Here is a 121,739-nt window from a genome sequence, read left to right as displayed (position 1 = left end):
ACAGTCTTAAATCCAAATTTTGCAGGTGACTCACACAGCAGATAAGTGGCAGAGCCAGAATTAGAATCCAGGCTTCCTGGCCTGTGTTCTTTCCACTAAGTCCACGTTGCTTTTAAAGACCTGGGGAGAAAATGAAATAATCAGAAATAGACCCTCCCCTATGAGGAGAAGGGAGAACATTCATTTTCTCCCCATTTTACCAGCAAAGAAATTGAGGCCCAGAGAGGTGAAGTGACTTGTCCAAGGTCTCACAGCAGGCAAGTGGTAAAGGCAAGATTAGAACCCATATCTCCTGACTCTCAGGCCTGGACAATTTCCACTAGCCCACACTGCTTCTGTTCCTGATGGAAGAATCTGTTCTCTATCTCCTTCCCACAGGATTGCTGTAAATAAGCAAAGCTCATATGCAGCTATTGGGGATATTAGCCTAGCAGTTGGCTTGATTCTTCAGTCCCAGGGATTAAGGGGAAAATATCTTCCAAATGGGAAGAGGAAATTGAACCTAACATTTACCCCCTAGGTGGATCCGTAGTGTAGCAGATGTAACTCAGAAAGTTGAGGGTAATCTAAAACCTACTATGAGATCTATTTAACCTCCCAGCTTCGGGGGGAAAAACGGTAATGGTAATAAATACCACTGACTGATAGATTGATTAGAAGTCAGCACAGTCATGCTCCTTGGTGTTTGTTTTTGAGGTAGTCATTCAATCGTATTTATTGAGACCTTACTGTATGCAGGGCACTGTACTAAACGCTTGGGAGAGTACAATACAGCAATAAACGCACACGATCTTTGTCCACAACAAGCTTACAGTCTAGAGCGGTGGAGACAGACATTATTATAAATAAATTCAGATATGTACATAAATGTGGGGCTGGGAATGGGGAGAAGAACAAAGGAAGCAAGTCAGGGTGACTCAGAAGGGTGTGGGAGAAGAGGAAAGGGGAGCTCAGGGAAGGCCTCTTGGGGGAGATGTGCTTTCAATAAGGCTCTGAAGGAGTGGGGAGTCATTGTCAGATTTGAGGAGGGAGGGCGTTCCAGGCCACAGACAGGTCGTGGGCAAGGGGTCAGCAGTGAGCTGGACAGGATCGAGGCCCAGTGAGAAGGTTAGCGTTAGAGGAGCCAGGTGTGCGGGCTGGGTTTTAGTAGTGTTGAATCCTACCGCCTTGACGTCTCCCCAGGCCCTCCCCATTAAGAATCGAAAAAGTTACTCTCTGCTTTATAAGGTGTCATTCTTCTTGGAACCATCAGAAATTTAGAGGCTGAACCAACCAATCCTTGGCATTTAGCTTCTTCCAAGAGATACAGAACGTGGCTTACGTCTGTCTTTTATCCTCACGGTGGCTTTAGAAGTAACTGAACCACCCCCATCTGAGAAAGAGTGGCTCACAGGCCCTCTACCAGCCCGAAGCGCAGTCTCCTGTCAGAATCCGGGCCCTTCCCAGAGCATCATGAGAACTCTTCCACCACCAGATTCCAAAAGATGACTGACTGGGGAGGCATCTTTCTCTCGAGACATCCCTTCCGCCCCCCCCCCCCCATAAATGACAGGTGATTCCAAAACACCTAGAGGGACTGCAGAATCCAAGACTCCTCAGGATCCACTCACTAATGCCTCTCTCCAAGCTAAAGAGATACAGAGCGGGCATATTTCTTTTCCACAGTCCTTGCCACATTTCGCCTTTAAAGGCAAACGGTTTGCAGAATTTATGCTTGTAAGGAATCCAGTTTCAGCCTGGAATGGTGTTCACTCTGTAAACTGCTCCAGTGGAGAAAATTTCTGTTTATGTTGGCAGGGGGACAGCGGAAAACCAGTGGTGTTCTCAGGGGTCCAGGCACATTTTTAAATTGTCTGTGTGAAGGTAGCTTATTTGAAGAGATCAGATCCTGCCTTTTACGGGATAACTGAAATGGGTAGCTTTCTTGAGGTGAGAGATTGGATTGAAGGTGGTTGAATTGGATTAGGCAGTTGGGAGAGACTGGCCTTTTGTTTAATTGTTTGCTTTTGATCATCAATTTAGCCTCATCTTCCCCCTGGGGACAAGAGGTCAGTCTCAGAGGGAGATTGTCTTTTCTTGGCCTTTCAACACCAGCTGACAGCAAGGAAGCCCCAAGGTAACCTACTCGGCACTTACGGACTTGTCTTTAAACTTGGTTGCTTCCCCATTTTTTAAGGTGTTTGTTAAGCGCTTACTATGTGCCAGACACTGTACTAAATGCTGGGGGAGAATAGGAGATGATCAGCAGGGACACCGTCCATGTCCCCCGTGGGGCTCATAGTCTTAATCCCCATTTTGCAGATGAGGTAACTGAGGCTTGGAGAAGTTAACCGACTTGCCCAAGGTCACAGAGCAGATGAGTGGCAGGGCAGGATTAGAACCCAGGTCCTTCTGACCCCCAGAGCCCGTGCTCTATTAAGCAGGCAACGCTGCTTCTCATTGCCTTACTGGCGATATATTCGAACGTCGTCTCCCCCCGTAGATTGTCAACTCCCTGAGGAAAGGGATTGTATCTCCTGATTCACGTACTCTCTCTAGAGCATATCGCACACGAATCGCAAGCTCTTCAGAGGCAGGTATCGTGGCTTTTATACTCTCACAGGCCCTTAGTAGAATGCTTTGCCCAGAGTTCTCAACCTCTTCTACTGAGTGATCGATTGTGATATGGACCTGAACACTGGCTGATTCATTTTGGATTCTGTGAAGATGCTGTTGCTGATACAATTCTAATAACAGGTGTAAACAGGTGTTCGGTAGACTAGATTTTTAAATTTATTTAACCCGCTGCTTTGGGATCAGGAGTAGAAGATAATCAAGAGAAGCAGCGGGGTTTAATGGACAGAACACAGGCCTGGAAGTCAGAAGGATCTGGGTTCTACCACTTGTCTGCTGTTTAACCTTGGGCAGTTCACTTCACCTCTGTGCCTCAGCTACCTCATCTGGAAAATGGGGGTTAAGACTGTGAGCCCCAGGTGGGGCATGGACTGTGTCCAACCTGATTGGCTTGTATCAATCCCAGCGCTCAGAACAGTGTTTGGCACATAGTAAGTGCTTAACAAATACTATTATTATCATCTGTAAAATGGAGATTAAGACAAGCCTCAGGTGGGGCCTGAACCGCGTCCAAGCTTTTTAGCTCGTATCTACCCTAGCCCTTAGTACCGTGTCAAGCACTTGCTAAGTGCTTAACAAATACCATTACAAAAAATCCCCATTTTCAACTGCGTGATAGAAGCAGCATGGTGTGATGGATAGAGCCCAGGCCTGGGAATCAAAAGGACATGAGTTCTAATCCCAGCTCCTCCACTTATCTGCTGTGTGGCCTTGGTTAAGTCACTTTACTTTCCTGTGCTTTAGTTCCCTCATCTGTAAAATGGAGATTGAAACTGTGAGCCCCACATGGGACAGGGACTGTGTCTAACTCGATTTGCTTGTGTCCACCCAGCGCTCGGTATAGTGCCTGGCACAAAGTGAGCGCTTCACAAATACCAGTTATTATTATTATAATTATTATTATGGCTATGACCCAGACACCCAGACATTTCCAGAGCTCAGCTTCCCTCACCCTCGGCTCCTGCCACCCGATTCCTCGGCTCGGAAGTGGAGCCCTGGTTTGTAGAGACTGGGGCAAGGAGCAATGAGGGTCTGGAGCAAGTCGGGGATGGGCGGCCAGGAGCCCATTCAGAGAAACGTTGTGTGCTTCTGCCAAATGGCGGTTATAAACATCATGCCAGGAAGCTGCATTCCCAGGTGGACGGGCATGATGTTGCACTGACTGGAATTCCGGATGGCTGGTAGTACCCACCCCATCTGTGACTGTGAGTTAAAACTTCATTCGATCATTTACTGAGCGCTTACTGTGTGCAGAGCATTGTACTAAGCACTTGGGAGAGTACAGTACTACAGTAAACGGTGACATTCACTGCCCACGGTGAACTTACAGTCTAGGGTGGGGAGACAGACATCAGTGCAAATAAATAAAATGACAGATATGGACATAAGTTATGTGGGGCTGGGAGGGGGGAAGAGTAACGGGAGCAATTCAGGGCAATGTAAAAGGGAGGGGAAGATGAGGAAAAATGGGGCTTAGTCTGGGAAGTCCTCTTGGAGGAGTTGTGCCTTCAGTAGAGCTTTGAAGTCGGGGGAGACTAGTTTTCTGTCAGATTTGAGGAGGGAGGACATTCCAGGCCAGAGGCAGGATGTGGGCGAGGGGTCGGCGGCTAGAGAGGCGAGATGGAGGCACAGTGAGAAGGTTAGCACCAGAGGAGTCAAGTGTGCAGGCTGCACTGTAGAAGGAGAAAAGCGGGGTGAGGAGGAGGGGGCAAGGTGATGGAATGCTTTGAAGCCAATGGTGAGGAGTTTTTGTTTGATAGAGAGGTGGATGGGCAACCACCGGACTTTTTTGAGGAGGACGGTGACATGCCCCGAATGTTTTTGTAGAAAAATGATCCGGGCATCAGAGTGAAGTAGGGACTGGAGTGGGGAGAGACAGGAGGCTGGGAGGGCGGCAAGGAGGCTGCTGCAGTAATCCAGGCGGGATAGGATGAATGCTTGGATTAAAGTAGTAGCAGTTTGGGTGGAGAGGAAAGGAAACTTCTCCTTGTTTGCAGAGAAAAATGGACTTTTTTAAGCTCAGGAAGTTGAGTACCGGAGAACAGTGCTCTGTTCACAGTAAGCACTGAAGAAATACCATTGATTGATTGATTGACATCAGGCAGGAGCCCAATGGAGTGCCAGGCTGAGAGTGTGTTGCCAGGGCAATCCCAGGCCCGCCCCATTGCTCCAAAGCCACCGCGCTCCATTAATAGAGGTTCCCCTTCCGACTTGGGCTGGGTCCTTTCAAATAGCTCACAGCTGCCACCACAATGGCCTGGGCTGCTGCTTTACCTCAGTAATAGAACAGTTGTCATTTTTTGAAATGGTATTTAAGCCCTTCCTACGTGCCGGGCACTCTATTAAACGCTGGGGTAGATACAGGATAATAGGGTTGGACACAGTCCGTGTCCCACATAGGGCTCACGGTCTTAATCCCCATTTTCCAGATGAGGGAACTGAAGCATAGAGAAGTGACCCAAAGTCACACAGCGGATGAGTGGCAGCGCTGGAATTAGAACCCAAGTCCTCTGGCTCCCAGGCCTGTCCACTCACCACTAGGCCACCCTGCTTCTCTTGTTAAAGTCCTTACTGTGTGCTAAGTGCTGGGGTAGGTACAATACAGTGAGATCAGACACATTTCCTGTCACACGCAGGGCTCACAGTCTGGTGGGGACAAAGAACAAATTGTACATTCCAGTACAGTGCTCTGCACGTAGTAAGGGCTCAATAAATACGATTGAATGAATGAACAAGTATTTCGTTCCCATTGTACAGATGAGGATACTGAAACACACAACAGAGAAGCGGGGGAGCCGGGATTCAAACCCAGGTCTCCTGGCTCCCGGGCCTGTGTTATTTCCTCTAGACCCAGCTGGCCCTGAGGACAGGGCACTCTATGAAACCAATTTATACTTTGCAGTCCAATATCAATCACTGAGTAGTATTTACTGAGTGCCTAATTGTACTGTGTATTAAGACTGTGAGCCCCATATGGGACAGGGACGGTGTCCAAAGCAATTTGCTTATATCCACCCCAGCGCTTAGTATGGCCGGCACATAGTAAGCGCTTAACAAACACCACAATTTATTATTAATAATATTATTATTGTTACTAAGCCCTTGGAAGGGTACAGTGGAGCTGATAGACATTCTCCCTGCCATCAGAACTTACAGTCTACTGTGTGCAAAGCACTGTACAGAGAGAGCACTTTGGAAAGCACAAAAGAATTACTCTCCCCCTCTTCAAAGCCTTATTGAAAGCATATCTCCTCCAGGAGGTCTTCCCTGACTGAGCCTCCTTTTCCTCTTCTCCCACTCCCTACTGCGTCGCCTTGACTTGCTCCCTTTCTTCATCCCCCTTCCCAGCCCCATAACACTTAAGTCCATATCTGTCATTTAATTCTATTAACGTCTGTCTCCCCCTCTAGACTGAAAGCTCGTTGTGGCCAAGGAATGTATCTGTTTATTGTTATTTTGTACTCTCCCGAGCGCTTGGTACAGTGCTCTGCACACAATAAGCGCTCAATAAATATGATTGAATGAATGACGGTTAGTCAACCTGATTCATGCCCTTGAAGAGCTTCCGAACTAGGGGAGGATGCAACCGCCAAAATAAATTACAGATTGGACTGTGAAATTTCAAAAGCTTTTCACAGAAGCAGTGGTCAAAGCGTTTGCGTATCAGTTGGAGAATTTCCTAGAGTTGCCTAATGATAATCCCCAAATAACCAGTTTCAATTGGCACACACCACAAAAACTCATTGCCTTGACACCGTCAAAGATTTTCTAACGGCGTTTCTGGGAAATCACTTGAAGAGAATAGAGGCGGCTTATTGCGACTGCAGGAAAGCCATACTGGGAGGGCCAACCCAAGGCACGTCGGTTTCTAATAATAATGATCATTATTAAGGTAATAATTATGGTTACGGTACTTGATAAGTGCTCACTGTATGCCATGTACTGTACTAAGCACTGGGGGAGACACAAGAGCATCAGGTTGGACACAGTCCCTGTCCCATCTGGGGCTCACAGTCTAAGCAGGAGGGAGGAGGACGGTTCAATCCCCATTTTATGGGTGAGGAAGCTGAGGCCCAGTATGGGATTCGAATCCAGATCCTAGAACTCCCATGCCCGGGCTCCTTCCACTAGGCCATGCCACTTCCCACCTTGCCCTAATGAGGAAGCCGGCAAGCACCAAGGTTTGAGAAGAATAGGCAAGGTCTGGGGGAATTAACTCTCCCAACCCTCTATTTTCAGAGGTTGTAAAGCGTTTACAGATCTGGTGGGGAAGAACCTGGACTCCTTTTTTGGCCGATGGGTTTTCAGTTCACAGAGGCCCATGTTTGGTGCTTTTCTAAGCTCGCCCCAGAGCTGGCCGTCCTAGCTGGCTGGAGTGATGAGCTGCACAGAAGCAGTGCGGCCTAGTGGAAAGAGCCCAGGTCCGGGAGTCAGAGGACCTGGTTGCTAATCCTGGCTCCGCTCCTTGCCTGCTGTGTGACTGTGGGTAAGTGACTTCACTTCTCTGGGCCTCTCTTTCCTCATCTGAAAAATGGGGTTCTACCCGATTTACACGATGAGCCCCTTGCGGAACAGGGGCTGTGGTCTGATTATCTTGATCTTGGGAAGCAGCACGGCCTAGCAGAAAGAGCATGGGCCTGGGAAGACACGGGTTCTAATCCCAGTTTGGTCAGTTGCTTGATGTAACGTCTCTGTGTCTCAGTTTCCCCATCCGTCGACGGGGATTCGATACCTGTTCTCCTTCCCACCTAGACTCGGAGCTCTGCGTAAGACAGAGACTGTGTCTGGTCTGATGATCTCTTACCTACCTAGTGCTTAGTACAGTGCTTGGTTCATAGTAAGAGCTTAATAAATACTACAATTATCATTATTACTGTTACTTTCTTTGACTCCTAATAACAGACGCTTTTTGTAGGTGGAATATGGTCATTAATAGTTTGGGTATTTCGTAAGCTTTGGTAAGCACAGCCAAGCATTATGCTAAGCACTGAGGTAGGTACGATGTGATAGAATCAGATACAATCTCTGCCCCCACAAGGGGCTCACAGTCTAAGGGGGAAGAAGACGGTTATTGAATCTTCATTTTACAGATGAATTAAGGGACTGATCTGATTATCCTGTATCTACCCCAGTGCTAGGCACAAAGTATATGCTTAATAGATAGAATATTTATTATGATGATGATTACATAGCTCACACAGCATGGCACAGTGGATAGAGCAGGGGCCTGGAAATTAGAAGGACATGGGTTCCGATCCCACCTCCGCCACTCGTCTGCTGTGTGATCTTGGGCAAGTCACTTCTCTTCCCTACACCTCAGTTACTTTATCTGTAAAGTGGGCATTGAGACTGGTGAGCCCCACGTGGGACAGGGACTGTGTCCAACCTCATTTGCTTGTGTTCAATCCAGCGCTTAATACAATTCCTGGCCCACAGTAAACGCTTAACAAATACCGCAACATGTGAAGTAGGGAAGCAATTTGCCTAGTGAAAAGACCACAGACCTGGAAGTCAGAAGGACCTGGGTCCTAATCCCGGCTCCACCGCTCACCTAATCCCGGCTCCGTCAAGCTGTATGACCTCGGGCAAGTGACTTCACTTCTCAGTGCCTCAGTTCCTTCATCTGCAAAATGGAGATTCAATAATTGTTCTCCTTCCTACTTAGACTGTGAGCCCTATTTGGCAACTGGCAATCCTGTATCTACATCAGTGCTTCGTGCAGTGCTTAGTACGTAGTAAACCCTTAACAAATACCACCAAGTCCATCAAAGCTGCATTCCCCAAGAGGCAGCAGATGCGTTATAATAGACAATCGTATTTATTGAGTGCTTACTGTGTGCAGAGCACTGAACAAGCCCTTGGGTGTCTGCTTATTGTTCTGTTATACTCTCCCAAGCGCTTAGTACAGTGCTCTGCCCATAGTAAGTGTTCAGTAAATACCATTGGATGAATGAATGAGAGTGCAGTAGAACAACATAGCAGACACATTCCCTGTCCACAACGAGTTTACAGTCTATAGGGGGAGGTAGACATTAATAGAAATAAATTGCGGGTATTAATTAATCTGTTAATAGGTTCCACCTGGGACCCCCCCCTCAGGCACCTCTCTGAGCCCCAGGAACTGAGGAACTCGGGAAGAATCCAGACAAGCACGTTTATTCATTCAGTCGTATTTATTGAGCACTTACTAAGCATTTGGGAGAGGACAATACAACAGTAAGCAGACACATTCCATGTCCTAAGGGAGAAATCGGGCGGGATTTTCTACCCTCTCCATGAATCCAACCCTGGGGAAAAGGGAATCCTTTGGGCCTAAACAGGGAGAGGCTTGCGTTGCTCATTTTTTGCTCCCAAACTCCTCTGGAAGCAGACCTGGGCCCGGGGCGGCCGTTGGGAAGAGGAGCGGCCCATTACCGTCGTGTCCAGTGTTCCTTGTTATGATCGAAAGTCATATCCTGTTATGAGGTTGCTATGGCAAAACGAAACAACATCTGGAACAACAGAAGTTTTCTCTCCGCTCGATGACTGGCACGGAGGCTATTTATAGGCCGGATTCCGGACGGTTCTGGGGGAAGACAAAGCGACAAAGGGCTAGGATTCAGAATAAAAGCTAGGCCAAGCGGGATGATCTACCCTAGGCATAGAACAGAATCACCTCCCCATCCCTAGGAGCGGGGGAGCTGGGTCGAACCGACCACAACCACCGGCCTCGTTTTTGATGAGTTCCACCGATGGGGTGGAGAATGATTCTTTTCTATTGTGTTCTGAGGGACGGGACGGAAAAAGGTAATAATGCCTGTTCTGCTTCAGCCATTGACTTCCTGTGGGAGCAAAAGCTGATTAGGACAACTTTGGTGAGGGCCATGTGTAATACGATAATAATAAAATGGTACTTGTTAGGTATTTACTGTGTGCCAAGCACTGTTCTACGCACTGGGTTAGGTCCAAGTTAATCAGATTGGGCACAGTCCCTGTCCCACATGGGGTTTAGACTCTTAATCCCCATTTGTCAGATGAGGGAACTGAGGCCCAGAGAAGTAATGTGACTTGCCCTAGGTCACACAGCAGACGTGAGGCGGAGCCAGGATTAGAAGCCAGGTCCTTCTGATTACCAGGCCCGTGCTTTATCTACTGAGCTACACTGCATCTCTAACCTGAGAGGGTTGAGAATAACAATAATAATAATAGTAATAATAATAATGATAGAGAAGAGAGAATCTGGTCCTCAGTCCAGTTTTTCACTCAATAATAATAATAGTGTTGGTATTTGTTAAGCACTTACTATGTGCAGAGCACTGTTCTAAGCACTGGGGGAGATACAGGGTAATCAGGTTGTCCGACGTGAGGCTCACGGTTAATCCCCATTTTACAGATGAGGTAACTGAGGCACAGAGAAGTGAAGTGACTTGCCCACAGTCACACAGCTGACAAGTGGCAGAGTCGGGATTTGAACCCATGACCTCTGATTCCCAAGCCCGGGCTCTTTCCACTGAGCCATGCTGCTTCTCTATATATTGTTAATAATGACTGCCCTATTTTAAGGGCTTCTGATATACCAAACACTGGATTAATCAAGATGGACACTGTCCCTATCTCACATGGGGCTTGTAATCTAAGGGGGAGGGAAAATAAATACTGAATGCCCATTATACAGATGAGGAAATTGAGGCACCGAGGAATCAAGTAGCTTGCCCAAAATCACATGGCTGGTAAATGCAGAGCTACAGACCAGGGACTTAGGGAAATGAGGACCAGGAGGGAACAAACTTTGAGGAGTGAACAGGCCCGAGAGTCACCCTTTTGGGTCATTTCCTGAGAAGTAGCATGGCCTAGTGGCAAGACCCCGGGCCTGGGAGTCAGAAGGATCTGGGTTCTAATCCCAGCTCTGCCACTTGTCTGCTCTGTGACCTTGGGCAAGTCTCTTCATTTCTCTGGGTCTCTTACAGTCTAGGACTAATGATAAAGCATGATTATCATTATTTTCACCCAATTTGTGGGTCCCCCAGATTCTGACCTCTGGCATTGACTGGATGGGGCAAGATGGTTTTGTTCAATCTGTTCTATGCAACCTTAATAATAATAAATAATCATTCAATCATATTTATTGAGCGCTCACGGTGTGCAGAGCACTGTACTAAGCGCTTGGGAAGTACAATTCAGCAACAAAAAGAGACAATCCCTGTCCACAATGGGCTCACAATCTAGAAGGAGCGAGACCTTGGGCCAAGGCTGTGTCGGGTGTAACGCAGAGATGAGGCGGGCAGGAGAACACGGTCTGAGCAGTTTCCTTCCTACAATATTCATTTTCAAGGATCTGACTAAAGCCCGTAGTTTAGTGTATTAGGTCCCATCAAAAAAAAGGAAGTTCACCATGAGAATGCTTAGTTATGAATAGACATTTATATTCGTACTTGCCCAGTCAGCTACACACTTCTTAACACATTGCGCTCTTCATTACGGCAAAGGTCTGAAAACAGATACTTTTTTTCCGGCTGAATTATTCACTCTGAAGATTTATTTATATGTGGAAAAGAAAAAATGTATCTCCCCTTCAAAGATCTTTATTTAGGAACATAGACCTTAAAGATTTTTAATTATCAGATTAGGAGAAGGGTCTACAGTGCGAGGAATGAATTTATAACCTTCTCTCCCAACAACAGAGACCTCATCGAGTCGCATAAATCAAGGAGCGACATGGATTAGAAGACTCCACCGAAGGGTCATTCGCCGGACTCTATGACCCGGTAGTGATTCCATCAAGGCCGGGTGAGTGGGTTCAGTTGGAAAGGTGACTACAGGGAAGCAGCTAGGCCTAGTGTAAAAAGCACGGGGCCCGAGGGTCAGGGAACTCGCGTTCCAACCCCAGCTGTACCCCTCGCCCGCTGCGGGACCCCTGGCACCTCACGTTATTTCTCTGTGCCTTAGTTTCCTCATCTGCAAAACGGGAGTTCAATACCTGCTTTCCCTCACCCCTAGACTGAGCCCCACCTGGGACAGGGACCAGGTCCCACCCGACTAGCCATGGGACATGGACTGTGTCCAACCTGATTAGCTTGTATCCACCCCAGTGCTTAGTACGGTGCCTGCCACGTAGTAAGCGCTTAATAGGTGCCAAAATGATTGTTTTTATTCTCCTCCTTGGCCACCCTCTCTAGGGTCGAATGAGGAGGGGAAAAGGTTGGGTGACAAGAAGCGTTGGAAAGCGCAGCCCTTTGAACTTGCGGTTTGGGTGTGTGGGGTGGTTTGTCTTAGTTTGCATGAACGACCACATGGTTCCGGCCCTGATTCATCTTGTCTTTGCAAGTGGAAAGCGGGGTAGGGACGGTGATATTTACGCTGCCTTTGTGGAGCTGTACTGGCCACTGGAGGGTGGGAGCGCCGAACCCTTACGTCTTCTACCTTGGCTGTGGTTTCATTGACCTTGGCTATCCGGCCCTTTGACAGTGTCCTCGACTCCTCTGGCCCACGGCAGGAGGGGCTGAGGAGAAGGTGGTCCTTCCTTGTTTAGAGGATTTGTGGGGGGAGGAGGGTTGTAATAGGTTTTCCTTCCTCCCTTTCCCAAATCTTTTCCTTCCTCACTTTCCCAAATCGTTTTCTTCAGGACCCACAAAATGGTCTGAGAGGCAGTGTGCCTTGTGGAAAGAGCACGGGAGTCAGAGGACGTGGGTTCTAATCCCATCTCTGTACCTTGGGAGAGGACAATAGAGCATTAAACAGACACATTCCCTGCCTACAACAAGCTTACAATCTAGAGGGACGGTTAGAAAAAATTCATCTGGGAATATAGGCTAGGAGAGAATCCATCCCCTGAGCCTCCAGGGAATATTTAGCTAATAATGATAATAATGGTGATACTAACTACTTACTATGTGTTAAGCACTGTTCTAAGCGCTGGGGTTGATAATAATAATAATGTTGGTACTTGTTAAGCGCTTACTATGTGCAGAGCACTGTTCTAAGCGCTGGGGTAGATACAGGGTAATCAGGTTGTCCCACGTGAGGCTCACAGTTAATCCCCATTTTACAGATGAGGTAACTGAGGCACAGAGAAGTTAAGTGAGCCCACAGTCTCACAGCCGAAGATACAAGCTAATCAGGTTGGACGCAGTCCCTGTTCCATATAGGACTCACAGTCTTCATCCCCATTTTTTTTACCTCTGAGGCTCAGAGAAGTGAAGTGACTTGTCCAAAGTCACACAGCAGACAACTGGTGAAGCCGGTTTGAACACCCAGGTCCCTCTAACTCTCAGGTCCATGCTCTATCACTTCTAACTCTCCCCGCTGAAAGTTGGCTTGGCAGTTGAAATTCCTTGTTGCTTTCTGCTCAAGCAGCAGCACGGACCGTGCCAGGGAGACAGGGTGATGAGCAGAAAGCCTTCTGAACCACCGGCATACGGTCTCCCTTGCAGAGGAGCTTGGGAACGGTTAAATCCTTGGCTTCTAAAGCCAGCCACTTTCTCCCACAGAGGTGACTTCAAAGAGTTGTGCCTCCTGAGCCTTGTAGTCAGACAAGTGTTCCTGGGGTGGGAATCGGAAGCCGCCCTGTCCATCTTGGCATAAAAGGCAGGCATCAGAGCTGGGCTCGGGCTTCACCCCATCTGGAAGCACTAAACAAAAACAACAGGGAGGCATTTTTCTACTTCTAGAGAAGTCAGTGCAGTCAGTCAGTCAATCGTATTTATTGAGCGCTTACCGTGTGCAGAGTAATGTACTAAGCGCTTGGGAGAGTATGATAGAACAATAGAACAGACACATTCCCTCTCCACCGTGAGCTTTATATTCTAGAGGACAGCCTAGTGCAAAGAGGACAAATGGACCCAGCACCTTGAGGGTCCATCTCATTTATTCGATCATATGTTTTGAGTGCTTACTGTATTAAGGGCTAAGGAGAGTACAATAGAACAATAAACAGACACATTATCTTCCCATAACAAGCTGACAGTCTAGAGGGGGAGGCAGACATGAATAGAAATCAATTAATGACAGATATGGACATAAGCACTGTGAGGCTGGGAGGGGGGATGAATAAAGGGAGCAAGTCAGGGCGATGCAGAAGGGAATGGGAAAGGAAGAAAGGAGGGATTAGTCAGGGAAGGCCTCTTGAAAGAGATGAGCCTTCAATAAGGCTTTGAATGGGAGGAGACTCACTGTCTGTCGGATTTGAGGAGGAAGGAGGGTGTTCCAGGCCAGAGGGAAGATGTGGGCGAGGGGTTGGCAGCCAGATAGATGAGATGGAGGTGACTGAAAGGAGGAGTAAAGTGTGCAGCCTGGGGTGTAGTAGGTTGTAGTAGCAAGGTGAAGTAGGAGGAGGCAAGGGGAATGAGCACTTAAAAGCCGATAATGAGGAGTTTCTGTTTGATGCAGAGCTGGATAATGTCCCTTATCGCTAGGGGACAGGTTCGTTCAGGAATTGGCATGGCGAGAGAAAGAGAGACTGGGGATGCAGAGCCTGAGTTTTATACCATATTTATTCCACGAGGCGAATTGAATTATTTGATTATTTTAGATGCGGTGAATTGAATTATGATTATTTCTGATGCAGCAAATTGAATTATTTAAAGATATTAGAGCTTCCCTATCGGGAGAAATATATTTATGTGTTACTCGTGCATGGCAAAACCCCCCAAGTCTCACCCGGGAGGAATTCACTTATGGTTTGTTCGCGCGTGGTGAGTCGGCTACCTTCCACCCGTGAGCACTTCTCACTAGGGAGGAACTTCTATTCGTTACCCGCAGGTGAGGAGGTGGCGACCTCCCACCCACGTGCACATCCCACTAGGGAGGAACTCATTTAGGCTTCCCCCACCCATGGGGAAGCAGAGGGCTTCCAGCCCCTCAAGCACTGCACAGGCCGGGACACTCAGCCCTCCATCCCAGGGCTCCTGGGTTGGTGCAGACGAGCGGGCATCTCGTGCTCCGGGCAGAGGCGGCCTGCAGCCGGCTGCCGCAATTCTCCAACCGCGGCATGGAAGGTCAGAGGCCGCAGGGATTCATCACAAACCCAGCTTCTGGCCTCAGTTTATCCAATCTCCACCCTCTCCCCCCCTCCTCCATACCTAATCTGATTGGCCCGGAGCCGAGGGACTCCGCCTGTACTCCCGACTTGGGCTGTCACTAGAGCGGTTTTGGTCGTGTCGGGGCGGTATCTCACCCTCACTTCCCAATTCGGCCTGCTGGCCACGAGATAGCATTTGACCTCGAGATGGTCACCTTGGGACAGACGGGCAACCACTGGAGGTTCTTGAGGAGCGGGGAAACATACAGTGGAAGCACGAGACCAGTTTCCTGCCCACGAGGAGCTTTCATTCTCACGTCACTGTGGAATGTACTCCTTCTAGCCTCCATTAATGGATCGAATTAATTCTCACTAGGCTTTAGCTAATAAGGGAGAGGTGGAGAGAACTCAGCCAGCTAGTTAATACGTTTAATAAACGATTCAGCTGGATTTGAATCCCGCCTCAAAGCCTTATTGAGGGCCTATCTCCTCCAAGAAGCCTTCCCAGGCTAAGTTCCACTTTTCCTCATCTCCCACTCCCTTCTGCATCGCCCTGACTTGTTCCCTTTGCTCTTCCCTCATCTCCCAGCCCCATAGCACTTACGTATATATCTTTCATTTTATTTACATGTACTGATGTCTGTCTTTCCCATTCCAGACTGTGAGCTCGTTGTGGGCAGGGAACGTCACCGATTATTGTTGTATGATACTTTCCCAAGTGCTTAGTATAATGCTCTGCACACAGTAAGCGCTTAATAAATATGATTGAATGAATACATTCCACTTTCTGCCCCTTCACTCAGTCAATAAGTGCTATTTATATTGTGCTGACTGAATGCACGGCTCCATATTAAGTGTTTGTGAGAGAGTACAATGCAACAGAGTTGGAAAATGCTCTCAGCCCACAGTGAGCTTATGCTCTAGAGGGGGAGACAGACACTGATATAACTAAATCATTTATAATCTGTAATTTATTTATGTATGCATGAATGTGCTATTCACTGCTCCTCTCTTTACTCCAAGCTCCTGAGTTATTTAAGAGATGAAGAATGAGCTCAAACTTTCATCAGTGGCAGGTTCTAGGACAGGAAGAGAACCTAATAGTTTGAGGTTAGTGCGGCCTAGTGGCTAAAGCCCGGGCCTGGGAGTCAGAAGGACCTGGGTTCCGAACCCGGCTCCACCACTTGTCTGCTGGGTGACTTTGGACAAGCCACTTCACTTCTCAGTGCCTCCGTTACCTGATCTGTAAAATGGGGAGGGTCCAAACAGATTACCTTAAATCTACCACAGGGCTTCAACCAGTGCCTGGCTCAGAGTAAGTGCTTAACAAATTCCAGGTAAAAAAAAAGGCTCAAACCATTTCCTCCAGGTCAAGGGTGAAGCTGCCCGTGATTTTCATTTCTCCCGGTGTTGTTCTGTGCTATTTTCTGGTTGTGGCAGCGAGGTAAGCTTTTCTCCGCTGATCAGATCATTCCGACTCGATGAGATGGCAGCTGCTCCGCTTTGGCAGTGGCTAATGGAAGAAAGCATATCACAATTTCGTGATAAAAGGAGTCGAGACGTCCACTGGGCGGCCTTTTGACTTCTTCTGCATAAAGAACTGAAACGCAGCCCTGCTCAGGGCCCTGTAAGGCGTGCAATATTTTTTAAAAGATTCCGTGAGAAATACCACCTACCATAACCTGACTTACGTTCCTTTCACCTTTGGATTTCAAAGCATCCATCATATGAATTCCGGGAGGATCGGCTCAGATCCACGGCTGAAGGTGTCCTTCATTGTGCTAGGAGAGTGAAGTGGCTTCCTTGGAGTGTTTTTAGAGTTTGTCCTTACCTCCTCTCCAAACTCTCCTTCCCCCTTCCCGTCTGGCAGCCCTGCCATCTTCAAAGCCCTACTGAAACCACATCTCCTCCAGGAAGCCTTCCCTGACTAATCTCTCATTTTCCCACCTTATTCTTCCCCCAACCCTAATGCACTGCCTATACTTTGAGTCCTCACCCTCCAATAATAGTAATAATGATAATGATGATGACTGTGGTATTTGTTAATCACTTCCAATACGCCAACCACCGTACTAATAGCTGGAGTAGATAGAAGAAAATCAGGTCCCACACGGGGCGCACAGTCTAAGGAGGAGGGAAAACTGGTATTGAATCCCCATTTTTCAGATGAGAGAACTGAGTCACAGGGAAGTGAAGTGACTTGCCCCCCGTCAGATTTCAGACAAGTGGTGAAGGCAGGATTAGAATCCAAATCCTTTGACTCCCAGGCCCAGGTTCTTTCCACTAGGCCGCATTCCCTCTCATCCTTAGATAGTTATTCTAATTCCTTCCACAGAAAGTGTGTATGCATAGTTTTTATACTTTGTGGCTTCCCTTTGTCTGTAATTTATTTTTTTGTCTGTCTCCCCGGCTTTGCCTTAAGATTCTTAAGGGCAGGGATCGTGTCTACTAACTCTACTCTCCCAGCCGCTTAGTACAGTGCTCTAAATAAAAAATAAATAAATAATAAAATAAATATGATTGATTGGAGACCAAAAAAAGTGCACAATTCCAGAAACTGCATTTACCTAGTTGCAGGAAGGGAATGAGCCACTCTTCATTCAATCTCATTCTGAGAGCCACCGATATTTAAAAAGGGGCTCCTCTTTGACCTCACTGCTTGCTGCCTACAAGCTCACCTCTCTAGACGTGAGAAGGAGCATGGTTTAGTAGAGCACGCAGGCCTGGGAATTAGAAAGCCATGGGTTCTAATCCCCCTCCCCCTTCTCCTCCCCTCAGCCCTGTGCTCATTTGTATATATTTTTTATTACCCTATTTATTTTGTTAATGAGGTGTCCAACCCCTTGATTCTATTTATCGTGATCATGTTGCCTTGTTTTTGTCCATCTGTCTCCCCCGATTAGATTGTAAACCCGTCATTGGGCAGGGATTGTCTCTATCTGTTGCCGAATTGTACATTCCAAGTGCTTAGTACAGTGCTCTGCACATAATAATAATAATAATAATGTTGGTATTTGTTAAGCGCTTACTATGTGCCGAGCACTGTTCTAAGCGCTGGGGTAGACATAGGGGAATCAGGTTGTCCCACGTGGGGCTCACAGTCTTAATCCCCATTTTACAGATGAGGGAACTGAGGCACAGAGAAGTGAAGTGACTTGCCCACAGTCACACAGCTGACAAGTGGCAGAGCTGGGATTCGAACTCATGAGTCCTGACTCCAAAGCCCATGCTCTTTCCACTGAGCCACGCTGCTTCTCTAAGCACATAGTAAGGGCTCAATAAATACTATTGAATGAATAAATGAATAACCCCGGCTCCGCTGTTGTCTGCTGTGTGACTTTGGGGAAGTCGCTTCTCTCTGCCTCAGTTCCCTCATCTACAAAGTGGGGGATTGAGAGTGTGAGCCCCATTTAGACTTGCCCAAGGTCATCCAGCAGAGAAATGCTGCAGCCAGGATTAGAACCCATGACTTCTGACTCCCAGGCCCGTACTCTACCCACCAGAACGTGCTGCTTTCCTACGATAAGCCAATCCATAAACCCCACTCCCCTAAGGCTAAACTATTCTCTGTATCTCATCTAGCTGGTCCTGGACCCTTTGCCCACATCCTCCTTCCGGCTTTGAACTCCCTCCCCTCTTACACAACAGATTGCTGCTCTCCACATCTTCAAAACCGTCCTAAAACCACATCTTCCCCAAAAGACCTTTGCTAAACCCTCAATTTCCCCTCTCCACCCTCCCCTCTGCGTCACCTATGAATTTGGCAGACTCCCCCCAGCCCCACAGCACTTCTCTAAAAATCCTTATACTCTGCTATTTCCCCCAGCTGCAACTTATTTTAATATCTGGCTCCTCCTGTAAGCTCCTTTTGAGAAGGGGCCAAGCCTACCGACTTTATTATACTTTCCCAAGCACTTAGTATAGCCCTCGACCCACAGTGAGCGCTGATACCACTGATTGATTGATTGGATTAGCAGTTAGGGTGGGTTTTAGAGATGCTGCGAAGGTAGAATTTGACAGGATTTGGTGACACTGAATATGTGGGTTGAATGAGAGAGGTGAGATTAATGCCAAGATTATGGGCCTGTGAGACAGGGAGGATGGTGGTGCTGTTTTCAATGACGGGAAAGTCACGGGGAGGAGAGGGCTTGGGTGGGAAGATGAGTTCTGTTTCGGACATGTTACGTTGGAGGTGTCGGCGGGACAGCCAAGTAGAGACGTTCTGAAGGCAGGAGGAAATACAAGATTGTAGAGAGGGACAGGGGTCAGGGTTGAGAAGCAGCGTGGCTCAGTGGAAAGAGGCCGGGCTTGGGAGCCAGAGGTCATGGGTTCGAATGCCGCCTCTGCTACTTGTCAGCTGTGTGACTGTGGGCAAGTCACTTCACTTCTCTGGGCCTCAGTTCCCTCATCTCTAAAATGGGGATTAACTGCGAGCCTCACGGGGGATAACCTGGTGACCCTGTATCTACCCCAGCGCTTAGAACAGTGCTCTGCACATAGTAACCGCTTAACAAATACCAACATTATTATTAAAGAAGTAGATTTGGGTATCATCTGTGTCCAGATGGTAGTCGAAGCCTTGGGAGTGGATGTAGATGGAGAATAGAAGGCAACCCACAACTGATTCCACAAGTGGAGGAGCCTGTGAAAGACCGAGAGGGAAACGTCAGGGAGATAGAAGGAGAACTAGGAGAAGACGGCATCAGTGAAGCTGAGGTGAGAGAGTATTTCTGTGTAATCTAGTGGAAAAAGCAGTTTTGGGATTCAGAGGACCTGGGCTCTAATCCTAACTCGGCCACTTACCTGCTGTGTGACTTTGGGCTAGTGGTTTGACTTCTGTGCCTCCGTTTCCTCATCGGCATAGAGAAGCAGCGTGGCTCAGTGGAAAGAGCCTGGGCTTGGGAGTCAGAGGTCATGGGTTCGACTCGCGGCTCTGCCACTTGTCAGCTGGGTGACTGTGGGCGAGTCACTTCACTTCTCTGGGCCTCAGTTACCTCATCTGTAAAATGGGGATTAAGACTGTGAGCCCCACGTGGGACAACCTGGAATGAAATGCCCGTTCTTCCTCCCTCTCGGACCGTTAGCCCCTTGTGGGACAGGACCTAGCCGACCTGATCATCTTGCATTTCACGAGTGCTTAGTGCAGTGCTTGGCATAAACACAAGTATTATTATTAGATGGGGGACGACTAGAGAAGCAGCATGGCTCAGTGGAAAGAGCCCGGGCTTTGGAGTCAGAGGTCATGAGTTCGAATCCCAGCTCTGCCACTTGTCAGCTGGGTGACTGTGGGCGAGTCACTTCACTTCTCTGGGCCTCAATGACCTCATCTGTAAAATGGGGATTAAGACTGGGAGCCTCACGTGGGACAACCTGATTCCCCTGTGTCTACCCCAGCGCTTAGAACAGTGCTCTGCACATAGTAAGCGCTCAACAAATACCAACATTATTATTAGGCCCCGTCGACTAGGGGAGGGAGGAGGCCCTAAACACTTCACAGATGCAGTCAACTGAGGCCCAGCAGAAGGAAGAGGAGGGTCGGGTCCCTCTGAGGAAAATAGAATGGGGGTTCCAGGAATTGCTGAGACCAGGATTCATTCAATAGTATTTATTGAGCGCTTACTCTGCGCAGAGCACTGTTCTAAGCGCTGGGGGAGATACAGGGTCATCAGGTTGTCCCACAGGAGGCTCACAGTTAATCCCCACTTTACAGATGAGGGAACTGAGGCCCAGAGAAGTCAAGTTTAAAGTGCTTCGCACAGTGTCCTGCACCCGGGGAGCGCTCAATAAGTAGGAATGAATGAATGAACACGAAGTGGGACTGAAGGAAGGCATTTCAGGGGCTGCGAGGCTCATTAGACCGTGAGCCCGTCGTTGGGCAGGACTGGTCTCTCTCTGTGGTCGAACTGCCCATTCCAAGCGCTTAGTACAGTGCTCTAAACAGGGGAGGCGCTCAATAAGTACGACTGCCTGAATGAAGGCAGGGCTGGGGCGCGTGCACGAGCCCGCCCGTCGGCCACGCGGGGCCCTGGAGCCCGCCGAGGGGCTCATGGGAAAAGTGGGCGGGGCTTGCGCTGGGGAGGCTCCGCCCCTTCGGGATGAATAGGGTGATACGCGATGACGTAAGAGAAGGGGGCGGGGTCTGACTGCACTTCCGGATGGGGGGGGCAAGCGCTTAATAAATACCCACATTATTAAATCTCCGTGGGGAGCATGGGCGGGGCTAAACCATTCGTGTGAGGTGGGGGGGAATAGGCGGGGCTAAACCATTCGTTGGGGGGGAGTGGGCGGGGCTAAACCATTCGGGTGTGGCGGGGAATGGGAGGGGCTAAACCTTCCCAGTGTGAGGGGGGAGTTTCGTTCTTCTTGAATAGCAGTTTTTGTTTATCCCCTCTATTCCCACATTAAAGTGGATCAGAAATAGGAGGGAGTGGGCGGGGCTAAGATTTCGTGAGGAGAATGGGCGGGGCTAAACCATTCGTGTGTGGGGTGGGAGGGGTGGGATGGGGAATGGGCGGGGCTAAAACTGCCGAGGGCGAGGGGGGGGATTGGGAGCGGCCAAACCATTCGTGTGTGTTGGGGAATGGGCGGGGCTAAACCGTTCACATGGGGGGGAAATGGGCGGGGGCTAAACCTTCCGATGAGGGAGAGAGGGCGGGGCTAAACGGTCACGTGGGGGAATGGGCGGGGCGAATCCTCTCAAGTGAGAGGAGGATGGGCGGGGCTAGAGCGTCACGTGAGGAAATAGGCGGGGCGAATCCTCTCAAGTGAGCGGAGGGTGGGCGGGGCTAGAGCGTCACGTGAGGAAATAGGCGGGGCGAAACCTTCTGAGTGAGAGGGGGTGAATGGGCGGAGCTAAACGGTCACGTGGGGTATGGGCGGGGCTAAACCGCTCGATGGGGAGTGGGCGGGGCCAACACCATCCTGGGGGCGGGGCCTGTCGGGGGCGGGGCCTGCGGGGCGGTGGTGCCGCTCCTGCTCCTGCTCCCGGTGCTGCTGCAGCGGGCGGGCGGGCGGTCGGGTGGTCCGCTGGTCGGGGCCGAGGAGAGGCCACTGTTGTGGGCGGCGCGTCCGTCTCGTCCGGCTTCTGATCCCGGGAAAAGGACTGGTGCGGTGAGCGGCGCGGGCCCGGGGGGAGGGAGGAGAGCGATTTTGGGGTGCCCCGGGCCTGCAGGCCAGGGCTGCGGACGCTCAGGACTGGCCAGGAGCTGCTGGGGGGAGAGTGGGGGGATCCGGGGGCTGCTCGGGGAGGGAGGAAAGCGATTTTGGGGTGCCCCGGGCTGCAGGGGGGGAGAAATAAAGGGGTTCAGGACTGGCCGGGAGCTACAGGGGAGGGATGAGAGGTTTCCAGGCCGATTGGGGTCTGCAGGGGAGGGTTGAAGGGGTCTGGGGGGATCCGGGGGATGCTGGGGTGGAGGATGGAGGGATTTGGGGGTGACCGGGGGCTGCAGGGAGAGGGCCGAAGGGGCTCGGCGTGGCCGGGGGCTCCCGGAGGAAGGAGGGAGGGAGGGAGGAAGGGGTCCCGGGGCGGCCAGGAGCTGCATCGAAGGGGTTCAGGGGTCACCGGAGACTGTGGGAGGAGGGTTGAAGGGGTTCAGGTGGTTGGGGTCCGCGTGGGGGAGGGAGGGAGGAGAGGAAGCCCCCGCCTCCCCCCGCTGACCACTGGCACAGGGGAGGGTGAGGTCAGATGGGAATGCTCCCGGGGGGAATGCAGAGCGGCCAGCTGCCCAGGTCCCCCTGCCCACCCCCTGGGTCTCCTGGCTGTCTCCCCCCCTCCCCACCCCACCCCATGCCACCCCTAACTGTCCCCTGCTCTGCCCAGCCCTGCCCAGCCCTGCCCTCTTCCCTTCCTAGCCACCGCCTCTTGGGCCTTGCCAGAGAAGCCCAGGTCGCCCTGCCCACCCCCTGGGTCCCCTGACTGCCTCCCCCCTCCACCCCATGCCACCCCCAGCTGTCCCCTGCCCAGTCCAGCCCTGCTTTCTTCCTTTCCTAGCCACCGCCTCTTGGGCCTTGCTAAGGAAGAAGCTCGGCTGGTGGGCTGCCACAGCCAGGAAGAAAGGGGCTTCCTGGGGCGGGGGCAAGTGGGGAGAGGGTCCCCGGGCTGGCCTGCCTTCTTGGGGGATTGGTGATGCCATCCCATCCCGGGCCTGCGGATGGGGATGCAAGGGGTAAGTGCTGGCCGCGCCCACAATCCCATCCTCTTTTTGGCCCCATGGAAGGAAGGAAGGCAGGCTGCCCCTCTGTTTTGGGGTCTAGAGCCAAGCTGCTTGCTGCCTGAACAACGTGGACCACCTGTGGACCCTTCCCCAGCCTCAAAGGACGGGACCTAGGGGGCTATCTGTGGACCGCCCCCCGAGGATGGAACTGAGAACCCCAGCCTCTAAGGACAGAGCCCAGGGGGCTATCTGTGGACCTCCCCCCTCTATGGACAGGGCTGAGGGGGTCACCTATGATCCTTGCCTCTAAGGACGGGGACCAGGAGGCCCTGTGGCCTCTGAGGAGGACATCCCGTGACCTCTGAGGAGAGGGTCCCGTGAACCCCGCCTCTGAAGAGGGGCCGTGGGCTAAAACCCACGGCCAAGTTCTCCCCTCCCCACATGGCGGTGGCATTCGAAGGCATGTTTCGGGGTGGGTTTTCACACAGTGGATTCCGATGTTTTCCAAAATGTGTGCACGGTGAAAATACACGGTCGCCAGAGAGAGATACTGTATTTCAAAATCCTTTTATGGCATGTGCTCTGTGCTTGAGATAGCGTTTTTCTTGCTCTCTAATCAGCGATTGTCCTAGAAGAGGTCTTAGTCATTCCAGAACTTGGGCCCATCCTTCCCCTCCCACAGCAAAGCGCTCCTGACACCAGTGCTTGGTGTTCAGAGAGAAAAGAGAGAGAAGAGAGAGAAAAGAACCCACAGGGTCAGTCTTGGAAGAGTCTGCCCCGTGCTCGGCGGAAACTGCAGGGACGGGGAGGGGTTTTCTTGGATTTGATTCTTCCCAAGCTCTGGATATTTATTTCAAAAGATACTGAGTTACCGCTAAAAGTTTTTTTTTTTTAAGGTTATCCTTAAATCAGTTTCTTTTGAATTTTTGATGAATATTTGGATGTGAGTGTTGAGCAGAAAATATCGGCAGTGGAATGGCGGGGGCGGGAAGAGGGGATGTGGATGAAAAATGAAATCGACTTACATATGTCATCTGATTTTACTCTAGTTGATAGCTGTGTTTACCGAGGGCTGTTTAAACAGAGGTATAAAGGTCAGATCCACACCTTGATGACACATTCCACCGGACTTCAATGTACAGGAAGTCCAGTCTTTTTGACTTTTTGGAGGCACCGGGAAGTTGAACTAGCTCTGCCCCAATGGTAAATTTTAATGCTCTGCAAGCCAATTGCTTTCATCAGCATTTATGGCTGCCGTTTCATGTATGGGGCCGTTTAGCTTCTCCTCTAGCAAATGGCCCGCTCAAACGAGGTTGAATTTTTCTGAGTTATGTCTACATGCTTATTGCGAGTGTCACTTCTGGGATTCATTCCAAGTGTGAACAGGGAGAGCCACTATAATGTCAGTGAGATAGAAGGCTCTGAGAGGATAAACCATCCGTTCGGCATTGTGTGACAGAAAATGGATAGATTATGAGGTTTAATAGCGACTGGATGCTCATTGTTTAATGTAGGCATTTTAATTGCAGTCACAGAACTGATTTGGTTCTCGTGTGCCGGGCTTATTAGGCACCCTTATTACACCTCTGGTCATTTTTTTGGTGAAGGAAGGGTGAATTCTGATGACAGCTTTTCCATTTTGAATCATTCAACCAATGGTATTTATTGAGCACCGTCCTAAACGCTTGGGAGAGTACAACACAACAGAATTAGCAGATAGGCTCCCTTAACGAACTGACAGAGTGCCTAGTACAGTGCTCTGCACACAATAAGGACTGATTGATTTTTGAGGAGTGGACCGTGGCTAGAAGTAATAATGATAGTGCCTGTGAAGCACTTACTATGTGCCAAGCACTGTTCAAAGCACCAGGATGGTTACAAGTTAATCCGCTTGGTCCCAGTCTGTGTCCCACCTGGAGCTCACAGTCTAAGTAGGAAGCCCAGAGAAGTGAGTGACTTGCCCATGGTCACCCAGCAGACCCATGGCAGAGCCTAGATTAGAACCCAGGTCCTCTGGCTCCCAGGCCCCGGTCTCCTTCTGCTAGGCCATGCTGCTTCTCTGCAACAAAACAGTTAAAGGCGAGGTTTCCATTTGCTGATCACAGTAGGTGCCACTCCCAGAATTAAAAATGCCGTTTCACAGACTTGCAAAGAGAGCCTCTCTAGCGGAAAGCAATTAAAAAGATTCCAAGTATTTCATATACTAAAGGATGAAGATTCCTCTGGCATATCTCAGCAGCACTAGTGTGGCAAAGGGTTTTTAGTGCCCCGGTGGAAATCCTTTAAAATAACGAGTAAAATTCTAATGCATTCATCAATGCTTCCCCCTTCCATTCTCAAAATTTTCTGTACTGTAATTATGAGTAACAGAGTCACACTGGTTAAAAACCATTTAAACCTTAAATGTACGGTTTCATCAGCTTGTGGAAAGCAAATGCATCGGAGTGGGAAAATGTGATTTGAGTCTTAGGAAAGATGTTCCTTAGATGAGATCAAGACATGTTGAAGTCAGGCAGTTCTCCAACCCCCTTCCAGTAAAGGTGAGATGACTTTCTGGCTCATGTTTGAGGGAAACGATCCTCCCCCTTACCCCAACTCTCGGAGCCACCGTCAACTGTTCTGAAATTGTCCCAGATGTCAACACAACGAATTACACGTTTTCCTCCGGGCAGAAAATCCTTGTTCAGGTGGTTTATTAGGGCAGATTGCCAGGGAATATATTTAGTGAGGTGGAAGGGATTGCTGGACTAGAGGATTTCTCCAAGTTCCTCCCAGCTCTGTGATGCTAGTACAGCAGTGATGCTTTGTGCTGATTAAAATGGGAGGTAGCAGTATTAATAATAATAAATAATAAATGGTATTTGTTAAAGCGCTTGCTGTGTGTCAAGCCCTGTTCTAAGTGCTGGGGAAGATATAAGGTGATCAGTTTGGACCCAGTCCCCTTCCCACAGGGGCTCAAGGTCTTAATCCCCATTTTACATTCAATAGTATTTTCATTCAGTAGTATTTATTGAGCGCTTACTATGTGCAGAGCACTGTACTAAGCTTTGGAATGTCCAATTTGGCAACAGATAGAGGCAATCCCTGCCCAGTGACTTGCTCATAGTCTAATCAGATGAGGGAACTGAGGCCCAGAGAAGCCAAGTGACTTGCCCAAGGTCACACAGCGGCAAAGTGGCAGAGCAAGGGTTAGGGCCCAGGTCCTTCTGACTCCCAGGTCCGGGCTCTGTCCGCTAGGCCGTGCGGCTTCCCATGGCACTTAAGAAGCCCTCACTTTGCGCAGAGCATTGGGAGAAAATACCCTGATGAGGATTAAACCCGGTCCTCAGAGCCTCGTTATCGCCTCATGCTGCTGCTGGATGGGGGTCATCAGGGAGCCCTTTTAAGGGGCAAGAGTCCCGAGTGGAGAGATGGTGTGGCCCGGTGGAAAGAGCAGAGGTCTGGAATGGGGAGGCCAAAGTTTGTCCCAATTCTGCTGCCGCAACGGTGGAATTAACAGTCGCAGCAGAAGCACTTACCGAGCAGCCTCATGGCGCAGGGCAACATACTAAGCGCCTGGGAAGTACCACGTGGTGAGGTGACACATTTCCCGCCCACCAGGAACTTAGACCTGAACGGGGGAGACAAACGTGAAAATATTTATAACCAGAGGAGTCAAAATAAATACATGGAGCAGACACATTCCCACGAATGCTAAAGCAGGTGTAAATGAGTTTCTGCCAGTGTTGACTGAATGGATGATGCAGTTCAGGGTGAAGGGAAGCGATTTGGGGAAAGCTTGTGGGACCTTGGGAGAGTCACTTGACCTCTCTGAGCCTCAGTTCCATATCTTTAAATGATGTATTTATTATAAATCGCTTATTTGTCCATATTAATGTCCATCTGTCCCTCTAGACCACATAATATTATTGGTGGGGAACGTGACTGCTAACCCCGCTGTGTTGGACTCTCCCAAGCCCTTGGTCCAGTGCACTGCACAGAGTAAGCGCTCGATAAATGCCATTGATTGAGTCCCTTGTTTGTCCAATGGGGATAAGACCTCCCCTGGGGCCTGTGCGGGACAGAGACTGCGTCTTATCTGATTGTCCGTTATCTGTACCGGCCCTTGGTATATAGAAAGCACTTAATAAAAGCCATTATTATTTATCATCGGTAGTAAAACGTAGTCAGTCGGTTGAGCCTTCTGGTTCTCGCCACTCCTCACGGGCCTGGATCCAACCAAGGTGATCCGGCCTCAGAGAGGGTTGCATTCTGCCGGTGGTTGCTGCACTGGGAGAGAGGTACCAGCTCCATCCCTGGCTCGAAGGACCCAGGTTGGTTGCGGCTTGCCCAGGAGGCTGGTGGTGTTCTCCCGCCTGTCTGACGGGGCCTCGGGGGTATGGAGAGTCCGGCTGTCATGGCTGCGTCACGGGGAAGGGCACACCTGTTGGCAGGACCCAGGGCTTGAGAGTGTTACAGTGACATACCGCTCTTGGTGAACTTGTAATGCGGAGGCTTTTCCCCTTGAGAGAATTTAAGGAGAAGCAACGTGGCCTAGTGGGTAGGGCCCAGGCCTGGGATTCAGGCCTTCAGTTCGCATCCCGGCTCCACCACTTATCTGCTGTGGGACCGTGGGCAAGTCACTTCACTTCTCTCATCTGTAAAATGGGGATTAAAGCTGTGAGCCCCATGTGGGACGGCGACTGATTAGCTTGAATCTACCCCAGCCTGATGAGCTTATATCTACCCCAGTGCTTAGTAGAGTGCCTGGCACATACGAAGAGCCAAATACCATGGTGTACTGGATCGGGCATAGGTCTGGGAGTCAGATGGTCACGGGTTCTAATCCTGGCTCCACCACTTGTCTGCTGCGTGACCTTGGTTAAGTCACTTTACTTCTCTGGGTCTCAGTTACCTCATCTGTACAATGGATGTTGAGACTGTGAGCCACACATGGGACAGGGACTGTGTCCAACCGATTTGCTTGTATCCAGCCCAGCTCTTAGTACAGTGCCTGGCACATAATAAGTACTCAACAAGTACCATAGCTGTTAAATAACATTAGGAAAACTCCCAAAACCTGGTCTGGTGGCTTGAGGTTGTGGTTGACATCGGGTTGGGTCCGGATCCTCCAGAGCAACCGTTTGGGTCCTCCCCAGCTGGGCCTACTTGGGTCGGATCAGGACTGGCTTCGCAGCCCAACCCTCTTCCAATTAGTCAGTCAGTCAGTGTGGCCTAGTGGAAAGAGCCCAGGCCTGGGAGTGAGAAGGACCAGGGTTCTCATCCCGGCTCTGTCACTTGCCTGCTGTATGATCCTGAGCCAGTCACTTCACTTCTCTGTGACTCAGTTGTGTCATCTGTAAAATGGGGAATCATTATCTGTACCCCCTCCTACTTAGATTGTGAGCTCTGTATGGGACAGGGACTGTGTCTGACCTGATTATGTTGTATCTTCCCCAGAACTTAGAACAGTGCTTGGCACAAAGTAAGCGCTTAACAAATACCACAGTTATCATCATCATCGATGGCATTTATTGAGCATTTACTTTGTGCAGGACACTGTGCTGTGTGCTTCGGAGAGAATGATACAGCAGAATTAGCAGATAAATTCCCTGCCAATAACGAGCTTATAGTCGAGAGGATGAGCTTACAGTCTGTCAATGAGTCTTTGTTGGAATGAGTTTTTTCACAAGGGATAATGATGATAATTGGGGCATTTGTGGAGGGCTCACTCAGTGCCAAGCACCCTACCAAATGCTGGAGCAGGTACAGTGTCAGTGGCTTGGACCCCTTCCCTATCCCATATGGGGCTCACGATCTGAGAAGGAGGAAGAATAGTTATCTTTTGCCCATTTTACATTTGAGGGAACTGAGGCCCAGAGAAGCAAAGCCAGTTACCTGAGGTCTCACAGCAGACAACCCCCGTCTTCTGACTCCTAGGCCCGTGGGATCGTGAATTGGATTTTGCTCACCATAGACTGTAGACTAGACTGTAAGGTGGTTGTGGGCAAGGAACGAATTTACCAACTTTGTTGAATTGTACTCTCCCAAGCACTCAATATAGTGCTCTACATACAGTAAGCTCTCAATAAATATATTTTTTGTTTTTGTTAAGTGCTTACTATGTGCCAGGAACTCTTCTAAACATTGGGGTACGTAAAAGATGAGGCTGGACACAGCCCCTGTCCCACGTGGAGCTCACAGTCTTAATCCCCATTTTACAAGTGAGGGAACAGAGACATAGTGAAGTGATTTGCCCAAGGTCACACAGCAAACAAGTGGCAGAGCAAGGATTGGAATTAAAGTCCTTCTGATGCCCAGGCCCAGCCTCTACCCACTAAGCCGCACTTAATTGACCCATTTGCTTAACGGGTTTTACAATGCAGTGCACATAGCGCTCAATAATTACCATGGGTATTTTAATCTCATTATTTGATAGTTGCATTTTTGCTTGGGAAGCTACTGACCAATGGCTCTTAACCTCTAAGACCTATTGTACTGTTTTTAGGTGGCTGACTTTGAAGTCCCTTGATGGGCGTTCTTTTACCCCGAGGAACATTTCTTGGGGATTTCTGAGAAACAAGTCGCTTCCTTATTGGGTGCAGTTTCTTCCCAGGGTGGTCTGTCACCATTAACATTGTAATTGTGGAATTATGGCAAGGAACTAAATGGAAAAGAAAGGGGAAAAGCAGTTTCTGTTGGGGCAAATTAGACGTGATGAACTCTGGGAACACCATTTGAAGTTTCTTGCTCCGAGGGGATTTAACATTTTGAGAGACAAGGGCCCTTCCAGAAGTCCATAAATCAACCAGATTCTGAGGAACAAAACCAAGTAAGATTGACCCACAGTTGATCTCTAACGCCAGAGAGGCAGGAATCTTTTTTCTTTTTCCTCTCCCATTGCGGAACGGCAAAATCAAAGCCAAATCGATGAGTTGTAAGGGCAAGGAGGGAAAAAAATGTCCATTCTTAGGCGGATTGGGGCTCGGAACACGGGGCATGTGGTTCGTTTTGCCGGAGGTGGCGAATCGCGGTCGAAACGGGCTTTTTCTCATCCAAACCACGTGCTTTCAGGGAAGAGCATTGCCTCTTGGCAAGAGGTTGACGGCGTGACAATCCCAAAGGAGGTTGTGCTGCTGAGTGTTGGGAGATGGCACATCTGGCCGTCATGTGAATGAGAGCATTGTGGTCATGAGGAGAAGGCTTTCTGCAAAAGAACATTGGAGCGAGATCCTTATCGCTAGAGAAAATAGTCTCTCATCCTGCTGTTGAGATGCACAATTCTAGGCAGTTCAGCTAAGGCAGCGGGGAGCCTGAGAAACTGAAAGCTAGGAGATCCAGTCCCAGCGGCGAGAGTTACAACCCCATCATTCTCTCTTTCATTCAATCCTTCGATCGTGTTTATTGAGCACTTACTGCGTGCCGAGCACTGTACTAAGCTCTTTGCAAGGATGAAGTCAGTGTCATATTCTTGAAATAAAATAAATCAACCTTTGGTTTTGGTCCTGTAAACCAGGCCCAAGTGTCCCACTTTTCCAGTTAGGAATCTTTTACTATTTAGGAAAAGTGGCTCACTTGTGATAAACATTTTTTTTCCTTTCTCAAGTGGGCTAAGGCTGTATAGAGCGCAAATTCATTCATACCTAGTCGCCTGCCTTTCACATTCCTCGGGGCAATCTTGGTTTCACACCCCAACATTCCCCATCAACTGGTCCCTTATATCTTCAGACAAAGACTATATTCTTTCCCATCAACACAGTCTCATTTTGCGCGCATTAAATAATCAATGAGGTCTTGGCCCAGATTCTTAGGGAATCCACTGACGTCCTCCGACCGGGACTATTTTGAAAGCTTTTTGGCGTTAATTATTCCATAACGGGAATGCCGCGGTACAATTTGCAGGATGTGCATTTGGAAGAGCCGCGTTCCCAAATCCATTCGGAGGGAACCGTTTCCTTCACCGGCCACTCTCTCCCTGGCTCCGTAAGCGGGCTCACTGCTCTCGCTCGCTTCGCAAACTGTCAGACCAGAGGCAATCTGGTCATCCAAGGTGCTTAGAAAAGCCACCACGGTCGGGCAAAATCTCGGGTTGGGAAAAAATTTCAAGGGACGGCCCTGAGGAGTCCATGTCCGGGACCGATAAAGCCTCCCAGATTGTAGCAGACGTAATTAATACCCCGGGAGATTGGCAGGAGATGATAATGGGTTCAGAGCCGGAGCGCTCTGTCTCCGGGGAACAAAGAGAGACCGGCAGTCTGTGCACGTGACAGCTTCGCATGGGAATCTTTCACCGACATGAAATTGGACATGGATTCCCTCCGTCTGTACCACTGCTGCTTCGCCCTCCCGCTAACAAAGCCCCGCTATTTCCAGGTTCCGGAAATGCCCTCTTTGCAGGCGCAATGTTGAGGGCACGGAAAGGGACGAGTGGTTCGAAACGTGGACTCCTGGGCCGTTTCCGCTCTTGACACTGGGATCTGAGGGGAGCCGTAGGGGCCACACAACCTTTAAAAACAATCAAGGCGAACTCTGAGGGCTCTCTTCTGTCACGGTAGTAACAGAGCCGGTGTGTTTGTTCAAAACTCCCTCTAATATAGGTGATAGAAGCGCAGTTGGACTGGGAAGCTTTGGGGGACAGGAACAGCGGAATGAGGGGAAGTTGGGGCGCCGGGGGAGAGTAGGGAAACCAAGCTATCCAGCATTCACTGGTCTTGCTTCTCTCCCTAGCCTCTCTCCAGCTGCTTCCCTGCTATCCTTACTGCATGGGCTTCCTCCTCCCTCCTTCCCCTATTGTTTGACTGCCGCTTACTTTAGATGATGGGAAGGGCTTCCAGGCACCTAGTGGAATTGTGTAAATGTAAAATCGAGTGGAGGGTCGTTTCTGCCCAGTCGGTCACTGAAAAGGAGACTCACGCTTCAGTTGAGAATAACTGCAACTGTCAGCCTGTTCCGCTAAGTCACGTTTACTGAGCGCTGTCTGTGTAGCAGAGCGCTGTATTAAGTGCTTGGGAGAGTACATTCTAAGTGTACGTAGGCCTGTTCCCTGCCTATAAGGAGCATACAGTCTAGAGGGGGAGGCAGACATTAGCATAAATGAATTACAGATGCATACATAAGAGCTTTGGGGCTGAGACCGAGGTGACTAATTAGGGTCCCAGTCCAAGTGACACAAGAAGGAATAGGGGAGATAAGGGTTTATTCAGGGAAAGCCCCTTGGAAGAGAGGGGCTTTTAATAAGTCTTTTCCAGGCTCACAGATCATGGTTCCATCGTGTCTTGGGAGCTTAAAATCCGAGGGGAGGTATTCCTTTTTATCCGGAATACCCGGTGAATGCTTAGCAATAAAACGCAATCTGCATCCCTAAGCCATCATCGCCAACAAGCGGAGGGATTTCTGAAGACGCCTTGTCGCTTTGCCATCTCGATTTCAGTCTTCAGTAAAGAGGATCTTTAAGCGATGACCTGCAAGCTTCTCTCGACAAGTGAGAAACTAGAGTCCGTCTCTCCGGCTGTGGCTTTGTGAGGTGATGCTCAAATAAATAGCCGCGTTAAAAAACATCTGTATCACGGGCCCCCTCTGCGTATCTGTAAGGCGAGACTCACGGTTCTCCTAGTTGTCGTCACCTTACAGTGATTCTGCAGCCGGCTCTTTCCAAGGAGAAGATTGAATGCGTCGGAAGAGCTTTAAAAGCAATGATTGTGAACGTGCAGCGTTGAATAATTCAGTGTTAGAGTAGACTGGATAAAACGAGACCTCACTGACAGAGGACAGTTGTAAATCGCCTGGTTTTCCTCTAAAGCTGCATCGTTCCTAGCAAATCCAGCTTTTGAGATAGCATGATTTCGGGCTGGAGTTCGGCTCTGGAATCAAAGCAGAAGGGGTGTGACGCTTACTGGTGGGTGGCGAGGGTCAAGTCATTGGCAAACGACCAAGTATTAACCGAATGACCAGAGCCAAGAGCAGGAATGGCAGGCAGTGACTTCAGGATTCCTGGTTGGGCAAGTCTCTTAGCCTCTTTGTTCTTTCCCCAGCTACCTCCCGCAAGTGTTCCAAGGATAAAGGCGGAAAACAGAGAAGCAGCATGGTGTAGTGGATAGAGCATGGGCCTGGAAGTCAGAAGGTCATGGGTTCTAATCCTGTATCCCAGCTCCCCGTGCCATTCTGGCCGGGAAAGTGCCACTGTCAGTTTTTTGCCGAGAGCCTTCCAGGGATTAATTTTGAAGCCTTTCAGCTTAAGGTATTCTTCTAGTGGGGTGGTTTTTAAGGCCGCATTAAGTTCTCTGGAATGGAGTTGGTTATTTGCAGCAGGATCAATAGTTTTGATTACCCTCGCCCCCAAGCCACAGACACACATCACTTTTTATATGATACTTTACATAACTTGATCTTTAAAGCTCCTGCCAATTGGGCTCGATTTCCAAAGCGTAAGTTTGGGGAGGTTGATATGTTCTGTTGATTTTTATCTGACAGGACTCCCCAGACTCTGTTTTGAGTCGTGTCTTAGAGAAATTTCAGGTAGTTGTCTGGGTTTTCTAAAAAAAAAAAAAGAGAGAGAAGGAAAAAAAAAGAAAATTCTGCCAGATGAGAATGGAGAAGATATTTTTTAATTAGGAAATGGTGAGCATCTTAGGAGCAAAATATCCAGTGCCCTTCAGGAGGGAGAGGCCCAGGCTGGCACCCACGTTCAGGACTTGGCTAGATACCTTTGGCTTGGCAGCCCCACAGAGGGGAGAATGGCTAGCTGTCTGGCTATTCTGTCTCTCCCACCTCTGCCTCCCCTGATATCTCTGGCTCCGTTTGGATTCCTGGGATGCACTGGAGAGGCCCAAGTGGAGGGATTCATGGAGAGGAGGAGGAAAGGGAAGGAAGAGCCAGGGGAGGAGGAGGAGGAGGTAGTAGAGGTGACCACGGAGAGCAATCCATTACCTGAGCAATCGGAAGGCCAGGCCCTGCTGTCCCGGGGCCTGGGGCAATGGTAGCGGTGAAAGGATGAGAGGGGAAGGAAGGGGAGGAGGCAGATGAGGGGGGGAAGGAAGAGGAGGAGGCAGAGAAGTGGGGCTTCCCAGATTTGCCTTCCCTGTCTCCATCTGGGACCACCTGGGACCACCTCCCCTTGGAGAGACTCTCCCGCCTTGCCCCCCTCCTCCCCTTTTCTGGTTTCAAGAGAAAATCTATTCCTTCCCTCTAATGCTGCTTGTTGCCCCCGAGGCCGGAATAAAGGCTACAAGCCGGAGTTTGGTGGCTCACAGCTTGCTAAAGCTTTATGGCGGCCATTAAGCAACCGGCTTGTAGGTGCAGGGATTTTAAGTCTTTGGTTACCATTTGTTGTCTATCAATCAGTCAGTGGTATTTATTGAGCACTTACTGTGTGCGGAGCCCTGGACTAAACACTCGGAAGTGTACAGTGCAACAGAGTTAGCCTGAGTCTTGTGTGGTGTCTTATCGGATGGTCTTATCCCTCTCCCAGCGCTTTGTACGTGCTTGGCTCAGAGTAAACATTCAACCAGTGTGATGGTTAGTATTATTAATAGAGCTTGGGTCCCGAGCGCTTAGTACAGTACTTTGCACACAGTAAGTGCTCAATAAATGCGATTGAATGGACAGGATCCCTAGTCTTAAGAAGTTTACAGTCCAAAGTACTCAGTTTTAGATGTCATTTGGCATGCGATAGGTGGATGGTCAAGTGTATATGGTCAGTGTAGCCCCGTGAACTAAAATCAATGAAAATTTCATATTTGAAAGTCCAGCTGATTAACCCTCCAGGCCTCACTACTCAAAATGGGCACTCAAAATGAAGGGCAAATTGATCGTCGTAGCCTTAAGTTGGGGGAGTGGAGCAGAACACGACATAGCAATTGCAAAGAATCTGGAGTGAGAGACCCTTTGACCTTCAGTAGCTCTGGACAGCAACTTTGGCACTTAAAAGGAGGAAGCCTTAAGATAAAGAACATCTGTAAGGAAGGAAGCATGTTTTGAGCTTAAAATGAAAGTCTTTGTTAAAATAGATGTCGGAGACAGGGATTGAAAATCACGTTAGCAAATTGAAATATCCGGGTTTCCATTTAAGGTCTCTATGTATCTATCTGGGAAGCGTGGTGGGTCGACTGAAACGTCAATGTTACAATGAATTCTGAGCAGAGATGATGCCAGAAGGGCCCATTCAAAATACGGAGCAATTAATCAATTATGACTTCATCATTTTGTAGTTTGACTTCTTTGTGATTGATTTTTCTCAGTGGTCGGGTTTTGTTTCTGGAGCGGTATCTCTGTTCCTCCATCACTCTTTCCAGTAAAAATCCGCCTTTCAATTCTTTGGGGTGACCTCAAAGAGCTTTGAAGGCAAATATGCTCTTATCCCCTTTGCCTGGCTGGAAAGAGATAGGAGGGGCGGAGAGATTGGAAGGATTTGTTGTCAGTCCTGTAGACACTCAAAATGTGGTAAAGACGAAATCCTTTATTTTGAGGCAGGTTTTTCAGCCTGCTCTGTTCAATCCCAGGATTTTGTTTTGGAAAACCTGCAACTGTTATTTTTCTCTCAGTATATTGTTTTTTAATGGTATTTGTTAAGCGCTTACTAGGTGCCAGGCACAGTACTAAGCACCAGGGTAGATGCAAGCTAATCAGTTGGACACCATCCTTTTCCCTGGTGGGGTTTGTTATGTCCATCCCCATTTTACAGGTGAGGTAACAGGCCTAGAGAAGTGGAGTGACTTGCCCAAGGTCACACATCAGACAAGTGGCAGAGTCAGGATTGGAACCCAGGTCCTATGACTCCCAGGCCCGTGCTCTATCCACTAGGCCATGCTGTTTCTCAGGTTTTGCCTAAGGATCTGCACAGGGATTGTGTTTGGTGCCAGTGATCGCTTCACCACCTCAACGGGCATTAGAGCGCTCACTTGTGCCCGCCTTGTGCTGCAGAAAAACAAAATCTGGGTACCTGAACGGATCCGCTCCTTTCAATCAATTAACCAAATTTGTTGAGTGCTTACTGTGTGCAGAGTACTATACTAAGCGCTTGGGAGAGTATATTACAGACACGTTCCCTGCCCACAGTGAGCTTATAGTCTAGTGGGGGAGACAGACATTAATAAAAATAAATTATGGAAATAGACATCTGTGCTGTGGGGCGGGATAAAGGGAGCAAGTCAGGGTGACGCAGAAGGGAATGTTGCCGTCACCCTCAGGTTGGAGTGGGTGAACCATCATCGCCATCGGCAATGGTAGTGATCGAGCGCTTACTGCGTGCGGAGCAACGTGCTAAGCACTTGGGAGAGTCCAATACAACAGAGCTGGTAGACACCTTCCCTGCCCACATTGAGAAGCAGCGTGGAGTAGTGGCTGGAGCACAGGCCTGGGAGTCAGAAGGTCATGGGTTCTCATCCTGGCTCTGCCACTTGTCTCCTGTGTGACTTTGGGCAAGTCACTTCGCTTTGCTGGGCCTCAATCCCCTCATCTATCAAATGAGGATTGAGACGGCAAGCCCCACATGGGACAGGGACTGCATCCAACCTGATTTGCTCGTATCCACCCCGGTGCTTAGAACGGTCCCCGGCACATAGTAAGCATTTAAAAAATACCATAATTAGTATTAATTGAGCATAAAGTCTGGAGGGAGAAGCTAGGCATTACTTTATAGAGATAATTTATGACCTAGAATTTATAGACCTAGATAGGTACATAAGTGCTCCACAGGCGTGGCTGATGTTTACCCAGCAGGACAGCAGCCTAACTGCTTCCCCACCCTACCACCAACTGTTCCTTTTGCCAGTCTAGAGATTGCCCACCTGCCCGTCTCTTCCGCTGGGCAAAGGAGTGGATTCTAGGGAAGGGGCGTGGGGAGGAGAGGAAGGGGTGTGGGATGAAGGCACCTCAGGGACAAGCGGCCGTGCGGTTCACCTCGGCTCGCTCCGGCCTCCCTACCCCACCGAGGCCACGGAAGCGCCGTGGCCGAGTGGCCAGAGCCTGGGCCCGGGAGTCAGAAGAACCTGGGTTCTAATCCCAGCTCTGCCACGTATCTGCTGGGTGACTTTGGTCGAGTCCCTTCGTTTCTCTGGGCGAAACGATGGGTTCCCTCATCTGTAAAATGGGGGTTGAGACTGTGAGCCCCACCTGGGACAGGGGCAGGGTCCAACCCGATTTGGTTGTATCCATTCCAGTACTTAGTACAGTGCCTGGCACATAGTAAGCACTTAAATACCACAATTATTATTCATTATTATTATTTCGGGGGGAAGTTGTCTCAAACAAACTGAGATCTTAAGTAAGCAAGGGATTGGAAGGAGTAAAATCTTTTTTTTTTCGGCAGTGAAGTGGTTGTATGCCAAGTTACATTCTTTTAGTTTCTAGAGTCTTTGCTGCACACTTAAGCATATGGCTTTTTTTTTCCCTGAAGGGAGAATGTACCCTGATAAGGGAATAATTTGAAAACAGACCAAAAGGAATCAGTAATCCAGATGGCCTCTTGTTTTTTCCTAAAGGCCAGTGAAAATGGTCAATTTTAAGATGTGAAAAGATTTTAGTAGCCAAATGAGCACGGTCCAATGTATCAGAAGGACCTGGGTAAAGATCCTGGCTCAGTCACTTGTCTGCCATGTAACCGTGGGCAGACACTTCATTTTCTATGCCTCAGTTCCCTCACCTGTAAAATGGGGATGAAGACTGTGAACCCCATATGGGAGTTGGACTGTGTCCACCCCGATTATCTTATATCTACCCCAGCGCTTTAGTACAGTGCTTGGCATATATTAAGCACTCAAATACAATTTTTAAAAATCAGTGGTATTTATTGAGCTCCTTCTGTGTGTAGAGCACTGTACTTGTCCGTTGTGTGACCTTGGGCAAATCACTTAACTTCTCTGTGCCTCAGTTACCTCATTTGTAAAAATGGGGATGGAGACTGTGAGCCGCACATGGGAGACAGAGACTGTGTCCAACCCGATTTCCTTGTATCCACCCTAGTGCTTAGAACAGTGCCTGGCACATAGTAAACACTTAACACATATCATACTAATAATAATTATTATTCTTATATTGTGGGGCAGGGAATATGTCTGCCAACTCTACTATATCATACTCTCCCAAGCACTTAGTATAGTGCTCTGCACACAGTGCAAAGTAAATATTTATTGGGAGAGAACAGTTCAACGAACCTACCAATGTCCCTCCCTCCTACCGGGTTTCCTTTGGCGAAGATTGGCATGGCAGTTTGGTACCATCTCCTTAGCACGTTATGTCCAAACTCTCCCCGGTCACGAACTCGCGGAGAAGGAGCCATGCATTGTAGAGATATGATCAATGGTCACATTTGAAGGATTGGCTAGGCTAGAGCGTAGGCCTAGGAGTCGGGGGACCTGGGTTCTAATCCCGACTCTGGCAACTGCTTGCTGTGTAACTTTGAGCCAGTCATTTCACTTCTCTGGACCTCAGTTTCCTCAACTGTAAAGTGGAGGGGGGTACCTATTCTCCCTCCTGTAAACTCGTGGTCAGGGAATGTGTCTGTTTATTGTTATATTGTACTCTCCCAAGAGCTGAGTACAGTGCTCTGCACACAGTAAGCGCTCAATAAATGCGACTGACTGACTGAATGACTGAATGAATACTTAGACGCCAGCCCCATATGGGACAGGGACTGTGTCCATCCTAATTAAATTGTGTATTCTCTAGCGCTTAGAATGGTGTTTGACACATAGTGAGCGCTTAACAAATGCCATCAAAAACGAAACACACAAAGAAGTGAGAAGCAGCAGGGCCCTGTGGAAAGAGCACAACCGGAGAGTCAGAGGACCTGGGTTCTAATCCCTCCTCTGCCAGTTGTGAACTGTGTGAACAGGTCACTTTGCTTCTCGGGGCCTCAGTAACCTCACCTGTAAAATGAGAATTAAAGCCTCCTCCCTCCTACTTTGACTGGGCCCCATGTGGAACAGGGACTGTGTCCAACCTGCTTAACTTGTACACACCCCAGTGATTACAACAGTGTGGGACACCGAGTAAGGGCTTAACAAAGAGCATTGAAAAAACAAAGAAAAAACTCCCCTATATATTCTCTGCAGTAGAATTTCAGGGTTACGCTAGGTGCTGTACACTGCTTAAAATAAGAATGTGTAATTCTTTCACTGAACTGAAGTTTCTGATTGCGATTCTTCTCTGGCCCCGGGGCCTCAGCAGAAATTGTCTCACTTGGGAATCTGCCACTGCCTCTAGGCAGGCCTGGTAGACAGAGCAAAGACGTGGGACTCAGAGGACCTGGGTTTTAATTCCGGCTCTGCCACCAACCTGCCCAGTGACCTTGGGCCAGTCGCTTCACTTCTCTGGGTCTCAATTTCCTTATCTATAAAATGGGGATTCAATCCTGCTCCCTCTTACTTACACTGCAAACCCCTTATGGGACAGGAACTGTACCCAACCTGTTTACCTTATACCTACCCCAGTGCTTAGCATATAGTAAACCTATAACGAATACCATTTTAAAAAAATTAATTTTATTACTCAGAAGGAACGGGTACAACCTTTATCATTCACAAATAATTTTTAATTTTTTTTAATGGCATTTGTTAAGCGCCTCCCAGGCACTGTACCAAACACTGGTGTTGATGCAAGATTTCAGGTTGGACACAGTCCATGTTCCAGATAATTATAATTGTGGTATTTGTTTAGTGCTTACTTTGTGCCAGGCACTGTACTAAGCACTGGGGTGAATACAAGCAAATCGGGTTGGCTGCAGTCCCTGTCCCATGTAGGGCTCACAGTCTTAATCCCCATTTTACAGTTGAGATGTGCCATACATCTGTGGCATCTGTGGCATGTGAGGCACAGAGAAGTGAAGCAACCTGTCCAGGGTCACAAAGCTGGCAGTGGGCAGAGCCGGGATTAGAGCCCATGACCTTCTGACTCCCAGGCCCTGGATTTTTCCAATGGGCCATGCTGCTTCTCCATGCTGAGTATTGCTAAGGAGAGGCTTTGACGGTATGTGGTGGTGGACACCAGCGTGTGAATATCATCTGGGGAAAGAGTAAGCAGAGTGGCAAGTTGTAGCGGGATTGTGCAGTGTGCGCTTTGCTCAGCTCTTGATAAGAAAAGTAGGTCATTGTTATAGAGCGAGCACTTTATTTCTATCGGAGTCTGGGATTGATTCTTTAAGTGGCAAAAATAATAATAATAATGGTATTTTGTTAAGCACTTACTATGTGCCAAGCATTTTACTAAGTGCTGGGATAGATTCAAGATAATCAAGTTGGACACAACCACTATCTCACGTGGGTCTCCTAGTCTTCATCCCCATTTTACAGATGAGGGGACTGAGGCCCAGAGAAGCGAAGCAACTTGCCCAAGGTCACACAACTGACAAGTGGCGTCTGATTCCCGAGCCCGTGCTCTTCTCCTACTGGGAGGCTCCTGGTTGAGAAGCTCTTCCCCTCTGCCCTGAGCTCGTTATGGGAAGGGAACGTGTCTGTTCATCAGTTGGATTGTCCTCTCTGGAGCACTTAGTGCTCTGCACATAGTAAGCGCTCAATAAATACCATCGATTGATCACGTGGGCTCTTTTTCCTGGGCTTTGTAAATGATTTGGGGTCCGTTTTGCCGATTAGATTCATTCATTCATTCAATAGTATTTTTTGAGCGCTTACTATGTGCAGAGCACTGTACTAAGCACTTGGAAGGCCCTCCATGGGTTGGGGTTGAATATCTTACCTTTTATAGCACCCTGCCGAGCACTTGATTCAGTTCTCTGGACGCGATAGGAGGGCAGGAAGCACTTAGAGATGATTGACCGATGCAGAATTTGCATCGTATGGAAATGTCGGGTAAGATTTTTAATGTTTCTCTGTGATAACTGAAAATTTAGTATTCATCGTTGACTGAGTAGTTTCAGCTTGCATTGGTTTGGGTCTTTATGATCTTTGATCGTATCTGAGTCCTGGCTGTGTGCAGAGCACTATGCTAAGTGCTTGGGAGAGGGCAATTTAAGAATAGACAGGCACGTTCCCTGTCAACACGAGCTTACAGTCTAGAGATCTCTGCTTCTACTGGTCAGGGAAGGGTAAGTTTCTCTGCCTTTTGTCCTCTAGATATTGATAAGCTGTTTGTAGTAGTGTTTTTCCTGCATATCTTGCCAGATTTAATTTTTAGACTTCATTTTCTCTTGGAAAATTGATGTCAAGGAAACTCAGACTAAATGCATTGTTGTGCTGGGTTTTTTTTTCCCCCTCCTCTCTCTTTTGGGCATTGTTCTTTATTTCAGGCTGATCCTCAATTTGAAGCCTGAATTTGGTGGACTGTTGCACTGTTATATTTTGTGATCGCTGCAAATCCTTCTAAATATTTCCCAAGTGAATATCGTGACGGCACCGGGATTGCCGTGAGCGCATCTTCTAGTCTCAACGGGAAGCCCTGGGAGCCAGCTCGGCTATTGGAAATTTTTTTTTCCTTTGGTGGTATTTGTTCAGCACTTACTATGTGGCAGGCATTGTACTAAATGTGGGGTAGATACAAGCTAATTGGATTGGATACTGTTCCTGTCCCTTGAGGGGCTCACATGACTCTTCAGACCAAGGGTTTGGGGCTGACCTGGCACAGTAATAATAATAGTAATAAAAATTGTGATTTTTGTTAAGCGCTTACCATGGACGAAGTGCTGGGGTAGATACAAGCAAATAGGGTTGGATACAGTCCCTGTCCTGCATGGGACTCACGGTCTTAATCCCCATTTTACAGATGAGGTAACTGAGGCCCGGAGAATAATAATAATAGTTATAGTACTTGTTAAGCACTTATTATGTGCCAAGTACTGAGCACTGAGGTGATACAAGTTAATCAGGTTGGGCACAGTCCCTGTCCCACATTGGACTCCCACTCTAAACCCTCATTTTTTACAGATGAGGTAACTGAGGCTCAGAGAAGTGAAGCGACTTGCCCAAGGTCACAGAGAGACACGTGGCAGGGCCAGAATTAGAATTCAGGTCCTTCTCATGCCCAGGGCCGGGCTCTAGCCACTAAACCACCCTGCTTCTCGGGAGCAGCGGTGGCATTTGGGCGGGAGGAGAGTCGGGTTGGAGGCTCCGGGGAGGACTGGCGAAGCCAGCCGGGATCCTGACTGACAACTTTGGGAAGTGGGCTCACTGAGCTGGTTGAATGACTACAGTGGACACGCTTGCCTGTCCCAGCAGCCTCCCAGTTAATCAATCGGAGGTATTTATTGAGCGCTTACTATGTGCAGAGTACTGTACTAAGCGTTTGAGCAAGTTCAATTCAACAAAATTAGCAGACAGTGCCCTGCCCATAATGGGCTGACAGTCTCGGGGGGACAGGCATCAATATGAATAAACAAGTCATATATAATATGTAATTTAAAGATATGTACATAAGGGCTTTGGGGTGGAGGGAGGTGGAGCGAATATCAAATGTTCAAAGGTCACAGGTCCGAGGGCAGAGACGACATGGAAAGGAGATGAAGCCGGGCAGCAGCACCATGTACTGGCCGGACCCTAGGCCTGGGACTCAGAAGGTCATGGGTTCTAATCCCAGCTCTGCCACTCACCTGCTGTGTGACCTTGGGCAAGTCACTTCACTTCTCTGGGCCTCATTCCCCTCATCTGTAAAAATGGATTAAGACTGTGACCCCTATGTGGGCCAGGGACCGATTATCTTCTATCACCCCCAGCTCTTAGAAGAGTGCCTGGCACATAGTAAGCACTTAACAAATGCCCCAGTTATTATTAGAATAATAAGAGAGGGCTGAATTGGGGAAGGCATCTGGGAAGAGCTGTGACTTTAGGCTGCCTTTGCTGGACACTTGACCATGGGTGTGGCCACTTAGAGGACCCCCCCCCCCCAGTGATAGGTCCCAGTTCCCCTAGTGCACGAGGGTCTGCCATCTATGACTGGTGTTTATTAAAAGCAAAGCCACCTTTCCTACCAGTCAATTCAGTCAAACAGTCGTTGGTGTGTATTGAGCGCTTACTGTGTGCAGTACACTGTACTAAGCACATGAGAGAGTACAACACAACAGAGTTGATAGTCCCATACCCTGCCCAAAGCGAGCAAGGGGAGACCTATGTGAATATAAATAAGTAAATTACGGATATTGACATAAGTCTGTGGAGCTGAGGGTGGAGTGACTAAAAAGGATTTAAAGTGATTCTTCAGTGAAGTCTTCAGCATTCTTTCACAAAGGGAAAAATCAAGCCTTGAGAGTTAAAGTAGATTTTTTTTTCCATCCTTTGTCTCTGTTGTGGTTTGTATGGAGATTGTTACCATAGCAGTTTGTCAGATAAGTGGTATTTCTTTAACAAACTAAAAGACATACTTTTGCAGGAGGCTCATCAGTCCTCTCCCCTCCAGCAAAGCCACACACTCTTCTTTTTGCCCCGGACAGTTTAAACCAGGTGTGAAAGGGGCCATTTCTTTCCGAGAAAGATGTTCCATATCTTTTGTTCCTCTTTGGAAGGCTCAGCGCAAGTGCTCCGCACCCGGTAAGGTGCTCAGACAGGGTTATGATGGGTGTTCACAGGAGAGACTTTCCAGACATCATGCCGTCACTCTCCATAGCACGTGCTGTGGCCTAAAACCTGGGCGTTGATTAGCTTTCTTTATTCCCAGCCTGAGGTTCCCATTTTACCAATCCCTGTACTAAGTGTACTTAATGCCTTGTACTAAGCGTCTGAGAGAGCACAATATAGCAGAGTTTCCCGTTCTTCACGTGCCTGCATCACCAAATGTCTTGACAGTTTATTTCGTGATTAAGGTGAGGGCATTTCTGTCTGCTCTTTGAATCCCCTTCCCTTCCCGCAACACACACACCACCAAGGAGAATTCGGAAGAGACAAATGCAGTAGAATTGCTAGACGTGTTCCCTGCCCTCAAGGAACTCCCAGTGTAAGGTACAGACCTCCCGTTACTCAAAGCTCTCCTGAAAGTCCACCTCTTCCCACATGCTTTCCCTGATTAATTACTGAGGAGAAGCAGTGTGGCGTAGTGGATAGAGCACGGGCCTGGAGTTCAGAAGGACCTGGGTTCCGATCCCAGCTTTTCCACTTGTCTGCTGTGTGACCTTGGGCAAGTCACTTCGCGGGGATGCTTCTCCCTCATCTGTAAAATGGGGATGTCTGTGAGCCCCATGTGGGACAGGGACTGTGTCCAACCTGATTAGCTCATATCCGTCCCAGCGCTTAGTACAGTGCCTGGCACCTAGTAAGTGCTTAACAAATACCACAGTAATAACAATAATAGTTCCTAGTATCCCATTCCAGACTGATCCACCCATCAACACCAGCCCTCAGCTGCCTATGCACTCAATCATCCTTAGCACTTAGGTATATATGTTTATTTAATTAAGTTCAATTAAATGCTATTCTTACTATTTATTTTGGTGACTCGGTAATGAGGTACTCTGCCATTAGAGTGTAAGCCACCCGTGGGCAGAGAAGCAGTCATTCAGTGGTATTTGTTGAGCGCCTGCTCTGTGCAGAACTAAATGCTTGGGAGAGTACAGTGCAGTGAAGATGGTAGACATGAGCACTCCCCAAGTCTAACCGGATGCAGTGTAAAATAGAATGCAATAATAACAATTAAGGTATTTAAGTGCTTACTATGTGCCAGACAGTGTACTAAGCGGTGGGGTAGATACCAGCAAATCCGGTTGGACACAGTCCCTGTCCCACGTGGGGCTCATAGTCTAAATCCCCATTTTACAGATGAGGTAACTGAGGCCCAGTGGAATGACTTGCCCATGGTCACACAGCAGGCAAGCGGCAGAACCCAGATTAGAACCCATGTCCTTCTGACTCCCAGGCCCGTGCTATAGTCACTATGCTTTTTTTTCCTCTGTATGCTTCCTTTTAGGATGTAATTCCTTTACAGTAAACAGATTGAAAGCTCTCCCAACCACACAAGTTGATCTGCTGGAGGCTTTTCAGCAGATAAGGTCTTAATAAACAGGAATAATAACAACAATAAGAAGAATTGTGGTATTTAAGTGCCCCATGTGCCTCAGTACTAAGCGTTGAGGTAGATACAAGTTAATCAGTTTGGACATGGGGCCGAAGCCGTCGTCATTTTCCCCACTTCAAAACCCTCTGAAAATCCATCGCTGGTATAGAGCGCTCACTGCACTGTTTTGTACTAAATGCTGGGGAATGTGCAGTACAAAAGAGAGGGGTAGACACTGATCCCTACCCATGAGGAGCTTCCAGTCTTGGCCTTCCCTGACGAAGCCCTTTTTTTCCCTTTTCCGCCCTCCCCTCTGCGTCTGATGCCCTTGGCTGGAGACCCCTTAAATTACCCTAGCCCACTGCATTTTGTGTAAAAATCCTTAAACTCTACTGTTACTTCAACCGTAATGTTTTGTATTGTCTGTCTCCGCCTCTAGTCTGTAAAACTCCTTGTGGGCAGAGAATGTGTCTACTAACTCCATTTTATTGTATTCATTCATTCAATCGTATTTACTGAGCGCTTACTGTGTGCAGAGCACTGTACTAAGCGCTTGGAATTTACAATTTGGCAACAGATAGAGACAATCCCTGCCCAACAACAGGCTCACAGTCTGAGTACAGTGCTCTGGACACAATAAGCGCTCAATAAATGTGATCGATTCATTGGTGAAAGTAGAAGGGGTAGAGACTATAAGATCGCTGTGAGCAGGGAATTTGTTATATTTTTATATCATTACTCTTCCCAGCGCTTAGAACAGTAGTCCTGACACAGTAAGCGCTCCACAAATACGATTGACTGAAATAGAGAAACTTGCAGACAGGCCTGCAGAGTTCACCTCAAAAAACAGCCCAAGATATCACAGAAACTCCATCCTTTAGATGGCAATGGGGTTTCTGAATTATAAGTCCACACCTGGATGGTCTTGGGGCCCACTGGGAACGAATAAAGCATGGATTTTCCGCTTTTTTCTGGAACTGATGACTTAGCCTGAGAAGGAATGTTTTCAAATTGTACAAAAAACCCCAAACCACACAACCAAACAAGTACTTGAGCTCCATAAAACTAGCTATTTGTTCAACTGTGATATGCAGAGGGAGATCTCTTGCGCCTTTGGCAGAGTAATACATGAAGTATTTGGTAAGCTCTCACTATGTGCCAAGCACTGTATTAAGCTTAGTTACAACACAATCAGATCAGACACAGTCCCTGTCCCACATAGAACTCTCAGACAAGCCTTTCTAATGACTAAGTAGCTCATTATTTCGCTCCTAAGGAAATTCTCAGCCACTTTCAGCATCCTTAGCTCAGTGAGAATCCTATTCCCGAAGAGAAAGGAGGCGTTCTGGTTTTAGATTTTGCAGGGAAGGGATCCTGGATAATGGTGACAACTGCCTGCTTTTGTTTAGAATTAATTATGATAGTTTCTCTGTTCTTCTTGGCAGCGTTTGCATTGTTCCTCACCTGTGATTTTTAGACGCCCCCCCCCCAAGTTTTCTTTTATTTGACAGTTTTTATTTTATTTTGACATTTAATAACCTTTGAACAATGTTTATTAGAACCCACATGGCTGTCTTTTTTTTCGGGAGATGAGCCAAGTCGAAAGTCTTAAAGCCAAAGGCAAATGTCCCTTTGCAATGGAAGTATGCCCTAGTACATCACGTCGGTATAAGATCAACATACACAGTGTTCCCCGAGAGAAAACCAAGTGGGATTTTTGTGTTTTGGGTGCTGTTCTTCCTAATTAGGATGGCTTTTTAATAGTTCTGATGAATTGTTGAAAATTAAGGGGGCCTTTAAGCCATCTTCTAAATAATAATAATAATAATTATTATGGCATTTAAGTGCTCACTGTGCCAGGGACTGTACTAAGTGTTGGAGTAGATTCAAACAAATCAGGTTGGACACAGTCCCTGTCCCACTTGGGACTCTCAGTCTCAATCCTCATTTTATAGATGAGGGAACTGAGCCCCAGATAAGTGAAATGACATGCCCAAGGTCACACGGCAGGCAAATGGCAGATCCGGAATTAGAACTCATGACCTGAACGAATTGGGGGAGAAAGACAAACTGAGCATGGGAATTTTAAATCTGCAGCAAATTAGGGACAGGGGAAAAAATTCTGTCTAATCTATTTACAATGAGGATTTATGACCCAAATAGCAATTAGCGGGGGGGAAAATTTGTATATGGATTTTTTTTTTCACTATAGAATAAGCTGTTAGTTTGAAGAAAGTAGAAATCCACATCTGTGAATCGTAGGCCATCATGGAAATTGCTAGCGGGAAAAGCCTCCTTTTGTCAGTTCATACATCCCAGAACCTGGACTGTGTCATGCAGCTTCTCTGATCTGTGACCTGTCCCTCCCTCCTCCCTTTATAGTGGCATTTTGGTTTTTTCTTATTTATAGCTCAAAATCAAACATGAAACTGTGAGAATGTTACAGCATCACACTGCTCTAGGTTAATTTATAATACGGACGCTTTTCACCTTCGAAGAATTTAAGGAGAAGTACCGTGGCCTAGTGGATAGAGCACGGCCCTGCGAATCAGAAGGACCTGATTTCTAATCTTGGCTCTGCCACTTGTCTGCTGGGTGACCTTGGGCAATCCACTTCGCTTCTCTGGGCTTCAGTGACCTCATTGATAAAATGGGGATTATGACTGTGAGCCCCATGTGGTACGGGGACTGTGTCCAACCTGATTACCTTGTATCTACCCCGGTGCTTAGAAGAGTGCCTGGCACGTAGTCAGCGTGTAACAAATACCATACCAAAAAATAAGTAATATCAGAGGAACCCTTACCAACTAGATATAGGTGTATGTGACTCAAACATTAAACCTCCGACTTTTGACAATGAAACGCTATTTAGAATGGGACCAAATAAAATAACCCAATAATAATCCCTCTGCATGCATTTTAGTCTGAGAAATTCATATTCTAAAGATAGACTGTTCATCCTAGCTAGTCTTCACCACTTTTTGCATTCCTTTGGTTCGGTAGATTTCACGATTGGGTGTTGGTCCTGGGCAAATCTTTGTGCAGACATTTTGGCTGGTTGGTGACCTACCCAGGAATATCATGGATTATGTACCTTTCCATTTTAACAATTCAGTCTATCAAGAGTAGTTATGTTGCACCTACTAGAAGCAGAGCACTGGATTAAAAGACAGCATTTTCAGAAGATGGGATTTCCCACCCGCAAGGACCTTGTAGCGGGCGGGGGATGGGGGGGGAGACCCAGAAGAATTTACAGATGGAAGAAGAGAAAGGAAAAATGTGTATGTAGAGGATGAGTGAGTGCTTGAATAGCAGGGTATGAAAGTCACTAGGTAAAGCAGTATTGGTAGATATTGACTATCCCCTGGGTTTCTCAATTCTTTTTGTTTTTGTTTTTGAAGTGTTTACTATGTACAGGCACTGAACTAAGCACTGAGGTCAATACAAGCCAGTCAGTTTGGGCACGACCCATATGGGCTCACGATCTTAATCCCCATTTTACAGACGAGGCCTCAGAGGCACCAAGACGTGAAGTGACCTGCCCAATGCCATGCAGCTGGCAAGTGGTGGAGCCGGGATTAGATCCCGGGTCCTCTGGCTCCCAGGCCCCTGCTCTATCCACTAGGCCTCGCTGCTTCTCAACATATATCTTATCATAAATACCACAATTACTATTATTGTTGTAAACCCCAAGCAACATATTCTGTGCCCTTAAGTATCTAATGCTCCAACGGGGAAGGTGGACAGAAAAAGTATTTACCACTGGAACAAACAAAATAAATAATCGAGCCAACAATTACATCAACGTATACACACGTGAACGGGTGGAAATAAAGACGCCCGTGCTAGAAATGGTTTGTGGGTTTGGGGTGGTGGAGATTAAGTGGGTCAGTGTTATTAGAAGTGGGATGGTAGGAGGGCTTTGAAAATGGGGACAGCTAGGGATTGAGGGAGGGAGCGCTTAGTACTGTGCTCTGTTCGTAGGAAGCGCTCATTAACTATGATTGATTGGAGGTCTGGACCTGGGGGAAGAGCGAGAACGAGGGGTCGGAGAGTTGATTGAGAGTCCGAAGGGAGGAGCCAAGAGAGGGAGTTGGGGAGTAGAAAAGGCAGCTTCTGCTCTGTCCAGCTGGTGGACTGTGTTCCATATTGGGGGGGATTGGAGGGAGGCACACAGGGCTATTGTTTCTTTAGAGTGGAAGCTCTTTGCCGGCAGGGAATGTGTCACTTGGTGGTGGTGTATTGTGTGGGATGCAAATAGCCGAAGCCATTTCCCTGCCCAGGGCAAATTCTGGAGTGGGGGAATCTGCTCCCTCCCCCCATTCCCCTAAAAAATGGTGAGGTAAAGAATACTCCACATTTAGGCATCAAATTTACCTTCTCATCTGGTGATTTTTCAATTGTTCTGGCAATGGCCCTGAGGGAGTGCCTGGCACTCAAGGCATAATCCCACCGCCACAGCCCAATTTTGCCACTGGAAGCGTGGAGGCATAATGCAGAAGGCTTTCTTCTCTCCATCCTCGGCTACAAGTTGCGGGCAGTTACAAGCCATGGGGCTTCTTGTTGGGAAGAACAATGTGGCCTAATGAAAAGAGCCCAGGCCTGGGAGTCAGAGGACCTGGGTTCTAATTTCAGCTCTGCCACTTGTCTGCTGTGTGTTCTTGGACAACCCACTTGACTTTTTTGGGCCTCGGTGATCTCACCTGGAAAATGGGGATTAAGACTGTGAGCCCCATTTGGGACTGGACTGTGACCAACCTGATAAGCTCATATCTACCCCAGTGTTTAGTACAATGTCTGACCCATAATGAGCGCTTAAAACATACCATAGGGAAAAAGAGAGAAGAGTCTGGCCGAAGAGCTGGGCCCGGTTTTCCTTCAGAATGAGCTTGTATCTATCCCAGTGCTCAGTACAGTGTCTGGCACATAGTAAGTGCTTAACAAATATCATCGGAAAAAACAGCATAAGAGAGCCTGGCCACAGAGCTGGGCCCGGGTCTTCCTTCAGGAAGCATCCAAGTACAAAGCCTTTCCTGGCTTCGGATGTAAATCAAACGGAAGTCCTTAAGCATCTTGGACTTTAAAAATGGCCCCTGGCAGGAAGCCCGGACGCATGAGATCCGCCAATTCCTCCCCCCACCCCCCGCCCCCTCACCCGCCCCGGCCCGAAGTTGCGATTTTGATACGAGTTGGTTGCCGCTCCACCGAGAAACCAAATTCTCTCCCCGTTGAAGTGGTGTTCGTTAGCGAGAGTCACACTGAAACAGTTCCCGTGCGGCGTTGAAGGGAAAATGAATGAAGCCTATGAAATGGCCCTATTGTTAGCAGGTTGCTTTCAGCTCTAAAGCTGCTGGGTATGTCTCCACCCTTTTTCCTTTTTTTTTCTTTCTCCACTCCGCAATCAAACTCGCAAATGGGTAACGGATGGGGAATCAGAAGGGATTTGCTGCTCTTCGAATGGTTTCCTTGAGAGCCTCCGCCTTTTCCCTTGGGGCGCACGAGCCAAGTGCATTTTGCGGGCCCCCATCCGAAGGGCGACAGGCCAGAAACCGAAATGGCCCTGTCTTGAGGGTTTGGTTTCCTCTGTGGGGGAGCTCTCTGTTGGCGGGAAAGCCCCCCACCCCTCCCACCAGTCCCCGGCCCAGCCCCTGGCGTGACCTGACTCTCCTTCCCCCCGCAGACACAATGAGGCGAGTGGTTCGTCAGAGCAAGTTCCGGCATGTGTTCGGGCAGGCAGTGAAAAACGACCAGTGCTACGACGACATCCGGGTCTCCCGCGTCACCTGGGACAGCTCCTTTTGCGCCGTGAACCCCAGATTCGTGGCCATAATCATTGAAGCCAGTGGCGGGGGAGCCTTCTTGGTCCTGCCTTTGCACAAGGTAAGCTGCGCTGACCCCCTAATTCGGCTCTGACCCCCTCCCCCTCCTCAATTCCCGGATCGGCCTAGACCGTTCCACAGGGTGATTTGGGTGAGCTTTGAGAACCTCAGACTCTGAGGCAGTTTAGCTTAAGCTCCACATGCATAGGCAATCCACATCGGCCTTCCCCCAAGAAACATCCATTCATTCAGTCGTATTTATTGAGCACTTACTGTGTGCAGAGTACTGTACTAAACAGTAGCCTCATGAATAGAGAACGGGTCTGGGAGTCAGAAGGACCTGGGTTCCAATCCCAGCTCCGCTGCTTGTCTGCTGCTTGGGCAAGTCACCTCGCTTGTCTCGGCCTCAGTTCCTTCATCTGGAAAATGGGGATTAAGACTGTGAGGCCCGTGCGGGACAGGGACTGTGCCCCACCTGATGATCATGTATCTACCCCAGTGCTTAGTATAGCACTTGTAATGGCACATAAGAAGCACTTAAATACCAAAAAGAGGGGAAAAAAAAGTACACATTTCACCGAACTGTTCTGGGCGTGCCATCTGTGGTTGTAAAAAGATTTCGTTATCGAGCTCCCAGAGAGCCAGGATCAGGTCATCTCATGGGAGCACTCACCCAAGCAGTTGGTATAGCACTATGCATGCTTTGGGCATTCAGTAAATGCCCTCGTTGCTTGATGGACGTGACGATCTTTTCTGTATTCTGACTTTATTAGTAAAATCCTCTCTTTTTCTGAAGATATTCCATGTGTCATTCAGCCTTTAAAATGATTGCATTTTAACATGGTACAGGACAATGAGTACTCTCCTTCTAAATCGTAAGCTCGTTGAGGGCAGGGAACGACGTCTACCAATTTTGTTGTGTTGTCCTGTCCCGAGCGTTCACTTCAGCTCTCTGCATAGAGTAAGTGCTCAATAAATACAAGCGATTGACTTATTTGGTTTGGGCCCAAGGACGTAAAGGTACGAGTTGCGTCCTGGACGCACAAGGGGTGTGGTCTGGCTATCGGCCCAGATCCTGGGATCTGGCTTGTCCTCTGCTGGCCTTATCCTGAGCGGTGTCTCAGATCCCTTATCCCAGATCCTTATCCCGAGAGTGGACCGGCACCTGGTGTCAGAGACCAGCAGGACCTGGCAAAGCCAGACTTCCAGAGCTGGCACAGTTCCATATGTAATCAGCCCACTTTTTTTTTTTTTTTGGTAGTATTTGTTAGGCATTTACTGTGTGCTGGGCACTGGGTAGATACAAAATAATTAGGTTGGACAGTCCATGTCCCAAGTGGGGCTGACACTCTTAATCCCCATTTTACAAATAAGGTAACCGAGTCACATGGAAGTGAGGTGGCTTGCCCAAGTAGCAGACAAGTGGTGGAGCTGGGACTAGAACCCAGGTCATTCTGACACCCAGGCACGGGCTCTGCCCACTAAGCCACGATGCTTCTCACGCCACTTCTGCGGGCCGTCTGTGGGTTTCAGAGGGGGGGACAGTTAGAACCCAGGTCATTCTGACACCCAGGCACGGGCTCTGCCCACTAAGCCACGATGCTTCTCACGCCACTTCTGCGGGCCGTCTGTGGGTTTCAGAGGGGGGGACAGTCTGCTCGTGTGCTGGTGCTTTGGGGTCTCAGGTGGAAAGGCTTGACTTGGGCCTCAGAGAAATTGTACAGGCCATGACAGCCTGTGATGCGCTTGCTTGGACTAAAGTTCCAGCAGCCTCCTGAGGCAATGGGCACCAAGCTGCTTCCTCCGGTCCCAGCTGAGATGCGGGCAGGATTCAGGCTCACACTCCGGAGCCTCGGCTCGAGTCGGGCTTGTGCCAAATTGTGCCAGGCAGGGAGCCGGGGGGGCTTGTCTGCTACCGGGGGCTTTATCCTCCTCACCCTTGGAGGCTCGAAATGGGTCGAGGGGAGGCCGGCGCACCCCCCTGGCTGGCATCTGATCCAGGGTCTTGGGAAGTGCCTCAGGAAAATAAATCCTGAAAATTCAGGCTCCCAAGTTTGAATTCCACGTTGCCCTTTTCATCGACAGGTGGAGGAAGCGGATCAGAATTATTTCTATTCATGTCTGTCTCCCCCTTTAGACTGTAAGCTCATTGTGGGCAGGGGGTGTGTCTCCCAAGTACATAGTACAGTGCTCTGCACTTAATAAACACTCAATAAACAGGATTGACTGACTAAAAATGGATCTTTTGATACTCAAAGTATTCTTCTAAGGCTTTTTGTTGTTGTTGTTCTTTTTGGTCCCCCAGCCATTCTCTCCGCGGGGATTAAATACTCGATCTGGGTTCTCTCACCATCTCAGCCCGGAGCTCTCTACTGGATTTTTCTCTGAGGAAATCCCAGATTGGTAAATAATGAGAAAATTGGGCTGAAGAAGAGAAAACTGGAAATAATCACTCGAATACTTTCCTAGTTCTTAGAAGGGGAAGTGACTCTTTGCTGTGCTCAGTACAGTTACCAGGAATTTGGGCGGTTGGTTTCTTCTGATTAACGTGTTTACATTTAGAAAGCTTTGTACTCAGCAGAAGAATGGAAAAGGGGGCTTTTCTGAGCTTGGAAAACATGAGTGGAATGTTACACTGCATTTATTGATTTATTTATTTTTAATGGCACCTTCTAAAAATAAGAAGTGACTTACTGTCATCTTTGTACCCTTCTCCTCAATAGCATGTTGGCTCCTTTCCTTGGAAAAAAAAAAATGAGGATTCTGAAGTTTGGCTTACAGTTAGCCGCTTGCTAATTGAAACGGGGATTCTTTTGAATTCCAGGGTTTTAAGCCTAGTCGCAGGCATTTCCTGGAAGGTGAGGAAAGGGTTCGACTTGATGGTCACTTCTGGCATCTTCTCCCAGATACCCCTGGGATGCGTTTTGGCAGAGAATCCAGGGGCAGTCCGCTCACGCACGTCTATCTGACATATCTGCTGCTGTTTGCTTATTCTGTTGTGTTGGACTCTTCCAAGCACTTAGTACAGTGTTGTGCACATCATAAGCACTCAATAAATGCTATCGATTGATTGCTGCTGCTGGGGGTTCATCGTCTGTGCAAGTGGAACCTCATTTGGAAGGCCCTAATCTTTCACACTTCTGTACTTATATTTGAGCTGCTTCGACATCAAGTAGAGAAGCAGCATGGCTTAGCGGAAAGAACCCGGTCCTGGGAGTCAGGAACTGGGTTCTAAGCTTGGCTCCACCATTTGCCTGTTGTGTGTCCTTGGGCAAGTCACTTCACTTCTCTGGGCCTCAGTTTCCTCCTTTGTAAAATGGGGATGCAATACCTGTTTTCCCTCCTCCTTAAACTGAGACTCCCATGTAGAGCAGGAACTCTGGAGAACCTGATGATTTGGATCTGTCCCAACACTTAGTACACTGCTTGACATATAGTAAGCATTTAAATTCCTCCTCCTCTCCTCCTCCCCTCCTTTTCTTCTCCTCCTCCTCTTCTCTTTCTCCTCTCCTCCTTGTCCTTTTCTTCTCCTCCTCCTCTTCTCTTTCTCCTCTCCTCCTTCTCCTTTTCTCCTCTTCTTCTCCTCTTCTCCTTCTCCTCTCCTCCTCTTCTTCCTCCTCTTCCTCCTTCCTCCTCTTCTTCTTGGCCCAAGAAGATCTCTGCAGCCTATTTTTCCAGAACAGATACTGTTCTACCAGTGGTGGGCCACTTATATTGAGGCAGCAAGGCTTAGCCAAAAAAGTCAGGGACGAGGAGGCTAGTGGGCTCAAGTTGTGAACACTGGCTTGCTGAGTCCCAGGCCCTGGGTTCAATTTCCCTCATGTCAAATGGGGAGTTGGGGACTCTCCCCTCATGGCCGATGGTCAGCCCTATTGGGGACCAGAGTCCTGTCACCTCTGTGCCCTGCCTCGCCACTTGGCCTGTAATAAGTCCTATAGTGAACGCCATTGGCATTGGGTTTCTCTCAGTGCTAAAAAATCAGCAACTGAGAATGCCAAAAAGCAGAAGACAGAAGGTGGGAAGCAAAAATAGAGCCCCATTGAATTAGCTCATGGGGAATATTTTATTCTGAGAAAATCAGTCCTGAAGGGTCCGCCCTTTTTTTTCATTGCTTTTCCCCTTTTTTATGATATTCGTTAAGGACTTACTACGTGCCAAGCACTGCGATAAGCACTGGGGTAGATACAGTATCGCCAGGTTGGACACTGTCCCTGTCCCACATATGGTTGACAGCTTTAATCCGCGTTTTAAAGGTGATGTAATTGAGGCCCAGAGAAGTGAGATGACTTGCCCAAAGTCCTCCCAACAGACAAGTGGCAGAGCTGGGATTAAAATCCGGGTCCTTCTGACTCCCAGGCCAGTGCTCTCTCCAGTAGGCCATGCTGCTGCTCGTAGCTTTTCCTCCTCCGCCCTGCTTTTCTGCCCCCCAGGAACCTAAAGCCAGGGTGTGGGGGGATGCGAGGCTGTGCCTGGGCCCAGGACAGCCCCTCCTCTTCTTCCTTACCTCCCTAACCCCCCACCAGCATTCCCACAGATGGGTGGCCAGGGGAGTAGGCGAGCAGAGCTCTCGAGTGGAAGACAGGCTTGAAAGAGTCAGTCAGTGGTATATATCGAGCATTCACTGGGTGCAGAGCACTGTACTCAGTGCTTGGGAGAGTGCAGCATAACAGTAAACAGACCCCGTTCCCTGTCCACAGTGAGCTTACAGTCTAGAGACAATCTTACAGTGTAGAGTAACCGTGTTGGGTCGAGAGATTCGTTGTGGGCTCTTTTGGGCTCTGAGGGCTTCTGCAGGTCCCGATGAGGAGAGGGGTCCTGGAACCAGTGGGCACATAGTAAACGCTTAACAAATACTCCTATTAATATTATTGTTACTAGCAATACAAATGACAGGTTCACTGCAATCTAGTTTCCCTCCTCCACCCCCAATCTCCCCATCAAGTAATGCTGGATCCACTCCTAGGGAGTGGGGGGGGGCTCCCAAAGGGGCCTAAGCTGACCCCCAGCCTTGCTCAGGACCTGAGGACCAAGGTGATGTTCTGCCCCATTGGCTCTTTGAAGCCCATTCTCTTCCACCCCTCATCCCCATTCATTCATTCAGTTGTACTTATTGAGAGATTACTGTGTGCGGAGCACTGCACGCTGCCCTAAGCACTTGGGAGAGTACAATAGAGCAGTAGACACATTCCATGCCCACAGTGAGCTTCCAGTCTGGAGGGGGAGATCCTCTCTCAAAGACTGACTCCCCTCTCACTCCAGCCTTCCGCATGAAATGTCAGAAGCCTCGGGTGGACCGTGATGATGGGGTGCTTAGCGATGCACCAGGCTGGTAGGGGATGATGGGGGCCTTAGTCTTCCCAAAGCTCCACACCCCGCCTTCCTCCCTTTCCCAGAGAATTCCATACCCTGGACGGTGGGAGGGGAGGGGAGTGCTTAGCACTACGATTCTGCAATGCTAGGGATGGGGTTGGGGGGAGCAGAAAGAGGAAAGCACTGGCTAGGACAGGTGAGCGGTGAATCTTCCCCTTGGTCCCCGAAAGCTTGTGGAAGAGGTGGGATTTTTCAGAATGAGGAGGGAAGAGGAGTGAGTGCTCCCGGCTGAGAGGTTTCTCCACCACGTGGTCTGCCCGGGCAGGTTCCAGATAACCCTCCCCGTTGGCTTCAGGGCTCAACGCGGCTGCCAGCTCTCCGCATGGTCGTCCATTTGTAAAGAGGCCGACGCTGAGGCACTTTCGAATTTCTCTGCGTCTAGTTGTTCGCTCCGGACGGACAACCGTTGGCTCTCCCGAACAGCATTCCGATTTGCGGTTTTGGCTACGAGGCAGGAGTTTTGACTCGCTGAAACTGCAGAAGGCTTCCTCCTCTCTCATTAACAAAACAGGTTTCCAACCCCTCTGGAGCCCTGACAGGCTTGGCCCCAACACGCTTCTTCACCTCTTCCCCTATGGCCGGCAGCCCACGCCGATGATGCCATCCTGACTCATCCTTGCGTCCCTCGTGAGGGCATAGACGGGTCCCCCGATAGTGCACCCAAAGGAACCCGTTACAACATCCCCCCAAGTAGCCTCGTGACCATTCCCCCAAAGTCCAGCAGGCTTTTATTTGGAAAAACCCGTGGAAGTCGGATGCAGACTCTGGGTAAGACTGGACCATTGGAAAAGCTTTCCGTGTGCTAGACAAGCCCCAGTCGTATCTCCTCCGTTAATCGCATGGCGGAAGGATCCTTTCCATAACGCGCTTGTCCACGGTCACCGTGGGGAGCGCTCTGAGTCAGGACTGGACTCTAGACTGTAAACTTGTTGTGGGCAGGGGATGTGTCTGATATACTGTTTTATATTGGACTCTCCCAAACGCTCAGTACAAGTGCTCTGCACTCAGTAAGCGCTCAATAAATATGACTGACTGAGCTTCCCTCAGGTAATGTCAGGTTGGTGAAAGAGAGCTGTCCTGTGATCCTTTTGGCCTGACCAGCCTTTGTGACTGAAGTTCTAATCTCAGCTGTATCAAGGAGTGGTGCTTTCTAGATATTAGCCAGGTGTAACCGAATGATCGAAAACCATTCCCTGTCCACTGTTCTTTCTGGGTTGATGGAGAAGCAGTGTGGCTCAGTGAAAAGAGCGTGGGCTTCGGAAGCAGAGGCCATGGGTTCGACTCCCGGCTCTGCCACTTGTCAGCTGTGTGACTGTGGGCATGTCACTTCACTTCTCTGGGCCTCGGTTACCTCATCTGTAAAATGGGGATTATCTGTGAGCCTCACGTGGGACAAACTGATTACCCTGTATCTGCCCCAGCGCTTAGAACAGTGCTCTGCACATAGTAAGCGCTTATCAAATACCAACATCATTATTATTATTATCTGTTTTTTTTTTGTCTTTTAAATTTCCATCTTGGTCAGTATGGCCTAATGAAAAGAGTGCAGAATCTGGAGCCGGGAGATGTGGGTTCTAATCCTGAGTCAGCCACTTGCATTTCTGTGTCTGTTTCCCTTAATGCCTGTTTCCCTCAGTTTCTCAGTTACAGTTTCCCCATCTGTAAAGTGGGTATTTAATGCCTGTTCTCCTTTCCACTTAGACTTTGACCCCCTTTCCCCCCGCCACACATGCACACACCACATGGAACAGAGACTGAGTGATCCAGTGGTATTCTTTCTACCCTTGCACAGTGCGTGGCACATTTTAAGTCTGTGGCAAATGCTACAATTATTATTATTAAGCATCAATAATGGGTATAGTTTAAATAATGACCACTGGCCTGAGGGAGTTCAAAGACTCTCTCTCTCTCTCTTTTTGATAAACTTATATTAGAAGTGTAGGAATTCTTGGAGTATGTTTTGTGCTTCTGTTTTTACCTTCCCAAGCGCTTGATACAGTGCATTGCACTCAATAAATAGTATTACACCTATTACGTAGTAATTGTGGGCAGCCAAACGATATCACCCTATCCCAACACCACTGTCATAAAACTGCCATCAATCAGTGGTATTTACTGAGCACTTACTATGTGCAGAGCACTGTACACTAAAGGGATTGGAGAGTACAGTATAACAGAATGAGTGGGCTTGTTCCCTGTCTATAATGAGCTTACAGTTTAGTTTACGGACATTAATGTAAATAATTTATAATATCTAATTTAAAGATATGTACATGCCACGCTTGATTCCCATTGTATCCAATAATAATAATAATGATGATGGCATTTGTTAAGTGCTTACTATGTGTCGAGCACTGTTCTAAGCGCTGGGGGAGATACAAGGTATCCAATCATTCATAACTTTCCAGTGAAGCACTTTCAGATGTAATGTTGCTATATCACCTTAAGCAGCGAGCGTAGTGGGAAGCACCGTGGCCTAGTGGATAGAGCCTGGGCCTGGGAGTCGGGAAGTCATGGGTTCTAATCCTGGCTCTGCCACGTCTGCTGTGTGACCTTGGGCAAGTCACTTCATGTCTCTGGGCCTCAGTGACCTCATTTATAATTGGGGATCGAGACTGTGAGCCCCATGTGAGACAGGGACTGTGTCCGTCCTGATTTGCTTGTATCCACCCCAGCACTTAGAGTGCCTGGCACATGGTAAGCACTTAACAAATAACATAAAAAAGGGAGGGGTTTTAGTTGTATTCAGGTTGCCTGATTTAGGGTGATCCTGTGATAATGGTAGATCGAAAGGAATTTAAACTCTAATTTCCTAAAATGAGCCTTTTAGGAACCTCTAGAAATGTTTCCCCCTCTCACTGTATCCCAGTCTCGTCTATCTCGCTGCTGCCCATGTCCTGTCGTCCTGTTGCTGACCTGGAATTCCCCCCCCTTCACATCCCACAGACACCTTCAAAGCCTTATTGAAGGCCCATCTCCTCCCAGAGGCCTTCCCCCATTAAGCTCTCATTTCCTCTTCTCCCACTTCCTTCTGAGTCGCCCTTGCACTTGGACTTGATCTAATTGTTCACCCCTCCTTTGGCCCCACAGCACTCACATCCATATCCATATCTATTTATTCATTTATAGTAATGTCTGTCTCCCCCTCGTCATGGGCAGGGAATGTGTCAAACCCATTCTTTTCATTCACTCGTATTTATTGAGCGCTTACTGTGTGCAAAGCACAGTACTTAAGCGCCTGGGAGAGTATAATTCCACAACAGACACATTCCCTGCCCACCATGAGCTTACATTGTCCTCTCCTAAGCCCACAGTACAGTGCTCTGCACACAGTAAGCACTCAGTAAATGCAGTTGATTGATTCAGAAAATCAGGCAGAGACTGTCCCGGTTCAGAAGCGGCCTCTCCTTGGGGTTCTTCAAACTGCGAACCACCAGAAGAATCGTTATCCTGCTAACCGTAGCTCCTTGGGTCCACCTCCCCCTCCGCCAGCTTGCTCTCCATCTGAATCTGCTTTCTGGGAATTCGCTTCCAAATCACCGGGAGGGAGGCAGCGGCTATTTCTAGTGGGACAAAAGCTAACATCCCATTGGGAACTAGATTAGCGATACTGATAGCTCCCTTTGTCCTCCCCGAGGCCCGGGCAGATGTCCGCCCCACTGCATTCTGGGGGTGACTTTTGTCCCCAGGTCCCCAGGGGCAGCCCGGCACCCCATCACTCCTCCATGTACTGGGGTCCTCTCTGCGTGCCAGCGAGCCTTGAGAGGCAAAGTGGAGACCCGGCGAGGGGTCCGGCTGCCCGCCGCCTTCCACGTTCCGCCATGATCCTGCCAGCACCACGGAGCACTCGCCAATCTCAGTAAAGCGGGAAGCATCACAAAAACCGACGGCCTTTTCCTTTTCCCCACGTGAATACGTTCACCATATTTCTGATTAAAAAAAAAAATCAACAAAAAGCGAAACCCAGGCACAGCGAGCACAGAATCCTGGCAGGGAGAAGGCCACGATGTATCCCGGGGCTATTTTTGATGCTAGTGAGCAGTTGCTCTGGCTGATCAGTGTTTTTTTTTTTCTCCTCCCCTAGAGATGAGCAGCCCTAATGATTGTAGGGTTTTTGTATTTTTTTTTTCTTTTCACCGTGGGCCCTGCCCCTCTCCGCTCCTGCTGCAGTTCACTGATATGTCTTACAACAGCAGTCTGCCCTGCAGGGCTCTGGCTCTGACAGTGGTTTTTTTTACCATATATGGTCATCCCAGCATTTGGGCTGTCAGACATCCAGAATAATTTCCTCCCGGTGCTTTGATTGGCCACTCTTAGCTGGGCCCAGAAGATGGTGGGATCGGGGAGTGGACTGGAAAGGAAAAAGCCACCCAGTCAAGTGCAAAAAACCCCCCAAAAATCTGCTTTTAACTCTTCCTCTCCTGGGTTTTGCCATCTGAGGGTTGGAGGGAGGGCGGGAGGTCTTCCTGTTACACACAGGCCTGTCATCCTCAATCAGAAGCCAGGAGAAGGGCAGACATTTCTCTCCTGACCCTGGACGCCCTCTCCGGGAGAAAGGGAGGTTTCTGAATCGAAGCCGCCTGCTTGTTTTTAGCCGAATTCTTTTGTTGATTCTTTTAGCAAGCCCGCTTTTGCCTCCGCGAAACCGTTAAGCTATACGTGACATCCTTCCGCCCCAGCGTTTAGTAGAGTGCCCGGCACATATTAAGCGCTTAACAAATGCCATAATTATTATTCCATCCCGACTGGAAAGCCGCAACCCCATCCGTCGAAGGTCGGGGTGGGCTCCCCGAGGGGTGGGCGGCCCCGCTCTCCATGTGGAGAGGCGACTGAAGTCTCTTCGCCGGCTCAGCTCGGCGGGGCGGTTAATTGACAGCAACTACTGCATAGAGCCGAGAGTGCCGTGCTCATTCTTCTTCAGAACAGCTGCCCGGGTTCGAACAGGCTGGCGCTTTCTTCTCCGTGCCTCATGCCCCGTCATGCCCGCTGCCAATTTCTGTCTCTGCAATTCTCCCTTCCCCCCGCCGAGAAGGGCGGAGTTTTGCCATGAGGTTTCTGGCCATTGACACGGGGAAGGGTTTGGGGACACTAGCCCGTGTTCCGTAGCCCGACGGGCACAAATCCCCAGTGGCCGGCTGGCTGGGGGCTCCTTCTGTAGCCAATTGTTTCCCCTCTCCGGCCTGATATCGAAGGCTTTGTCTTCATTTCCTGTTTTTGCTCACGCATCTCTCCATCTGTGACTAAAAAATTTGCTTCTAGTGTGACTGGAGAACTAGAGATTTTTTCAAAAAAATTTTGCCTGAGCGCTTACTTTATTTTTGATTCTCTGTCCGTGCCTGGTCCTGGTATTAAGTAGGCACTCTGTTGTGCAAGAAGCATAGTTTTTATGGGAAGGAAAGGCCAAGAAATTGCGAAATAGAACTCCAGTCCGCTCGGTGGTGCTGCAAAACCCAGGCCAGGTATTCAGGCTGTTGGACTCCTGTGGGACCTCTTGGTAGAAGCAGCACGGCCCAGCGGAAAGAGCCCGGGCTTGGGAGGCAGAGGACGAGGGTTCTAATCGCAGCTTCGCCACTGTGCTGTGTGGCCCTGGGCAAATTATTTCACCTCTCTGTGCCTCAGTTACCTCATCAGTAAAATGGAGATTAAGACTGTGCGCCCCACATGGGACAAGGATTGTCTCCAACCTGATTACCTTGTATCTCCCCCAGCGCTTAGAACAGTGCATGGCACACAGTAAAGCACTTAACAAATTCCATTATTATTATTATTAGAACACGACGACAGGACTTTGGCTCGCTGTTTTTCTAGCCCCTCTTCTTGAAGGGTTTTGAAGCACACTGTTTACCCTCCATTGTCCAGAACTCCACTAAGGGAGGAACCAGGCCCAAGCGACTTGCCAAGTTCCGTGATTCATTTCCCTCTCCGCCTCCAAAACCCACACCTTGTGACTCACCACCCATGCCCTGAATCCCAGACTCCCACAGCACAACCTTCTCCGAGACCATACTGCCCCTCTCGGTCGCTTTAGCCACCTGCTTTTTTTTTAATGGCATTTAGGCGCTTTCCATGTGCTAAGCACTGTACTGAGCTCTGGGGTAGATACAAGCTAATCAAGTTGGTCACAGTCCCTGTCCCACGTGGGGCTCATGGTCATACTCCCCGTTTGATGGATGAGGCAGATGAGACTTGGTGAAGTGACTTGCCCAAGGTCATCCAGCAGACAGGTGGTGGATCCGGGATTGGAACCCAGGTCCTCTGGCTCCCAGGCCCTTTTCTCTCGGTCACACTGCTTTGTCATATAAGCTTCTTGCACTCTTGCCAAACACAATCTTTTACATTGTTTCAGGGGTTTTTTTTCCCCCTTTCTCCCCTCCAGGTGTTACTTGTGTCAGCTCTTGTTTAGCTCCTTTGAGTATACTGGACCATGCTATTTTATCCTGAAAAATCTGCCCTAGCTTGCATTGGTATGTCATTATTTTACCCCCCTTCGTCCCTCCCCACTCACACACCCCATCTGACAAATCTACCTTCCTCCCCAGCCATCCATGCCTTTCTGTTTTGTTTTTAATGGCATTTAAGCACTTACTATGTGCCAGGCACCATGCTGAGATAGATGCAAGCTAATCAGGTTGGACACAGTCCATGTCCCACACGGAGCTCACACTTTGAATCCCCGTTTTACAGATGAGAGAATTGAGGACCAGGGAAGCAAAGCGACTTCCCCAAGGTCACATAGCAGGCAAGTGGCGGAGCAGAAAGTAGAATAATAATAATAATAATAATAATGTTGGTGTTTAAGTGCTTACTATGTGCAAAGCAGTGTTCTAAGTGCTGGGGGGATACAAGGTAATCAGGTTGTCCCACGCGGAGCTCACAGTTTTAATCCCCATTTTCCAGATAAGGTAACTGAGGCACAGAAAAGTGAAGTGACTTGCCCCAAGTCACGCAACTGGTAAGCGGCAGAGTCGGGATTAGAACCCAGGTCCTTCCGCCGCCCAGGCTCTATCCATGCGGCAACCAGCTCAGAGACTCCGGCTGGAAGCTTGGAGACCCCAGCCAGAGGCCCAGAATGGAGTGGAACGTTTGTCGGTGTTAAGAGTAATTAGAAAAAGGAAGTTGGAAAAGGAGGCAAACCCACTTCAATAGACATCCTTTTGAGTTCTTTGAACTCGCTACCCAGTGAATGGCGCCCTTATGCTCGCGCTGACGTTTTTCCCTTGTCTCCGCAGCACATGTCAACATGCTGTCTGCTTGCCTCTGGTTTTTTCATTGCTCCCCAGACCAGCCAAAGTGGCAGGACTCTTTTGGCGCAAGGCCCCGTTTGAGGGTAGAAGTTTCCCAAAGCTCAATCCCAACGGAATCGGGCCCACTGTGGCATCCTGAGCTGTAACTCTTCAGTCTATCGTACTTATTGAGTGCTTACTGGGTGCACAGCATCCTACTAAGCACTTGGGAGAGTACCGTAATACAGAGTTGGTAGATACGTTCCCTAATCAAAATCAGGGTGGGTGAGAAGCAGCGGGACCTAATGGAAAGAGCATGGGCCTGGGAGTTGGAAGACCAGGGTTCTTATCCCACTTTTCCACTTGTCTGCTGTGTGACAGTGGGCAAGTCATTTCACTTCCAGACTTGAGTTTCCTCATCTGGAAGACGGGGATTAAATCCTCCTCCCTTCTACTTAGAATGTGAGCCCCGCGTGCGGCAGGGATGGTGTCCAACACGATTAACTTGTCTCTGCCCCAGCACTTAGAACAGTGTTTGACACATGCTAAGTGCTTTAACAAGTACCGTAATAATTATAAGATGATTCAGATTCTGGCTTTTGAGTTGTTGGATGGCAGAATGGCCCATGACAAAGCACAGCCTAATGGATAAAGCACGGACCTGGGCGTCGGACCTGGGTTCAAGTCCCGGCTCCTCCACTTGTTTGCTGTGTGTCCTTGGGGAAGTCACTTGACTTCTCTAGACCTCAGTTACCTCATCTGTAAAATGGATTAAGACTGTGAGCTCCACGTGGGATAGCGACTGTGTCCAGCCCAATTTGCTCATAACCACCCCAGCGCTTAACACAGTGCCTGGCATTTAGTAAGCGCTTAACAAATACCATTAAAAAAAGAGAAAGAGAGATAAAGGAGTCAGGTCATTCATGAAGGCTTGCCACGATTCCTGCATTGCTGGCCCGATCCGGAGAAGGGGAAACCCTTGGGTGGATAAACAGGAGACCGTATGCCTGACGGAGCTCCAGGCCCTGGTTGGAAGACCCCGGGCAAGGAGATGGGCTTTCCTGAAGCTGGACGTTGGGTAGATCAGCCTAGATTTTTACCTGTTGAACCTGAGAAGTTAGAAGAAAAATATATGTGGCCCAAACTATCTAGTTTTGGATTGGAGCCCAAAAGGGAAGACTGAGTCTTGAGCTATTAAAAAAAAAAATACTGTTGGTCAGGGTTTCTAGTAAGAAACCTCTCTTAAGAAAGCATACTTCCGATTTCAAAAGCGAAGGAACGGTCAGGTGGAAAGGAGGAAGCTAGGAAGCAAGTCACAAGACCCTGGGTGTGTTCCCAGCACTGTCACTGGCCGACTGAGGGCTCTGTATTTACTGAGCGCTTACGCTGTGCAGTACGCTGGACTAAACCCTTGGGAGACACGTGCAAGGAGCTTACGGTCCACGATGTGAAAAGCACTGTACTAACCACTTGAAAGAGTACAGTAAAATTAATAGACTATGACTCCCCCCGCCCCCTCCACCCCATTCCTCCCTCAAGGTGTCCAGCGGAGGAGACACGACACTAAAGTAAATGATAGATCTGGGGAACTAATGGAGTTTAAAGCTAGCTTGGCACATAGTAAGCGCTTAACAAATACCATAATCATCATCATGTGTATGGAAGTGAAACATGGGCGAGGAGAGGGAGGACCCAAGTCCTCAGGTGATGTCAGTGCTGAAGTTGCAGGAATGTGGGGGTGAAGAAGGCGGGAAAGCAGCATGGCCTTGTGGCAAGCGCCCAGGCCTGGGAGTCAGAGGAACTTGTTTTCTAATCCCGGCTCTGCCACTTGTCTGCTGTGTGACTGACCTAGGGAGGACATTTCACTTCTCTGGGCCTCAGTTCCCTCGTCTGTAAAGTGGGGATTAAGACTGTGAGCCCTATGTGGGACAGGGATTATTTTACATCTACCCCAGTGCTTAGTACAGTGCCTGACTCATAATAAGCGCTTGACAAATGCCTTAAAAAAGAAATTAAAGAGCAGAAGTCTGCTGGATGGGAAGGAAGGTGAGTTTCTGACCGAAGGGTGGGTAAGAGCAAGGGCTCATTCCCTCAGTTTCCTTATCTTTGACATGGTAATAATAATATCCATTTCTCCTTACCTCTTCCTACTTGCTACCCGCATTATCCAGAAGACACCCTCTCGGGGAAAAAAAGAGAGTCAGCCTCTATATAAATTCAGGGTGCTGTTCAAGAAGCTGGTGGGTCACCCCCAGAACGACCTCTTGAAAAATCTCCTAAAGCGAGGTCCGATGGATAAAGACGTGTTTCTGCTCTGGCCTCCGCTCTTACACGGATGTCTGAGGGGGATTTGGTAGAATTCTGGGTTAAGCTGTCAGGATTTTTGACAGAGCGTCGAATAAACAGGTGTTGCGGAAGAAATGACTTAACCGAGGCTAGGCCGCTGGACACGGAGAATGAGAGCACAGAGCTCCCTTGCATGGCGAAGAGAGATGTTCACAGCATTTCAGTATTCACAGACATGACAGTTGGCACGGCAAGGTGATAATTCCTGGGTATGCATCTGCAAAAGCCATTTAATTTGTCATCAGCTCTATAAATAACATACTCCAACCTACCTACCCCCTCAAGAAAATACCATTATAATGTATTTGTGTTTACATGAGCCGTTCCATTTAAAATCAGAAGATAAGTTCACTGGCCTGGAGGTAGCTTCAACTAGGCTGTCCAGTTGCCGGTTTTCAGCTGACCGGTCTGATTCCGGGACCGAACCAGATGCTCCTGCGTCTGGGTTTTTTTGTTTGTTTTCTTTTCTTTTTGACCCCAAATTTCTCGCTTGTCTTGTTGCTTGTCTTATCTTGCTTGTCTTTGGAAGCAGCCCAAGGATTCGTTTTTCCAGCCCCCTCCCTTCCGATCCCCTTTGGGGGGGCGATGGGACAGCTCTGCCACAGTGCCCGTTCTTGCTGCTGAATAGGCTGCGGGGAGGCTTCTCTTTCGCACCATCTTTATTGCCACGTCGCCTGGGACTCCACACAGACTCATATACACACACAAACACCCCAAAACCACTGTTAAGCAATTGGTCAGAACTCAGTCAAAAACAACCCCCTGCAAAACCCACATAAACAACCCTCCCTTTGCTCGTCATTCTGGCCGAGATGCTTTTTTTTACCGAAACGAACATGCTAGGAGAACTTTTTCTCTGGAGGTGACTCTCTCACTGCAATCTGACAAGGATAGACTCTTCTGAAGCAAATGACCAGCCCCTGTATCCCTAACACGCTCAGTAATCGAGAGACAAATCAGCTGTTTAGCCCGACGTCCGGACACTGAGCTGTAGATGTTAAAATTATGCCCTTCTCCCAATTCTCCGTGACTGGTGTGCTTCACAGAGAGTGGTGAGCGATTGCCATTTAGCCTTCATTTTAGCCCTCTCCGCACTTTTCGAAACAATAGTGCTCTGTTGCATTGTATTCTCCCAAGTGCTTAATACAGTGGTCTGCACACCGTAAGAGCTTAGTAAATACCACTGATGGATTATTCCCCGATTAGAACAAAAGGAAGTTTTTAGGAAGGCAGGGTCCTGCATCTGAAGTGGGCTCGGCTTGACAATCAAATTTATTGAACGCTTGGTCTGTGTAGACCACTGTACTAAGCTCTTGGGTGAGTGCAGTATAACAATAAGCAGACACATTCTCTGCCCATAACAGGCTTACGGTCTAGGGTGTTGCGGGGTGGACAGTCTAGAGGAGCAGAAGCTAATACTGCTACTACTGGTCATGGGTTCGAATCCCGGCTCGGCCACTTGTCAGCTGGGTGACTTTGGGCAAGTCACTTAACTTCTCGGTTACCTCAGTTACCTCATCTGTAAAATGGGGATTAAGACTGTGAGCCCCACGTGGGACAACCTGATTCCCCTGTGTCTACCCCAGCGCTTAGAACAGTGCTCGGCACATAGTAAGCGCTTAACAAATACCAACATTATTATTATTACTGGGGGTTCAGGGGTGTGTGTTATTACACATTTTGGGGGCAACTCAATGAATTTCTGCATTTTGGGTGGGGTTAAAAATATGGGTTGGGAGAGAAAATAAGCTCTGGATTTGAAATAATCACTTTGTATTCCCAACCCAGATTTGTGTGCTGTCTTCTTTCCCCTTTCACTTCTGTTCCTTTACTGGAGTCCCTTTCAGTTGGGTAGCCTCATGCCACGGTCCTCGTCTTATATGTTGGAAGACACGCTGCCCAGTCAGAGGATGTAGGTGCTCTCTGAACTTTTCTTTTCATTCTGTAATGCATGAACTGTGTGTTTCCGATGGCCAGAAGTCCTTTCTTGGCACAAGAAGCCAAGTGTTGGGGGGGAAAAAAATTAACCCCCACGTGGCCTGTGAGTCCTCCAACCCCAGTGGGAGGTTTTCTGAAATCGTGTGCGCCCCCAGTTTCAGATTTCAGGGCTAGGAGTTCAGGTTTTGGGGGAGCCCGACCAAATTCCGGCTTTCCTCCCGCAAGCAGTCTGAGCAGTCGGGCCAGCAGACGAGCGAATCTCGATGCCCAGAGCCAACCGTCCTGGAACTAGACGCTTGTCTGCTGCATGGCCCTGTGCAAGTCACTTGACTTCTTTGTGCCTCAGTGACCTCATCAGCAAAATGGGGATTAAGACTGTGACCCCCATACAGGACAGGAACCGTGTCCAACCCGATTTATTTGTATCCACCCACAGACAATGCCTCCCCCCGGCCCCCTTATTCAAAGCCTTATTGAAGGCCCATCTCTTCCAAGAGGCCTTCCCTGCCTAAGCCCTCCTTTCCTCTTCCCCGACTCCCTTCTACATCTCCCTGACTTGCTTCCTTTATTCATCTCCCTTCTCAGCCCCACTGCCCTTATGTCTATATCTGTAATTGATTTATTTATATTAATGTCTGTCTCCCCCTTTAGGTTGTAAGCTCCCTGTGGGCAGGGAATGTGACTGCTATATCGTTATATTGTACTCTCCCAGGTGGTTAGTACAGTGCTCTGCAGATAGTAAGTGCTCTATAAATACAATTGATTGACCAACTGACTGACAAATAGAGGGCTCTGGGAGTGGAGGTGGTCCAGACAGGACAGTCCCCTTACTCTCAGTCCCCTCTTTGGGCTTACTTAGACAGAACCCCATCTGGGACAGGGATCCTGTTCAAACTGATTAACTTGGATCTACGCCAACACATCGTACAGCGCCTGGCACATAGTCAATGCCTAACAAGTACCATCAGGACACAAGGTGTGGGAAGTGGCATGGCCTAGCGGACAGAGCACGGGCCTTGAAGTCAAAATAACCTGGGTTCTAATCCTGCCTCGGTCCCTCATGTGCTGTGTGACTTTGGGCAAGTCATTTAACTTCTCTGGGCCTCATTTTCCTCATCTGTAAAAGGAGGATTAAGACTGGGAGCCCCATGTGGCACAGGGATTGTGTCTCACCCGATTTGCTTGTATCCACCCCAGCGCTTAGTACAGTGCATGGCACACAGTAAGCGCTTAACAAATACCACAGTTATTATTATTATTACTACTACTAGTACTATTTTGAATAAGAAGAAACTGTCTCCCGTGAATATAAGAGAATTTAGATGGGCTGAGATCACGGTGCCAACGCATCGGACCGCCCTAATTAACATTCTAGATTAGCCATTCTAGACCGTGAGCTCGTTGTGGGCAGGGAATGTGTCTTTTTGTTGTATTGTACTCTCCCCAGTGCTTACTACAGTGCTTTGCACACACTAAGCTCTCGGTAAATGCGATCGAATGAATGAATCCTGCCCAGAGCAAGTCAACAGATAGGATGAGCTTTAGGGACCGCCCCACCTTCTCAGCCCCAAAAAGAATCGTGCTAAATGAAAGCAGGGGGAGGGAACCTATTAACCAAGCTGTTACTGTCATATCTCCCTCCGCCATCACAGTGAATTGCTTGAGCCCATAAATGCCGAGGCATTTTGGACACCGGACCACCCGGGGACGTGTGTCGTCTGACCAGACAACGTGGACTTTTCCTCTCCTTTTTTGGCTTCCTCTGGTCCGGGCCCTTTGTTCTTCCCTTCCTGAGGCCCAAGGGAGGTTCCAGGGTGGTCATGGTGGTTAGAGTAGGGGGGGCATACATGGCTAGAGGAGGTCCAGTGGTTTTGGAGGGCCTGGCAGGAAAATTAAAAAGACAGGGAAACGCCAAAGGAAATATTGACTGTGTCACTCTATTTCTCTCCCCAGACTGGTCGGATTGACAAATCCTACCCGACGGTGTGCGGCCACACAGGTCCGGTGCTCGACATAGACTGGTGTCCGCACAACGACCAAGTCATTGCCAGCGGCTCCGAGGATTGCGCGGTCATGGTAAGCCCCCGCCCCGAGGCCTCCTCTCCCCATCCGGCCTCAGCTGCTGCCACCACAATCTAGGTTTTCATCAGAACATTTGGAAAACCAGCATGATGTAGTGGATAGAACCCGGACCTGGGAGTCAGAAGGTCATGGGTTCTCATCCCGGCTCCAACGCTTGTCTGCTGTGTGGCCTTGGGCAAGTCACTTCACTTCTCTGGGCCTCTGTTCCCTCATCTGTAAAACGGGGATTGAGACTGTGAGCCCCACGTGGGACAGGGACTGTCCAACTCGATTTGCTTGTATCTACCCTAGTGCTTAGTACAGTGCCGGGCACATAGTAAGTGCTTAACAAATACCACAATAATCATTATTATTATTGTTATTAATAATAATAAAAGGAGTTCATCAACACGATGTTTTATGCGCCCGATATTGGCCTATGAGAGGGACTTGGTTGGATTTCAAAGCTTAATGCAAACACGCCCACTTAAAGCGGGGAGAGCCCCAGCAACCAATTAGTCAATCAATCGATGGTACTTATTGAGCACTTACTATGTGCAAAGCATTGTACTAGGTGCTTGGGAGAGGCTAGGACAGCAGGATTAGCAGGCAAGTGACCAGGGAGGAATCACCCCTCATTCCATTGGACCATTCTCTGCCCGGGTGAAATCGGGGACGATGGGCTTCCAACGGTCCCGTCGAGGCTGGGGGAAATTCAGTTTTTTGAAAAAAGGCAACAATAGGTGAGTAAGGGATATTATTTAAAAGCAGGGCCCAAAATTGTAGCCTCCAGAAAGATAAACTCCTCACGTCTTTTGCCTCAGTCTTTCATTTAATTCAGTGGTATTTATTGAGCGCTAACCATGTGTGGAGCACCGTACTAAGCACTTGGGAGAGTACACTACAACAATAAACAGTTACATTCCCTGCCCACAACAAGCCTACACTCTAGAGCGGGGAGACGGACATTAATGTAAATAAATTGCAGATGCGGACATAAGTGTTGTGGGGCTGGAAGCGGGGGAATGAATAAAGGGTGCAAATCAGGGCAACGCTGAAGGAAGTGGGAGAAGAGGACAGGAGGGCTAAGGGAAGGCCCCTTGGAGGAGATGGGCCTTCAATAAGGCATCGAAGAGGGGGCGAGTAATTGTCTGTCGGATATGAGGAGAGATGGCTTTCCAGGCCAGAGGCAGATCGTGGTTGGGAGGTCGGCAGCAAGAAGGACAAATCAAGGTTTAGTGAAAAAGTTAGCAGTAGAATTACGAAGCATGCTGGCTGGGTTGTAGTAGGAGCCTAGGCAGCTGAGGGTGGATAATCTACTCATTTTCAGTGCAGACTCTAAATGACCTTTTCAGTTAATAGTATTTATTGAGCATTTATGTGGGGAAGAGCCCTTTATTGAGCACTTGGGAGAGTACAGCCAGTCCAGAGTCTTTATTGAGGCTTTACTTTGTACAGAGTACTGTATTAAGCACTTAGGAGAGTAGAATAGAGTTAGTAGACATGATCCCTGAACTCAGAAATCTTACAATCTAGCAGGGGAGACAGACAAAAAAATAAATTAGAGCTAGGAGGAATCAATCGTATTTATTCATGGCACATTCTATGTGTACTAAGCAGTTGGGAGAGGACAATACAACAGAAATAGCAGGCTCGTTCCCTACTCATAATGGGCTGATAAGCAAAAAAGTTGAAAAATATGTACCTAAGTGCTTAGTGAGTGAGAACTCAAGTGCAGAGTTGATTCAGTAATAATAATAATTATTATGGTATTTAAGCGCTTACTAGGTGCCAAGCATTGTTCTAAGCTCTAGGGTAGAAACAAGGTAATCAGTTTGTCCCACGTGGGGCTCACAGTCTTAATCCCTATTTTACAGGTAAGGTAACTGAGGCACAGAGAAGTTAAGTGGCTTTCCCGAGGTCACATAGCAGATAAGTGGTGAAGTCAAGATTAGAACCCAGATCTTCGGACTCCCAACCCTGTGCTCTTTCCACTAAGCCACGTTGCTTCTCTGTAGTAGGAGTGAAAATAGGATGGGGAAGTGGAAGATTTCTAAGGGAGGGAGAAGATGGCTTTGAAGATGAGGAGAGAGTAGTGGACTGCTGAAGGGGAATTTTCCCGAAATGATCCGATGATCCTAACGCTTAAAATATGCCTTTTTCACCAAGTCATCTTTTTAGCATCCTGCTGTAATTGCTTAGCCTTTCCAAATTCTCAACCAATATCTTATTTATTCAGAAGTGATGCCAAACCCATCATGCTGTGGTAATTAAAGAGCAAGCTAAGAACTTGGTAGCAGAAATGGATATTCTAGTCTAAGCATGAGCACCGTATGAAAGCATTTCAGTGGATAGATAGGAAATCTCTTGGCTCTCCTCCCTCCCCTTCTATTTTTCCCATGAAGAGCCAAGAAAGAAGGCAGGGGTATGTTTGTGGTTGTGTCTACATGAGGATTTTGGAAGGAAATTGTGGGAAAGAACCATTTCTGGCACAACTGTACTTGAGGCAAGTCCAACACTACACTAATAATAAAAATAATTGTGGTATTTAAGTGTTTCTTATGTGCCAAGCATGGCCCTAGGGGCTAGTGCGGGAGCAGTTCACAAACTGAGGCTCAGAGATGTCAGTCAATCAGTGGTATTTATTGAGCGCTTACTATGTGCAGTACTAAGCGCTTAGGAGAGGACAGCGCAATATAATAGCCACATTCCCTGCCCAAGGTGACCTTACAGTCCAGAGGAAGTGATTTGCCCAAGATCATCCAGGAGGCCAGTGGCCAAGCCAGGTGTAAGCCCACTCCCCATCCGATGCCATCGTCGGGCTGTGCAGCCTTGGGGCGGTCTCCGACTCTGGTGGGGGCAGACTGGCAGTCGGGGCGGATAAGCCTCGCTCGTGCCTGCCGGTGGCCCCGGGGGGTGGTCCCACATGGCCACTGTTAGCCGGCGGGCCGCCACACCACCCGTGGCAGCAGCCCTGCACTCAATGGCCTCGGCTGGCCTGGCCCGACCTCCATAAACCCACCCGAGTATTCGCTAATCCAACTGCTACGTCATAACCCTAAATCAATTGCTTTATCAGTCAATCATATCCTTAATTCACTTGTGAGATCGTTAATTTGTGTATATTCACGTCTTTCTCCCCATCTAGACTGTAAGCCTGTTGTGAGCAGGAAATGTGTCTGTTTATTGTTGTATTGTACTCTCCGAAGGACTTAATACAGGGCTCTGCACACAGTAAGCCCTCAGTAATTGATTGGCTAAGTGTTTACTGTGCGCAGAGCAGGGGGCTGAGACCTTAGAAAAGTTCCATACAATAGGTGGATACCTATTGTTCTATACAATAGTTCCATACAGTAGTTCCATACAATAGCTCCATGTCTCCAAGGAGCTTGCAGTCTAAAAGGGAAGACAGACATTAAAAAGAAATAGCAGCTAAAGGAAATAGAGTGTAAGGATATGGGTATAAGTGCCATGGGGATGAGGCACGTGAATAGCATAGCGAGCCTCTTCTCCTGAGCAAGCCTGCTAACACGTGGACCTTTGAGAAGCAGGTGGGATTATATAGTTCAGTTGGTTTATACACATTTTGTGTGTGTGTGTGTGTGTGTGTGTGTGTGTGTGTATGTACAGGGTTGTTTCCTTAGTTGTAACATTATAAGGGAGGGTTAATTTTCCTGCTGGACCAGAAGAAAGCCTGTTTCACCAAAAATTAAAGGAGGAAAAAGGCCAGGAATTCAAATTGAGCAGCAGATCCCGAAATTGTCAAAACCTAACAAAAACTATGGTATATTTAAGGACTTACTATGTTGCAAGCACTCTACTAAGTGCTGAGGTAGAGACAAGAAAATCAGGTCCCACATGAGGCTCACAGTCTAAGCAGGAAGGAGAGCAGGTATTGAATCTCCATTTTACAGATGAGAGAACCGAGGCCTGGAGAAATGAAGTGACTCGCCCAAGATTACACAGCAGACGAGTGGTAGAGCTGGGATTAGAACCTAGGTCTCCTCTGACTCCCTCTTTCCACTAGGCCACACTGCCTACAGCTATAATGTTCAAACATTTTGTGATAACCCAAAAAAATGTTCAGTTGTTCAGTTATTTGCTGGGTCCACCTTTAGATAGCTCTATAGTATCACCTTGAAGTTGACATCCAAGTAATTAAATATAATAACACAATGAGAAAGACCTAAATAATGCCCTTAAAAGCCCCCCAAATGGGGAACTTTGTAGTTGAAAGTGAAGCTTTTGGGGCAGGGAGGGATAGAAACATACTGTCTTAAATGGGCAGGTATAATATCAGTAAACCGTCTAGACTGTAAGCTCATTGTGGGCAGGAAACCGTGCCTATCAACTCTGTTGCATTGGAGTCTCCCAAGTGCTCAGTACAGTGCTCTGCATACAGTAAGTGCTCCATCAAACGGATTAATCGATTGATACCTGATGACAAGGTGCAGTATGACTTTTTCACACCTTGAATTGCGACTGCTTCTCAGGGCCTCCTGTTTGAAGGCCTCAAAGCCGACCTGGTAGCTGAACTCTCTTCCTAAATAGGCAACAGCGATTGGCTGAAGATGCCATCCAACCGGCCCATAGCTAAACCCAAATATAGATGCTATGAAGGGCTCAGGCATTTTGAGAGAGAAGGAGTTGTGATAGAAAATGGGGTGTTGTCGATAAGCCTTAGGAGAATTGGTGCTATTTGTGTTCCTCGATTCATATGGAGCTTTACTGCACTCAAAATAAAAAAAGCACCAGTGTCAGCTGTCTGTCAAAATCAAAAGTGATGAGGCAGTTATCACAAACTACAAATTCACCTCGGCTCGCCGAGCTGTGAGGGAAGGGCCAAGCAGGGACAGATACATGAGGAGAAAGGATGAGAGCAGGATCCCCACAACTCCGCGTGGTGAGTTGAATTAGTCTGACCAAAAATGAGGGCTACATCAATCAATCAACAGTATTTATTGAGCATTTATTATGTGCAGAAGACTGTACTGTACTAAATGCCTGAGAAGGTACAGTGCAGCAGAGACTGTGGACATGTTCCCTCCCCATAGAAAGCTTCCAGTCTAGAGGATGGAAAGCACTCAAAGGCCGAAGAATGGCCCTGCCTTGCAGCGCTCAGAATGGTGCCTGGCACGCAGTAAGCACTTAAGAAACACCACAGTTATTATTTGTTATTATTACTGTTAGCTGGAAGCTGGGACACTAGACCAGCCTTACACAATTCAGTCAAGAAAAGAGGAGGGATTCTCTTTGAGCAGAGGTTCGAGAAGCACATGAGACTAGGGCGGAAACTCAAACTGTTGTCAGGAGCCCAAACGGTGGAGAGGTCAGCCAACGAGGCCCAGTTTAGCATCAGCCATTTCAGCCACACGAGCACCAGTGGGTAAATTTCGCCTCCGGTAGCGTCCGCTTTGAGAAACAATGAATCGCCATACGTATATGTCCAGATACTAAAAAGTTACGATCACCCCTTTGGCTGTTTTGTAGGTAGAAGAGCGCCTTTGGCAAATCCCACATATTACATCTAAGAAACTGGGCAAATCTAACCTATCATGTCCACTCCAGAGCAGACGGAAGCAGTCCAGAGAGGATCAGATTTTTCCTACTTACAGTATTGTCTTGGTAGTATTCCTTGACCCCACTCTTCTTGGATTCGCTAATTTTCTTAGCGCCCGTCACCTTAGTTAGAACAAATCACCTTAACTTCCCATTCCTTTTAGGAGACAATCATTCATTCATTCGGTCATATTTATTGAGCACTTACTGTATGCAAAGCACTGTACTAAGCGCTTGGGAGAGTACAGTATAACAACAAACAGACACATTCCTGCCCACAATAAGCTCACAGTCTAAAGAGGGAGATGGACATTAATATAAATGAATAAATTGCAGATATGACACTTTAATTTTAGGCAGTTCCTTTAATCACTCTTCTATAGGCATAATTTAGCCTCTGAGGTAAATTGAAGAATCGCATTTTCATGTCAGAAAATAAGGAACGACTTAAGCGTTCATGCTTAAGGAGCCTGTAAATTCTCCTAATGTGCTCCGGGAATTTCTGTAATGAGGGTCCTTATTCCCCAGGAAAGTATTTGCTCACGTACTAGGCTCAGCCGGGTAAAGCAAACAAATCTTTTCACTCTGGGGGAATTAATATCAGCATGATAAGACTAATGCTGCAAATAACACGGACGGCTACCAAGATCCAACAGACATGCCGTAAAGGACCGATGTCAAAATTGCTTTTGGGTCTGGGTAGTGGTGGGGAAGAAAATGGACTCAGAAAGGATAATAATAATAATTGTGGTATTTGTTAAGTGCTTACTATGTGCAAGGCACTGTACGAAGTGCCTGGGTGGATACAAGCAAATGGGGTTAGAGACAGTCCCTGCCCCACCTGGGGCTCACAGTTTAAATCCCCATTTTACAGATGAAGTAGCTGAGGCCCAGAGAAGTGAAGTGACTTCCCCAGGGTCACACAGCAGACAAGATTTTCTTCACCTACCCCTCTTCTTAAACCACCTTCCCTCCATTTTCTTTCTCCCCACCCCTCCAATCAGTCAGTCAGTGGTATTTATTAAGGGCTTGCTGTGTGCAGAGCACTGGGCTAAGGAGCTGGGAAACTACAGTACAACAGAGTTGGTAGACACGGCCTCTGCCCATAATGCACAAGCTCCCTTTTCCCCTCTTGGTTCTTGAAAACTTGCATAGAATATTTGGCGTTCAGAACTGAAGCGTCCAGAGAAGGCTTAAGTAATGAGAGGCATCAATCCTCAAATTCCACAATGGGTTCCTTCCTAGGGGTTTTCACCTGATGGACTTTATCATCAGACAGTGGACAAAGTCGGGAGGTCAGCCGGGCATATCTGGGCATCGTGGGCTGAGGAAAAGGTTGGCAGGGTGTGAGATGATGCAAAGGGGAGTCTGTGAAAAACCTGCCACCTCCTCCTTCCCTCCCTCCATCGCTGTCCATATAAACCCCAGGAAACTGAGGTCTCCCCAGCTTCGGCCACTATTTTGGGGTGACGGTCTGTGGGTTGGTTAAACCTGGATCTACCAGGCACTGGGCTCCCAGTTAATTAAGCTTTTCCTCCATCTTTCTCTCTTACTACAGCTTACTACAGGCACATAATAATAATAATAATAATAATTTTCTTTCTTAAGCACTTACTATGTGCCAGACATTGCACTGTATTAAGACTGTGAGCCCCACCTGGGACAACCTGATAACCTCGTATCTCCCCCAGCGCTTAAAACAGTGCTTGGCACATAGCAAGCGCTTATCAAATACCATCATTATTACAGTGTTTGGCCCACAGTAAGCACTTAAGTATCATTATTATTATTATTATTTTACACACCTCTCCCCTGGAAAGAATCCAGGAGTTCAGGATGGGGAGTATTGAGAGTTGGAGACCATGGCTGTTTTAATTAATAATAATGGTGTTTGGTAAGTGCTTAATATGTGACAAGCAGTGTTCTAAGTGCTGGGGTAGATATGAGGTAATGAGGTTGTCCCAGGTGGGGCTCACAGTCTTAATCCCATTTTACAGATGAGGCAACTGAGGTCCAGAGAAGTGAAGCGCCTTGCGCGAAATCCCACCGCTGCTAAGTGGCAGGTGGGGATGGGAACCCGCGACCTCCGACTTCCCACTTTTTACGTTAGTAGCACATGTTCGAAATGCTCCGGCGGCTCCACCCTCCTGATTTAGACGCATTTCAGAAATGAGACATTTCAAGCGAGAGGTTTTTGGCTTTGGCTGATTTTTCCCGGCTGCAGTGAGAGAGGGAGGGAGGGAGGGAGGCCGGCGCCCAGGCCAGGCCTGCAGAAAATTGGAGCAACCTGGAGCCGTGCCGCCATCTCGGGGCTGCCCGGTGCTACTGCGCCAGAGCCCCATGGAAAGGCAGAAAGTTCCTCCACTCAAATCGTATTTATTGAGCTCTTTCTGTGTGTAGAGCACTGTACTGAGCGCTTGGGAGATTCCTGGAGCTAGGCCTAGAAGAAGATAAGTTGCTACTATAATCCCACACGGGAGCCCCCTTTTTTTTTTCTTTAACTGGCATTTCATTCGTTCGATCGTATTTATTGAGCATTGACTGGGTGCGGCGTGCTGTACTAAGCATTTGGGAAAGTACAGTACAATAATAAACAGTGGCATTCCCTGTCCAGAGTGAGTTTAAAGTCTGGAGGGGGTTGGGAAGACAGACATCAATACAAATAAATAAAGTGACAGATATATACATAAGTGCTGTGGGGCTGGGAGAGGGGGAAGAGCGAAGGGAGCAAGTCAGGGTGGCGCAGAAGGGAGTGGGAGATGAAGAAAAGTGGGGCTCAAGTCTGGGAAGGCCTCTTGGAGGAGATAGACATTTAATAAGGCTTTTATTAAGTGGTTACTCTGTGCCAGGCACTTCAGTTTTCTGGGCCTCAGTGATCTCATCTGTAAAATGGGGTTTAAGATTGGGAGCCTCATGTGGGACAAGGACTGTGTCCAGCCTGATAGGATACCAGTGAATCTGATTAAGCGTGACAGGGACTGTGTCCCTCTCAATTAACTTGCATCTATGCCAGTGCTTAGTACAGTGCCTGGCACTTAGTAAGCGCTTAACAGATACCATTTGAAAAAACAAACAAAATGTAGCTCCACTTCTTCTCACATTATGAATTTGAAACACGGCCTCGTGGATGGAGCTCGGGCCTGGGGCTCAGGAGACCCGGATCCAAACCTGGCCTCCCCGGCTTGCCCGCTGGATGACCTTGTCCAAGCCACTCAACTTCTCTGGGCCTCCCTTTTCTCATCCATCTATCAATCAGCTGGGTTTCTTGAGCACTTACTGTGTACAGATCATGCTTGGGAGAGTCCAGTACAAGAGAGTCGATAGAAACATTTCCCAACCACCAGGAGCTTGCAGTCAAGAGGGGGAGGCAGACGTTCAAAAAAAATACAAATATGGACTTAACTGCTGTGGGTCCGAGGTTGGAATGAATATCAAGTGCCTGAAGGGAACAGATCCAATTGTGCAGGTGACACAGGTGGGAGAGAGAGGAGGGGAGATGAAGGATTAGTCGGGGAAGGCCTCTTGGAAGCCGTGAAAGGGGGAACATTTTCTCTCAAATTATCTTGCCTGGGCCTCAGTGCTTAGCAGAGCACTTGGACTGCTGAGAGCACCGTTACTATTAAATGCCGATTGTGTGTGGCGCTTAATACTAGGACCCTGAAAAACATTCAGAACAAGTGAATAGTGAACACATCCCTTCCCTCAGAATCAATAATCTCATGCGAGAGGCAGGCAGTGCATATAAATTGATGAATATTCTGCAGTTGGGGGTAAAAAAACCAAATAAGAGCAGTGTGGCTTAGTGGAAAGAACCCAGGCCTGGGAGTCAGAAGACCTGGATTCTAGTCCCGGCTCTGCCAAATGCTTGCTTTGTGACTCTGGGCAAGTCATTTAACTTCTCTGTGCCTCAGTTCTCCTGCCCACTTAGACTGTGAAAACCATGTGGGGCAGGGACTGTATCCAACCTGATTAAACTCTATCTACTCCAGAGCTTAGTACAGTGCCTGGCACATACTAAGTGTGTAACAAATAGCATAAAAAAATTTGAATCTAACCCCATTGCTTAGAATAGTGTTTGACACATAGGAAGCATTTAACAAATACCATTAGAGAAAAAAAGACATGCCACCCATGAATAAGTAGAACAGAAATGTGTATTGAAGTTACTCGTAGGGAGACTTGTCAGGGAAGGAGGCGAGGAGATTTATTCAGTCATTCAATCGTATTTATTGAGCACTTATTGGGTGCAGAGCACTGTATTAGGTGCTTGAATTAAGGAATGTCTCTTGGAAAAGAAGGCTTTGAAGGAGTGGAAGGAAATCATCTATTTAATTGGAAGTCTCCTAGGTGACTCAGTGTGGCCTAGAGGTAGAACCTACTGACATTTTCCCTCCTGGTCATCCCATAGAGAGAGCTAGAAGTGGGAGGTAGAGACTGTCACAGTTTTCTTTGGAAGTTATATTGTTAGATTGTACTCTCCCAAGCTTTTACCATGCACATAGTAAGCGCTCAATAAATACCATTGATTGATTCATTCATTCCAAAGATGAAAGTTTGGGAACTGAGTAGTTTCTGGGAGGAAAGATGGAAATCAATCAGTGGTACATATTGAGCGCTTACTGTGTGCTGAGCATGTACTGAGCCCCCTCGAAGCAGTGTGGTTTAGTGATTAGAGCCCGGGCCTGGTAGTCAGAGGACCTGGGTCTAATCCCGACTCCACCATTTATCTGCTGTGTGACCTTGGGCAAGTCCCTTCACTTCTTTGTGCCTCAGTTACCTCATCTGAAAAATGGGGATTGAGTCTGTAAGCCCCCCGTGGGACAGGGACTGTGTCCACCCTGATTTGCTTCTATCCACTCCAGTGCTTAGACCAGTGCCTGGCACATAGTAAGCACTTAACAGATACCATAATTATTATTATTATTGTTTGCACTGTGACTTTGGGCAAGTCACTTAACTTCTCTTTTCCTCAGTTTTCTCAAATGTATAATGAGAATTCAATATCAGTTCTCCCTACCACTCAGACTTTGAGTCCCATGTGGTACGGGGACCATGTCCGACCTGATTCACTTTTATCTACCCCAGTGCTTGACACATAGTAAGCACTTAACAAACACCAAAAATAAATAAATAGTAAAATACGGGGCCGTTTGTAGAAATGATCTCTACCCACAAGGAACTTAGAGGAGTAGACCGACATTAAAACAGATTAGGGGTAGAGGAGCAGTGTAGCCTAGTGACAAGAGCACGAGTCTGGGAGTCAGAGGACCTGCCTTCTCCTCCCAGCCCTACTGATCCCTTGCCTTGTGACCTTTGGCAAGTCACTTTACTTTTTTGTGCCTCACTTACTTCGTCTGTAAAATGGGGATTAAATCCTCCTCCCTCCAATTTAGACTGTGGAAGAGGGACTGTGCCCCACCTGATAAACTTGTATTTGCCCCAGTGCTTAGAACAGTGCCTGACACAAAGCAAGCACGTAACATATACCATAAAACAAATAGAAGGTAGAGTATTCTGTAGAGTATGAGTTTTTTCCTCACACACTTATTGCAAATTGCAAGATTTCCAGACAAGCCAAGCAATAATGGCTTTGTCCCCTTCTGCTGAAGTGTGTCAGGAGTTGAGAGAATGAGGCTCCAGCTCATTAGCAAATCAGCCAAGGCACAGAAATGTCCACCCAGTCCCCTGTGGTTACCATGCTAACCAGTGGGTGTGAATGGTGCAAGATATGTTGAGCAAGTGGCCCCCAAGTAGTGGTTAGGCTGCAAGGAACCTCAACTTCCGTGATGCCAGACCCAGATTCCATATCTGCCAACGTTTCTGCTCACGGTGTGCTCCCACGTGTACAAAGCATAATTCAGGGCGTCGGTCACATTTCTGTACTGCAGTTTTCCAGCAGCGGGCCAAGAAACCTCGCGGCCTAGTGGAAAGACCCCGGACCTGGTAGTCAGAGGACTTCATTTCTAATCCCCGTTCCAGACCTAGGGAAAGTCTCTTTACTTCTCTGAGCTTCAGTTTCCTCTTCTGTAAAGTGGGGAATAAATCCTCCTCCGTCCCCTTAAACTGTCAGCCCTATGTGGGACGCATTTGACTCATCTTGTATCTGTCCCAGAGCTTAATAAAGTGCTTTGCACAAAAGTGCTTTACAAGTGCTGTGGTCATTACTGTTATCATCATCAAGATGTAATAGCATATAGAGAAAGATGTGTATAAAAGTGCTACACAGGGTGAGGGGAGGTTATAAGTAGTTATGGTTTTAGGTGACAGAGAAGTTCCGAGATAGTAGCTGGGGAGGTTAAAAACCAATCTGGGCAGGCTTCCTGGAGGAGATGAGATTTCAGAAGGTCTTTGAAGGATGGGGAGTGTTTCGGCCACGAAGGGGGAGGGAGTGCCTCAGCCCAGCTATTAAAAATTCTTACTCTGTAGCCCGCACTATTTATAAATACTTAGCTCTGCAACTCCCCACTTCTAGACTGTAATCCCGGGATAGGGACCAGATCTTTTCTTTCTGTTGGACTCTCCCTAATGCTCAGCACAGTGCTGTGCACCAAAGAGGCCCTCAGTCAATCCTGTCGAGTGAATGCAGGATCCTGAAGTCGTTGAGTAGAGGCAGCATGGCCTAGTGCCGAAGCCCGAGAATGGGAGTCGGAAGACGGGCTCTAAGCCCAGCTCTACCGCTGGGAGAGTGCGGTACCATAGATTTAGTAGACCTGATCCCTCAAGGAGCTTACAGTCTCTCTTGCCTTCAACAGGCTCCTCTTCCTTGCCCGGCCTTTGGAGATGAATTTTATTCTTATTGTTTTTTTCTCCTGGAAGCTCTAGAATGTAATTGCGTCTTAGGCAGGGAACGTGCCTATGAACTCTGTTGTATTGTCCTCTCCCAAGCACTTAGTACAGTGCTCCACACACAGTAAGTACTCAAGAAATACCATTGATTGACTACGGAGTCTTTCCCTCTCCAGTCGTAAACAGTGTCATGGTGGAATATTTATTCAGCTCCGACAGAGGGCTTAATCCTGGCCGGGATGTGCTCATGACTCAGCCCCCCACTTTCTTGGCATTTATAGTTCCAACCATCTGAACCTCTTCTCATATACCTATTTTTGGGCCTTTTAATTATTTGCGATGTTTCTCCTCAGCTCCTCCACATTCCTCTAATAGTGGAGTTCCAATCCGAACACGGCTTGGGAAACAATGGGACTGCGGGTTCAAGGATAAGATTATTTCTTGGGTCTTGCGTGTCTGTGAAGTCATCCTGTGAAGTCATCGCCCTTCTAGGAGTGACTCCTCAGCCTGTTGTGCCCTCAGGCCTTCCTTGCCATCTTGGGGCTTAAATAGTCCTAAAAACGAGTGGTCACGTGCGACTTAGATGATAGCGGACGACACAGCCGCTAACCTTCTGCTTCCCTCCCCAACAGGTATGGCAGATTCCCGAGAACGGTCTCACTCTTTCCCTGACGGAACCTGTGGTGGTTTTGGAAGGCCATTCCAAGAGGGTCGGCATCGTCGCCTGGCACCCAACGGCCCGCAACGTGCTGCTTAGTGCAGGTAGGCATGGACCTGATGCCCCTGGAAGTCTCTCTCCTTCCTCATCTCTCCTCTCTCCCCTCCTCTCCTTCCCTCCCTCCCATACAGTGCCTTAATTCAGGCACTATACTAAGCGCTGGGTTGGACACAGTCCATCTTCCACAAGGGGCTCACAGTCTTAATCCCCATTTTACTGATGAGGTAGCTGAGACACAGAGAAGTGAAATGACTCACTCTCTTTGAGAAGCAGTGTGGCCTAGTGGAAAGAGCACGGCCGTAGGAAGTAGAAGTGCTAGGCACATAGTAAGCGCTTAACAAATACCATCGTTATTATTATAAGAAGACCTGGGTTCTATTCCCGGCTCTGCCGCTTGTCTGCCGCGTGACATGCGGGCAAGTCACTTGAGTTCTTTGGGCCTCGCTTACCACTTCTATAAAATGGGGATTAAGACGAGTCCCATGTGGGACGTGGACTGTGTCCAACCTGATTATCTTGGATCTACCCCAGGGCTTAGAACAGTGCGTTGGAGTAACTTTGTGAATTTTAAGCGAAGAGGTTTTGGCTGCTTGTCTGCTTGGGCCCGAGGCCAGGAGCAGTGAGCCTGCTTGCTTTTCTCCCTCTAGACTATGAGTTCGTTGCGGGCAGGGATGATGTCTACCAGCTCTGTTGCACTTCTCTCCCAAGCGCTAAATACAATAGACGCAGTAAAGCGCTTGATAAATACAATTGTTTGATTGTTACTTAGACTGAGAGCCCCATCTGGGATAGGGACGGGGATTGTGTCCAACCTAATTATATCTACCCCAGCTGTCCCCCACTCAGCCGAGCACTTCTTGGGTCCAGAGCACTCTTCCAAGAGATCTATTGACTGATAAATGCTATCACTAATGTGTCAGAGAGTGCAACAGAGCTGGTAGATGCATTCCCTGCTCACAACGAGCTTACATTCTAGAGGGGGAGTTTATTAAGCACTAACCGTGGGCAGAACACAGTACTAAGTACTGGAAAGGGAATGCGGTAGAAATTAGACATAGTCCTCATCTCTTGTGGGGCTTACAGTCTAGAGGAAGAATATGGGCTTGGGACTCAAAGGACCTGGGTTCTAATCCCAGCTCAGGCACTTGCCTCCTGTGTGACCTTAGGCAAGTCACTTCTCTGGGCCTTAGTTTCTGCCCCTGTAAAGTGGGGGTTCCGTTCCTGTTCTCTCTCCTATTCCATGTGCAAGAGGACTGCGTCCAACCTTTTTTTTCTTTCTTTTATGGTATTTGTGAAGCACTTACTATGTATCTAAGTGCTCCAAGTGCTGGGGTAGATGCACGTTAAATTAGGTTGGACACAGTCCCTGTCCGGCCTGGGGCTCACAGTCTAAGTAGGAAGGAAAATAAATGATCTCGTATCTACCCAGAACTTAGTACAACACTCGATGCACCCATTAAGCGCTTAACAATTTCTTCTTCAAATGCTGTCGAATCATTTTCAATCCATAGCTTAACAACGACCACAGCAATTATTAAAGTAACATGGCCTAGTTGATGAAGCACGGGCCTTGGAGTCTCCAGTACTTAGAACAGTGCTTGGCACATAGTAAGTGCTTAACAAATACCATTTAAAAAAAAGAGGGACCTGGACCTGGGTTTTGATCCCAACTCCGCCATTTGTCAGCTGTGTGACTTTGGTCAAGTCACTTAACCTCTCTAAGCCTCAGTTCCCTCATCTGTAAAATAGGATTAAGACAGTAAGCCCTATATGGGAGAGAAACTTGTATCTATTCCAGCACTTAGAACAGCCCCTGGCATCCAGTAAGCACTTGACAGACGTTCAAAGACATCGAGTTGAGTGTTGCCAAAACTCTTGATCTGCGAAGCGATTTTTCTAGTGTAATTCCACCATGGCGAAATCGCAATGCCGTCGGCAATCTTGACCGTTCACCATCAGAGCACCTCCCTTCCGGGTTTCTCCCTTTAGGCTGTGATAACGTCGTGATCATCTGGAACGTGGGGACGGGGGAGGCCCTCATCAACCTGGACGACATGCACTCCGACATGATTTACAACGTCAGCTGGAGCCGCAACGGCAGCCTCATCTGTACCGCGTCCAAAGACAAGAAAGTGAGAGTCATCGACCCCCGCAAGCAGGAGATCGTGGCTGTAAGTCGCCTAAATTCAGTCCCCTAAACTTCTAATGTGGAACGACGCTCTTCTCCCCCAACCCCCCGCCGAGGGCCTGCCACCCCAAGGCTTTAATTGAGACTTGGGAAGCAACAAGTCCTAGCGGAAGGAGACGGGGCCTAGGAGTCGGGGGAGCCTGGGTTCTCATCCCGGCTCCGCCACGCATCTGCTGGGTGAACCTGGGAAAGTCACCTCACTTCTCTGGGCCTCGGTTCCCTTGTCTGTAAAATGGAGATTCAGGGCCAGTCCTCCCTCCTCTAGTCTGTAAGTACGATCCGGGCAGGGAACATATCTGGTAATTCTGTTGGATTGGACTCTCCCAAGTGCTTAGTACAGTGCTCTGCACATAGAAAGCACTCAATAAATACCATTGATTGATATTTAGACTGTGAGCCCCATATGGAACAGGGACTGTATGTCCAACCTGATTAACTTTTGTCTATCTCAGTGTTTGGAATAGTGCTTGGCACATAGTAAGCACTTAAGGAATACTATTATCATCACTACTGATAGTAATAATAATGAGTACTATTAATAATAATAATAACACGGGCCTAATTCTTTGCATTCTCCATCTGTGAAACCTAGTTTCACAGAGTTTGAACAGCAGTCTTTCTGCTCTTGAACATACCCATCTCCACCAGGCCATTTAACAGTATCCCTCTACTTTAAGGGAGACGGGTGAACCCTGATGGGATCCATCTTCCAGAACTCTTGAGTAACTCCTTCTGCCCCCTGCAACATCTTCTCCGAAGTGGGACCCTTACCTCAGTCTTCTTGTTGCCACGGGCTATCTCAGTCTATCAATCAAAGGTACTCATTGAGTACTTACTGTGTGGAGAGGACTGTACTAAGGACTTGGGACTGTCATAGCTGACAGACTTCTGCTCTCCCATCTTCAAAGCCCTTCGGAAAGCACATCTCCTCTAGGAGACCTTCCCTGATTTAATCTCTACTCTCCCATGATTAATGCTACCTCAGACTTCCTATTTGTAATTGATTTTCATGCCTGTCCACCCCCCATACTCTAAACTCCTTGAGCACCAGGACTGGGCCTAATAATTCCATTGTACTCTCCCAAGCGTTCGGTACAGTGCTCTTCACACAGTAGTAGGCACCCACCAAATGCTTTTGATTGACTGGGGGATAGGAGGAAGTAATAGAATATAAACCTGTGCATATAGGTGCTACGGGGACGGGGTGGAGATGGGGGGAAGGAGTGAATATCCAAGTGCTCCGGTGGATCCAAAGGGTCAGCTGAGGGAGATGAAGGTGAGGAGATGAGGGAATCAGGAAAGGCCTCCTGGAATTTCAGAAGGGCTTTGAGGGTGGGGAGTCTGTAGTTTCTGACTGGTCACCGTGTAGCTTCTATCTGCCTGACGCACCCACTTGTGCTGCGGTTTTTCAGGAGAAGGAAAAGGCCCACGAAGGAGCCCGGCCCATGAGGGCCATCTTCCTAGCGGATGGAAACGTCTTCACCACTGGTTTTAGCCGCATGAGCGAACGGCAGCTCGCCCTCTGGAATCCGGTACGTCAGCATCCATTTTAGATCCCGCGTATCTCCTCGGTTATTTCCCCGAAATGGAGTAAAGCGACTAAGAAATTGTCAGTTCCTTTTGAAGTCGCTTACTCTGGAGCCTGCCTTTTGCATCCGTTGGCCGGTAGTTCTTGGTAATTTGTTATATGAAGAGGTGATCTATTTTAGGCTTCGGTCAACTTGGGCTCTGAAGATTTGGTCCTTTTGACCTTCCAGAGATGTTTAAGGCTGGGCTTAACTTTTTGAAATCCACAGTTTTAAAGAGATTATCACTTACTGGAAAGTATTTCACAAACCAAGTTCAGTGGGGCCATAACCACTCTGCCATTTGATGCCTGTTTATTGTTATATTGTATTCGCCCAAATGCTTAGTGTGCTTAGTGCAGTGCTTTGCACATAGTAAGCGTTCAGTAAATACAAATGAATGAATGAATTTGGCTCTCCAGCCAGTGTTAGATCTCTGACAGTGGCGACAGAATGTGCTTTGAGGACGTGGACTCCAGTTGCCTCCCTTGATGTCCATTGGGCAATCAGTCAAAGATATTTATGGAGCACTTGCATGGAGAAGCAGCATGGCCTTGTAATAATTATGGCATTGGTTAAGCGCTTAATATGTGCCAAGCACTCCCTTGCTATGTGCCAGGCATTGTACTAAAGGGCTGAGGTGAATATAAGTAAATCGGGTCAGACACAGTCCCTGACCCACCTGGGGTTCACAGTCTCAATCCCCATTTACAGATGAGGGAACTGTAGCACAGAGGAAGTGAAATGACTTGCCCAAGGTCACACAGCCAACAAGGGGTAGAGCCGGGATTAGAACCCATGACCTTCTTACTCCCAGGCCCCTGCTTTATCCACTATTCCAAGTTACTTCTTGGCTGCTGTATGGCTTTGGGCGATCAGTTAACTTCTCTGTGCTTCGGTTTCCTCATCTGTAAAATGGGGGTTCGGTGCCTATGCTCCTCTCTGCTTAGACGGTGAGCGCCGTGGGGGTCAGGGACGGGGTAAGATCTGATTTTTTCGCATCTACCCTAGGGCCTGGCACTGTGCTTGCTATAAAATAATGATGGCATTTATTAAGCGCTTACTATGTGCAAAGCACTGTTCTAAGCGATGGGGAGGATACAAGGTGATCAGGTTGTCCCACGTGGGGCTCACGGTTTTCATCCCCATTTTCCAGATGAGGTAACTGAAGCCCAGAGAAGTGAAATGACTTGCCCAAAGTCACACAGCTGACAAGCGGCTAAGCCGGGATTAGAACCCATGACCTCTGACTTCCAAGTCCGTGCTCTTTCCACTGAGCCACACTGCTTCTCTAAGTACATAAGTACTTAGTACTTAGTATAAAGCATATAAGTAAGCAAGTAACTACGACCAAAATTATGATTCTTCTGTGCCTTTCCAACAAAGTCCAGCCCTCCCATTGGCTTTCTGGGTCTCCCCCTCTAGACTGGAAGCTCGTTGTGGGCAGGGGAATGTCTGCCAACTCTGTGGTATCGGACTCTCACAAGCGCTTAGTGCAGTGGTCTGCACACGATCAGTGCTCCCATCAGTAGCATTGACAGTGATGATGGAGATGATGCCCCATGATTATGCCCCATCCGGAATGGGTGATTTTAAAGATCATTCAGCCTCAGATTCAGCCATCGGTCACGGCTGTCCACTCCGAGCCCACAGGCTTGTCATCATATTTGGGGTGATTTGCCTACCCCTTTCCCTCCCCAGGGGGACATGGTCTCCCTGCCATCACGCTCTGACATCTAACCATCCCAAAACCATCACGCCCTGACATCTAACCATCCCAAAAACCTCTGTGTCCATTGCCCACTCTCCCTTCCAGAACTTTCTGAAGATGGAAAACAAACCAGTCCCAACCCTGAGGTCTCCTTTATGTACATTTCTCCATCCCAAAACTTTCTCCCCCACCCTTGGTTTCCCTGTCTTTTAAGTTTTCCGTCTGACTGAACCTTCTGTCCGACACCATTACTCGGTTTTCTTTACCAAAGAATGAAAAACAAATAAATTTAAAAACTCCCCCCCTCGTTCTCACACCCATCCTGTTAGCGATTATGCACTTCTCTTGAAACTCCGATGCCTCCCACTCCATGCCGTGTATTTTTAACGTCCATTTCCCCCACAAATTAGAAGCTCCTTGAGGGCAGGGATGGCATCTGCGAAGTCTGCTGGATGCTCTTAAGCACTTAGTACAGTGCCCTGCGCCGAGTAAGCCCTCAATAAATACTATTGATTAATGGGCTGACCCAGGATCAGATCGTGATATTGGTGAGCTGGAGTTTTTAAGATCCGGGAATGAGGTGAGTCATAGGGTGGAATTGAGTGCGATATTCTGGCACCATATATTGAGTTTCCCTCCTTTTGCCCGTGTTGCCAGAGGACATTGTTTTCTCCAGAACCTGAAATGAAGCTTTATCATCATTTTAGAAATAGTAACAATAGTAACGATGGCATTTGTTAAGTGCTTACTATGTGCCAAGCACTGTTCTAAGCGCTGGTATGTTTCAAGAGGTCCGTCAGGGAACCCGGTGAATTTCCTAGGCCCCGGAAAGCTTGCCGAGCATCCTGACAGTCACCCTTTCTGTTTTGCAGAAGAACATGGAGGAGCCGATCGCCCTTCACGAAATGGACACGAGCAACGGGGTGCTCTTGCCGTTTTACGATCCCGACACCAGCATCATTTACTTGTGCGGAAAGGTGATGAGTGACTTCCCAGCCTGAGGCCAGAGAAAACATGGTCCTTTTAATGCACTCCGAATGGAGTGGGAACGGTTCACGATGTCATCGATAAAAAATCAAGGGCAGCAAGGGAGAAGAATCAGCAGCGTTGTGTCCTGTTGATTCTGGAAATGGCTCCTAAGCTCCCAGAGGGAAGGAGACCCCCTTTCCAGGCTTACTCTAAGAAGGAACCGCTTTTAAAAGCTGCCATTGTTCATTTGTTCCGTTGTATTTATTGAGTGCTTTCTGTGTGCAAAGCATTGTCCAAAGCGCTCGAGAGAGTACAATATAACGATAAACAGATACATCCCCTGCCTGATAAACTTGTCTACCCCAGCGCTTAGAACAGTGCTTGACACTTAGTGTTTAACAAATGTCATTAAAAGAAAAGCAGTGTTCAGCACAGTGCTCTACACACCGTAAGCACTCAAGCAAAACCATTGATTAGTTGATATTCACTTTAAAAGATTCGAAGAAGTCTAGCATACCTGTTTGAGAACCTTTAAAACGTGACTAAGTGGAAGTTAATGAAAAGCTGAGTCCCACGTGGGATAAACTTGTATCTGCCCCAGGGCTTAGAACAAGGGTTGACACATAGTAAGTGCTTAAAAAATGCTATAAAAAACAAAACAAGGCAAAAAACAAAACCACCTTGGGTCACCAGCTTTGAATTTTGACTTCTCCATTTGGTAAACGGTAGTGAAAATTGCGTAAGATTTGCCCAGAAGCCCCGAAACCTTTGTTTCCGTCAGGGGTTGGCTGTGATTACAGGCGATTTAAGCGAACTGGAGCAGTTGCGTACTTCTTTGCTGCCTTGTCGGGCATCATCCTCACAATGTTTGTTTTAAAAATCGTGGTATTGGTTGAGCAGCTATTATGTTGCAGGCACTGCACTGAGTGCCAGGGTGGATCCAAGCAAATCGGGCTGGACACAGTCCCTGTCTCATGTGGGGCTCACAGTCCCGATCCATTTTCCAGATGAGGGAACTGAGGCCCAGGGAAGTGAAGTGACTGGCCCAAGGTCGCCCAACTGACAAGTGGTGGAGCCAAAATTAGAACCCGTGACCTTCTGACACCCAGGCCTGGGCTCCGTGCGCTGTGGGACGGAGGGGCCTCTGGGACATCTTCCCTCCGGCCCTAAGCCGACGAGCAACCTTGCCGCCGGACTCCCTCCCCTCCTGAGTTGAGTCAGAGGGGAGGCTGGGAGGTTGAAAGCGATCGCTTCCGAGCGTGAAATACCTCACTGCTTTCCCAGGCTGCCTTAAGACAGACGGGCCAAGATGAGCACGACCAATTACTCGGCTGCCCATATAAGTCAATGGAAAGCCGTTTTCTTTTTAATAGGCAGATAATGAGTCAGATTTTCCATTCCTCTTCTCTCCTGTAGCTTTAGTCATCCAAACACCAGATTCCCGAGGCCCGGCCCAGGGAGGGCACTTGATTCGATTCGGAGATGGGACTACCTTTTGATTTGGGCCGGGGTGTCCGCATCTATCGATGCTGTCAGTTTCCCCCGCTAAACCTGTATCGTTTGCTGATGTTTGAAGCAGCGTGGCCAAATGGCAAGAGCACGGACCTGGAAGTCATAATAATGGAATAATAATGGTATTTGTTAAGCGCTTAACTATCCGTCAGGCACTGTACTGAGCGCTGGGGTGGATACAAGCAGATCGGGTTGGACAACAGTCCCGGTACCATGTGGGGCTCACAGTCTCAATCCCCATTTTACAGAGGAGGGAACTGAGGCCCAGAGAAGTGAGGTGACTTGCCCAAGGTCACAGAGCAGATAAGTGACGGAGCCAGGATTAGAACCCATGCCCTTCTGACTCCCAGGCCCGTGCTCTATCCACTACGCCATGCCTTATGTCTGCTGTGTGACCTTGGCACATAGCTCGAGCGTCCCTGAGAGAAGGGGACCCCTTTCCAGGCTTACTCTTAGAAGTGCAGATGGAACCGCTTTTTAAAGGGCTGCCAATGTTCATTTATTCCATTGTATGTCTCTAGCCTCGTGTCTTCATGTCTCTGGCCTCAGTTACCTCATCTGGCCAACGGGGATTGAGGCTGTGAGCCCCATGTGGGACAGGGACTATGTCCAACCCGATTCGCTTGTATCCACCACAGCACTTAACAGAGTACCCGGCACACAGTAAGCGCTTAATGAGTACCACAATTATTACTATTATTATCATGGAGATCACCTGTTGGCTCACCAGGGAGACAGACCTGGTGCCCGGCAAGCCAGGAGACGTTATGGGGTTCCGGTCTAAAGGGGTCCCGGGCCAGAGTTTTCCCTGTCAGGGAAAGCGGGGAGGGGCCGGTGGAGCTGAGGGAGGTTTGGGTACATCCAGCCCATTTAAGACCTTGTCTTTGGATTTCCCTCAGGGGGACAGCAGTATCCGCTACTTTGAGATCACGGACGAATCCCCGTACGTTCACTACCTCAACACCTTCAGCAGCAAAGAGCCCCAGAGAGGGATGGGCTACATGTGCAAGAGGGGTCTCGATGTCAATAAGTGTGAGATCGCCAGGTGAGTTGAAGAAATCATGCTTCAGCCCGGGGAACACGGCCGCTATGCTGGGCCGATTCGGTGTGGTGGGTCGCCGATCCCCACCTCCCGGGGCGTCTGATTGGGTCAGAGGGGAATATAGAAGGTCTTCTCGGGGTTAGAGTGAACGAGGAATAATCCGCTGATCTCTGGCTAGGGCAGATTTGGAATCAGGTATTGAGCACTTCCATGTTGGGAATATCACGGCTGCCCAGAGATTCCGCCTTGCACACGGAGGATGGTGGCTCTCGAAATTCTCTGCCCTCCCGAATCTGCCCAGGTGCCATTCTGGGCTTCTCGGCCAATGCCAGCACCAGTGGCTAGAGCTTAACTAGCTGAACTGTCGGCAGCCCGGAATGTCGGACCACTGGCTACCCTGCGTGGAAACTCTGGGTGGGAGTTTTTGGTTCCTGTGGGATAAAGGAGTGGTGGCTAAATGAAAGAGCTTCCAGGACCCATTCATTCATATGATCATATTTATTAAGCGCTTACTGTGTGCAAAGCACTGTACAAAGCACCTAGGGGAGAACAGTATGACAATAATATAACAAGACATATGGAGGAAGAGAACCTGGGTCCTGGGGGGAGACGCTCCGTTTTCAAGCCATCAGAATGGATCCACAGCCCACTGACGAGGCAGATCAGGGAGAAAACAGCCGGAACCCAGACTAGTTCAGACCTGTGGGGAGAAGAGAGGAGGACTGGTTAACTGAATGACATGGGACCTGTATCCAAGAAAGTAAAGCCCAGTTTGGTGAAGATTTGATGAATTGAACCAAGCTCAGATCTGGATTGAAATAGAAAAGTCCCAGCTATTTGATTAAAAATAAAAACCACTCTGAGTTTGCTGCTTTGTAAAGCTGCCGATGCCCAGGATAGCTATTAAAGACATTCCTTTCACTAGTTTGAAGCAATAGCCCTGAGGAGCTGTTTATCATCAAAAAGCAAAAAGTGGACATCCATTGTAGGCATTGTACCTGGGGATCAAATTTTCCTTTGGGCATGGAGGTGGTGGGAGGCCTGGAGAAGTCAGTCGTATTTATTGAGCAGAGCACAGTGCTAAGCACTTGGAAGAGTACAATACACTGAGGAGGGAGGATGGGAAGTGGAGAGAAAGGGGAAGGCCAGTTCTTTCCCCTCTTCCCCTACTGCCTTTCTCTTCTCCCTGGGGCCAGATGTCAGAGGTTTCTCTTGCTCCTACCCAGAAGCCTCCGGGGGAGGCTGCTCCGCCCAGTCAATCCCCACAGCTTGGGGAGCGGATGGGCAGGGGCACCCTCCCTACTAGATACCTTGGGACCTCGCCTCTTGTGAGTCTGGATCTTCCGGCGGTGGTCGGCGCGGTGACCAGCATAGTCCCCGGGCGGCCCCAATGTCAACCCTTGCCCCCTCGTGTCCGGTGGATCCCTCAGGCTGCCTGGGCGGAGCCAACTGAGGCAGAGCCGGTCAGTCCAACCAAGCGGGCAGGAGACGGCTCCTCGTGGGGCTTTGAAACGGGGTCAGTGGAGCTCCTCGGTTCCCCCCCCGGAGTCCTGCTACTACCGGAAAGATAACAGTGATGTCATCCATCCTGTTCCTCCCCCTGCTTTTCTCCTTCCTTGTTCTCATCTTCCACTTTTTCCTCCTCCTCCTCTTCCACCTCTTCCTCCTCCTTCCTGTCCCTCTCTTCCTCTTTCTGCTCCTCCCCCCTCCTCATCCTCCACCTTTTTCCCCTCCTCCTGTGGGTCAAAGACAAGAGACAGAATCGCCAGAGATGCCAAGCTTCTGGCCCCTTTCTGGGTTCAAGGGGCAGGATGGGCTCAACTGCCCCTCCTGCCCTTTCACTCCTTGCTCCCCGGGAGGCGGCCCTGGTGCCTAGGGCTGCTTTGCTTGGTCAAAGCTTCTTCGTAGCCACCCAACATTAATTTCCGGTCCACAAACGCGGTGTTAGCAGTTGGTTTCTCAGAAGCGGGACTCAACTTTATTGCTATTGTTCTTGTCTGTCCGTCTCCCTCGATTTGACTGTAAGCCCGTCAAAGGGCAGGGACTGTCTCTGTTAGCGATTTGAACATTCCAAGCGCTTAGTACAGTGCTCTGCACATAGTAAGCGCTCAATAAATACTATTTAATGAATGAATGAATGAATGAACTTTGCTTCTCCTCCTTTCTTTCTAAGATTCTTCAAACTTCACGAGAGAAAATGCGAGCCCATCATAATGACTGTCCCCAGGAAGGTGAGTGTATCCCCTTCCCCAGAGGCGGAGGAGTGAGGAGACACAAGCACCGGTGGACTTCCAGAAAGAGTGGGGGCCTGGGAGTTGGGAGTCCTGGGTTCTAATCCTGACTCCTCCACTTGCCTGCTGTGGGGACCTTGGACAAGTCACTTCTTTAGGCCTTAGTTTCCTCCCCTGTCAAATGGGGATTTAATATCTATTCTCCCTCCCCCTTAGACTGTAAGCCCCATGTGGGACAGAGATTGGTTCCATCCTGATTATCGTGCATGACTCCAGCACTTAGTTCAGTGCTTGGCAAAGCTTAAGCACCTAACAGATAGCCCCGGTACTAAACCACCCCGCTTTAGTGAATAGAGAAGGTCCTGGGACCCAGAAGGACCTGGTTCTAATCCTGGCACCACCACATGTCTGCTGTGTGACTTGGGGTAAGTCACTTCAGTTCCCTTATCTGTAAAAGTGTGAGCCCCATGTGGGACAGGGGCTGAGTCCATCCTGATGATCTTGTATCTACCCCAGCGCTCAGAACAGAGCTTGACACATAGTAAGCGCTTAACAAGGACCGTAATTATGATTAATAGTACAAGTAAAAACAACAAGTCTTCTTTTTCCCGGGCCTCACCCAACCACCTAAATTTTCTGTCTTGTAGTCGGACCTTTTCCAAGACGACCTGTATCCGGACACGGCGGGGCCCGAAGCCGCTCTGGAAGCCGAAGAGTGGTTTGAGGGGAAGGACGCCGATCCGATCCTCATTTCCTTGAAGCACGGATACATTCCGGGGAAAAACCGAGATCTCAAGGTGGTGAAGAAGAACATCCTAGACAACAAGCCTGCAGCCAACAAGAAGTGTGACCTGCTCAACGCCCCGAAGAAAGCCGCGGATACTTCCAACATTGTGAGTCCGGTCCGGTTCGGGGGACCCACCTCGGCGCTTAGTACAGGGCTTTGCACATAGTAAGTGTTGGAGAAGCAGCGTGGCCTAGTGGATACAGCCTGGGTCTGGGAGTCAGAAGGACTTGGTTCTGATCCCGGCTCCGCTATGTGTATGCTGCTGGGTGACCTTGGGGAAGTCACATCACTTCTGGGGGCCTCAGTTAACACATCTGTAAAATGGGGATTAAAGGTGTGAGCCCCATGTGGGACATGGACTGTGTCCCACCTGATGAGCTTGTGTCTCCCCCAGTGCTTAGTACGGTACCTGGCACAGAATAGGTGCTTAACAAATACCACTGGAAAAAAACCAAAAAAACGGGCGTCACGATGAGACCGATGATGGTGTTGTGCAGGAACCCGGACCGTATGAACACCGGGGGGCCTTTCTTCCGCCGAAGGATTGAAGGAGGCAGTTCGATGATCGGCGGGAGCGGAGGGAATGCTCGTTTGAGGCCCGAAGCCGAAGACGAGATCCTTGGTGCTGGTTCTGTTTGTCAATCAATCAATCGTATTTATTGGGAGAGTCCAATATGACGGAGTTGGTAGACATGCTCTCTGCCCACCGAGGAGCTTACAGTCTAGAGCAGGAAACTGACATTAAAATAATTTCCGGAACTGTACATGAGAACTGTGGGGCTGACAGTGGGGTGAGTAAAGGGTACATGTCCAAAGGCCAGGGTGATGCAGAAGGGAGAGGGCCTAGTCAGGGAAGGCCTCTTGGAGGAGACGTGGTTTGAATAAGGCTTTGCTCAAGGGGTGGGGGCACCTAGTTGCGTGATGTAGACGCTCCTTGTTTTCTGGCTACGTAGCAGCTGGAAGGTTCTGGGGCTTTCTCCTGCAGCATTCATGCAGTTGCAATTATTGAGTGCTCAGTGTGTGCAGAGCACTGTACTAAGCCCTTGGGAGAGTATAATAAAACAGTATAACGGACAGATTCCTTGCCCCCAAAGAGCTTACAAGTCTAGAGGGGCAGGCATGTAGAGCAGGCCTTGCTTGGTTCTTAGCTCTTCCCCAGCTCCAGGGCCTCCCAAGTTCCCAGTCTGGTTTGGATCCTTGAGAGAAACACCCAATCTATATAACCATCCCCGCCCTAGGTTGGCACAGTCTTTTTGGTCTAGAACAAAAGATTCTGAGTGACCCCATCTCTAATTAATTTTAGCATCCGTCTCCCCCTCTGGATTGTAAACTCCTTGTGGGCAGGGTTCATGTCTACCGACTTTATGGTGCTCTCCCAAGGGCTTAGTACAGGGCACTGCACACAGCAAGCACTCAAGCAAAATACCACTGATTGATTGACCCACCTTTACACGTCAGGGCCAAAAGGCCTTTAGAAGCGAAAGGCGTGTGGGGATGGAGTTAATAATAATAATTATGGTTCTTGGTAAGCACTTACTATGTGTCAAGTACTGTTCAAAACCCCGAGGTAGATGCGAGTTAATCAGGTTGGATGCAGGCCCCGTCCCACATGGGACTCGCACTTTTAATCCCCATTTTACAGATGAAGTCACCGAGACCCAGAGGACTTAAGTGACTTGCCCAAGGTCACACAGCAGGCATGTAGTGGAGCTGGGATTAGCACCCAGGTCCTTCCGACTCCCGGGCTCGTGCTCTGGCCACTAAGCCATGCTAAGGCACGTGGAGATGGGAAAAAGTGAGGAACGTTTAGCGAAAGGCACAGGAGCAGCCAAGCGGAACCACAGGGTCTCTTGTTCGTAACCCACCGAGCTGCACATCCTTCTCTAATCCCGCGCTCCAGCACTTATCTGGGGCATCGAAAAGCAGTGTGGCTCTGTCGCACCCTGCTCCCTCACTTCCTCAGAATTCAGCGGCAGAATGGGCAGGTTGTCTGAGTGGTTCATTTTGTTGTGATTCATTCCTGTTTCCTGAAAACGTTTGTCGCCCCTGAGCCCCTCCCTCCCCACCCCAGACACACACACACACACAAACACACACACAAACCCATTGACAAATCAAATGTTCCAATTCGGGCCAGCTCTCAGAAGAGGCGACACACATTCATTCTTCTCTGGATCCCGAGCACAGAGCTCCGCACGCAGTGAGCGCTCAAGAAATACGAGCGATTGATCGGAGGTCCGTGGGCCGTTGGTCTGCAGCTCAGATTTTACCCAAGGGGGGGGCGGCACCCTGGAGACGCCAAGAGAGACTTCTCACCCAAACCAAGAGGGGAAAACGATGGAAACGGGGTCTTGCGCGTCATATGCGAAAGTGGCATTTCGTTGCATTCCTTTGTAAAACCACCCTTCCCCTCTCCCGCTCTCTCCTCAGCAAAATGAAGCCAAGCTGGACGAGATTTTAAAAGAGATTAAATCTATAAAAGAGACAATCTGCAATCAAGATGAGCGCATTTCCAAGTTGGAACAGCAGGTGGCGAAAATAGAAGTCTGAAGGCACAGACACACACACACACACACACAAACACACACAAACACACCCACCCCACACAAACACATAAACACACCAACACACAGACACACACACTCACCCAAAATGGGAGCAAGGACCTGTGCTTTTGATGGCTGGTTGTTCGTCCGAGGGAGGGCCAAAGGGAGGCACTGCCCCGGAGGCACCTTCCATTTCAAAATGGGTCAACCCGGCAGAGCGCCGCGTTCCGATACGGACTCTTCCTTATTCTCCCAGATTAACATAAACGAGACCTGATTGGAAAAAGCCGAGCTGCTTCAGAGAGAGCTCTCCTGTTTTAAGTGTCACGTGACCGTATGTTGAACTTTTAAAAGAGAAAAGAGCGCGACTTTTACGTTTTACTCCCAAATGTTAAGAATTTTTGGAAACCAACCATTGGGGGTGGCAGTATCGTGCCCAAGAATTGTCGTTGTTTGGGGTTTTTTTTTTTTAAACAAATAGGGACCAATGCCACATTGCTGTGTATGTCGATTGTTTTCTTTTTCAAGTTGCCAAGAAACCAAAAGTAGCCTCTTTCTTTGCGTCTCGCTACTTTGCAGTATTCGCGTGGGGTGCTTCGGTTGTTTTTCCTCCTCGGTTTGAAAGGGACGGCCCCGCGTAGGTTTCTAAAGTAAATGAAGAGACGATGCGATTTGGTGTCAGCGTTCATCTCTAAACAATCAGAGCAGTCGCCACGCAGGGCTGCCTCCCCCGTGGACTAAAACCAGTCATTTGAACGGGCCGTCCACGGAAGGCCGGTAACGTCGTATTTAAGAGGCCCTTCTAATCTCTCCCTTTCCCCATCCCCCCGCCTCGTTTCGAGCGAGACAGCTCATCTCCCCGCATCTTTCCCTTTCTTTCCTTCGGCTAGAAGCCGGGGCTCGGGGGTGGGAGTTGGTCTTAGGCATGGTTGGCCCTTATCAGTCATCTTTGCTTTAAACGCTGATCATCCAGTCAAAACGTGGCTCATGATGTAGGCAGTTTGGGCCCGCTCAGAAAGTCCATCCTCTTTATACTTTAAACGTCAGGTTTCAGGCTTCGCTCAAGTAACCCGACAGGCTCCGCCCCAAGACAACGAGATGCGATACTCATCCGGAGCAAGTTTTGTTGTTGAGGGTGTTACCGCGGTCGTGCCTGGCTCTGAATTCTGTGGGCATATGTGTTAGGGTGCTGAAACTTGAAGGAGTCTTATCTAAGCACATCAATCTTTTCATTTTTACCTCCTGCCGTCGTGGCTGCCGAATTTCTGGTCTCACCCCGACTGCTGGGCAAGGAAAGAGTGACTAATCTACCCCTGGTGGTAAACTTCCCTTCCTTCTCTGCCAGCTCCCAGATAAGCATTGATCTTTCTCAGGGCCCCTCTCTCCCACTGCCTTCTCCTCTTCTTCCCCACCCTCTCCCCCACACCAGGCCATGTGCAGAATGGCTTCCCACCGAGCCAAGACCTGGGCCCGGAGAGCACTGGGCCTATCGAGGCAGAGCGTCGGGGCCGAGAGAGACACCGCCTTTCTAACGGAACAAGGCCAGCGGGAGTCAAGTCGGTCCTAAGGCCCGAGAGAGTCTCCTTCCAGTTTTATCTCCCAACATCCCAGCCCACCTGCACATGATGCTACCACGCTTGATTTTTTTTTTGTTTGTTTCTGTTTTTTGGCTTTTGTTTTGTTTTCCCAGCTCTGCTCCAGGGGCAGGTTTCAGGGTGAGCCAAAGACCGATCTGTGAAAACATGAAAATCAGTTCCCTTTTTGGGTTAGCTAGAACGGCTCGGAGTTTTCCACCTGTCCCCGCGCCGCGTGCTTGAAATGGAGCCTTGGGATTTTCCATCCGGGAAAGTTTGGAGCAGGAGATCGGGGCGGGACGTGGAGCTTCTTTGGGACGAGGGGGCGCTGCGTTGGGGACAGGGCAAATAGAGAGGGCACGGTGAGCGCGTAGGTGGGAAACCAGGAACGGGCTGGACGCGAAAAGGGTGGGGGGCATCCGGGTGGGCGAAGATGTTGGCATCGCTGCCTCCGTGATTTCAGGGCATCTGAATGTTTGATGTAGTGGGTTTTGGGGGTTCAGTTTTTGTATTGAAGTGGCTAACGAACTGTGTCAAGGAAAACAATGACTAGAGTGATTTTTAGGGAAATCTGCATAAATTGCTTCACGCACCCAATCTGCTGCCGACATTCATTTTTAATACCCCGGAAATAACCGGGGATTCCGCTATCAGATGAACCATCTAAACAAAATCGGTGGAGGTGAAATACTGTAGGGGATGTGGTTCAAGGGACAAGGTTATCTATATTCAGTGGGTTGCCTTGTGTTTTATTTAAATGAACCAATGCCTAACCAGGCTCAAACAGAGTCAGTGCCTGAAGCTTTGTGTCTTCTTCTTTTTCGTTGGTGGTTTTTTAAAATAATTTTTTGTTTCCAAAAGCCGTGATATCCCAGAGGAGAACCAGTGAATTATTCCAAGATCGGCTCTTATAGAGCGGCCATAGTATTCTGTCAAAATATTTGCTTCCATTTTCAAAGATAAAGTCATTGATTACAAAGTCACGTCTCGTTGTTTCTTTCACCACCACCACCATCCTTGACACTTTTGAAATAGCCCACCCTTACACCTGTCAAGTAGCCACCGGGTGACTTGTGACTTAGAGCAACCAGGAGAAATCAGTCCACCAGGGGTATTCATTGAGCGCTTACTGTGTGTTGTTGTGCTAAGCACTTGGGGAAGTACAGTACAACTGAGTTTTGAGGCTCAATTCTGGGTCTCTTTCCATCGTTTGAGAGTTCCATCTTTTCCCTGGGCGGACTCATTCTCTCACATGGCTTCAACTGCCACCTCTATGCCGATGGTTCCCAAATCTCCACCCCCAGCCCTGGTTTCCCTCCTGCTCTGCAATCTCACATGTCCTCCTGCCTTCAGGAGATCTCTACTTGGGTGTTCCGCCAACAACTCAAATTTAATGTCCCAAACAGAACTCCTCATCTTCCCACTCAGACTCTATCCTCCCCGTGACTTTCCCATCCCTGTAGACAGCACCACCATCCTCCTTGCCTCACGAGCCTCGGACCTTGACATTACGCTTGACTCATCTCTCATTCAATTCCCGTTTCAGTCTGTCACCAAATTCTGTCAGTTCTCGCTAGAATATAAGACCGTGGCGGGTGGGGAACGTGTGTGCCAACTCGATTGTATTGTACTCTCCCAAGAGCTTAGTACACCGCTCTGCACATAGTAAGCGCTCCTAAATGCCATTGATGATGACGATGATGATCTTCACAGCATCACTATAATCCACTCTTTCCATCCAAACTTGCCTAGATTACTGTATCAGCCTCCTTGCTGACCTACCTCCCTGCTGTCACTCCCTTCAGTCCACTTTTCACTCCGCTGCCCGGATCATTTTTCTACAAAAATGTTCAGTCCACGTCTCTCCACTCCTCAAGAACCTTCAGTGGTTGCCCATCCACCTCTACATCTGACAGAAACTCCTTACCCTTGGTTTTAAAACAGTCAGCTCGCCCCCTCCTGCCTTACCTCTGATTTCCTACTACAACTCAGCCCACACACTTTCCTCTTCTAACGCCAACCTACCTACTCACTCTACCTCAGTTTCGCCTATCTCGTCACCGACCCCTGGCCCACGTCCTGCCTCCGGCCGGGAACTCCCTCCCATTTCATCTGTGTCAGATCATCATTCTCCCCACCTTCAAACCCATGTTGAAAGCACATTTCCTCCAAGAAGGCTTTTTTTTTTGGTATTTGTTAAGCACTTGCTATGTGCAAAGCACTGTTCTAAGCACTGGAATAATAATGTTGGTATCTGTTAAGCGCTACTATTCTAAGGGCTGGAGTAGATACAAGGTCATCAGGTTATCCCACATGGGGCTCACAGTCTTCATCCACATTTTTACAGATGAGGTCACTGAGGCACAGAGAAGTTGTGACTTGCCCAAGGTCACACAGCAGACAAGTGGCAGAGTCAGGATTCAAACCCATGACCTCTGACTTCCAAGCCCGTGCTTTTTCCACTGAGCCATTTCCCGACTAAGCACTCATTTCCTTTTCTCCCACTCCCTTCTGTCTTGCCCTTGGATTTGCACCCTGTATTCATTCCATTCATTCAATCATATTTATTCAGCTGTTACTGAGTGCAGAGCACTGTACTAAGCACTTGAGAGAGTACAACGGGGTAGACACATTCCCTGTCCATAACGAGCTTACAGTTTTGACTCACCCCATCCTCAGCCCCAACCATTTAGTGTCCTTATCCGTAATTTCTTCATATTAATGTCTGTCTCTCCCCCTTTAGACTGTAAACTCGTGGGCAGGGAATGTGTCTGCCAACTCTGTGGCATTATACTCTCCCAAGTGCTTTAGTACAGTGCTCTATGCACAGTATAAGCGTTCAGTAAATACTATTGACTGATTAACAGAGTTGAGTATATGGGGTCCCTGCCCACAGATCATATACAGACCAGTGGAGAGAGGAGGTTTGAAGATACCAGTTCATCCTGAGAAGGAACAGAGGCAGCTGATTGGGCAGGTGGCATCCCAGATTTTCTGGGACAGTGGGCAAAGAGCAAGTTGGCACAGACCGTTATCAAGATGCCACCACCTGGCACCCTTTTGTCTTCCTGATTAGCAACCTAGCACCCACCCCGGGCCCGAGTCTGGTGTTCTGGGATTTCCGTTTGTTTTTGCAGCTGACGTCAGTAAGAAAGGGAAAAGATCAGATTGTGGAGATTATCGAGCTGTCTCGTTGCTCTCTGCTGCCGGCCAGGTCAGTCAATCAATCTCTTAATGGTATTTATTGAGCACTTACTGTGGGCGGAGCGCTATAGTAGGCACTTAGGAGAGTAATAATAATTAGGGTATTTGTTAAGTGATTCTTATGTGCCAAGGACTCTTTTAAGTGCTGGGGTAGATTCAAGGAAATCAGGTTGGACCTAGTCCCTGTCGCCCATGGGGCTCACAGTCTTAATCCTCATTTGACAGATGAGGTAACAGAGGCCCAGAGGAGTGAAGTAACTTGCCCAATGTCACACAGCAGCTAAGTGGCGGAACCAGGATTAGAACCCACGTCCTCTGACTCCCCAGCCTGTGCTCCTGCCACTAAGCCGTGCTGCTTCTCTCCACAGAATTAGCGGTCATGTTCCCTGCCTACGATGAGCTTATGGTATAGAGGGACTAGCAAGACTCGTCCTGGCTGTGTTGGCTGCTAAAGGATGTCGTCGAGACCTGGGGTCACAGTGCCGGGGGAAGGGTGGTCAGGGCCCGGCGTGGCCCCAGTGGACGAGATCTTGGCTGCGAACCAAATCACACAGTCAACCTCTCGCCCACGTCCTGCCTCTGGCCTGGAATGCCCTCCCTCCTCAAATCCCACAGACAATGACTCTCCCCTCCTCCAAAGCCTTAATGAAGGCCCATCTCCTCCAAGAGGCCTTCCCAGACTAAGCGTTCCTCTCCTCTCACTCCCTTCAGTGTCACCCTGACTTGCTCCCTTTGTTCTTCCCCTAACCCAGCCCCACAGCACTCATATTTATTTAGATTACTGTCTGTCTCCCCCCTTGTAGACTAAGCTTTTTGTGGGTAGGGAATGTGTCTGTTTATCTTTGTATTGTCCTCTCCCAAGTGCTTAGTACAGAGCTCTGTACACAGTGAGAGCTCAATAAATACGATTGAATGAATGAATGTGGGTGACAGGCAGGGAATAGTGCCAGCTCCCCTAGGCCTTCTTCATAGATGTTCCCAAGAATTTGCTACAATCAATGGATAGAGCCCGGGCCTGGGAGTCAGAAGGACCTGGGTTCTATTCCCACCTCTACCACTTGTCCTTGGCCAAGTCACGTCACTGCTCTATGCCTCCATTCCCTCAACTGTAAAATGAGGACGAAGACAGTGAGCCCCATGTGGGACAGGGACTGTGTCCAACCCGATAGGCTTGTATCTACCCCAACGCTTAGTACAGTGCCTGGCACATAGTAAACACTTAATTTACGTGAGAAGCAGCATGGCATAGTGGATAGGGTCCAGGCCTGTGAGTCAGGACACTATAGCTTCTAATCCCGGCTCCGCTGTTTGTCCGATGTGTGATCTTGGGCAAGTCACTTCACTTCCCTGTGCCTCAGTTCCCTCATCTGTATAGTGGGGATTGAAACTGAGCCCCATGAGGGACAGGGACTGCGTCCAACCCAATTACCTTATAACTACTCCAGCACTTAGTACAGTGCCTGGCACATAGTAAGCACTTAACAAATACCATGATTATTATTATTATTATCATTATTAACAAATGCCATAAAAAAGGAAAAATGTTAGCAGATGACTAAGCAGGTTTGGCTGCCCTGAAAAGTTGGGGAAGACCCCGAGGCTATGGGACAGAGCAGCTGGCCAGATCAGAGCCTGGAGAGGCCCAGTCTGCGCCAGGAGAGGGAAGCGGGGCTGGGGGTTGGGAACGGCTCCACGCTGGAGGTAGCCACCAGAGACCTTCATTCAGTTATTCATTCAATCATATTTATTGAGCGCTTACTGTGTGCAGAGCACCGTAGTAAGTGCTTGAGAGAGGATAACAACAAACAGACACATTCCCTACCCACAATGAGCTTACAGTCTAGAGGACTGGATGCGGGGGTTAGAACGGGCTTTCTCACTGCTGCGTCTCACAGACGCCAAGCCTCACCCGTAGTCCGGAAATGGTTTCGAAGGGAAGCAGCGTGGCCTAATGGATAGACCATGAGCCCAGAAGTCAGAGGGACCTGCTTCTAATCCTGGCTCTGCCACTTTTCTGCCATGTGACCTCGGCCAAGTCACTTCACTTCTAGGGGCTTCAGTTCCCTCATCTGGAAAAATGGGGATTAAGACCAGAAGCCTCAGGTGGGACAGGGACTGTGTCCATCCTTATTAGCATAATGATAATAATTGTGGAATTTGTTAAGCACTTACTAGGTACCAGGCACTCAACTAAGCGCTGGGGTAGAAACAAACTAATCAGGTTAGGCAGAGTTCATGTCTCACAAGGGACACACAGTCTTCATCCCCATTTTATAGATGAGGAAACTAAGGCATAGAGAAGTCAAGTGACTTGCCCAAGGTCACATAGCAGACAACTGGCAGAGTTGAGATTGGACCTACCCCAGCCCTTAGTACCGTGCCTGGCACACAGTAAGTGTTTAACAAATACCATTTAAAAAAAAAATGGTGATTCAGGAATTGCCATACACAGATGACTCCACCGTACAGGTCAGCATCCCGGAAAAAATACGATCGACTGTGAACCTCTTTGCTGAACCAGTCAGGCGATAAGGCCTGATGATAAATCTACAAAAAACCGAGGCAGTGCCCCAGGAAGGCAAACGCACAACCCAAAATTCCTATCAGCAATACAGAGCCAGGACAGAATTCTGCTCCCCAGAAAAGACGTTGATCCAAGATTCCATTATAAGTGAGGAAATAGAAAACAGAATTTAGGGGGTCAGCACGTCGTTTTGGGAGACCGACGGCAGCAGGGTATCAGACTTCAGGCCAAATCCTGTCGGGTCGACCTTCACGGCATTGCTAAAATCTGCCTTCTGCTCTCTAGCCAAACTGCTACCAAGTTAATCCAAGCATTTATCCTACCCCACCTGGATTACTCTATCAGCTTCCTTGCTGACCTTCCTGCCGCATATGTCTTCCTCAATCCAATCCATACTTCACTGTCCGGATCATTTTTCTAAGAAAACATTCAGGCCACGTTTCCCCACTCCTGAAGAACCTCCAGTGGGTGCCCATCCACCTCCACATCAAACAGAAACTCCTCACCATCAGCTTTAAAGCAGTCGATCCCCTTGCCCCCTCCTACCAGCCTACACACTTCGCTCCTCTAATGCCAACCTTTTCATTGTACCTCGATCCCTTCTGTCGCACTGCCGACCTCTCCCCCACATCCTTCCTCTGGCCTGGAACACCCTCCACCTTCATATCTGACAGACAATTACTCTCCCCTCCTTCAAAGTCTTCTTGAAGAATTGAAGACCCATGTCCTCCAAGAGGCCTTCAGTGACTAAGCCCTACTTTCCTCTTCTCCCACTCCCTTCTGGATCACCTTGACTTGCTCCCTTTATTCATCCCCCCTCCCAGCCCTTCAGCACTTGTGCATATCTGTAATTTTTATTTATTTATAGTAATGTTTCTCTCCCCCTTTAGATTCTGAGCTTGTTATGGCCAGGGAATATGTCTGTTATATTGAACTCTCCCCAAGTGCTTACCACAGTGCTCTGCACACAGAATGTATATATATATTCATTCATTCAATAGTATTTATTGAGCACTTACTATATGCGAAGCAATGTACTAAGCGCTTAGAATGTACAAATCGGTAACAGATAGAGACAGCCCCTGCCCTATGATGGGCTTACAGTCTAATGGGGGAGACGGACAGACAAGAACAATGGCAATAAATAGACTCAAGGGGAAGAACATCTCATTAAGACAATAGCAAATAAATAGAATCAAGGTGATGTACATCTCATTAACAAAATAAATAGGGTAATGAAGATATATACAGTTGAGCAGACGAATACAGTGCTGAGGGGAGGGGAAGGGAGAAGGGGAGGAGCAGAGGGAAAGGGGGGAAAAGAGGGTTTAGCTGCGGAGAGGTGAAGTGGGGGGTAGAGGGAGCAGAGGGCAAAGGGGAGCTCAGGCTGGGAAGGCCTCTTGGAGGAGGTGAGCTTTAAGTAGGGTTTTGAAGAGGGGAAGAGAATTAGTTTGGCGGAGGTGAGGAGGAATGGCATTCCAGGACCGCGGGAGGATGTGGCCCAGGGGTTGACGGCGGGATAGGTGAGAATGGGGGACGGTGAAGAGGTGGGCGGCAGAGGAGCGGAGCGTGTGGGGTGGGCAGTGGAAAGAGATAAGGGAGGAGAGTGTGGGGACAGACCAGTATGACACACTGCCATCAAGAAGGGAGCAGCTCTCTGATCGAAAGCTTAGTGAGGGAAGACAGACAAGGAGACAAAATAGAAAACAGCGCTAGGCATTAACCACATCACGAGGAGGATCGGCTCTTTTGTGAGCTCTCTGTGGCCAGAGCTGGGAGTCCCACACTGGCCTTTTCAGCCACACGCGCGTTCACAGGTGAACTTCTCTGTTCATAGCGCAAGCTGGTTGTGGACAGGGAATGTGTCTACCAACTCTGTTGTATTGTACTCTCCAAACCGCTTAGTGCAGCGCTCCGCACGCAGTAAGCCCTCAATAAGCCCCATCGACTGATCGATGGTGTCTCCTTTTAAATACGAGGATACGTATCTATAGGCTCGAAAAGCGTGGTGAAGATTACGGTGGAGGAATTTCTAAGAATTCATTTGTTCTTCCTGTTCCTCATAGAGTCACTTAAAAAACCTGAGCTCCCCTCCCCAAAAAATCTCCCCAAGAAAACGTTTTGGTGTTTGTCTGGACCCTGTCAGTGCGGTGTCTCGAGAAAGGCCTGAAAGGCAAGCCATCAGTCATATTTATTGAGCGCTTACTGTGTGCAGAGCACTGCACTAAGGGCTTGGGAGAGGATGATACCACGGAGTTGGAAACCGCATTCTCTGCCGACAATGAGCTTACGGTCTAGAGGGGGAGAAAGGAATATAAATGACAGACGTACATAAACGCTGTGGGGCCGGTGTTAAAAGGCTTTTGGCTTTGAGTTTCCTGGGACTTGCTGCAGCTGTGATGGAGCGATTCTATGATGGCGTTAGAGTTGTGTTGATTGTTTTTCGACACGCCTGGCTCGGCTCTTTGCCAATAGACGGGCCAGCGGGCAGACAGTTGTGGATGCTGTCTAGAAAGCTTTTGTATTTCTTAAGTGCTACTTCCCTTGCCATATTTAAAAGTCTTGCCTCTGACAAGCAACTTCTGAGGGCCTTTGAAGAAATGTTAACTCTCAATTGGCTTCTGCCTCTTCCCCATGCAGGCTTTTCCGAAGGCGGGAACTTGCTTGCTCCTCAAGATTGGGTTTCTTTTTTTTTATGATATTTGCTAAGCACTTAATATGTGTCAAGCACTGTTCTAAGCACTGGGGTAGATACAAGATGATCGGGTGGGACATTATCCATGTCCCATATGGGGCTCACAGTCTAAATCCTCATAGTACAGTTGAGAGAATAGAGGCCCAGAGAAGTGAAGCGAGTTCCCCGAGGTCACACAGCAGACAAGTGGCGGAGTAGGGATTAGAATCCAGGTCCTTCTGACTCCCAGGCCGGAGCTCTATCCATTAGGCCACGCTGCTTCTCTTCCATCACAACTGTCTCTCTCTAATCCTAATAATTAATAAATAATTTGCACTTATGGGTCAAGCACCTTAGCCCTGAGGTAGGAAGAGGGACCAACAGACACAGTGCCTGTCTCACAGTCCAAGAAGGGATAGCAGGTACCCTGTCCTCATTTTCCAAAGGAGGAATAATAATCATTGAGATATTTAAGTGCATGCACTGTGCTAAGCACTGGAGTAGATGCAGAAAGTGGCCTGAGGGCAGTAATCGTGTTTATTTACTCTGCTCCTCTCTCCCAAGTGCTTGATCCAGTGCTCTGGACACAGTAAGTGCTCAAATACCATTGATCTATACAGGATAATCAGATTTGAGAAGAGGCCCATCCCACCCATTTCGTTGACAGTTTAAAGGGAAGGGAGATCAGATATTTAATCCCCACTTTTAGATAGCTCATTGTGGGCAGGGGAAGTATCTGTTTATTTTTCTACTGTACTCTTCCAAGCACTTGATACAGAGCACTGCACACAGTAAGTACTCAGTAAATATGATTGACTGACTGATAGGAAACTGAGGCACAGAAAGGATAAGTCACCTGTCTAAGGACACACAGCAGGCTAGTGACATGACTGAAATTAGAATCTGGTTCCTCTGACTCCCAGGCCCGTGCTCTTTCCACTAGGTCACACTGCTTCTCTTAAATAGATCTCAAGCATTTACCCAAATGGGAAGGCTTTACTTTTGGAATGTAGTTGTACTTCAAAAACATTCAGTTTCGTCTGGCGAATTGTTGATTTCCTGTAAGTCACCCTGCAGCCTTTCTTTTTTATGTTATTTGTTAAGCCCTTACTCTGTTCCCGGCACTGAGAGCCTTGACGAGGTAAGTATGTTTCTGGATCCTTTTAGGGTACCTAGAATGCCTCAGGGCAAACCCACTCCCAGAAATGATGAGACTATTCACTGTGGTACTTGTTAATCACTTACAAAGTGCCAAAGACTCTACTGAGCTCTGGGGTAGACAAAGCTTTCAGGGCGGACACAGTCCCTGCCCCAACCAGGGTACAGATTCTAAGTATGAGGAAGAACAGGTATTGAATCTCTATTTTACAGAGGAGGAAACTGGGGTACAGAGAAGTGAAGTGACTTGACCAGGGTCAGGCAGCAGGCATGTGGCAGAGACAGGATTAGTATGACTCCTCAGCCCCAGGCTCTTTTCACTAGGCCATGCTGCTTCTATTCATTCGTTGGTTCAGTCGTATTTGAGTGCCTACTGTGTGCAGAGCACCATACTAAGCGCTCGAGAGAGTACAATATAACAATAAACAGAGCATTCCCTGCCCATGATGAACTTTCAGTCTAGAGGAGCACTTGAGAGAATCCGATATAACAATAAACAGTCACATTCCCTGGCCACAGTCCCTAGCTTAGAGTCTAGGGAGCCCTGAGGAAATCTCCCCCAAGTGCTTTGGCAACTGGGAGCCTCAGAGCTCGGAGAAGCTGATCTACTGGGAGAAACCAGGAGCCCGACACCCTATCAGCCCAGACCCTGCCCCGACCCTCCTGGGAAGAACACACTGGTGTCGATAAATATCCCGGCACTGTTCCAAACTTTTAACGGCCCAGTTCGCTACTCTAGGCTTCTCCAAGCAGGTGGGAACAGAGGCGGAGGGGAAATGAGTGGCCCAAAGGGATGGTATGGGGCAACCGGCTGAAACCGCAAGCTGCCTGGTCAGGACACGTAGCTGGAGAGGAGGGGGTGGGGTGGAGACAGACCGGAGAGTTTGGGGAGCAGTGAGATAAAGTTTGGGGAGCAGTGAGACGGCAGAGGGGGCACAAGTCCACTGCCGTGTCTTTTCACTTCATCATCTTTCAGGAGATGACTGTAGGTTTGTTTGTTTTTTTAGAGACCCTTTTTTATTTTTCCCAAGTCCTTTCACATTGGTGACCTCTAGATTGTAAGCCCGTTATAGGCAGAGATTGTCTCTCTTTATTGCGGTATTGTACTTTCTAAGTGCTTAGTACAGTGCTCTGCACATGGCAAGCTGTCAATAAATACGATTGAATGAATGAATCTCATTTTATCCTTTAGGCTTCGCTGTGAGGTGGGGAGAGTCGGGAAGAATGAGCCCCCTTTAACAGATGAGGAAATGAAGAGTAATAATATATGTGTATGGGTGTACTCAACCGTTTATGTTGGACACTTTAGTTGTAAATATTCTGGGGTTTGTAGGCTCCATTAGAGTAGAAGCTTCCTGTGGGTGGGGCATGTGTCCCTTGGTTATTCCGTACTTCCTAAGAATTTAGAGCACTGCTCTAATTGGGCACTCTGTTATGCTAGAAATAACAATAATGGTATTTATTAAGCACTTACCATATGCCTAATATGCCTCATTACTACTATTTGTATTTATTAAGCACTTTCTATATGTCAAGCACTGTTCTAATCGCTGGGGTAGATTCAAGATCATCAGGTTGGACACAGTGCTTTGTTTTTTATGGCATTTACTATATGCCAGACACTTTAATAATAATGTTGGCATTTGTTGAGCACTTACTATGTGTAGAGCACTGTTCTAAGCACTGAGGTAGATACAGGGTAATCAGGTTGTCCCATGTGAAGCTCACAGTTAATCCCCATTTTCCAGATGAGGAAACTGAGGCACAGAGAAGTGAAGTGACTTGCCCACAGTCACACAGTTGACAAGTGGTGGAGCCGGGATTCGAACCATTGACCTCTGACTCCCAAGCCTGGGCTCTTTCTACTGAGCCAAGCTGCTTCTCTACTAAGCCCTGGGGTAGATACAAGCTAATCAGGTAGGACACAGTTCATGTCCCACATGGGGCTCTCAGTGTTAATCCCCATTTGACAGACAAGGAAATTGAGGCCCAGAGAAGTGAAGCGACTTGCCCAGGGTCGAACAGCAGACAAGTGGCGGAGCCGGGATGAGAACCCAGGTCCTTCTGACTCCCAGGCCCGGGCTCTCTCCACCAGGCCGTGCTACTATCATTGATTGATTGATTGCCTGGTCACGGTCTGTGTCCTTGGTGGTGGACAGTCTGTTTTAGTCAACTGGGTTTGGCTGGGGGCTTTTGGGGTGAACCAACTGGACCCCAAGGGAAAGCATTTCTGGACTGTAAAATGGATTAGGCCCCGCAACAAAACGGATCAGACACAATTCTGTTGGTTCCAGGCTAAGGGGATTGTATGGGGTGCCATGAGTCCAGGCAACCAATCCATCAGTGGTTTTAACTGATCGCTTACTGCATGCAAGGCACTGTACTGAATGCTTGGGAAAGTACAATACTCTCCCAGTACTTGAGAAGCAGTGTGGCTTAGCGGATAGAGCCTGGGCCTGGGAGTCGGAAAGACCTGAGTTCTCATCCCTGCTCTGCCACTTGTCTGCTGTGCGACCTTCGGCGAGCCACTTCACTTCCCTGGGCCTCAGTTCCCTCATCTGGAAAATGAGGATGAAAACTGAGTCCCATATGTGAGACAGGGACCGAGTCCAACCCAATTAGCTTGTATCTAAGCCTGGCACATAGTAAGCACTTACAGTAAGTAAAAAGTAATGCCACAGTTACTATTATTATCATTATTAACTCAACAGAGTTGGTAGACACGATCCCTGCCCACAACAAGCTTACAATCTCCAGGGGGAGGTGGACATTAAAATAGATTAAGGATCTGGGATGGAGTAATGTCTAAGGAGCTTCACAGAAGTGCTGTGGGGCTGGGGGTGAGTATCAGAGCGCTCTGAGAGTCCGGCCAAGTGCACAGTCGATGCAGAGGGGAGGGAAGAAAGGGAAAATAAAAGGGTTGAGCCTGGTAGAGAAGTAACTACTGGTGGTGAGGGGGAGGGGAAAAGTCTGCTCTATTTAGTAGGAAGAGCAGGTAGAGAGGCAGAATGAGAACTAAGAAAGCACTGAGCCTTTCAAACCCAGGTCACAGAATTTTGCAAGTTTCAGAGGGTGGAATGATTAAGCAGATAGTTTAATTGGGCAGCCACGTGTGCACTGCACTTGGTTCTTGATCTCTGCCTTCACAGACCTTACAATCTTCTGTGTGCAGAGCACTGTGCTAGACACCTGGGATGTGATCCCTGTCCTCAAGGAATTTACAAGCTACTGAGGGCAGAGCACCGTACTAGACACTTGAGACAAGATCCCTGCCCTCAAGGATCCTATTTATTGAGCGCTTACTGTGTACAGAACACGGTGCTAAGCGCTTGGAAGAGTACAATATAACAACAAACAGACCCATTCCCTGTCCCCACGAGCTTACGGTGTAGTGGACGAGTTTACAGTCTAGAGGACATGATCCCTAGCCTCAAGGAGCTTACAGTCTACTCTGTGCAAAGCACTGTACAAGGCACTGGGGAGAACATGATAGAGTAAGATACGATCCCTGCTCTCAAGGGGCTTTCAGGCTACTGTGTGCAGAGCAACATATTAAGTGCTTGGGGGAGTCCGAAAGAGGTCCAAAACACAATCCTTGCACTCGAGGAATTTATAATCTATCACAGGAGAGACACAAAGTAAATTACAGAGGGAAGGAAAATGAGAATGGTAAAATGGACCTGAGGTTGGGATAAGGGTTTAGTCGAACCATTTGGGTTTTTCTTTGTTTTTTCTTTTTTACAGGGTTGTGAAACAGAAGAACTAGAGGAGTTGGGAGAATTTTGTCAACACAGCTGAACCGCTGATATCCTAAAGGGGCCAGCCAGCCGAGGGGAAACCGATCTCGGAAAGAGACCGAGACGATTCCAGCAACCAAAACGGAGAGCAGATGGCTGGTGGGAATGCCGAGGACCATGACAAAAGGGAAATGGCCCCAGAGGTAACAGGAAATGGTTGCAGACTAGTCTGTTGATGTCATCTGAGGAAGAAGCATGTGGGCACTTCATGCTCAGCGCACCTCCCATCCCCCACCACTCCTGTTGACAACACCCTGAAAACGAAGATTGACTGTTCCTGCAGAAAGGGGGAAAGTAGTCGTCCTACTGCATTGGCAGAAATAGTGTCACCTAGAGGAAAGGGCCCAGGCCTGGGAGCCAGAAGAACTGGGTCCTAATCCCAGCTCCACCACTTCCCTGCTTTGACATAAAGTCATTTAAATCTTTTGCACCTGTTTCCTTGTGTGTAAAATGGGGATTTGATACCCATTCTCCCTTCCCTTATTGGAAGTCCCTGTACTCTCCAAGGGCTTAGTACAGCGCTCTGCACACAATAAGCTTTCAGTAAATAAGATTGAATGAATTAATAAATGAATATGGGCCAAGGACTGCATCTGGCCTGATCATCTTGTGCCTAAGTCAGTGCTTAGCATAGTGCTTGACACATAGTTAGCCCTTAACAAATACTATGATGATGATGATGATAACGATGATTTCTCCTGGAACTCTGATCTGGTATGTGGCCCTGGAAGGGGAACTTGACCTTGACATTTTCCTCTCTGCCCATAACCACACTCACGGATGAGTCTCAAATGTTGGCTGCATCACTTGTGAAGAAAATCTTTTTTTTAATGGTATTTGTTAAGCTCTTAGTATATGCCACTGTACTAAATGCTGCAGTAGCCACAGGGTAATCAGGTTGGACACAGTCCCTGTCCCACTTAGGGCTCGCAGTCTTAATCCCCATTTTACAGATGAGGTAATTGAGGCCCAGAGAAGTGAAGTGACTAGCCCAAGGTCACAAAGCAGATGGGCGGCAGTGCTGGGATTAGAACCCATTTCTTCTATTCCCAAGCCCGGAGCCTTTCCGCTAGGCCATGCATGAGGAGGACCAGAGACCTTTAATCTTCAGTCCAACCCTTCTCCTCATCCACAACCACACAAGCCCTAAATCCATCAATCACTAGTATTTACTGAGCACTTAGTGAGAGCACTGTACTAAGTGTTTGAGGAGAATCCAATATAACAGAGTTGATAGACACATTTCCTGCCTACAAGGAGCTGACAGTCTAGAGGGAATTCTCAACCTAAACTCTATCTTCCCCTAAGACAGTGGCCTCTGTATTTCGGGAGGCCCGACTAGCAATCAGTCATATCAATCGTATTTCTTGAGCACTTACTGTGCACAGAGCACTGTACTACGTGCTTGGGAGAGGACAGTACAGTAGAGTTGGTAGTCAAGTTCCTTGCCCACTAGGACCTTCCAATCTAGAGGGGGAGACACACACTAATCTAAATAAATAATGTATAACGATGTACTTCAGTGCTGTGGGACTGAGAGTGGAGAAAATAGCAATTGCCCAACGGAGACAGATCCAAGTGCAGAGATGATACAGAGGGGAAAAGAGGTCTGAATCGGGGAAAGCCTCTTGGAGGAGATGTGACCTTAATAAGGCTCGGAAGGCCAGAAGGCAGAGCTTGATTTACCAGATCTGTGGGTGGTTCCAAGCTAGAGGAGCGTCAGGCCTCGGTGTGTGGCCGAGGTGAGTTCCAAAATGCTCAGTTCCTCTTGGAGAAGGAGAAATGAGCACTAGCTAGGACGGATGCTGAGAACAGACTCACTCTTTTCCTGACAGACCCTGTGGTGGTTTTGGAAGGCCATTCCAAGAGGGTCGGCGGTGTCGTCTGGCACCCAGCGTCCCGCAACGTGCTGCTTAGTGCAGGTAGGTGCGGACCTGATACCCCTGGAAGTCTATCTTCTCCTCTCCTCCTCTCTCTCCTCCCTTTCTGTGATCCCTCTAGACCGTAAATTCATTGTGGGCAGGGAATATGTCTGTAATATTGTACTCCCCAAAATGCTTAGTACGGTGTTCTGCACACCGTAAGCGTTCAGGATATATGAATGACTGACCTACCGGCTGACTGACTCTTTGAAGTGTAGACTACTTTGTAGATTTCTGTCCTGGTTAGGTGTGGGGGGAACTTGGATGTTGCCGGCAATTCACTGATTCAATTGTAAGTATTGAGCACTTATTGTGTGCAGGGCACTGTACTAAGCACTTGGGAGAATACAATATAACAATAAATCGACACATTCCCTGCCCATAATGAGCTTCAGTCTAGAGGGTGAGACAGACAATTAAGAGAAATACACAAATTACAGATTTGTACATCTATGTACATTTGTGTTTTGGGTCTGGGAAGGGGAATGAATAAAGGGAGCAAGTCAGGGTGACACAGAAGGGAGTGGGAGAGGAGGAAAAGGGGGGCTTAGTCAGGGGAGGCCTCTTGGAGGAGGTGTGCCTTCAATAAGGTTTTGAATGGTGGAATAGTATCTGTCAGATTTGAAGAGGGAGGGCATTCCAGGCCAGAGGCAGTATGTGACCTGGGGTCGGCGGTGAGCTTGGCAATGTACAAGCGTTTCTGGGTGAGCCTCTCCCGTGGGGAATTTCCCTTTTTCATCTGTACTCTCCCAAGCGCTTAGTACAGTACTCTGCACATTGTAAATACTCAGTAAATACCATGAATTGATTGACAGATGCCAGCTGCAGCTTAGTCACATCTACCAGTTTCTCCTTTAGTTTAGGTGACTCACTGTGACTCTTCCTACCCCTAGGTGAAATAGCTCAATCACCTACCTACTACTGAATCAGTGCAGTGTATCAAATGCTTAGTCATTTGTATTTGTTAACGACAAAAATTAGACAAATTAGGAAGGGTTCGTTTAGTCGATGAACAGACGGAAGACTCCGAGAGAACGGGGTCAAAGAACAGGACAGTAGGAAAGCGGCAGCAGCCCATTCACCCCGGTGGGGTCCGAGTGACTGCAGCACCCCGATCTTGGGCTGCCCTGCCAGCTTTGTGGGTACAGCGGAACCCCACGCTGGCGCAGGGCACCCAATCGGGGCTAGGCACACGTAGTAACAGTAGTCAATCAGTAAGCACTTTCATGATCCCGTGACACCCGACCGGCCCGCGCGAGAGTAGCGCGCAAGGTTTGAAGTGGCGCATGGTGGAGGAGTTTCACATGGCGGGGCCATTTTACAGTCCGCATGGCGCAGGCAGTGGCACAGGCATTTTACAGTTAACATGGCACAGGTCCCATGATGCGGGCTTGAGGCTGGCCTCACCATCACCATCTTGAGGAGGTCTGCACCATCTTGAGGCGGTCCGCAACATATTTATTGAGCGCTTACTGTGTGCGGAACACTGTACTAATTGCTGGGGAGAGTCCAATAACGCCAATGTAACAGACACATTCCCTGCCCACAGCAGGCTTGCAGTCTAGATGGGCAGACAGATACAAATATAATAACTGAGCACGGAACATCGGACTCCATGCTTGGGAGAGTCCAATAATAGAGTAGATAGGCCTGACCCCTGCCTTCAAGGGATTCACAGTCTAGTGGAGTGTAATAAATGGTGAGGTTGTCAATGATGACAAATAATTGTACTGGATCCCTCCCACAACCCGGATGTTTCATTTTCTCAGTAGAATGAGCACTAGAGGCTTTTGAGGGGGCTCATTTGCATGGGCAGATCCAGGTTCTGCCCACAATTTGTGTAACCCAACTTCTTTAGATCCTATTTATTTAGTACTTACCCCTACCATGAACTATGCAAAGTACTGGGCAGACAAAAGATATTCTGATTAGATACTGTCCCTGCCTTGTATGGGGCTCTTCTGCTCACAAATGCTAAAACAGATCGGTCCATTTTATAGGTGAAGAAACTGAAGCCGGTCATCTCGTTAGGGATAGGTAACATGTTCTCTAATCCCGTCGGATCGTATTCATTAATATTTGTTCATTCAATTGTATTTATTGAGCACTCACTAGGTGCAGAGCCCTGTACTAAGTGCTTGGAATGTACAATTTATTGAACGCTTAGTGTGTACAAATCACAGTACTAAGCACTTGGCAGAGTAAAATATAACAGCAAACACACACGTTCCTTGTCCATTCATTCATTCCATCGTATTTATTGAGCGCTTACTGTGTGCAAAGCACAGTATTAAGCCCTTGGGAGAGTACGATATAACAATGAACAGACACATTCCCTGTCCACAACCGGCTTACAGTCTAGAAGGAGAGGCAGACATTAATGTACATAAATAAATAATAAATAAATAACAGATATACACATAAGTGCCATGAGGCTGGGAGGAGGGAATGAATGATGGAAGCAAGTCAGAGTGATGCAGAAGAGAGTGAGAAAAGAGGAGAGGAGGGTTTAGTCAGGGAAGGCTTCTTGGAGGAGATGTGCCTTCGATAAGCCTTTGAAGGCAGGGAGCTTAGCACTTAATACAGTGCTCTGCACATAGTAAGCATTCGATAAATATGATTGATGAGAAGCAGAGAGGTTAAATAATAATAATAGTAAAGATGTTAATAATATCTGTGGTATTTAGTAAATGCTTACTACGAGAAGTAGCGTGGCTTAGTGGAAGGACCACAGACTTGGGAGTCAGAGGTCGTGGATTCTAATTCCCGCTCCTCCACTTGTCAGCTGTGTGACTTTGGGCAAGTCACTTCACTTCTCTGTGCCTCAGTGACCTCATCTGTAAAAAGGAGATTAAGACTTTGAGCCCCACGTGGGACAACCTGATAACCTTGTATCTATCCCAGCGATTAGAACAGTGCTTGGCACATAGTAAGCCCTTAACTAATATCATCATCATCATCATCATCATCATCATTATTATTATTATTATCAAGCACAGAGCTCCACTCTAAGGAAAGAGAAGTGTTATTGGAGTTCCCATTTTGCAGATGAGGAAACTGAGGCCCAGAGAGGTAAAGCGACTTGACTCCCTTCCCACAGTGGGTTAAGTGGCAGAGCAGGGATTTGCTCTGACTCCTGGGCCTGGGCTCTCTCCCTTAGACCCGGCTGCCCATCTCTTCAGGAGGGGGAGTCCCGGCTAAAGAAGAAGTTAAGGGCTTCCTCCCCCTGATGGCTTGCCTTCTCCCTCAGTGGGAACCACCAGCTAGAGAAGCAACCGAAGTGGGTTTCTCTTGAAATTTCTGGGCCCTGAGCTAGTGTGATCCGGATGGGTGGGGCTGGCCACGGGCCGGTCCGCCAATCTACACCCTCCTCACTTCACCTCAAGGCAAAAGTCCCTAGACCCTTCTCTGCCTGGCTTCCGTGCCCTCCCCGACCTGGGCGGGTGGGTGGGGTGAGGGGCCCTGCTCTCCCCCTCAGCTTTTTTCGGCTCCCTCAGTTCCCCAAGAGCGGGTGCTCTAGCTTTCCCCTGGCAGACAACCACAGTTTCCTGTGGGTGGCCCCACCCCCGCGGAGCCCTGCACCCAGTTCAGCGCTGAGCCCTGTGCCCTCCACCCAAGGCCTCCAGGAACCTCGCCTCGCAGGGGGGCCGGCTGCACTCAGAGGGACGGTAAGGGGAGGCGGGGAAGGCAGACGAGATGTCGAGGGACACATTTGATTCCCTCTAATTGCTTCTAGTCCAGGTTGGGGCCAGAGAGGGAGTGGGGGCGGTTGAGGGAGTCACAGCATGGCACAGTGTTAGCTTGTTGTGGGCAGGGAATGCATCTGGGTATTGTACTGTATTCTCCCAAGCGCTTAGTACAGTGCTTTATAAAGTGCTCGGTATAAGTGCTCAATAAATACGATTGAATGAATGAATAGAACACAGGCCTGGGCATCAGAAGGTCATAGGTTCTAATCCCGGCTCCGCCACTTGTCTTCTTTTTGACTTTGGGCAAATCGCTTCACTTCTCTGGGCCCCAGTTACCCCATCTGTAAAGTGGAGATTGAGCCCGTGAGCCCCACGTGGGACAGGGACTGTGTCCAATCCAATTTGCTTGTGTCCACCCCAGCCCTTAGTTCAGGGTCTGGCACATAGTAACTGCTTAATAAATACCACAATTACAGTTCTTATTATTATTATTGAGGGAGGCAGCTTGACCGGTGGCGTTGCCCCAGTGATCTCTGGGAGGGTGTATTGAGCCCCAGGTTGGAATTGGGGGGGTGGGGGTAGGGGATTGAGCCATCTTGAGGGGCTCAGGGAAGAGGGAGGGGGAGAATAAGGGCAGGGCACCAGACACTTCTGCCAGCCCACCACCCCTTATCCTGGACGGTGTCTGACGTGATTGTCTTGTATCTCCCCCAGCGCTTAGTACAGTGCCTGGCACATAAAAATATGATAAAAATTGTGGTACTTGTCAAGCACTTACTATGTGCCAGGCGCTGTTCTAAGCGCTGAGGTAGATACAAGTTAATCAGGTTGAACCCCCATGCAGGTCACACTTTTAATCCCCGTTTTCCAGATGAGGTCACTGAAGCCCGGAGAAGTGAAGTGACTTGCCCAAGGTCACACAGCAGACACATGGCAGAGCCGGGATTAGAACCCAGGTCCTTCTGACTCCAGAGGGCTTAACAAATGCCATAATAGTACATATTATATTAATAGTGCTCCCTTCTCCTCCCTTTCCTGCTGACTCTGTGCGGAGCACTTGGGAGAATTCAATACAATGGAGTTTCATGGAGGTTAGATGGACTTAAGTGTGTTTTTAAAGGCATTATGCCTAATTCCCCACCTCAAACAAAAATGAGAAGAATCTTGATCTTCAGCCCTCCTCAGCCTGGCGTAGTGCAGAAATTGGTATCCAATTTGGGGCAAGAAGAGAAAATGTGCTCGATTCTTATCTTTATTGCAAGACGAGGCTGGGGCAGATCAGCACTTTCCATTGCATAAGAGCACCAAGAGGCAACTCTGCAGCCAGAAGTGAGTTGTGTGGTGGGCTGGGCATCAATCTCTCCCCACAGAGGGAGAAGGGGCTTGGACAACTTCAAGAGCCTTTCCTCCTCCATCCCCGCCATCTGCGTCCTGGGCAATCAATCAATCAGTTGTGCTTACTGTGTGCAGAGCACTGAACTAAGCGCTTGGGAGAGGCCAAGGTAGCTATAAAGTGGATACATTCCCAGCTTACATTCTTTTATTGCTGAAGCATCTTTCATTAGTTATCCTTATTTCCCCAAACCCTCTTGCAAGGTAGGGTTCAGGTATTATTAATCCCCATTTTACAGCTGGGGAAACTGGAGCATTAGGAGGTTAAGGGCCTTGCCCAAGGCCACACAGTGGCAGAGCCGGCACTAGACCTCACCTCCTCCAAGAGGCGTTCCCAGACTGAGCTCCTCTTCTCCCTCTACTCCCTCTGCCATCCCCCCTTTACCTCTCCGCAGCTTAACCCTCTTTTTCCCCTTTTCCCTCTGCTCCTCCACCTCTCCCTTCCCATCCCCACAGCACTGTACTCGTCCGCTCAACTGTATATATTTTCGTTACCCTATTTATTTTGTTAATGAATTGTACATCACCTTGATTCTATTTAGTTGCCATTGTTTTTACGAGATGTTCTTCCCCTTGACTCTATTTATTGCCATTGTTCTTGTCTGTCCGTCTCCCCCGATTAGACTGTAAGCCCGTCAAACGGCAGGGACTGTCTCTATCTGTTGACGACTTGTTCATCCCAAGCGCTTAGTACAGTGCTCTGCACATAGTAAGCGCTCAATAAATACTATTGAATTGAATTGAAATAGACCCCCAACTTCCAGGGCCTCTGCTCTCCCCACGACACCACACCGCCGTCCCGTGTGGAGAACGAGGGTCAGACGCTGCCCAATTGGTCAGTCGGTCGATTGTATTTATCGAGCCCTTGCCGTGTGCGGGACACCGAACTAAACGCATGGAAGAGTACAGTACAGCAATAAAACAGCCCCGCTCCCTGTCCACAACAAACTTACAGTCTAGAGTGGGAGACAGACGTTCATAGAAATAGAGAAATGAATGAGAGATTTTGAGGAAAGTGATGTGGGGCTGGGAGGGGAGATGAATAAAAGGAGGAAGTCAGAGTGAAGCAGAAGGGAGTGGGAGGAGAAAAAAGGGGGGCTTAGCCAGGGAAGACCCCTTGGAACAGCTCTGCTCCTACCCTGCCCACGGCTCGGCCTTTCCACGGAGGGCTCGCTAGGCCGGTGGGGGTGGGGGAAGGGGATGTCACATGGCCCACGGAGACCACACCCGAGCTTCCTCCTTTCGCACACCCCGGGCCCTGGTTCCTGGAGCATCAGGCGGGGCTGCCAGGCGGTGCCCCAGGCCCACGACATCTCGCTTCCCCACAGAAGGACGGTTTGCTGCAGGGGCAAGGGTGCGGCCTACATCCGAAGCCGCCCAGCCCTCCCTTCCTCCCTCCCGCCTGCTCTCTCCGGCCGTCCAGCCCGGCCGGGCAAGGTGAGCAGCAGGAGTGGCCGCGGGCCGGCGGGCCATGAGAACGGGCTAGAGGATCTGGACGGACCCCAGAAGCGCCCCCACCCTGTAGGGACGGCACGGCGCCCCCCTCCTTGCCCGCTGGCGAGGGAGGCAGGTGAGTGTGGCAGGCCAGGGGCAGAGCCAGCTTGTCTTCCCCTCCCGCTTTCCCCAGCAGCCATCTGGGGCCTGATTGGGACGGTCCTCTCCTTGACATCTGTGCTTCATTTCCATCTCTGTCTCCCCAGCAGGACTGTCAGCTCTCTGAGGGCAGGGATCAGGTCTACCCGCTTTATGGTACTGAACTCTCCCAAGTGCTTAGAGCTCTGCAAACAGCAGCCTATATGCTCCTTAAGGGCAGGGATTATGTCTACTGAATCTGTCGTACTCTCCCGGTGTTTAGTACAGTGCTCTGCACACAGTAGACTGTATGGTCCTTGAGAGTAGGGGTAGTGTCTTCTAATTCTAATATAATCTCTCCAGCGCTCAAAAGAGCATATGTATACTATATATCTTTATATATACAGTGCATATAGTAGATTATAAACTCTGAGCCAAGTGACTGTCTTCTATTTTTGGACTCTCCCAAATGCTCAGCACAGTGCTCTGCCCAGAGTAAGTGCTCAATAGATGTCACTGATTGAATGACTGCCTGTAGCCTAGCTTCCCCAGAGAGAACGTGTCTCTGGATCTCCCCAAACTCACTGCTGGTAGTGGGAAGGAAGGTGATTTGGATCCAGGACCTTGTCCTCATTTCCCCTTCTGGGGATGGGGGTAGAAAGTTGGACTCCCCGCCCCCTGGCTTGCTCCTCCTGAGGGATTCAGAGACTCCTCTACTCTGGGGCTCCGTGGTTGGGAGGCTACACCGGGGCTGGGGTCCAGATTCTAGACCCTAAGCTTGTTGGGGGTAGGGAATGTGTCTCTTTTATTATTAGAGAAGCATACTGAGAAAGAAGCAGTGTGGCTCAGTGGATAGCTCATGGGCTTGGGAGTCAGAAGGACCTGGGTTCTAATTCCAGCTCCGCCTCTTGTCTGCTGTGTGACCTTGGGCAAGTCACTTCACTTCTCTGGGCCTCAGTTACCTCATCTGTAAAGTAGGGATGAAGACTGTGAGCCCTATGTGGGACAGAGACTGTGCCCAACCAGATTATCTTGTTATCTACTGCAGCGCTTGGTACAGTGCCTGGCACATGGTAAGCCCTTTCCAAATACCACAACTGTTGTTATTATTATGATATACTCTCCCAAGCGCTTAGTACAGTGCTCTGCCTGTAGTAAGTGCTCAATAAGTACGATTGACTGAGTCCACCTTGGGGCC

The 121,739-nt window shown here is 48.6% G+C and overlaps 2 protein-coding genes across 4 annotated transcripts in view; both read left to right on the top strand.

Annotated features, from left to right (window-relative positions):
* The first annotated feature begins 21,601 nt into the window (after positions 1 to 21,601).
* Positions 21,602 to 99,590, top strand: CORO1C (coronin 1C). Of its 2 annotated transcripts, none has more exons than XM_029049127.2 (11): positions 21,602 to 21,713; positions 50,345 to 50,544; positions 69,314 to 69,436; positions 82,399 to 82,528; positions 84,474 to 84,655; positions 86,085 to 86,204; positions 88,821 to 88,925; positions 91,329 to 91,474; positions 93,645 to 93,702; positions 94,350 to 94,595; positions 96,920 to 99,590. In XM_029049127.2, exons 2-11 carry the CDS (start codon positions 50,350 to 50,352, stop codon positions 97,037 to 97,039), a joined length of 1,425 nt encoding a protein of 474 aa, XP_028904960.1. In that variant the 5' UTR covers positions 21,602 to 21,713; positions 50,345 to 50,349; the 3' UTR covers positions 97,040 to 99,590. The 2 variants fall into 2 exon arrangements, with proteins under 2 accessions (XP_028904960.1, XP_028904959.1); XM_029049126.2 differs by having other exon boundaries at positions 21,635 to 21,718.
* Positions 99,591 to 113,738: 14,148 nt separating this feature from the next.
* The window catches only part of SELPLG (selectin P ligand), a 14,424-nt gene continuing 6,423 nt past the window's right edge, over positions 113,739 to 121,739 (top strand). Inside the window, exon 1 of one of the 2 annotated variants that reach the window (XM_029048647.2) lies at positions 113,739 to 113,888. Coding sequence is in view for 1 of the 2 variants with exons in the window: in XM_039915138.1 (XP_039771072.1) it covers positions 120,170 to 120,539 (370 nt within the window). In the remaining variant the exon portion in view is untranslated. Of the gene's footprint in view, positions 113,889 to 119,681; positions 120,540 to 121,739 lie in introns of those variants that run through there. The other variant, XM_039915138.1, reaches the window with a different exon arrangement.

This window comes from Ornithorhynchus anatinus, chromosome 21, assembly GCF_004115215.2.
Source record: "Ornithorhynchus anatinus isolate Pmale09 chromosome 21, mOrnAna1.pri.v4, whole genome shotgun sequence".
NCBI classification, from domain to species: Eukaryota; Metazoa; Chordata; class Mammalia; order Monotremata; family Ornithorhynchidae; genus Ornithorhynchus; species Ornithorhynchus anatinus.
This window is presented reverse-complemented; position numbering and strand designations above follow the sequence as displayed.

What these genes read in the sequence shown, in the direction of transcription:
- CORO1C (XM_029049127.2), top strand. Translation starts at nt 50,350, where the DNA reads ATGAGGCGAGTGGTTCGTCAGAGCAAGTTCCGGCATGTGTTCGGGCAG. An exon ending in TGGTCCTGCCTTTGCACAAG is followed by an intron (nt 50,545 to 69,313) that starts GTAAGCTGCGCT and finishes TTCTCTCCCCAG; the next exon opens with ACTGGTCGGATTGACAAATC. An exon ending in GCAAGCAGGAGATCGTGGCT is followed by an intron (nt 84,656 to 86,084) that starts GTAAGTCGCCTA and finishes GCGGTTTTTCAG; the next exon opens with GAGAAGGAAAAGGCCCACGA.